Below are 137,824 nucleotides of genomic sequence, written 5' to 3'. Positions count from 1 at the left end.
CCATCAAGTACTTTCTCACATATTTTTTTCTCTGTTTTCAAGAAAATATAGTTTGGTAAAAATGCTGCCATATATTAAATTCTTATAAACATTTGCAATTTTTTGGACTCTATTTTATTTCTGATCTGTCTGGTTAGGTTATTGGTAAGAAATGGATTATACTGAGATGATGGTTAACTTTATGTGTCAACTTGACTTGGCTAAGAGATGCCCACATAGCAGGTGAAATGTTATTTCTGGGTGTTTCTGTGAGGGTTGGAGAAAGAAATGGCAACCCACTCCAGGATTCTTGCCTGGAAAATTCCATGGACAGAGGAGCCTGGCTGACTATAGTCCACGGGGTTGCAAAGAGTCAGACATGACTGAGCATGCATGCTGAGAAGGTATGTCCAGAAGATTTGAACAGGCAGCCTGAGTGAAAAGATCCCTTTCCCAACGTGGGTGAGCATTATCCAATTTGCTGAGGGCTCCAACAGAACAAAAAAAAAAAAAAAAAAAAAAATTTGAGGAAAGGTAAATTTTCTTTCTTCTTGAGCTGGGTCTTGCCTCCTCTCCGCCCTCAGACATCAGCACTCCTGGTGCGCAGACCCTCACACTCAGACGGGGACTTACCCATTGGCTTCTCCAATTCTCAGGCCTTCAGGCCTGGTCTAAGCCTGCACTGCCTGCTTTCCTGAACCTCCAGCTTGCTGATAGCATGCCAGGAGACTTCTCAACCTCTGTATTCATGTAAGTCTATCCTAATGGATTCCTTTCTGTGTGTTTGTATATGTCCTATTGGTTGTGTGTCTCTGGAGAAGCCTAATACTGATATCCCTAAGTTAAGGAAATGCACCCCACTCCAGTACTCTTGCCTAGAAAATCCCATGGACAGAGTAGCCTGTGTCCATGGGGTCGCAAAGAGCTGGACACGACTGAGCAACTTCACTTAAGATGATGTTAACCAAGAGACCTAGGGGTACCACAACCATCTCACGCCCCTCCCTTCCTCAACGCACACTCCCTCACTGTGTGAGAATTATGGAGGGCAAAGAAACTCTTTAGCAAAGACTTTGTCCCCAAGTTCCCATTAAGGAAGCAGAGTGAGCATGATTAAGCTATGTCCAGCTATGACCTGTGCACTTTCTCACCTCAATACGTATCCCTAGATCTCAGGATTTGCCACTAGATAAACTGAAATCCACATCCGCTAGTTACCAGAGGAAACAGAAGCAAACAAACAGCACATGTATATCCCAGGCCTATCCTATATGAGTAAAGATGGAAGTGCTACAGACTCCAGAAGGAGATGTCCCCAGGCATGGAAGAAAAACAGAAAAGAAATCACACCCATGGGTATTAGGACTTTTTTTTTCCTTTGAATGCTCTGTTCTAAATGTCAGTGCAATGATATATGATTGATGAAGTTTACTATTCCTGCTCAGGGTAGAGTAAGAGGACTAGAATGAATATGAGGAGTTTGAGGTCAATTTATTCATTCTTAAACTGGTGAGATTCTTCTTATTCTTACTATAGTAATCTAGTACATTTTCTCAGCTCTGTCAGAGGACTCTTTCCTTATTCTTTCTTTTTTCAAAATATTTTTTTGCTATTTCCAATCTTCTGAATTGGGATTATATTGTCAAGTTACAAACAAACCTCACTGGTATCTTTCATTGGGATTATCATTATGATGATTGTTGTTCAGTCGATCAGTCATGTCCATGACTGTATTCAATTTATATTAAAATTAGGGGAAATTGACACCTCTCAATGCAGTTTTCCAACTCTAAGATTTATTTCCGTATTTATTCAATGCATTTATGTACTCATTTCTTAGTTGCTTTCCTCTAGGTGACACTATTTTTGCTCTCCCTCTCAACTTCTTTTCCACTGTTTTCTGTTTCTTCCTTGAGGCCTTCTTCCCCACATTTCTTGCATTTTCCTCAATATGCCTACTGTCTTGATATTATACATCCCTGTATTATAACTAGATAATATAAGCATATGTATACATTTGACCACAGCTTAATAGTCTTATAATTTATGCATAATTAGAACTTCAATAAAAGTTAATGGTCTCAATTAATAGTTTATTTAATGTCAAAGGGACTTTTGAGTAAAAGTTATTCTGTACCTATTTTAATGCTAAATTTATTATTTATACTCTAATAAACAAAATTATGAACATCAGTTTTATTAAACACATATTAAATATTTACCTCTCCTTAAAAAATACGTTATAATTGCAGCCTTAGGTGTTCTGTTGAACTATTTATATAACTTAAAAGCAAGAAAAAACAGTATTTTTGTAAATATAATAACTTAAAAACTATGTCCTATTGTAAAAATGTCAGTACTTTGAGTTTAATTATTTCTTTACCATTTGTACTTCTGATGGCTTTACAGGGGTATAATAATGTTTATGTTGCCACCCTGCCAGCGTGATACCCAAGGAAACTTTCCTCTAAGCAGGTTCTATTTTATTATTGTCCTCTCAAGTTCTAGAACTCAAGAATTAACATCCCTCAAATCCAAGCTGGAGACTGCATTAGCTTCCCAGGGCTGCTGTAACCAAATACCACAAACTGGGCGGCTTAAAACGAGAGAACTTTATTCTCTCACATTTTTGGAGACTAGAAGTTCCAAGTCGATGTATAGGTTGGGCCATCCTCCCATTGAAGCCTCAAGGAGATTAAGCTTCCTTTCCTCTTCCAGCGTCTAACAGCCCAGGTCATTCCCTGCCTGGTGGCAACATCACTCCGGTCTCTGCCTCCGTCTTCATGTGGCCTCGTCTCTCTTTGCCTCTGTGTCTTCACATGGCATCCCCCTCGCTCTATCTCTTCCCCATTTCTAATAAGGACACTAGTCATATTGAATTAGAGTCCACCCAAACAAGCTCATCCTAACTTGATGATCTGCAAGCGCCCCATTTACAGATGTCATTCTGAGGCTTATGGGCTTAGGGCTCCCACATAGCTTCTGAAGGGGCTCAACGCAATCCGTAATAAGCCCCTTGACTGGGGCTGCTGAACTCTCTCTGAATAACTTCTGTTAAAGTCGCTTTTATCTTTCAGCCTCCTACACAAAGCAGAAACTAACTAGCTTCATCGTATCCCCAGTCTGATAAAGGCACCATTCCTTCCTGCCGTCTTTTTCTTCATACCTGGAATGTGAATGTGAACCTACAGTTGGAGCAGCTATCTTGTGACCATGAGATAAGAATGAGTAGAAGGACCACATGCTAAAGATGATTGAGCAGAAAAACAGGAAGAGCTGGAATTGTGTTGCTACTGCACCAGCTCTGGACTCCCCACCTTTGGATTTATTATTATGTTAGCAAAAGTATAGCCCACTGTAGTTAAGTCACTGGAGATGAGCTTTTGTGCAACCCTCCCTCTTTTCAAAAACAACCTCAAAACAAAACAGCTGTGTTAGTGGACTGCTTCCCCCGGGCTAACTGCTTATGCAAGCTTAATGAAGTAAATCATGTTTATCAGTGATTTAGTATTGGGACACCTCTGCAACTCAACACAAGTAGCTGGCATCTTAATTTAAATAACAAATAGTATATGTTTTAGTTCTGGTTTTTGTTTTCTTTCTATTTTAAATCAAAGTGTGACCTCGTCTATTTCCACACCTATTCTTGAAGTTGACAGTGACAATCTTGCGGTGGCAGTATCCTCCTCACAGAAGAACTCTCCAGCAGCAACTCACTTATTCACATGTCTGACTTCATCTTTGCTGGCTCTGATTCTAGATGTCAAATGACCTCAGACACTGCCCACTGACAAGTTCCCTGTTTTGGTTTCTGATTTGACAGGTTAAATTTCTCATTCCTTTCTCTATGCCTGGTTCAGCTTTCCAAACCAGATGTTGGCCAAAGCTTTTAACCCGGTGGCATCCTGGCTGAGCTTACCTGCAATGAGAGAGGCTGACCAAAACAAAAGAGAGAGAAAATGAAAATCACCAATATCAGGAATAAACAAGGGACACTGCGACAGATTTTGGAAAATTAAAAGAATGATAAACGGACGTGAGTAACTTTTTGTCACTAGATTCAACAATTTAGATGAAATAATCAAATTCTTGAATGAATCCACTTTCAAAACCAACAAAAGAATGAAGAAAAAATTTTGAAATGGACTCCTATCAAAAATTATGAGAGGTCTGGGACTGTATCCTGCCATCAAGTTAACAACTTAGTCAAGGATACTTAGAGAAAATTTAATACTTGTGGGTGGGAGACAAAGGAAAATACTTTACTCACAACAATGATAATAAAGCATTTAAAAACAATTTTGTTTCTTAAATTTTATTTATATGAAAGATCTATATAGGCATACTGTGGCCACTGCTGAGTTTTCCAAATTTTCTGGTATATTGAGTGCAGCACTTTCACAGCATCATCTTTCAGGATTTCAAATAGCTCAACTGGAATTCCATCACCTCCTCTAGCTTTGTTCATAGTGATGCTTCCTAAGGCCCACTTGACCTTACATTCCAGGATGTCTGGCTCTAGGTGAGTGATCACACCATCATGATTATCTGGGTCATGAAGATCTTTTTTGTACAGTTCTTCTGTGTATTCTTGCCACCTCTTCTTAATATCTTCTGCTTCTGTTAGGTCCATCAACCTTCTGTCCCTTATAGAGCCCATATTTGCATGAAATGTTCCCTTGGTATCTCTAATTTTCTTGAAGAGATCTCTAGTCTTTCCCATTCTGTTGTTTTCCTCTATTTCTTTGCATTGATCACTGAGAAAGGCTTTCTTATGTCTCCTTGCTATTCTTTGGAACTCTGCATTCAGATGCTTATGTCTTTCCTTTTCTCCTTTGCTTTTTGCTTCTCTTCTTTTCACAGCTATTTGTAAGGCCTCCTCAGACAGCCATTTTGCTTTTTTGCATTTCTTTTCCATGGGGATGGTCTTGATCCCTGTCTCCTGTACAATGTTATGAACCTCCATCCATAGTTCATCAGGCACTCTGTCTATCAGATCTAGGCCCTTAAATCTATTTCTCACTTCCACTGTATAATCATAAGGGATTTGATTTAGATCATACCTGAAAACATCTATTTCTGCTTTATTGACTATGTCAAAGCCTTTGACTGTGTGGATCACAAGAAAATGTGGAAAATTCTTCAAGAGATGGGCATACCAGACCACGTGACCTGCCTCTTGAGAAACCTATATGCAGGTCAGGAAGCAACAGTTAGAACTGGACATGGAACAACAGGCTGGTTCCAAATAGGAAAAGGAGTACGTCAAGGCTGCATATTGTCACCCTGCTTATTTAACTTATATGCAGAGTACATCATGAGAGACGCTGGGCTGGAAGAAGCACAAGCTGGAATCAAGATTGCCCGGAGAAATATCAATAACCTCAGATATGCAGATGACACCACCCTTATGGCAGAAAGTGAAGAGGAACTAAAAAGCCTCTTGATGAAATTGAAAGAGGAGAGTGAAAAAGTTGGTTTAAAGCTCAACATTCAGAAAACGAAGATCGTGGCATCTGGTCCCATCACTTCATGGGAAATAGATGGGGAAACAGTATAAACAGGGTCAGACTTTATGTTTTTGGGCTCCAAAATCACTGCAGATGGTGACTGCAGCCATGAAATTAAAAGACGCTTACTCCTTGGAAGGAAAGTTATGACCAACCTAGATAGCATATTCAAAAGCAGAGACATTACTTTGCCAACAGAGGTCCGTCTAGTCAAGGCTATGGTTTTTCCAGTGGTCATATATGGATGTGAGAGTCGGACTGTGAAAAAAGCTAAGCGCTGAAGAATTGATGCTTTTGAACTGTGGTGTTGGAGAAGACTCCTGAGAGTCCCTTGGACTGCAAGGAGATCCAACAAGTCCATTCTGAAGGAGATCAGCCCTGGGATTTCTTTGGAGGGAATGATGCTAAAGCTGAAACTCCAGTACTTTGGCCACCTCATGCAAAGAGTTGACTCACTGGAAAAGTCTCTGATGCTGGGAGGGATTGGGTGCAGGAGGAGAAGGGGATGACAGAGGATGAGATGGGTGGATGGCATCACTGACTCGATGGATGTGAGTTGAGTGAACTCTGGGAGTAGGTGATGGACAGGGAAGCCTGGCGTACTGCAATTCATGGGTTGCAAAGAGTCGGACATAACTGAGTGACTGAACTGAACTGAACTGAAGAGAATGGTCTAGTGGTTTTCCCTACTTTCTTTAATTTAAATCTGAATTTGGCATAAGGAGTTCATGATCTGAGTCACAGTCAGCTCCTGGTCTTGTTTTTGCTGACTGTATAGAGCTTCTCCATCTTTGGCTGCATAAGAATATAATCAATCTGATTTTGGTGTTGACCATCTGGTGATGCCCATGTGTAGAGTCTTCTCTTGTGTTGTTGGTAGAGGGTGCTTGCTATGACCAGTGCATTCTCTTGGCAAAACTCTATTAGCCTTTGCCCTGCTTCATTCCGTACTCCAAGGCCAAATGTGCCTGGTACTCCAGGTGTTTCTTGACTTCCTACTTTTGCATCCCAGCCTAGAGGAGCTACTTCATGTTCAAGGTCAGGTGGGGAGGCCATGAAGAGATACCCCCATCCAAGGTAAGGAGCAGTGGCTGCGGTTTGCTGGAGCAGCCATGAAGAGATACCCCACATCCAAGGTAAGAGAAACCCAAGTAAGATGGTAGGTGTTGTGAGAGGGCATCAGAGGACAGACAGACTGAAACCACAGAAAACTGGCCAATCTGATCACACAGACCACAGCCTTGTCTAACTCAATGAAACTAAGCCCTGCCATGTGGGGCCACCCAAGACGGACGGGTCATGGTGGAGAGGTCTGACAGAATGGGGTCCACTGGAGAAGGCAATGGCAAACCACTTCAGTATTCTTGCCTTGAGAACTCCATGAACAGTATGAAAAGGCAAAATGATAGGATACTGAAAGGGGAACTCCCCAGGTCAGTAGGTGCCCAATACGCTACTGGAGATCAGTGGAGTAATAACTCCAGAAAGAATGAAGGGATGGAGCCAAAGCAAAAACAATACCCAGTTGTGGATGTGACTGGTGACAGAAGGTCCGATGCTGTAAAGAGCAATATTGCATAGGAACCTGGAATGTTAGGTCCATGATTCAAGGCAAATTGGCAGTGGTCAAACAGGAGATGGCAAGAGTGAACGTCAACATTCTAGGAATCAGCTAACTCAGATGACCACTATATCTACTACTGTGGGCAAGAATCCCTTAGAAGAAATGGAGTGGCCATCATGGTCAACAAAAGAGTCCGAAATGCAGTACTTGGATGCAATCTCAAAAACAACAGAATGATCTCTGTTCATTTCCAAGGCAAACCATTCAATATCGCAGTAATCCAAGCCTATGCCCCAACCAGTAACGCTGAAGAAGCTGAAGTTGAATGGTTTTATGAAGACCTACAAGACCTTTTAGAACTAACACCAAAAAAAAAAGGATGCATACTTTAAGAAATCAAATAATCCTATAATGCCTGTAATAAAAACATAACATAGTTACCTAGAACCACAACTAACAAAAAATGTTTCAGAAGATGCTTTAGCAGTGAAACTCCCCCCCTCCCAAAAAAAAAGCCAGGAAAAAAAAATTCAAAGGAAGCAGCTAAATTGCTTTTGAAACCACCCTTTCCTTAGGGTACAGCAAGTTCAAGATAATTTCCTTCTCAGAAGTGAGAAATTAACTAGGCTGAAATGTGTAGCTATGTGAATAGTGCAAACTTTGGATAAGTCTCAATGCTATAAGATTATATTGGCTCCATTATCTCTTTGACCATTTATACCTTGTATTCCTACATGAAAACATCACATCATATTTAGATGCCTAACAAATTTAACTCATGAATAACTAAATCTAGCAGCATTACTCAGTATAATGTAAGCACTACACAAGCACTCATCTATTAATATTTATTCATTTCTGGATGTTTATTGATTTAGAAAGTACATTTATATCCTGTTAGAATTTATAGTGATTTTGAAAATGTAGCCATGTCAATTATTTTAGGATAACTGTACTGTATCAGAAAAGGACTGTTTAAGGAAAACATGTTAAATGAGTACCAAGAATTGAAAATAAAATGTGGGAGATTATTTAAATGGAATTTTCTTTTGAAGAATGAAAGTGTAAGGATTAGGTGTTAGCGATAAAGAAATAGGAATGCTCAAATTGGAAGTAATATATATAAGTTTATTAACAAATTTGTGTCTGTTATGCCTGCTGTAGGCCTATGTCACCTGGTAACTGTAGTGACTTGAATATGAACACTTGAATAATAAGGATGCTATATTTTAACTGTTATGCAAGAATATGTTAGGACAGAATCTATAGACCCTTCTGACTTGAAGTGAACTAACATTGTCACCAAGTTCTAATTTTAATCTCATGTTGATAAAAAAATAGAATTTATTATATATTTGGAGAATTATAAAAAATAAAATATTCTTGTAATTACAGTTTTATACACAGAGTTCCTAGGTAATAATATTCCTTAACTCTATCAGTGCATACTTCTGTGTTAGTATATTCATACTGAACATCATTACTTACTTAATGATGTTACTTACTTAGTGTTACTTTACTTACTTAATGAGGTTATTTACTTAAAACATCACTGTCTAAAGAAATAAAAAGCAACCACACATGTTATTTTGAGTTTTCTTGTAGCTACATTTAAAAAAAAGTAAAAAGAAACAGGTGAGATTAATTTTAATAATAAACCTTATTTAATCAACATATTCAAAATATTATCAACACATAATCAGTATTAAAAGTATAAAGGAAATGTTTTTCATCCTTCGTTTCATACCAAGTCTTTAAAACTGGATGTGCGTTTTACATTTCAAATACATCCCAGTTTAGATTAGCCACATTTCAAGTGCTCATTAGCCCCATGTGGCTAGTGGTTCTAACCCTATAAAGTACAGATTTAAAGACTGAGCTCTTACAAGTGCTGTAACTCCAGAGCTCATCTTTTCCAATAACCAAGTAGGCATCTGTTTACTTAGTATGATTTGAGGTGGAGATTCTGAATTAGAGGGTGTATTGACTGAATGTGAACCCTCCAAATTCACATGCTAAAGCCCTAACCCCCAATTTGATGGCTAGGAGGTAGTTACTTTAGGGAAGTAACTCAGGTTAGATGAGGTCATGAAGACGGGGTCCCCAGGATAGGATCAGTGTCTTCTCTCTCTTTTTCTCCCTCTCCAGCATGTGAGGACACTTTGAGAAGGTGAGCCTCTGCAAGCCAGGAAGAGGGCCTCACCAGGAGCTGAATCAGCTGGCACCCAGATGGTGGGACATCTCAGTCTCCAAAACTGTGAGAAATAAAATTCTGCTGATTAAAACACTGGGAAGAGTTTATTAAAAGCAGTGATGAGTTGTTATGGTGTGGACATTCTAATGCACACCAAGGTGTGTGAGTCATCCATGTAAAGAAGAGAGATAAACCTGAGTTTAATTCACTTCTTTCATTTACTAGCTGTGTGAACTTGAGCAACTTACTTAATGCTGGCCCCCAAATGTGGCTAATAATACACAGTTTCCAGGACCATAATGAACTAAACATTAACTGAGAACATGCCAGGTCACACTATGCCATACTGCAGAAGTATAAGGTGAAGGGTCGTGGATCTCTGTCTTGTCAATGGACCATAGTGAACTGACAGAAGATAGACGCCTCTTGGACTAAGAGGAGACTAGTCCAGCACGCAGTTATTAGGCTTCCCCAGTCTTGGGTGGTACAGAAGCTAAAGGCAGAAAATAAAGACACAGTGCCATAATAACTGCACACCAGCTCTCTCAGCCTCTCCACATAGCATCTGATTTTCCCGCACACAATTTGCAGTGTGTACAGAGATCTTTGCTCAACTAGTAAGAAACTAGTAGCATAACCACTGAAGTGTATGAGTCATTCTCTGAGGTCACCCCAGCAGAGAGGCCCTGAAGGAACTTAATGGAGTACACAGTAAGAACTTCTCTCTTGCCTTACGAAATCAGAACAGCATTACTCCACAGAGCAACAGAAAAGGAAGTACCTGGCAGCTTTTTATGCTGAAGTTGAGTTAACTCATATTTGGACTATTTATCAAATTAAGAAGCACAAAGAGGACGTGAACCTTCAGTAAATGTTTCTTCTCTGAAACATGTATGCTAAAGAAAGTGTTTAGAAATGTAACCAAAATATTGATGATAAAAAGTCATAATTTAAGATTCTGAAAAAAAAGAAAGAAAGAAAGAAAGAAATGTTTGTAGATAGACAATTGCAGCTTTGTGCTGTAAGTCACTTCAGTGGAGTACGACTCTTTGTGACCTTATGGGTTGTAGACTGCCAGGCTTCTCTGTCCGTGGAATTCTCCAGGCAAAAATACTGGAGTGGGTTGTCATGCCCTATTCCAGGGGATCTTCCCAACCCAGGAATCAAACCCATGTCACTAACATCTCCTGCATTAGCAGGCGAGTTCTTTACCACTAGCATCACCTGAGAAGCCCCTCAGTTATGAGAGTTTAAAAATGTATGTCACTCAGTTCTTATCTTAACATCATCTTTGAATTCATACTTTTAAAAGTGGCCACTCTGTTTAAGTATGAACAGAATTGATCCCAGTGCTAATAACTGTTTGTGTTCTGTCTGACTTGTCATATAATATAATCAAAGGCAAAATTTAGAAATTCCACTGTGGACTTCTTTTTGAGCAGAATATGCATCAAAGTCAGCTAAAGTTGAGATGATAAGCTAAAATCTAGTGTAGAAAGGAAGACAAAACAGGAAGTAGTCAAATATGCATATTGATAAGACACTCTTCCTGACCAGACTCTTAGGCAAACTTCTCTGAACCCTGTTCCTGGTGGGGGCCTTGACTTTGCACACTTCTCTCCACCCTTGTCAAACGTGCTTAGCCCAATTTCGGGAAAAATCCTACCAAATCAGTTTAGAGAAAATTTCTGCCACTCTTTAGATCTGATTGCTCATAATAGCTCATCAAATATCTCCTCTCCCACCCTTGATACTTGATCACTCTGGCCTGCTACTAGTAATTTTCCAACCTCCAAATCTCTCCCCACTGCACCAACTCTGTTCCTTGGCTATAAATTTTGGCTGCCTTGTTCTGAACTTAACCCAGTGCTAAACTGAAGTCTCTTCGTGAATGCAAACTAAATGTCCATCAACAGAGGAATGGGTAAAGAGATGTGGTACATATAAACAATGGAAAATTACCAAGCCATCAAAAAGAATGAAATAACACCATTTGCAGCAGCATGGGTGGAACTAGAGATTGTCGTACTGAGTGGAGTCTGAGAGAGAAAGACAAATATCAAATTATATTGCTTATATGGGGAACCTTTAAAAAATGATACAAAGGAACTTATTTATAAAACAGAAACAGATTCACAGACTTAGAAAATGGATTTATAGTTACCAGGGTAGAAGGGTGGGAAGAAGGGATAGTTAGGGAGTTTGGGATTGACATGTACACACTGCTATATTTAAAATGAATAACCAACAAGGACCTACTGTCGAGCACAGGAAACTCTTCTCAATGTTAAGTAGCAATCTAAATGGGAAAAGAATTCAAAAAAAGGATAGATACATGAATATGTAAAATATGATTCAATCTCCAATAAGAAAAGGTAAATTAAAACAACAGAAAAAAACTAGTTTCTTTTCCCCTATTGCAATAGTTTCTGAATTAAATCTATCATTACTGCCTTAACTAGTGTCTGGCTCTGGTTCTCTTTGACAATATGCACAAACAGGTACATATAACACATAGCTCTGATGTTCAAGATACAATCTGGTCCTTACACAAATCAATCAATGTGATATGCCATATTAACAAATTGAAAGATAAAAACTATATGATAATCTCAATAGATGCAGAGAAAACCTTTGGCAAAATTCAACACCTATTTATGATTAAAACTCTTCAAAAAGTGGACATAGAAGTAACCTACCTCAACAAGTAAAGGGCATATATGATCAGCCTGCAGCAAACATTATTCTCAATGGTGAAAAACTGAAAGCATTCCCCCTAAGATCAGGAACAAGACAAGGGTGCCCACTTTCACCACTATTATTCAACATAGTTGTGGAAGTCCTAGCTACAGCAATCAGAAAAGAAAAAGAAATAAAAGGAATACAGATTGGAAAAGAAGACATAAAGCTCTCAATGTTTGCAGAAGACATGATATTGTACATAGAAAACCCTAAAGATAGTATCAGAAAATTACTAGAGCTAATGAGTGAATTTAGCAAAGTTGCAGGATACAAAATCAATACACAGAAATCACTTGTATTTCTATATACTAACAATGAAAAATCAGAAAGAGAAATTAAGGAATCAATCCCATTCACCATTACAACAAAAAAAATTAAATGTCTAGAAATAAACTTACCTAAGGAGACAAAAGAACTGTACCCAGAAAATTATAAGATACTGATGAAAGAAATCAAAGATGACATAAACAGATGGAGAGACATTCCATGTTCCTGGGTAGGAAGAATCAATATTGTGAAAATGACTATGCTAAGAAATGCAATCTACAGGCTCAATGTTCAGTTCAGTTCAGTCACTCAGTCATGTCTGACTCTTTGCGACCCCATGAATCGCAGCACGCCAGGCCTCCCTGTCCATCACCAACTCCCGGAGTTCACCCAGACTCACATCCATCACGTCAGTGATGCCATCCAGCCATCTCATCCTCTGTCATCCCCTTCTACTCCTGCCCCCAATCCTTCCCAGTATCAGAGTCTTTTCCAATGAGTCAACTCTTCACATGAGATGGCCAAAGTACTGGAGTTTCAGCTTCAGCATCAGTCCTTCCAAAGAAATCCCAGGGCTGATTCCTTCAGAACGGACTGGTTGGATCTCCTTGCAGTCCAAGGGACTCTCAAGAGTCTTCTCCAACACCACAGTTCAAAAGCATCAATTCTTCAGCGCTCAGCCTTCTTCACAGTCCAACTCTCACATCCATACATGACCACAGGAAAAACCATAGCCTTGACTAGACGGACCTTTGTTGGCAAAGTAATGTCTCTGTTTTTGAATATGCTATCTAGGTTGGTCATAACTTTCCTTCCAAGGAGTAAGTGTCTTTTAATTTCATGGCTGCAATCACCATCTGCAGTGATTTTAGAGCCCCCAAAAATAAAGTCTGACACTGTTTCCACTGTTTCCCCATCTATTTCCCATGAAGTGATGGGACTGGATGCCATGATCTTTGTTTTCTGAATGTTGAGCTTTAAACCAACTTTTTCACTCTCCATTTTCACTTTCCTCAAGAGGCTTTTTAGTTCCTCTTTGCTTTCTGCCATAAGGGTGGTGTCATCTGCATATCTGAGGTTATTGATATTTCTCCCGGCAATCTTGATTCCAGCTTGTGTTTCTTCCAGTCCAGTGTTTCTCATGATGTACTCTGCATCTAAGTTAAATAAGCAGGGTGATAATATACAGCCTTGATGTACTCCTTTTCCTATTTGGAACCAGTCTGTTGTTCCATGTCCAGTTCTAACTGTTGCTTCCTGACCTGCATACAGATGTCTTAAGAGGCAGGTCAGGAGTGATCCCTATCAAATTACCAATGACATTTTTCACAGAACTAGACAAAAATATTCACAATCCATATGGAAGCAAAGAAGACCCCAAATAGAAAAAAGCAGTCTTGAGAAAGAAGTATGGAGCTGGAGGAGTCAAGCTTCCTGACTTCAGATGATACTGCAAAGCTACAGTAATCAAAACAGTATGTTACTGGCACAAAAACAGAAATATAGACCAATGGAACAAGATAGAAAACCCAGAAATAAACCCATGTACCTACAGATACCTTATTTTTGACTGAGGAGGCAAGAACATACAATGGGGCAAAGACAGCCTCTTCAATAAATGATGCTGGGAAAACTGGACAGCTACATGTAAGAGAATGAAATTGGAACACTTCCTAACACAATACACAATGATAAACTCAAAATGGATGAAAGAAATAAATGTAAGACCAGAAACTATAAAACTCTTAGAGGAAAACATAGGCAGAACACTCGATGACATAAATCAAAGATCCTCTATGACCCCCCTCCTACAGTAACAGAAATAAAACCAAAAGTAAGTAAGTGGGACCTGACTAAATGTAAAAGCTTTTGCACAGCAAAGAAAACTGTAAGCAAGGTGAAAAGACAACCCTCAGAATGGGAGAAAATCATTGCAAATGAAACAACTGACAAAGGATTAATTTCCAAAATATACCAGCAGCCTCATACAACTCAATGCCAGAAAAACAACCCAATCAAAAGTGGGGAAAAGACTTAAACAGACATTTCTCCAAAGATGATAAACAGATGGCTAACAAACACATGAAAAGATGTTCAGTGTCGCTCATTATTAGAGAAAGGCAAATCAAAACTACAATGAGATATCACCTCACATCTGTCAGAACAGCCATCATTAAAAAGTCTACAAACAATAAATTCTGGAGAGGGTGTGGAGAAAAGGGAACTCTCTTTCCCCGTTGGTGGGAATGTAAATTGATACAGCCACTATGGAAGATAGTATGAAGATTCCTTAAAAAACTAGGAATGAAACCACTATATGACCCAACAATCCCACTCATAGGCAAATACCCTGAGGACACCAAAATTGAAAAAGACACATGTATCCACTGTTCTCTGCAGTACTATTTACAATAGCTAGAACATGGAAGCAACCAGATGTCCATCAACAAATGAATGGATAAAGAAGTTGTGGTACATATACACAGATGGAATATTACTCAGCCATAAAAAGGAATGCCTTTGAGTCGGTTCTAATGAGGTGGATGAACCTAGAACTATTATACAGAGTGAAGTAAGTCAGAAAGAGAAAGATAAATATCATATTCTAATGCATATATACAGAATCTAGAAAAATAGTACTGAAGAATTTATTTACACAGCAGCAATGGAGAAACAGACATAGAGAACAGACTTATGGACATGGGGAGAGGGGAGGAGAGGGTGAGATGTATGGAGAGAGTAACATGGAAACTTACATTACCATATGTAAAATAGATAGCCAATGGGAATTTGCTGTATGGCTCAGGAAACTCAAACATGGGCTCTGTATCAACCTAGAGGGGTGGGATGGGGAGAGACATGGGAGGGAGGTTCAAAAGGGAGGGGATATATGTATATCTATGGCTGATTCATGTTGAGGTTGGACAGAAAACAGCAAAATTCTGCAAAGCAATTATCCTTCAATAAAAAATAAATAAATTATAAAGATACTATATGGTCTTAATGTCTATATGATAATGATGGAAGTGCAAATTAGTACAAATTCTGAGGGTAATTGGACATTCTCTATGTGAAATCTTTAAAACACTCATATCTTGTTACTCAGTAATTCTATGAATCAATCCTACTATGTATGGCTTATATATAAAGATATCCACAGCAACGTTATTTATAATAAAGAAAAATAGAAAAGAATCTGAATGCCTAACAATAATTTGTTATGTAATGTTATGAGGCACTCAGAATGATTTGAGGAAACATTGTACAGCCCTCAAAATCTTTACGAAAAGTCATGATGACCAAAAATACACTTATGAAATAGTGGTAAATAGAGAAAAAAAAAAAATATACTAAATTGCATGAAATTATGCCCACATTTAACAAATTTCTGCATATGTTGTTGTTGTTCAGTCACTAAGTCATGTCTGACTCTTTGCGACCTGATGGACTGCAGCATGCCAGGCCTCCCTGTCCTTCTCTATCTCCCGGAGCTTGCTCAAACTCATGTCCATTGAGTCAGTGATGCCATCCAACCATCTCATCTTCTGTTGTACCCTTCCCTTCTGACCCTCAGTTTTTCCCAGAATCAAAATTATGCCCACATTTAACAAATTTCTGAATGTGTATTTTACATATACATTAAAAAAACATATATATGTATGTGAATGTATCTATATGAACACAAAACACTGAAAGAAGTACACCAAAAGGGTAACAGCTGGAGGGCCTCTTCTGAGGCGGACTAATAGGTGTTGGTTTTCCTTTTCAAAAAGCCAAGATTCCTGGGAATTCTCTGTGGTTCAGTAGTTAGGGCTTTCACTGCCCACGGCCTGGATTCAAGCCCTGTTTGGGAAGCTAAGATTCCACAAGGCACTAGGCACTGCCGAAAAAGAGTCAGGATTCTTTGGTGGATACAGAATAAGCCACTTTGACAAGGTTAAGCAGAGAAAGTAATTATTACAGCAAATAATGTAGCTGACAGAATGGACGAGGGTGCTGTAAAAACAGTCCTAGAGCAAAGTCCAGATCTGGCTGATTCTGTGTAAGAAATGCTAGCAACAGGATTTTTCTACAGCTGCTGGCTGTCAGGAAGTCTAGAAAGCTACTGCTAAACTGCACCCCCCAGAAGCTGTACATGTCTGGTGCCACACTACCAGTAAAAATGGGAACAATGCGGAAGCAGTTCCCACGTGTTACTCATCTCCAAGTGATCAGAGGGTTGATATATAACTGACCTAAACCATAAAAGGACAATTCTGACTGCTGGGAGGAGAACATAATGCAAGGGCAGGGGAGGAAGCAAGCAGACCGCTGGGGAGATCGTCACCATATTCCAGGTGAGAGGTAAAGATTGATGGGTGAGAAGTGGTTGAACTCTGGGTGTATTTCAAGGGTGACTCCTAGATCTTGACCTGAGAATTTTGGGGCCTCGGCTGTAGCATAACTGAGATAGGAAAGATCGTAGGTAGAAATCATAATCGAGCAACGTGCCGGGGTGTCTGCAGTGCAGAAAGTCTAACTCTGATGACAGGTGTTTGCGGCAAACTTCCCTGGTGACTCAGACGGCAAAGCGTCTGCCTACAATGCAGGAGACCTGGGTTCAGTCCCTGGGTCGGGAAGATTTCCTGGAGAAGGAAATGGCAACCCACTCTAGTACTCTTGCCTGGAAAATCCCATGGACGGAGGAACCTGGTGGGCTACAGTCCATGGGGTTGCAAAGAGTTGGACACGACTGAGCGACTTCACTTTCACTTTCAAGGGTTTATTGAAAGTTGACTTTGCAGAGCTGTGTGGTCTTATGTAAGGCAGTTGTGGGCAATTGACAGAGAAGTTTGAGTTACTAATCTAATTTGATATGGTTTGCTCTGCTTGAGGAAGAAAACACTGGTGCCTCGGGAGGAAGCAGTCTACATTGTTGTCAGCTGCCTCTCTCCCTGATCAATTTGATCTGTAGGTCTCCAGCATTTGTACCAGCTGCTGCTGCTGCTGCTGCTGCTAAGTCGCTTCAGTCATGTCCTACTCTGTGCGACCCCATAGAGGGCAGCCCACCAGGCTCCCCCATCCCTGGGATTCTCCAGGCAAGAACAATGGAGTGGGTTGCCATTTCCTTCTCCAATGCATGAAAGTGAAAAGTGAAAGTGAAGTCGCCCAGTCCTGTCCGACTCTTTGCGACCCCATGGACTGCAGCCTACCAGGCTCCTCCGTCCATGGAATTTTCCAGGCAACAGTACTGGAGTGGGATACCATTGCCTTCTCTGATTTGTATGAGAGCAGATGTCAAATGAAGTCTTTCTCTTGAAATGTGTACCTAAGGCTCAAGCCCCTGAAGTCTGGTCGCCATCTAGGTAGTGGGGGAGGGCTTGGTATGGTCCCTTTCAAGGAGATCAAGAGCAGTCTTTGTTCTTACAGGTTCCAAATCAGAAGTGTGGGGAAAAAGTCAGAGCCATTAGTTTGGAGAATCCAGACATCTGAGGAAATTAGAATTCAGGATTCAGTCCAGTTTACAGGTACATACAAAGTCTCAAAGACAAAATTAACAGGATTAGAATCTAATAGAAGGGTACAAACATAAATTTTCTCTATACTATCATCCCCATTTTTTATCAAAAATAATCTTAGTAAAACTAATTTGTTTTCACTAAAGTTAGCCTGATAATTTATAATGACTATATAAGATCTTTTTAAGACTGCTTTGCTAAAGCAAGGTGCTGGGTTGACTTTTCCAAGAAGCTTTATTGGCTCCATAAGTGAAAGTGAAGTCGCTCAGTCGTGTCCTACTCTTTGCGACACCGTGGACTGCAGCCTACCAGGCTCCTCTGTCCATGGGATTCTCCAGGCAAGAGTACTGGAGTGGGGTGCCATTTCCTTCTCCAGGGTATCTTCCCAACCCAGGGATCAAACCCAGGTCTCCCTCATTGCAGGCAGACACTTCAACCTCTGAGCCACTTTATTGGCTCCATAAAGCTAACCTCAATTCCCTAAAGCTGTCTGGTCATATCTGAGTTTATGCTTCTCTCTCTCAAGTATGACAATCCAGTCAAACCCTTGGTAATTAAACCACTTGGGTCATTTCAGGGGCTCTGAAAAGTTCTGGTACTGTGGTCCTTTATGTCTCAGTGCAGAAAAGAAATCAGAGGGAGGCAAAGTGATAGATAAGAAGTGATTTATTAGAGCAGAATGCTTGTGAGGTTTACAACTGTCACGCCCTGAGAACTTACCAGGCTATAGTTTTATAATCAAAGGAAAAGTGGGGAGGGGAGGAGGCCTTCTTTGTCTTTCTTTTTTTTTTTTTCTTTGTCTTTCTTGAGCGGAAGTCATGCTTTCATTAACAGCTCCTCCTCCTGATTGAGCAGAGGTGTTTTCTTTTCCATACATGTTCAAGTTAGGTCCACAAATTATCGTTTATCATGTGTGCAGAGAGCATGTCCCAGGGATCATTAACTTACTGAGCTCAGTGGGCAGGATGTGGGTCTCATGCCACTGTTGCGTTATTGTTTGGTTTCATGTCTCATGCTTCCGTTGCGTGGTTTCGTTGCTAAGCAAGCCTGCTTGGTTGTGTGGTAAAGCAAGCCTGCTCTCTTGAGCCATCGTTTAACTTACAGGTAAACTTTTCTACTTATAGGCCCCTGATGGGATTAACTAATCACCTACTTTGTCCCTTTACTCTGTCCTTGTCAGTAATACAGCAAATATTTCCAACTGTGTCCTGTTATAAAAGACCAGATGCTTAATGAACTTATGCAAATAACTTAACTCTATTGCCATGAAAAGAATACTTAAGGGTTTCCAAATTCAAGAGGGATCAGGTAGAGAGAAAAAGTAAATATTTCATCTTTGTTTACTAGGGTATACTTTACCAAAATGCTGCAAGACATAGATAGCTTGAGAGAAGTTTCCTTAACTTTGGAAAAGCATAATATAAAGGAACTGGCAAAGTTTAAAACAAAATGTCATAAAAATTATAATCATCCTCCCAGTTTGCTCAGTCTGATGTAATTAATATTTGTTCTGCTTGAATCTAGTTTTTTCATTAGTTCTGGCAAGTTTAACCTAATTTAATTTTATGATCTTAACCTTCACAGAAGCCAGTACCTGTCAAAATCCTTTCCATGAATTTCTCTGAATATGAAATATTTTTGCAGAAACACTTTTACAAAAGCACCTGAGTAAAACAGTAACTTTCTGTAAATGACAAAAGACTTTGAGTGCATTATAATGGAATTTGGAAGGTATTTTGTTTTTTTGGTGACACATGTTTTATGATAATATCTGATCAGTTCTCCCTAGATGGTTGTTCACTTGCTCTCTGTACATCCCTTGCTCTATCAGTCTCTGCTTTACCTTCACCCTACTCACAGGACTAATCTTTCCTCTTGCTGGTAGATCCTAATCAGTGCATGCCTACATACTTGCCCCAGGCCCAGCTTTATGATAGCTCTAAAGATTAGGAATACCTTATCCAAAGGACAAAAAGAGGTGCTCCTCTGCTGGTTTCCCTGGTAACCAAAGAGCCAACCTGAGGTCAATTCCCTTTATAACTGGTAACTTCTCCTCCCCCCACCAATCCCTCACCATCCCATAGCAAAGACTACTGCCATTCTTGCCTTCTGTCTGTCACACAGGGTGGAGTATTGCTCCAGGATCTTGCTTCAGACATATAAGATCCCCCTTTAAAGGATGTCTCTGTCACTGACTCTGAAATAAGGAAGAAATTTTGTTTGCTATTTCAAGTTAATCATGAAAGTAATATTGCTTATCAGCTTGAATTATACAAAATAGCCCGCCTCTGGGAACTTTGCCTCTCAGAAAACATCATGGCCAGGCCCAGCTGTGAATGACTGCAGGTGCAAAGAAATGAACACACTCCCTCCAGAGGCTAGTGGGAACTAGCAAATGCTCGACTTCACTCCCCTGACTCTTAGCAGAAAGTGGTCTGAATTCTAACTCTGGCAAGATGGTCCTGTGAGACAGGAGCTCATTTTCTCTCTGCTGGCTTTCCAAATAAAGTCACCATTCCTTGCACTAACAGTTCCTCTTTTGATTTTTTTGCCCTGTTCTGTGACAAGCAGTACGATCTTGGACTAGGTAACAAATGTTGGTACAGCCAGCCAGAATCCTTGCTATTCCTTGGCTAGCCGGCCTGGCTTGGGAATTTTCTGTTAAGGACCTAGCAGATGCCAGGACCTCCTATCCTGAGGATCTCATCTTCAAAATTCCCCAAAGCAGCACTGGCTGCCCCAACACTTGGCAGCTGGAACAGGGCAATGGTATCTCTTTAAACTTTAGTTCCCTCATTTATTCGTTTTTGGTCATGCCATGAGGCATGCGGGATCTTAGTTCCCCAACCAGGGAACGAGCCCAGGCCCTCAGCACTGGAAGCATGGAGTCTTAACCACTGCACTGCCAGGTGGAATAAGGAATCAGCATATGGGAACGGCCACAGGCTTCATCAAGAAGGGCAGGTCACTCCGGTGTTTACAGATAGAGATTTTATTTCCTCTCCATTTGGGCCTTTTTCTTCAGACTGTCTTGTACCTGAGCTGGGTATCCTGTTGGAGAGTGGAAAGAGCTGCTGGACTTTTACAGCTCGGCTTGTGACGTGGTTTATCTGTTTCTTTGGATGCTAGGATTTGTGTGTGCAGTTTGTGTTTTGTCTGTCTTGAATTTGTGTCTTTGAAAACAGATAATGTTTCTATGATCTCTAAAGAAAGCCTTCTAAGGCACGTTTTGGATAAGTGACCTGATTACAGCTGTGAACATGGGTGAGATAAAGATGCTATATTGTATAATAACAACGTGTGACCACAGTACTTTTTAGGATCTCTAAAAGGAGTTTGGGCAGGATGATGTGAGGACCCCGTGGGATGCGTACTGATCTTCTTGCTCAGTTATTTATGTTGCTTATGGTTTCCTGTGTCATTGGTATCTGTAAAACCCAAGACCAAAGTTGAGGGTTTATTTAGGATTTTCTGTTTGACTGTGGTCCTTTAGGTCCTTTTGAGGTTTTCATTTTATTTTGCTTAGTATGCTTTCTCCATGCGTTCATGTCAGTCGCTCAGTTGTGTCCGATTCTTTTGTGTCCCTAGGTACTGTAGCCTGCCAGCCTCCTCTGTCCATGGGGTTTTCCCGGCAAGAATACTGGAGCGGGTTGCCATTTCCTCCTCCAGGGTATCTTCCAACCCAGCAATTGAACCTGCATCTCCTGCATTGCTTGCAGATTCTTTTCACTGAGCCACCCAGAAAGCGAGTTTCTTCATATACACTCAAATTAGTTCTGTGATATTTAAAATATTTATTGATGTCACATGGAGGAAAAGAACAGGAAAAAAACAAAACCAAACCTGTTCTTGTCCCCGAGTGGGACATTTCCAGGAAGAAAGTCTCCAGTTGGTTCCTAAAAATCAGCTAAAACTACAAATAGAAATGGACATGCCTTTCCCATGTTGCTGCTGCTGCTAAGTCACTTCAATCGTGTCCTACTCTGTGCGACCCCATAGACGGCAGCCCACCAGGCTCCTCCGTCCCTGGGATTCTCCAGGCAAGAACACTGGAGTGGGTTGCCATTTCCTTCTGCAATGCATGAAAGTGAAAAGTGAAAAGGAAGTCGTTCAGTCATGTCCGACTCTTCGCGAACCCATGGACTGCAGCCTACCAGGCCCCTCCGTCCATGGGATTTTCCAGGCAAGAGTACTGGAGTGGAGTGCCATTGCCTTCTCCGAGATTGCCTCTAGGCTAACATAAAAACAATAAAAGCCTCTCCTGTGGCAGAAACAGGAACCTGAAGGGAAGAAGCCCAGGAGCTTCCTTAGACTTGAGACACCTAATTCCCCATAGGAGTTCCACTTAAAACTATAGAGAACAAGCTCATTGTACTTCCTGATGTCTTCCATCAGGACAGCTTGACATCAGAGTCTAAAAATAACCCCAAAATTGCTTTAGAACCTCCCAAGGTGGGAACTCAACACAGAGGAAACTGCCCCACCAAGGACTGGAAAAGAGACTTTACTCAAATGCTTTGAGCTGCAGGACATTTCAGATAACCTTCTAGTGTTTGTGGATTCTTGTTTAGAATGTGTGTGTGAGCTTTATGGTTGAGTTGTGTCTGACTCTTTGCGATCCCATGGACTGTAGCCTGCCAGGCTCCTCCATCCATGGGAATTCTCCAGGCAAGAACACAGGAGTGGGTTGCCATGCCCTTCTCCAGGGGATCTTCCCAACCCAGGGATCAAACCCAGATCTCCTGTATTGTGGATTCTTTACGATCTGAACCACCCTCCTCCAGGGAAGACCAAGAATACTAGAGTGGGTAGTCTGTGCCTTCCCTAGGGGATCTTCCCGACCCAGGAGTCCAACCAGGGTCTCCTTCATTGCTGGTGGATTCTTTAACAGCTGAGCTACCAGGGAAACCCTTTTTTCAGATAGTGAGAAGCATATCCCACTGGACAGAAAGTCTGAAGTCATTAAAGTCCTCCTAAGAGAAATTTGGGCTTCCCTGGTGGCTCAGAGGTTAAAGCGTCTACCTGCAATGCGGGAGACCTGGGTTCGATCCCTGCTACCGTCCAAGCGGTCGCAAAGAGTCAGACATGACTGAGCGACTTCACTTTTATTTTTCAAGAGAAATTATCCCAATTGTGGTTAAGGCATTGAAACTACTTTCATCCCAGAGACCACAATCAGTAGGAAGAGCTATGAAACTGAATTATACATTTAAAAAGGAACATCTCTAAAACATGTCCAGACTAATGTAACTTGGGACAAGGCTTTCCCAGTTGCCCGACTACAGATCAGTGGGTCTAAGAAGCAGGCTTCAATTAAGCCGCTTTGAAATACTATATGGTAGGCCATTTCCAGGTGTCTCTGCCCAAGCAAGAGAATCCATAGACACTCTAAGACAGTGGTCCCAACCTTTTTGGTACCAGGGACCAGTTTTGTGAAAGATGATTTTTCCACAGATCGGGGCAGAGGGGTAGGTTTAGGTGATGATGCAGTTGATAGGAGCTGCAGACACTCGCTGGCCCTGCCCTCACCCACGCTGTGCCACCTGGTTCCTAAAAGGTGGTGGGCCAGTCTACAGCCCGGGGGTTGGGGACCGCTGCTGTAGGATACCCAGCAGTTGCCTATTATATTAAACTTTGGGCACAATACTAACTTCTTCATGAATTTGCCTCCAACAGGTCTGCCTATCTACATGAAGTAGATGGTAATTTCTCTGTAGCTGGAGTAAGAGTCAATCAATTTTTTTTAATTTATGTCTAACTAAATAGCACAGGAATTTACTACATGTATTGGGAACTGGAACTCAAGCCCCAAGTTCAACTACGAATTAGACAACTAAGTGCCAAGAGGATTCATCTGCTTCAAGTAGTTGTAGCTAAAAAGGAACAGACTAAAGAGACTAAGGAATATTCATTACTTCCATTCAGCAGCAAGTAGACAGAAAGTTTATCACCCCTTTCCCCACAAGATGATGGAATGGGCATTGATAGTAGGAAATTGTAATAGGGACAAATGTTTTGTATTTCAAGTTAATCACCAAAGGGCTTTTGCCTATCAGCTTAAGTTATACATAAGGGTCCATCTATGAGAATTTTGCCTCCAAGTAATGAGCATTAGGGGCTTCCCAGGTGGTGCTAGTGGTAAAGAACCCAGCTGCTAATGCAGGAGACATAAGAGACTTGAATTCAATCCCAGGGTCCGGAAGATCCCTGAAGCAGGACATGGCAACCCAGTCCAGTATTCTTGCCTGGAGAATCCTATGGACACAGTCCTTTATGGAGGGCTACAGTCCATAGGATCACAAAGAGTCAGACACAACCGAAATGACTAGCACAAATGCACGCAATGAGCATTTGTTTACCTCACAGAACTCCCTGACCAGGCCCATCTGTCAGACAGGAAGACATGAACATATCACCTCTGGAGGCTGATAGGAACCAGGAAATGTTTGACTTTACTCCCTCCCCTTTTTGTATAAAAGAAACCTGAATTTTAACTCAGGCAAGATGGTTCTTTGAGACACAAACACACCATCTTGGTTTTCTGGCTTTCCAGATAAAGTCACTATTCCTTGCCCCAACAACTTGTCTCCCAAGTTGGCCTGCCATATGGTATACAACAAAAAAGAAACAGTGAGCAGTATGACTTAGACTGGGTACAACTCTGGGCTCTTTCTTTGGTCTTGAGGCTGCACAAGTACAGGGCTTGCAGGCCTGTGGATTGCAGCCTAATAGATAGTAACTGAAATTAGGTCTAATAGTATTCAGTTGAGCCACTCAGTCCTGTCTGGCTCTTTGTGACCCCATGGACTCCAGCACACCAGGCTTTCTTGTCCATCACCAACTCGCAGGGCTTGCTCAAACTCATGTCCATCCAGTGGGTGATGCCATCAAACCATCTCATCCTCTGTCATCTCCTTTTCCTCCCACCTTTGATCTCTCCCAGCATCAGGGTCTTTTCCAATGAGTCAACCCTTTGCATCAGGTGGCCAAAGTATTGGAGCTTCAGCATCAGTCCTTCCAATGAATATTCAGGGTTGATTGCCTTTAGGATTGACTGGTTTGGTCTTCTTGCAGTCCAAGGAACTCTCAAGAGTCTTCTCCAACACCACAGTTCAAAACATCAATTGTTTGGCATTCAGCTTTCTTTATGGTCCAATTCTTACATCCATACATGACTACTAGAAAAACAACAGCTTTGACTAGATGGACCTTTGTTGGCAAAGTAATATCTGTTTTTTAATATGCTGTCTAGGTTTGCAATAGCTTTTCTTCCAAGGAGCAAGTGTCTTTTAATTTCATGGCTGCAGTCACCATCTGCAGTGATTTGGGAGTCCAAGAAAATAAAGTCTGTCACTGTTTCCACTGTTTCCCCATCTGTTTGCTATGAAGTGACAGGACCAGATGCCATGATCTTCATTTTTTGAATGTTCAGTTTTAAGTCAACTTTTTCACTCTCCTCTTTCATCTTCATCAAGAGACTCTTTAGTTCTTCTTCACTTTCTGCCATAAGGGTGGGGTCATCTGCATATCTGAGGTTATTGATATTTCTCCCAGAAATCTTGATTCCAGCTTGGGCTTCATCCAGCCCAGAGTTTCACATGATGCACTCTCAGTTCAGTTCAGTTCAGTTCAGTTGCTCAGTCGTGTCTGACTCTTTGCGACCCCATGAATTGCAGCACGCCAGCCCTCCCTGTCCATCCCCAACTCCCAGAGTTCACTCAAACTCACGTCCATCGAGTCAGTGATGCCATCCAGCCATCTCATCCTCTGTCGTCCCCTTTTCCTCCTGCCCCCAATCCCTCCCAGCATCAGAGTCTTTTCCAATGAGTCAACTCTTCGCATGAGGTGGCCAAAGTACTGGAGTTTCAGCTTTAGCATCATTCCTTCCAAAGAAATCCCAAGGCTGATCTCCTTCAGAATGGACTGGTTTGGTCTTCTTGCAGTCCAAGGAACTCTCAAGAGTCTTCTCCAACACCACAGTTCAAAAGCATCAATTCTTCAGTGCTCAGCCTTCTTCACGGTCCAACTCTCACATCCATACATGACCACTTGAAAAACCATAGCATTGACTAGACGAACCTTTGTTGGCAAAGTAATGTCTCTGTTTTTGAATATGCTATCTAGGTTGGTCATAACTTTCCTTCCAAGGAGTAAGCATCTTTTAATTTCGTGGCTGCAGTCACCATCTGCAGTGATTTTGGAGCCCAGAAAAATAAAGTCTGACACTGTTTCCACTGTTTCCCCATCTATTTCCCATGAAGTGATGGGGCTGGATGCCATGATCTTCATTTTCTGAATGTTGAGCTTTAAGCCAACTTTTTCACTCTCCTCTTTCACTTTCATCAAGACGCTTCTTAGTTCCTCTTCACTTTCTGCCATAAGGGCAGTGTCATCTGCATATCTGAAGTTATTGATATTTCTCCCGGAAATCTTGATTCCAGCTTGTGCTTCTTCCAGTTCAGTGTTTCTCATGATGTACTCTGCATCTAAGTTAAATAAACAGGGTGACAATATACAGCCTTGACGTACTCCTTTTCCTATTTGGAAAAAGTCTGTTGCTCCATATCCAGTTCTAACTGTTGCTTCCTTACCTGCATACAAATTTCTCAAGAGGCAGATCAGATGGTCTGGTATTCCCATCTCTTTCAGAATTTTCCACAGTTTCTTGTGATCCACACAGTCAAAGGCTTTGGCATAGTCAATAAAGCAGAAATAGATGTTTTTCTGGAACTCTCTTGCTTTTTCCATGATCCAGCGAATGTTGGCAATTTGATCTCTGGTTCCTCTGCTTTTTCTAAAACCAGCTTGAACATCAGAAGTTCACGGTTCACATATTGCTGAAGCCTGGCTTGGAGAATTTTGAGCATTACTTTACTAGCGTGTGAGATGAGTGCAATTGTGCGGTAGTTTGAGCATTCTTTGGCATTGCCTTTCTTTGGGATTGGAATGAAAACTGACCTTTTCCAGTCCTGTGGCCACTGCTGAGTTTTCCAAATTTGCTGGCATATTGAGTGCAGCACTTTCACAGCATCATCTTTCAGGATTTGGAATAGCTCAACTGGAATTCCATCACCTCCACTAGCTTCGTTCGTAGTGATGCTTTCTAAGGCACACTTGACTTCACATTCCAGGATGTCTGGCTCTAGGTCAGTGATCACATCATCATGATTATCTGGATCGTGAGGATCTTTTTTGTACAGTTCTTCTGTGTATTCTTGCCATCTCTTCTTAATATCTTCTGCTTCTGTTAGGTCCGTACCATTTCTGTCCTTTATTGAGCCCATCTTCGTGTGAAATTTTCCCTTGGTATCTCTAATTTTCTTGAAGTGATCTCTAGTCTTTCCCATTCTGTTGTTTTCCTCTATTTCTTTGCATTGATCACTGAAGAAGGCTTTCTTATCTCTTCTTGCTATTCTTTGGAACTCTGCATTCAGATGCTTATATCTTTCCTTTTCTCCTTTGCTTTTCGCTTCTCTTCTTTTCACAGCTATTTGTAAGGCCTCCCCATACAGCCATTTTGCTTTTTTGCATTTCTTTTCCATGGGGATGGTCTTGATCCCTGTCTCCCGTACAATGTCACAAACCTCATTCCATAGTTCATCAGGCACTCTATCAAATCTAGGCCCTTAAATCTATTTCTCACTTCCACTGTATAATCATAAGGGATTTGATTTAGGTCATACCTGAATGGTCTAGTGGTTTTCCCTACTTTCTTCAATTTCAGTCTGAATTTGCCTTATTAGGAGTTCATGATCTGAGCCACAGTCAGCTCCTGGTCTTGTTTTTGCTGACTGTATAGAGCTTCTCCATCTTTGGCTGCAAAGAATATAATCAATCTGATTTCGGTGTTGACCATCTGGTGATGTCCATGTATAGAGTCTTCTCTTGTGTTGTTGGAAGAGGGTGTTTGTTATGACCAGTGTATTTTCTTGGGAAAACTCTGTTAGTCTTTGCCCTGCTTCATTCCATATTCCAAGGCCAAATTTGCCTGTTACTCCAGGTGTTTCTTGACTTCCTACTTTTGCACTCTAGTCCCCTATAATGAAAATGACATCTTTTTTGGGTGTTAGTTCTAAAAGGTCTTGTAGGTCTTCATAGAACCGTTCAACTTCAGCTTCTTCAGTGTTACTGGTTGGGGCATAGACTTGGATTACTGTGATATTGAATGGTTTGCCTTGGAAACGAACAGAGATCATTCTGTCGTTTTTGAGATTGCATCCAAGTACTGCATTTCGGACTCTTTTGTTGACCATGATGGCTACTCCATTTCTTCTGAGGGATTCCTGCCCACAGTAGTAGATATAATGGTCATCTGAGTTAAATTCACCCATTCCAGTCCATTTTAGTTTGCTGATTCCTAGAATGTCGACATTCACTCTTGCCATCTCTTGTTTGACCACTTCCAATTTGCCTTGATTCATGGACCTGACATTCCAGGTTCAAGCAGATTAAGAGGACAAAATCAAGTTTAATATGTACATATGGGGAATGCACGTAGCATAAGAAACTCCAAAGATAGAAGGCAAGATGAGGTATATAAGTCATCTTGGACCTAGGAGAAGGAGGTAGAGGTCTAAGACTTCTAGGAGAAGTAAGATAATCCACATGAAGACAAAAAGAGTTAATGCATGATCAACAAGTGTTTGCTGGGCCATCTAGAGACAGTGGGACTCAAGAGAGGACATTGATCAAACAGACCTTGTTATGTTCTTTCCCGTCTACCATACCTAGCTTACAACATACTGTAGTTATTTATCAAGTTCCCGGAGATGGTGAAGGACAGGGAAGCCCGGCATGCTATAGCCCATAGGGTGGCAAAGAGTCTACAATGACTGAGTGACTGAACAGCACCAAGAGTTATCTATGGTGATAACTCCTTCTTAGAATGGGCCTTCTGTCTGAAAGTCTCTAGGCAATTAGAAGGACAGTCAAATGTTCTTTCTGAGTCTTTTGGGCCTTGCTTGTTTTCAGTATGAATTAATCTGCATGCCAGATATGCATCTTGGGGCAGCCTTCCCGGAACCCCATCAGTTCCCTCTAATGAAACTTCCTTAATAATTTCATATGTAAAAAACTGACCTGGTGACTGTACAGAAAAAAGTAAGTAATAAATTGGTAAAATTGCAAAGAAAGAAAATAACATAGATTAGAATGATATTGTTCAGTCACTCAGTCGTGTCTGACTCTTTGCAAACCCATGGACTGTAGCACGCCAGGCTTCCCTGTCCATGACCAACTCCCAGAGTATACTCAAACTCATGTCCATCGAGTCAGTGATGCTATCTCACCATCTCATCATCCCCTTCTCCTCCTGCCTTCAATCTTTCCCAGCATCAAAGTCTTTTCTAATGAGTCAACTCTTTGCATCAGGTGGCCACAGTATTGGAGCTTCAGTATCAGTCCTTCCAATGAATATTCAGGGTTGGTTGCCTTTAGGATTAACTGGTTTGATCTCCTTGCAGTCCAAGACACACTCAAGAGTCTTCTCCAACACCACAGTTCAAAAGTATCAGTGCTCAGTTGGACCACAAAGAAGGCTGAGTGCTGAAGATTTGATGCTTTTGAACTGTGGTACTGGAGAAAATTCTTGAGTCTCTTGGACAGCAAGGAGATCAAACCAGTCTATCCTAAAGGAAATGAACCCTGAATATTCACATCTGTACATGACTACTGGAAAAACCATAGCTTTGACTAGACGGACCTTTGTTGGCAAAATAGTGTCTCTGCTTTTAAATATGCTATCTAGGTTGGTCATAGCTTTTCTTCCAAGGAGCAAGCATCTTTTAATTTCATGGCTACAGTCACCATCTGCAGTGATTTTGGAGCCCAAGAAAATAAAGTCTGTCACTGTTTCCATTGTTTCCCCATCTATTTGCCATGAAGTGATGCGACCGGATGCCATGATCTTAGTTTTTTGAATGTTGCATTTTAAACCAACTTTTTCACTCTCCTTTTCCACTTTCATCAAGAGGCTTTTAGTTCTTCACTTTCTGCCATAAGGGTGGTGTCATCCATCCTAGGGTGGTGCATATCTGTGGTTATTGATATTTCTCCCAGCAATCTTGATTCCAACTTGGGCTTCATTCAGCCCAGCTTTTCTCATGCTATACTCTGCATATAAGTCAAATAATCAAGGTGACAGTATATAGCCTTGACATACTCTTTTCCCAGTTTGAAACCAGTCCTTTGTTCCATGTCTGGGTCTGTTGCTTCTTGACCTGCATAAACATTTCTCAGCAGGCAGGTAAGGTGTTCTGGTATTCCATCTCTTTAAGAATTGTCCACAGTTTCCTGCAATCCACATAGTCAAAGGGGCTTCCAGGTAGAGCTAGTGCTAAAGAACCCACTTGCCAATGCAGGAGACATAAGAGATGTGGGTTCCATTCCTGGGAAGGGAAGATCCCCTGGAGGAAGGCATGGCAACTCACTCCAATATTCTTTTCTGGAGAATTTCCATGGACAGAGGAGCCTGGCAGGCTGCAATCCATAGGGTTGCACAGAGTTGGACATGACAGTAGTGACTTAGCATACAGGTATGCACACAGTCAAAGGTGTTAGCATAGTCAGTGAAGCAGAAGTAGACGTTTTTCTGAAATTCTCTGCTTTTTCTATGATCCAGTGGATGTTGGCAATTTGATCTCTAGTTCCTCGGCTGCTGCTGCTGCTGCTGCTAAGTCACTTCAGTCGTGTCTGACTCTGTGCGACCTCATAGACGGCAGCCCACCAGGCTCCCCTGTCCCTGGGATTCTCCAGGCAAGAACACTGGAGTGGGTTGCCATTTCCTTCTCCAATGCATGAAAGTGAAAAGTGAAAGTGAAGTCGCTCAGCCGTGTCCGACTCTTAGCGACCCCATGGACTGCAGCCCACCAGGCTCCTCCGTCCATGGGATTTTCCAGGCAAGAGTACTGGAGTGGGGTGCCATTGCCTTCTCCTCTGCCTTTTCTAAATCCAGCTTATACATCTGGAAGTTCTCGGTTCATATATTGTTGAAGCTTGAAGGATTTTGAGCATGATTCTGCTAGCATGTGAAATGAGTGCAATTGTATGGTAGTTTGAACATTCTTTGCCATTGCCCTTCTTTGGGATTTGAATAAAAACTGACATTTTCCAGTCCTGTGGCCATGGTGGAGTTTTCCAAATTGCTGGCATATTGAGTGCAGCACTTTCACAGCATCATCTTTTAGGATTTGAAATAGCTCAGCTGGAATTCCATCACCTCCATTAGCATTGTTCATAGTAATGCCTCCTAAGGCCCACTGGACTTCATACTTTGGGATGTCTGGCTCTAGGTGAGTGATCACACCATCGTGGTTATCTGGGTCATTTGGATCTTTTTTGTATAGTTCATCTGTGTATTCTTGCCACTCCTTCTTAATATCTTCTGCTTCTGTTAGGTCCATACCATTTCTGTCCTTTATTGAGCCCATCTTGCATGAAATGTTCCCTTGGTATCTCTGATTTTCTTGAAGAGTTCTATAGTCTTTCCCATTCTATTATTTTCCTCTATTTCATTGCATTGTTCACTTCAGAAGACTTTTTTTTATCTCTTCTTGCTATTCTTGGGAACTCTGCATTCAGACGGATATATCTTTCCTTTTCTCCTTTGCCATTTCCTTCTCTTTTCTCAGCTATTTGTAAGGCTTCCTCAGACAACCATTTTGCCTTTTTGCATTTCTTTTTCTTGGGTATGGTTTTGGTCCCCGCCTCCTGTACAGTGTTATGAACTTCTGTCCATAGTTCTTCAGGCACTCTGTCTATCAGACCTAATCCCTTGAATCTATTTTGTCGCTTCCACTGTATAATAGTAAGGGATTTTATGTAGGTCATACCTGAATGACATAGTGGTTTTCCCTACTTTCTTCTATTTAAGTCTGAATTTTGCAGTAAGGAGATCATGATCTTAGCCACAGTCAGCTCCTAGTCTTGTTTTTGTGACTGTAGCTCAGATCATGAACTCTTTATTACAAAATTTAAGATAAACAAACAGAAAATGAAGATGAACAAGCAGAAAAGAACCAACTGGGCAACGTTTCTCCACATCCTGTTACATAAGTTCCCCAACCCTGGGACTGAAAGGTTTTTGCTATGAGCCACGTGCAATGCCAGGATTCATGGCCTCTGGAGGAGAGGAATTCGATCCAGTGCCAGAGACAAGGATTGCTTGATTGCTCTTGAGTGCTCAGAGCTTATTGTGTAATAAAGTCTTTTTAAAGTATATAAGAGATAGAGAAAGCCTCTGACATAGACATCAGAAGGGGACAAAAAGAGTGCCCCCTTGCTAGTTTTTAGCAAGGAGTTACATACCTATTAGCAAGCTGCTAATTGGAGGAAGGAAATGCCTCAAAACTGAGATTTACACCAGGCCCCTCCCCCACAACATGCATTTTGAGATACCACTGGCCCAGGGTGAGTCATCCCTGGCCACAAAACGACTGGCACGAATCTTGAAGAAAGGCAGATGTCCAAGCAAATACATAGTTCATTAATATAGCTTAAGAAAACATTTCCAAGAAAAGCACAGGGGTTAACTCATGGTTTGAGACACAGTTCAGTTCAGGTGGAACCAGATGTCGCCATGACAACGCAGGATTAGAAGAGAAAAGAAAAAACCATCTGCCACTTGTAGTACATTTCCTCCTGCCGCCTGGAGACCTCCGACTTCCCGGCTGAGGCTACTAACACTCTCAGGACTTTGGCCAGAAAAACTGTTAAACTTCTTTTAGCAGATGTAAATTAGATATTATTTGCCCTGCTGGATTCACAAGAAGCGCTATTTTTCACCACTGATTGCACAAGGTCCTCCTTGCTGAATATCAGTGCATTTAGGGCATGATGATTTTAGAGCACCACAAAGGCTAAGCTAGTAACTTCTGAGTGTAGTATTTTCAAGGTTTGCATAGCAGTATTGAAGTCTTTTTCTATTACTGTGAAAAGATTTTTAAGACTGCTTTTTCCAATGTACAGTCTTTAAAGCTTGGGAATAAGAACCTCGGTGCTGAAAAGACCTTGAAATTGTGATACATGGCAGATTCTCTGTGATTTCTCAGCTAGTGTGCTTATCTGGCACAAGTTTATGAGCAAAGTAACTTTTGTTTATAATTTGGCTGGCATTTGCAGTGCAGTGTTTGGTCACAGAAGGACCCTGGCATCCAAACCCACATCATCCTGAACATTTAGGTGGGAACCTTTACACATTTGGTTGTCACATTAAAAAGACAAGAGTGGTTTACAAACAAGGTTAGCATGTTGTGGTTGTTATTGTTGTCGTTCAGTCAATAAGTCATGTCTGACTTCTTGCAACCCCATGGACTGCAGCACGCTAGGCTTCCCTGTCCTTCACTATCTCTGAGCGTTTGCGCAAGTCGCTCAGTCATGTCTGACTCTTTGCGACCCCATGGACTCTACACTCCATGGAATTCTCCAGGCCAGAATATTGGAGTGGGCAGCTGTTGCCTTCTCCAGGGGATCTTCCCAACCCAGGAATCAAACCCAGGTCTCCCGCAGTGCAGGCAGATTCTTTACCAGCTGAGCCACCAGGAAACTCTGAGTTCACTTAAACTCATATTCATTGAGTTGATGATGCCATCCAACCATCTCTGGATGCCCCCTTCTCCTGCTGCCCTCAGTCTTGACGAGCATTAGGGTCTTTTCCAATGAGTCAGCTCTTTACATCAGGTGGCCAAAGTATTGGAGCTTCAGCATCAACATTCTAATGAATATTCAGGACTGATTTCCTTCAGGATTGACTGGTTTGATCTTGCAGTCCAAGGGACTCTCAAGAGTTTTTCTCCAGCACCACAGTTCAAAAGCATCAATTCTTCAGTGCTCAGCCTTTCTTATGGTCCAACTCTCACATCCATACATGATGACTGGAAAAACCAAAGTTTTGACTATATGGACCTTTGTCAGCAAAGTGACAACTGGGTTTTAATACACCATCTAGGTTAATTATAGCTTTTCTTCCAAGGAGCAAACATCTTTTAATTTCATGGCTGCAATCACCATCCACAGTGATTTTGGAGTTCAAGAAAATAAAGTCAGTCACTCTTTCCATTGTTTCCCCATCTATTTGCCCTGATGTGATGGGGCCAGATGCCATGATCTTAGTTTTTTGAGTGTGTCTATGAGATCTAATTCCTTGAATCTATTCATCACCTCCACCGTATCATCATAAGGAATTGATTTAGGTCATACCTGAGTGGTCTAGCTGTTTTCCCTACTTTCTTCAGGTTAAGCCTGAATTTTACATTAAGGAGCTTATGATCTGAGCCACAGTAAGCTCCAAGTCTTGTTTCACTGACTTATATAGAGATTCTCCATCTTCGGCTGCCAAGAATATAATCAATCTGATTCTGGTACTGACCATCTGGTGATGTCTATGTATAGAGTTCTCTCTTGTGTTGTTGGAAGTGGGAGACCATTTTAAGTGGTGCTAAGGACTGACGCTAAAGCTGAAACTCCAATGCGAAGAGTTGACTCATTGGAAGAGACTCTGATTCTGGGAGGAATTGGGGGCAGGAGGAGAAGGGGATGACAGAGGATGAGATGGCTGGATGGCATCACCGACTCGATGCACATGAGTTTGGGTGAACTCCGGGAGTTGGTGATAGACAGGGAGGCCTGGCGTGCTGTGATTCATGGGGTCGCAGAGTCAGACACGACTGAGCGACTGAACTGAACTGAGCTGATGGTGTCCAAACACCTCCATTCTCCATGTGCTCCTGTCAGTCTGTGAGAGAGAAACCGAGAAAAAAATAACTGATATAAGAGGTCGATAATTTGGTTTTGGCAGCTATAAAGCTTATTTGTCACCTAACCAAGTAAGTTTAGATTTTTGATCCACCCAAATATAGTTTATGGTTTGGGGCAGCCTTATCATGGGGACAGCTGCAGTAGCCCAAAGTATACAAGAGTCTTTATTTCTATTTTTTCTGGCTGTGCTGGGTCTTAGTTGTGACACAAGAGATCTTGTATCTTCCTTGCAGAATGCAGGATCTTCTGTGGCAGGTGGGATCTAGTTCCCCATCCCAGGCCACCTGCACTGACGTTGCGGTTTTAGCCCTGGACTACCAGTGAAGTCCGGCAGGTGACTTTTGAGACATCCAGGACATGTGGTGATTTGACAGACATTTGTGCCCAAAAGGGAGATGCTAGAGTCCCTTACAATTTCCTTAAGAGACTCAAAGATTACACCTGTGGAATCAAACCACAGAATTTGTTTTGCGATTTTGTCCTGGTAGGTTACCCAGGAAAGAGACAGTGTCATGTTCGTTTTCAAAGCAAAAGGAAAGCTTTTTACCTGTTATCTTTATCTGGGTAAGGGACAGTCTTTGGGCTTCTGGAGTTTTTCTGGGGCCCAAACGACTCACTAAAGAGAAGCAGAGTGGTGGTTTTCTTGTGGATATCGTACCCGGCCACTCATCCCCCTTCTGTGCTTGGCCCACTTTGTGCTCACATTAGTAGGAACAAAGACTAGTGGAGGCTATTTTGCACTCTCTGGGTGTTGACATAATCAATAGACTGATTAGTTCACGTGGCCAGGGTTCAGTAAATTAGCATAAGGTTTACCCCCTTATGAGAGGGTTAGTAAGAGCAAGACACAAGTTGAAAATGAGCCCACAGTGGAGACTTAGCAGACAAATAGGATAGAAAGAGAAAAGCGTTCTCCAGCTAGGCTTCCAACAAATGCTTAGTACATGTGGAGAAAGGATTCATTAATAAGAAAAGGTGGTTTTCTGTTGTTTTTTCTCTTTAGTGTGTGTATACAGAGAGTCTTAAAAGCAGGGATGGGGAAATAAATGAAAGTGAGGTTTCTTGATGTGTGATCTTGGGAAAGCTGTCCACTTCATGATGCTGGCTACTTCTGGGACCTGGGAATTGGCCCTGGAGATCCTTAAAGTGATCTGGAATATCTGTCTCCTCCAGCTGTCTTGAGAGGGATGTTCTGGGCCTGTTTTGGCATGGTTTGCGTGGATCCAAGAGGGTTCTCCTTTGGGGAGCAGTGTAGGTGGTTCTTAGTACCTCATAAGGTCCTTCCCATGGAGGTAACACCACGTGTTCTCTTCTAAAAAGCTTGATGTACACTTGGTCTCCTGGTTGAAAGAATGGCGAGGCTTATCAGTTGGCAGAGGTCAAGCCCTGTGACCTGTTGGCTATATGTTTCAAGTACACTCATTCTTGAACATAGCTAATCATAACATCAGATTGTTCACTTAAGTTCCCATCCTCTTCACTTAAACCAGAAGAGGGAGGTTTAGAGATGCCAATTGACATTGGGTATCCAGAGACCATTTCAAAAGGGTTCAGTCCATGTGCCCTATTCGGAGTATTCTGGCTCTTTAAAAGGGCCATCAGCACAGATTCTGGCCATTAAAGTCCAGTTTCTGGATCTTTCCTAAAGTTTTTTCTTGTCTAGATTTTTACATTCCACTCTCCTTGACGACTGAGGATGATATGGAGCATGAAATTTTAAAGAGTACCCCAGAGTTTTTGCAAGCAAGTGGTTTATGTTTGTAAAGTTAGCTCCTCAGTCTGATTTAATCCATAAAGGAATGCCACAGTGAGGAATAACCTCAGTTATGAATGTCTTTACCACATGCAAGTCAAATAGGATTCAGTCCATCCCTGAAACATGCAGACAGCAGCAAAATAGTGAGAATAGCATAAAGCTGGGGAAACCCATAAAATTCGTTTGGAGTGTCCCAAAGGGGAAGTGGCATTGGAGGATTTCCTGGGGTATCCCAGGAATTTCTCAGAAGTATGGGGAGGTTTACAAGGAGTGTACAGGGAAATAATTTGGTCAGAAATTTTATGGATGCTGAGGCAAAACCAACTTTCTTGTTCCTTATCTCTCCCCCATCTGCACATTTATCTCACTTGATGGGATATCAGCCAAAAGATTAAAGGAAAGGAGGCTACAGAAAGTCCATTTGGCCTGATGTATCCATCTGGTAATTTTTTGGCACCCTTTTGTGTTCATTTGTCTTCTTCAGATTGTGGGATATTTGCTTAATGGTTGATAATATCAGTCAAGAATAAAAGCAAATGGGGACACTTTACACTCTCTCAGTGTCATGCTGAGAGCTTTGTACTTTTTTCTCTAAAATAAATCCTATTCGCTTGCTACTGTGAAAAAAATAAAAGAATAAAAGCAATGAACCCATGGTTGTTGTCGGGGAAGGGTCGGGGGAAGCGATAATCAGGGAGTTTGGGATGGACATGTACACGCTACTGTATTTAAAATGGATAATCAGCAAGGTCCTACTCTATAGCACAGGGAGCTCTGCTCAATATTATGTGGCAGCCTGGATGGGAGGGGGTTTGGGGGAAAATGGATACATGGCCAGGGCTTCCCCCATGGCTCGGTGGTAAAGCATCTGCCGGCCAACATAGGAGACTTGCAGGAGACAAGGGTTCTATCGCTGGGTAATAGAAGGAAGATTCCCTGGAGGAGGAAATGCAACCCACTCCAGTATTCTTGCCTGGAAAATTCCATGGACAGAGGAACTTGGAGGTAATAATCCATGGAGTCGCAAAGAGTCGGACACAACTGAGCGCACATACCCTATATCTGAAGTAAGGACTTCAATTGTTCCGTGTGATTTAAATGGTGAAGTCCCTTTGCTGTCCACCTGAAATTATCACAACATTAATAGTTAATCAGCTATTACTCCAATATAAAATTAAACTTTTTTAAAATAAATTTTTTTTAAATTGGGTAGAGAAGGAATAAGGGTGTCCATTTGGAGCTTGATGTTTGCTGCTGCTGCTGCTAAGTCACTTCAGTTGTGTCCGACTCTGTGCGACCCCATAGACGGCAGCCCACCAGGCTTCCCCGTCCCTGGGATTCTCCAGGCAAGAACACTGGAGTGGGTTGCCATTTCCTTCTCCAATGCATGAAAGTGAAAAGTGAAAGTGAAGTCGCTCAGTCGTGTCTGACTCTAGCGACCCCATGGACTGCAGCCTACCAGGCTCCTCCATCCATGGGATTTTCCAGGCAAAAGTACTGGAGTGGGGTGCTATTGCCTTCTCCAAGCTTGATGTTTAGCAACCCCTTTAGCCTGATCATTTTCTTAAATATCTAGCACTTCCTTGGTATGAGCTGAACCATGAACAGTAGCAGTTTTAGAAGGGAGATGATATCTTGCAATAAGGAAGCCATCATATGGCCATTACCAGTAAGAGTATAGCTACAGAGGTTAATAATTCATATTTCCAAATGTGCCAAGAGGATGACTTGTCCAAAAGCACATCTGAAGTCTGTGAATAGCAGCCATTTTCCCTTCTGCTGGGGTACAAGCTCCAGGAAGAGCTATGAGTTCAGCAGCCTGGGCCGATTGTTACTGTGGCTAAAGAAGAAGCCTCAGGAGTCTCAGAGGAGAAACTGTGGCGTCACCAATTAGTATGTTTCCCCAGAAATCTCACTGAGAGTCACCATCACAAAATAGAAGTCAGTCTGGGTTATCTAAAGGGGTGTCTGGGAGAGCAACTTGTGGCTTTGAGACCATTTGTGCAGCTGCAAAGCAATCACGTGGGGTAGAGCAGGACTCCCTATCATCAGGGAGGCGTAGGGAAGTCGCTGAATTCAAAAGTATTAGCAACCATGTGAGAGGATGAAAGATCCAGCTCGTGAGTGATCTGTCATCATGCGGAGAGGTGCTACATCCTGTGAACTTAGAGACGAGCTGACCCCGCCTGGGGAGTGTGGAGTTGAAGCGGGGAGCCTAGCATATGCGTTCTGGCTTTGTCAATCAAGGCAGCAGCTGCAGCCACCCATGTAAGCAGGAGGGCACACTTGACGCCACAGGATCTGATTGCACGAGAAGCAAGCTTTAGGATGTGTCTGAGAGACAAACATCGCCCTAGCACGCCTGCAGCACTCCCACTATTTTCATGACAATTCAATGGACTGGCTAAGAAGTTTGTTTGGGTTTTTCCACAGTATCTTGCAGCGAAAACTGAATGGACTTTTGGGCCAACAGTAGATGAACAGGATTGTCAAAAGCCAGGAATTCAGAGCGTGGACAAAGCTAAGGTTGAAGTTTCAAAGGAGAATATTGCCTTCAAAGGGCCAGGAAATAGGCTCTGGACTGTTATCTGGGGGGAAGAGCATACAGAGGTTTAGCAAGGGCTGCAAAAGTAGGAATCCATTGGCGGCTGTAGTAGCCAGCTGCCTCTAAAAATTTACATAACTTTTTTTTTTCATTTGGTGGGGGTGGGGATCGACAAAATCAACTCATTCCCATCACATTCATCACTGTGAGTGAATTCTAGGTCCAGTGATGATGTTTACCAGATATTCTAACCACGGTGTGCTGATTTGACTCCAGAAAAAATGTTTTTAAGTATTTTGCAAGACATTTAATGAAATAAGAGATATGTTTTTATTTCACCACCAGAACCTCTTTAAAAATTGAGACTATTATTCCTGGAGATTCCAGAACTTCCTTTGGAAACATCCTCCAACTCAAATGAAAGTCTGGTGTAGTCTCTTAAAAATCCATGTCGCAATAGGTGCTCTGTCACTAAGAATCACCGAAAAGACGGGGTTAAGGGCACAAAATGAGCCACAAACCATATATGGAGAAATGGTTTTCTTCAAACTCGTGGTGAACTCATGTTTTGCTTTCCGTTTGCTCAAAGCCGAAGTCTGCTGTGCTTTGCAAAGCTGACTCACACACCCTCGGAACCTACAGTGTTTCTGGATTCCAGCCCCTGGGGCACCATGTCAGACAGTCTGAGCTCGCAAGTCACATTTGCTGTGACAGCCTGGATGCTCTCTGTGGTCTCCAGTTCTTCCGCTCCAGCAAATACTTTGCCAGATATCAAAAATGAAGTTTTTATCAAAGACTGTGTTCGAATGCACAACAAGTTCCGATCGTCAGTGACTCCAGCAGCCAGTGATATGCTGTACATGGTAAGAAAACTTCAGTGCTTGTTGCAGAAATCAGTCAAAAACAAGGGATGTGGATTGCTTTGGGTGGTGAATGCTTGGTAACCCTGGGATCATTTTCTTCTGTGATGAAAGTGTGCAGTAATTTCACCACCTGTGATCAAAGCAAACCCAGTTTTGCTCTGCCTTCTCAATTCTTGTTATAAGGAAGTTCAGCTAGTATGTTTTACTTCTCTTTTAGGGCACTTCCTTTCCTCGGGTCTCAGGAATTTAGTTCTCTCTCTCTCTCTCTTTTTTTTTTTTTTTTTTTTTGGGGGGGTGGGGGGCTGTTAATTTTCGTGAGGTTTTGTTGTTTCATTGTTCAACTTTTTTTGTTATTGCTGGCAGAGTGCTGGCTTTCTCAGGAGGGCAGCAGGGGATCCAAGGGAAAGGCTAGGATTTTCATCAGGCTTGAGTTTAAATCCTGGGTCTATGGTTTTGGCCTGGTTTTTAACCTCTTGGAGCCTGTTAGTAGAGGGGCTATTTGGGGTATGAAAATTGTAGAAAATATGTGAAACCAGCATATATTATTTTGCAACATAATTGGCCTAGAGTGAAATGTTGGTCTGTGTCACTCTCCTTGATTCTAAATTCCTTGATACCAGATTATCATGTCTCCCAGGAACCCTAGTGAAAACTTAAAGACTATAATAGGATCCTCCACAAGTGGAGGAACTCCGTCTCTATGGTCCTTCTCCTTTCCAGACGTGGCACCTCGCCTCCCACGCAAATTCCCGCTCTGGTTGCAGTGTTGTATGAGTTGCAGGCTTGACCCTCCTACTCTTTCCTATTTATTTCTGCAGACATGGGACCCACTACTAGCTCAGATTGCAAAAGCATGGGCAAGCCATTGTGAGTTTGCACACAACAAACAGTTGAAACCACCCTACAAGCTGCACCCAAATTTCACTTCACTGGGAGAAAACCTCTGGACTGGGTCTCTATCCATTTTTTCTGTGTCTTCAGCCATCACAGCCTGGTACGATGAAGTTAAATACTATGATTTCAAGACTCGGAAATGCAACAAAGTCTGTGGCCATTACACTCAGGTACGTATCTGACCTATATTCTCTAGAAATGGTCATCTCATGGGTGAGGGGAAAACTGGAATCTGGTGTGAAGAAAATAGAGTATACCAGTGTCCCCATCGGAGGAGGCGATGGCACCCCACTCCAGTACTCTTGCCTGGAAAATCCCATGGATGGAGGAGCCTGGTAGGCTGCAAATCCATGGGTTCGCGAAGAGTCGGACACAACTGAGCAACTTCACTTTCACTTTTCACTTTCATGCATTGGAAGAAGGAAATGGCAACCCACTCCATTGTTCTTGCCTGGAGAATCCCAGGGACGGGGAAGCCTGGTGGGCTGCCGTCTATGGGGTCGCACAGAGTCAGACACGACTGAAGTGACTTAGCAGCAGCAAGCAGTGTCCCTATAAATATGAGAGAGTAAGGATGACAGGCTGTCTTCAAAAATAAATAAATGGAACAGAGTTCAATACCAGAGGAAATGGTGCTTGAAGAGTGTATGACGTGGACAGACATTAAATGTGAGGCCCAGCAATCTGGACAGCCTTTGATTAATTCTGATAACACACTTCTGCCCATGGTACTTTGTTCTATTGTGAACAATCAAAAGGCCTTACGAGTGAGTAGATTTATTTCCAGGCCCAGGTGTCGCAGCGGTAAAAGAATCTGCTTGCCAATGCCAGAAACACAAGAGACTTGGATTCAATCCTTGGGTCGGGAAGATCCCCTGGAGGAGGAAATAGCAACTAGTTTTCTTGCCTCAAAAATGTCCATGAATACAGGAGCCTGATGGACTGCATACAGTCCATGGGGTTTCAAAGAGTCAGACACGACTGAACAACCGATCGCACATAAACAAGTCCTCTAGGAAATTTGAGGCAGCTGTTCCGGGACTATAAAATTAGGAGAAGTAAGCCTCTCAGACAGAAACATCAACAAGAACTGGCTCTTCTTTATCCTCGTAGTCTTTCAAACATGGACTAAATATCTATGATGTAAAGAGGAAGAAAAAAACCCACAGTCCCAGCCTCAATGGAAAGACCAACATGAAAACTTGTACAGACAATCCTGCAGCTATCCTGCCCACAAATCTACAGTATAAGTCTTGATAGCTACATTCAGAGTCTCTCAATGAGATTGTTTTTTAAAAATCTAAGCTGTTTTTGGCTTCCTAATCCTAACTCACATTTGCAGCATGATGGAAACAAATCCCTAGGAGGCATCTTCTACAGTCTTTTTAATATACTGCCTCCGTATACTGGCCACATCTTGTTTATTTACTTTTATTTTCTGTCAGTCCTTGACAAATAACTAAAAGGCAGTGAACCTATGTATGACTGATTTTAATGTAGAAAAAAACTGTTGAAATGATGAAAGTGAAAGTGGCTCAGTTGTGTCCAACTCTTTGTGACTTCATGGACTATACAGTCCATGGAATTCTCCAGGCCAGAACACTGGAGTGGGTAGCCTTTCCCTTTCCCAGGGGATCTTCCCAAACCAGGGATCGAACCCAGGTCTCCCACATTGCAGGTGGATTCTTTACCAGCTGAGCCACAAAGGGAAGCCCAAGAATACTGAAGTGGGTAGCCTATCCCTTCTCTAGAGGATCTTCCTCAGACAAGAATCAAACCATGGTCTCTTGCATTGTAGGCAGATTCTTTACCAACTGAGCTATCAGGGAAATAATGTCTGAGAGCAAAAACATTTCTAACAAGCCAGTTAAGGTGGAACAATGGATGTTTTTGTTTTTTTATTTCCGTATTTATTTGGCTGTGCTGGGTCTTCATTGCAGCGTGCAGGACCTTCTGTCTTCATTGCAGCATGCAAACTCTTAGTTGGGGCACATAGGATCTAGTTCTCTGACCAGAGATCAGGACCCAACCTCCTGCGTTGGGAGCAAGGACACTTAGCCACTAGGCCACCAGGAAAGTCTGAAGGTGTTTTTAAAGAGCCAAATATTCATAGAAAAAGTCTCAATATATTTCAGTCGTAAAAAGATTCTGATTGCACTGGTCTCGTTACAGGCGAAACACATTTGGCACAGTTACAGGCAATTGTTATGATGAAAGAGAAAGGGCTGATTTCAGTGAAATCTTCATCTGAAGTTTACTGCAATCAAGGAGGAGCTATCAAATCATCAGTAGCCTTGGTCTCTCTCTTGGAAATATAATTAAGATCTCCTCTAGACAGAACCATTAATTTTGGCTTATGTTAACCAATAAATTTAACCAGAAAACAAATTTCACTGAATTCCCGCAAATCCCTAAAGGACAAGAAAACTAGATTCAGATTGCCTACAGTGTCATGTGGTGCTATTATGCATCGGGGTGTTAATCTCCAGAAATCACTGTCAGTTTGAAGGTGCTGACTCTCAATATTTAAGCTTCTCCCCTATACCAAGTACTTTGTAAAGTATGGGTCACATGTTTTAGTTCAGACTCCTAAGAAACAGAGCCTGACATAACAGTTTATTTGCAAGATTTTATTAGAGTACAATCGCAGAGAAGTGGGAGGGAGGAGAAATGGGGAGCGTGGTGGGAAATGAGGGCCACATCTGGGAATGGCCCCCAGCCCTTGTTGTTCTCATTCAGTCACTCAGTCGTGTCTGACTCTTTGCGACCCTATGAACTGCAGCACGCCAGGCTTCCCTGTCCTTCAGTATCTCCCAGAGCTTGCTCAGACTCATGTCCATTGAGTCGATGATGCCATCCAACCATCTCATCCTCTGTCGCCTCCTTCTCCTCCTGCCCTCAGTCTTTCCCAGCATCAGAGTCTTTTCCAATGAGTCATCTCCTGCCCTTAGAAGTTGACTTTCTTTGGGAAAAGACCTGTGTAAGTGGATGTGTTACAGCATATGGCTAGTGCAGTTCGAAGAGGCTGACAATATGCCATGTGAGTGATGGGGACAGAGCGGCTTACTTGGCCAAAGGGAAGTATGGAGACATAGGACTTGTTCACACAGCAGGAGATATATGAGTGGTTCTGAAACTGAACGAGACTGTCAAATGAAAAAGAATGCAAAGAGAATGACAGGCAAAATTAACAAGATAAAGAAGATGTACAATGTGCACAAATGAGCTTGGTATTTCAGAAGAATGGTAAGCAACCTAGCCCGTCAAATACATAATAATCCAAAGACTGTTAAATTGACAAGACTCCTAAAGTTTGCAGGTTAAGAGACAACTTCATGTCCATCATTCTAGAAGACAATACAGGAGGAAACTTCATTATACATCACAGAGAACTGAGATTTCAGAGATGGCCCTCCCCAGATTAACTGAACTTAATTGTAAATTTTCCTCTTGTAGCTAGGAGGGAAAAGGAGGGCTAGTATTTGGGACATAAAACAGTTCCTAAATCCACTTCTGTGTAGAAAGGTAGCAGAGCTCAAACTGAGTGATCCTAACCTGCTCTTTTAAAGAGACAACTACAGTCTACTCCACTTCAGATGATAGAGATGCAGTCCAGGGCCCCCCGGGTCTGGAAGGATGCAGCACCAGCAACTACTGTTTTAAGTGAATACATAAAATATATAACCTTTTAAGGTATGTAGCTCTCTGCATTTAAGATCTCATTCAACTCTCACTATACACTTCTAAGAGATGCTGTTATCCGTAGATGAATAAACAGGCTCAGACAGATCAAGAAGTTGTTATCCCAGTGCCTAGCTAGTAAGAGGGAGAGTCGGGAGTCAGATATGATATGCTGCAAAGATTAAATAATATAATGTGTGTAAATAACCTAGTCAAGTACTATTGTTTAGTAGTCATTGAACAAAGTTTAGATTTGTTCCATGAGTTATTTTTCCACCAATTATATTGGAAGAAGGCTCTGACAGCTTGGTCAAAGACTTCCTGTTTTTATCCTTGCAAGAAACCTTGCTAGGGTGTTCAGGATTACTCAGTTGCCATTTTAAAATCATGCTGGAAATGACCTTGAGTGGGTATTTTTAACTTCCCACTTAGCCTCATCTGTTAAATTTTGGTTGGTGAGCAGTGGTTGTACAGAGTAAAGGCAATAGATAAAGATTCATTATTACTTCATGAAAGTGTGCTATTTCTGGACATGTTAACACTTTAGTTCTGTCTTCACTAGAGATAAATTTGAACTGTGGAAGAATTTGGCTATATTCATGTGGAAGATTATTCAAATTAGATATTTTGTTGCCAACAGATTTGCTCTAAGTTTCTGAATGCTGCTAAGTCATGTCAGTCGTGTCCGACTCTGTGCGACCCCATAGATGGCAGCCCACCAGGCTCCTGTCCCTGGGATTCTCCAGGCAACAATACTGGAGTGGGTTGCCATTTTCTTCTCCAGTGCATGAAAGTGAAAAGTGAAAGTGAAGTCACTCAGTCGAGTCCGACTCTTCGCGACCCCATGGACTGTAGCCTACCAGGCTCCTCCGTCCGTGGGATTTCCCAGGCAAGAGTACTGGAGTGGGTTGCCACTGCCTTCTCCTAAGTTTCTGAATAGTTAGACTTAAATAGCTGGGAAGGCAGCAGCTCAGGTTTGATAGTTCTAACAGTGTCCACTAGAAGGCACTATTGATCTCATTTCTGGTTTTATTCCCCCCACCCCACCCCCCGACACACACACCTTTAAATTTTAATTTTTACACCCTTGAAGAACTGATGGAAAGTATGATGTCTCAGTTTGTTTGGCTGATTTTATATATGTTGTATATTATTGATAATAAGTCAGATGACCTGAGACCTGAAAGGAGAAGAAGGTAAAAGGGAATTGTCAAGATGAGACATGCCTGCTCTCACTTGGTTGAGTTCCCCAGAGGCAATGTTTTTGTTAAGTGTAAGCTCCTAATTCTGCTAAAAAGGAACACACTCCGGAAGCATCTTGCTTAGGGCATGGACCGTCTTTGTACTTCGTGGTCAAGTAGAATTAGGTTCCACCCTTCATCTATAAAAATCAGGGCAATGCCTATTTATTGATTTGTTATGTGATTAAATGTGCTGAACACTATCGCAGCGCTAGGGAAATTCTCACTGTGTAGCTCTTATTTTTTAATTTTTGTTTAACATATTAAAAGAAATGAAAACATGCAACCAGAATCTCCCTGATAAAAAAAATTTCAAAAGTTTTAAAACAAAAGAAAATTAGTCAAAAGAGAATAAAACATGAACATTTGCTGAGAGCTTGCTATGTTTCAGAAGCTGTTTCAAGTGCTTTCTTCTAAGCCCATTTAAATTGTCACAATAAGCCTATTGAGCACCTTTGTTATCCTATTTAAGAGACAAGGAAGCTGAGATCTAGGTCACACACTGAGTGGCTGAGCTGGAATATGAACTTGGTCTTTGTATTCCTAGAACCTACAAAGTTGCACCCCAAACCTGGATGCCCATGAAGCTATTAAAAAGAGACCAACATGAATGGATAAATAAACCTGATATATCCTGCAGTAAATATTATTCAGCAATGAAAAGGACAGTGACTCCTCATGAATTGAATAACATAATGGATTTCAAATGCTTGTACTTAGTGAAAAAAGTCAGACTGAAAAGTCTACATTTAAACTGATTCCATTTATATAATATTCTGCAAAAAAGCAAAACTACAGAAAACAGATTAGTGATTGCCTGGGAGTAGGGATAAGAACTGACCACAAAGGCACACAAGGGAGCTCTGGGGGAAATGTTCTAGATCTTGAATATGGTAGCAGATGCACAACTACACACTTTTGTCAAAATTCATAGAACTATGCACCTAAAAAGATGTCTTTTATGTTAACTACAACCTGACTTAGAGACCAACAGGCTTCCCAGGTGGCATTAGTGGTAAAGAACCCACCTGCCAATAATAACAAAACAAAAAAAAATAGCATATAGCATTAAAGGTGTGTGGGGGAGGAATACAAAGATTAAGACTACTCAAGATACAGCACTATCAAGAAGTGTTCGAAGACAAAAGGATAAAAATATAAAACGTGAGACTCAGGTGATAGTTCATACAACATTGCCAGTTACCGTGAAATAAGAATTCCCCTGAGGAACTTGTTAAAATAAGCTTTTTTAAAAAAACTTTATTTTTATTGGAGTACTGTTGCTGTTCAGTTGCTCAGTCCTGTCTGACTCTTTGCAACACCATGGACTGCAGCGTGCCAGGCTTCCCTGTCCTTCACTATCTATCTCCCGGAGTTTGCTCAAACTCATGCCCATTAAATCAGTGATGCCATCCAACCATCTTATCCTATGTCGTTCCCTTCTCTTCCTGCCTTCACTCTTTCCCAGCGTCAGGGTCTTTTCTAATGAGTCAGTTCTTCACATCAGGTGGCCAAAGTATTGGAGATTCAGCTTCAGCATCAGTCCTTCCAATGAATATTCAGGACTGATTCCTTTAGGATTGACTGGTTTGATCCTGCAGTCCAAGGGACTCTCAAGAGTCTTCTCCAACACCACAGTTCAAAAGCATCAATTGTTTGGTTCTCAGCCTTCTTTGTGGTCTAGCTCTCACATCCTACATCCATACATGATCACTGGAAAAACCATATCTTTGACTATATGGATCTTTATCAGCAAAGTGATGTCTCTGGTTTGTAATAGCTTTTCTTCCAAGAAGCAAGCATCTTTTAATTTCATGGCTGCAGTCACCACCTGCAGTGATTTTGGAGCCCAAGAAAATCAAGTCACTGTTTTCATTATTTCCCCATCTATTTGCCATGAAGTGATGGGACTGGATGTCATGATCTCAGTTTTCGGAATGCTGAGTTCTAAGCCAGCTGTTTCAGTCTCCTCTTTCACCTTCATCAAGAGGCTCTTTAGTTCCACTGCCATTAGGGTGGTGTCATCTGCATATCTGTTGTTATGATATTTCTCCCTGCAATCTTGATTCCAGTTTGTGCTTCATCCAGCCCAACATTTCCCATGAACTACTCTATGTAAAAGTTAAATAAGAAGGGCGACAATATACAGCCTTGACATACTGCTTTCCCAATTTTGAACCAGTCCATTGTTCCATGTTCAGTTCTAACTGTTGCTTCTTGACCTGCATATAGGTTTCTCAGGAGGCAGGTAAGGTGATCTGGTATTCCTGTCTCTTTAAGAATTTCCCACAATTTGTTGTGATCCACACAGTCAAAGGCTTTAGCGTAGTCAATGAAGCAGAAGTAGATGTTTTTCTGGAATTCCTTTGCTTTTTCTATGATCCAACAGCTGTTGGCAATTTAATCTCTAGTTCCTCTGCTTTGTCTAAATCCATCTTGAACATGTGGGAGTTTTTGGTTCACATATTGTTGAAGCCTAGCTTGAAGGGTTTTAAGCATGATCTTGCTAGCATGTGAGATGAGTGCAATTGTGCTGTAATTTGAGCATTCTTTGGCATTGCCCTTCTTTGGTATTGGAATGAAAACTGACCTTTTCCAGTCCTGTGGCCACTGCTGAGTTTTCAAAATTTGCTGGCATGTTGAGTGCAGCACTTTCACAGCATCATTAGAGTATAGCTGATGAAAAATGTTATGATAGTTTCAGGTGACAGCAAAGGGGCTCAGCCAGACATAAACATGTATCCATTCTTCCCCAAGCTCCCCTCCCAATAACAAGTGTTTTAGGCTGAACAATATTCCACATTGTGTGTATATATACACCACGTTTTCCTTAAGGAAATGCTGTCATTTGCAACAACATGGATAGATCTAGAGGGAACTGTGCTAAGTAAAATAAGTCAGAGAGAGAGAAACACCGTATGATCTCACTCATGTGTGGGATCTAAAAAAATAAACACTTAGAAAACAGATTGGCGGTTGCCAAAGGGGGCAGGTAGGTGAAATGCGTGAACGGGGTCAAAACTTCAGTATAAATAAGTCCTGGGGATGTAATGGGTAGCACGGCGGCTACACTTGACAATCCTGTGTGTGTATTTGAAAGTTGCTAAAAGAAGGTGAGAAACACAGTCACCAGCCCAAAACCAACGGACGGATTCGGAGACATGAAGCACAGCAAAAGCAAAACTTCTAATGAATGTCTTGCAAGATCCGGTGTCTGGCGCGCAGACACACCAGGGACAGTTACAGCAAGCACTTTTATTCCCTGGAGCACAAATGCCTCCCCGGTTCCTCACTGGCTGAGTACTATGGGGTTACAATCTTCCCAGACTTCACTACTTCTCATAAGGTATTCTTTCTTCTCCCTTCCCATCCTAAGTTCACATTTCTCAGCTAGGACTTTAGTTTATCCCTTCCCAAGCATCCTGTTAGCTTAGAGACTCTCCAGTTGTAAGCTGTTAGGCAAGACTAGCTTGCCAGTAATTTTTCAAGACAAAATTAGCTAGCTCTGAGTGGAAAACCATTTGTTAATAATTTTCCACCCAAGGCCAGCTACTTTGTTCCAAAAATGGACCACTTCAAGTTCCATTTCTTACAGAGACTATATTTTTAAAGTTCTCATCACAAGAAAAGAAGTTGTAACCATGTGTAGTAATAGGTATTAACCAGACACTGTGGTGACCATTTTGCAATATATACAAATACTGAATCATTATGTTGTACATGGGAAACTAATATAATTTTATGTCAGTTACAGCTCAATCAAAAAAAAAAAATCAGATTTCAAGGACAATTCCAGAGACTCTCATGTAGTAGAACTGAGATGGGCCCAGAAATCTGCATTTTAAACAAAGCACTCAAACAGAAGTAAATTTGAGATGCAGTGATAGAAATGAAGAAATTTTAAAAGTAAATACAAAAATAATTGAGAAATTAAAGTATAAGAATCAAACCTGAAAATGAATGGCTAGGTGCTCTCAGGAAGAGAGAGAGGCTTAATTCACTTGGTTACCTGGAGTTCCCTGCAAGGGATTCTAGGGTGAGAGGTGGGAAAGGGAACACCCCACTTGTATGTTGCCTGCAATGCAGGAGACCTGGGTTCAATCCCTGGGTTGGGAAGATCCCCTGGAGAAGGGAAAGTCTACTCCCTCCAGTATTCTGGCCTGGAGAATTCCATGGACTGTATAGTCCATTGGGTCACAAAGAGTTGGACACGACTGAGCAACTTTCACTTCACTCCATCAGTAAGCCTTGGAGAAGCTCAGTCTCCATTCCAATTCTCTTCCCTCATGCTATACTCTCTCCCCAGAGAGCTGTTCTTAACTGATTGTTTTCCTTTTCTTTTTTTTTTTTTTAAGTAAATCTGGCCTTTTCCTGGGTCAAACCGGCACACCGGCCTTGGTTCTGTTAGTCTTTCCCACCTCAGGGTTGGTTCCCCAGGGATGCCCTCTGCTGGGAGACTTCTCCTTGCTCCCAGGCCAGCTCACTTCTGCATCAGCTTCACTCACGCAGAACAGGGTCCCTGCTACAAACTCCGGAAGCACCCTCTGCTTCCTCTTCACAGACCTCAAAACCTGTGTGCGATGGTTTTTGGACTGCTGCTCTCCACATTTAGTGAAGGCACACACTGGTTCCAGGGCTTCGCCTTTCTAACCCCCCTATTTGGCAAAACTAGTCCCAGAATTTGGAGAAGGAAATGCCAACCCACTCTGGTACTCTTGACTGGAAAATCCCAAGGACCGAGAAGCCTGGTAGCCACAGTCTATGGGCTCGAAAAGAGTTGGACACGACTGAGCGACTTCACTTTCACTCTCAGTCCAGAATTTATATATATACATATATATATATATATATATATATATATTATAGAGAGAGAGTTGGTGTTTTATATATATGTATGTAACCAAGAAGGGTTAATTTTAAATGTACACTGGATGGGCTTCTGTGACTCTGACCTTTTTTTGCTATTATAAACATACATCATGGCCCAACTCAGGGAGATAACCTGAGCTGCCCACCTGTGAAGGACTATAAGGAAGGGAAACAACACATTCCCCTGCCTCGGGCTTGGCATTCTAGGGGACATTTGCAAGGATTGAACAGTCTTTTTACTTTGTTTCCACACCTCCTCTCTAGCTCTGATTTATAAAAGAAACTGGCAACCAGGCTCTGACAAGATAGTTATTTTGAGATTCTCCCCTGCCATCTTCTGGGTCCTCCAGCTCCCCAGTTAAAGTCTCTTCATTGCCTCGACCCCTCAGATTCATTGGCCTGTCATGTGGCAGCAGAGCAAGCTTGGATGAGGTAAAATTTAGCTGAGCCAGCCAGGAGCCTTGCTGCTCGTAGCTAGCCAGCCCTGACCAGGGAATACTGGGGCAAGACCCAGCAGCTGCTGAGACCATTTGTCCTGAGGTTCTTTCCTTCAAGAGTCCCTGAAGTGGCACCGGCTACCTCCAGCACTTGGCCATTGAGACAAGGAACCCACAGATTTCTAGAGAGTCCATGGACTCAATTTGTCTACCCAAATCGATAGCTGGTTCAGCTGGTTCACTTGTTTTGTGTGCCCTTTTGTGTTATGAACGGACAAGCTCAATTTTGGAGGGTAAGTTGCTCCAGTGTGCACACCAGGAACATTTTTTCCCCTCAATGTGGGCTCTTCCTTTACAGGACAAGCCAATATGGTTGGGGTACCCTGTTGGAGAGGATAAGTATTGTTGGACTCTACCCTGATCTGGTTCATTTAGAGAACTAGTTATTGTGGGGCAAGACCACCCTGGTTGGAATTAGCCCATTTGTTTTGTAGGGTAAATTTATGTATCTGATTTGGGAATCAGTTCAGTTGGAACCGGTTCATTGGGGAGCTAGTTCTTGTGAGGGTGGGCAGCCTAGCTGGAATTAGTTCATTTGTTTTGTAAGGTAAACTTATTTACCTAATTGGGGAAATCGGGTCATCTGTGCAACGATGCTGAAATTTGTGCTATTTTTGTTGGAATTCATCTGCGTCTTTTGTGTTTTGGTGTTATAAAGTTTATAAAAATGGGAAATATTTCATCTGTCCCAAAGGAAAGATCTTTAAATATTAAATATGTTAAGATCAGAACAATGGCCCCTGAAAGGCTCACAATTAAGCAATCTTCCCCAAAGATCCTTCCAGTGAATATTCAGGGCTGATTTCCTTTAGGATTGACTGGTTTAATCTCCTTGTAGTCCAGGGGACTCTCAAGAGTCTTCTCCAATGCCACAGTTGATCACACCATCATGGTTATATGGGTCATTGAGATCTTTATGGTATAGTTCTTCAGTGTATTCTTGCCAGCTCATCTTAATATCTTCTGCTTCTGTTAGGTCCATACCGTTTCTGTACTTTATTAAGCCCATCTTTGCATGACATGTTCCCTTGGTATCTCTAATTTTCTTGAATAAATCTCTCGCCTTTCCCATTCTATTATTTTCTTCTCTCTCTTTGTGTTGTTCACTTACAAAGGTTTACTTACCTCTCCTTGTATTCTTTGGAACTCTACATTCAGATGGATATTTCCTTCCTTTTCTCCTTCGCATTTCACGTCTCTTAGCTACTCAGCTATTTGTAAGGCCTCCTCAGACAATCATTTTGCCTTTCTTTTTTCTTGGGGATGGTTTTCATCACTGCTTCCTGTACAGTGTTACAAACCTCTATCCAAAGTTCTTCAGGCACTCTGTCTATCAGAACTAACCCCTTGATTCTATCTGTCACTTCTGCTGTATAATTATAAAGGATGATTTGGGTCATACTTGAATGTCCTAGTTATTTTCCCTTTCTTCAGTTGAAGTCTGAATTTTCAAAAAGGAGATATGATCTGAGCCACAGTCAGCTTCTAGTCTTGTTTTTACTGACTTTATAGAGCTTCTCCATCTTTGGCTGCAAAGAATATAATCAATCTGATTTCAGTGTTGACCAGCTGGTGATGTCTATGTGTACAGTCATGTCTTACATTGTTGGAAGAACATGTTTGCTATGACCAGTGTGTTCTCTTGGCAAAACTCTGTTAGCCTTTGCCCTGCTTCATCTTGTACTCCAAGGCCAAACTTGCCTGTTACTCCAGGTATCTCTTGATTTCCTACTTTTGCATTCCAGTCCCCTAGGATGACAAGGACATTCTTTTTTGGTGCTAGTTTTAGAAGTTCTTGTAGGTTTTCTTAGAACCATTCAACTTTAGCTTCTTTGGCATTAGTGGTTGGGGCATAGACTTGGATTACTCTGATGGTGAATGCTTTGCCTTGGAAATGAACTGAGATCATTCTGTTGTTTTTGAGATTGCACCCAAATACTGCATTTCAGACTCTTTTTTTGATTTTGAGAGCTAACCCATTTCTTCTAAGGGATTCTTGCCCACAGTAGTAGATATAATGGTCTTCTGAATTAAATTTGCCCATTTGCATCCATTTTAGTTCACTGATTGCTAAAATGTTGATGTTCACTCTCACCATCTCCTGTTTGACCACTTCCAATTTACCTTGATTCATAGACCTAACATTCCAGGTTTCTATGCAATATTGTTCTTTGCAGCATCTGACTTTACTTCCATCACCAGTCACAACCACACCTGGGCGTTGTTTTCACTTTGGCTCCATCTCTTCATTCTTTCTTGAGTTATTTCTGTACTCTTCTCCAGTAGCATATTTAGCACCTCCCAGCCTGGGGAGTTCATCTTTCAGTGTTACATCTTTTTGCCTTTTCATACTGTTCATGGTGTTCTCCAGGCAAGAATTCTGAAATGGTTTGCCATTCCATTATCTAGTTGACCATGTTTTGTCCGAACTCTCCACCATGACCTGTCCGTCTTGGGTGGCCCTACACAGCATGGCTCATAGTTCCATTGAGTTAGACAAGGCTGTGGTCCATGTGATCAGTTTGGTTAGTTTTCTGTGATTGTGGTTTTCATTCTATCTGCCCTCTGATGGATGAGGATAAGAGGCTTGTACTTATCCTCTTGAGGATACTGGCTGTGGGGGAAACTGGGCCTTGCTCTGGTGGGTAAGGTCATGCTCAGGAAATCTTTAATCCAACTTTTGTGCTGATGGGTGCGGCTGTGTTCCCTCCCTGTAGTTTGGCCTGAGGCGAAAGTATGGTAGGGGTAATGGTGACCTTCTCCAAAAGGGCTTATGCCAGCATGCCATGCCTTCCAGGACTGCTGTGGTTAATGTCCCTGACCCTGAGACTAGGTCAACCCATGACCCCGCTGGAGACTCCTGGGCAATCACAGGCAGATTTGACTCAGGCTCTTGTGGGGTCCCTGCTCCTTTCTCCTGGGTCCTGGTGCACAAGGTCTTGTTTGTGCCCTCCAAGAGTCTCTGTTTCCCCAGTCCTGTGGAAGTTCTGGAATCAAATCCCACTGGCCTTCAAAGTCAGATTTCCTGGAGATTCTCAGTCCCTTTGCCGGATCCCCTGGTTGGGAAGTCTGCTGTGGGCCCTAGAACTTTGCAATGCTATGAGAACTTCTTTGGTGCAATTGTTCTCCAGTTTGTGGGCTGGTTGCCTGCTCAGCGGCTCTATAGTGGGGCCAATGGCAACATCTTCCCAGAGAACTTAAGCTGCGCACTGTGCCTCCCAAGATTGCTGCTGCCAGAGCCCCCGTCCCTGAAGGCAGGCCACCACAGGAGACGCAGGGCAGCAGCGCTTGCTCTCTGGCATGTTCCAAAGTCCCACAGCCCCCTGTGCCATCTCGGCAGGAGAGAGCCCTCCTTGCCTGTCTTCCCTGGCTGCTTGGATCACAGGGTGGACCCCTCAGTCTGTCTTCCCTCTGTCTTCTGTTCCCTTTGCCTCTTTTCCCCTTGGTCCAGATTGATTTGCTAGAGCCCGGGTGTTGCCTCTGAGCCTTCCAGAGAGGCCTTCTCCCTCAGGCTAGAGGGAAGGGTGAAACTTTCCAACATGGGTAGATAGATGTGTCAGTCCTGCTTGGGGAGGCCACCCAATTCTTTGGGGAAAGGATGGAAAAACTAAACTGTCTTTGGTTTACAAATGTAGTCTTAACAGGCCAGAAGGGTGATTCCAAAGATCCTTTCACCACTCCCCAAACCTTCCCTGTTCATCTCATGAAGGAAGTGTTATTCACTCAGTCGTGTCTGACTCTTTGCAACCCCATGGACTGTGGCCTGCCAGGCTCCTCTGCCCATGGGGTTTTCCAGGCAAGAACACTGGAGTGGGTTGCCATGTCCTTCTCCAGGGGATCTTCCTGACCCAGGGATCAAACTCTGCAGGCAGATTCTTTACCATCTGAGCTACCATAGAAGCTTCATTTTATGAAGTTTGTAAATATTAAACAAAGGAGAAACAAAATAACCCTAGAAAGAATTTGCCTGTATCTTTGAGATGCAAGTGTCCTCACGGGTCTTCTCAGAAACCTTTATTTCTACTGTCCTTTTAATGGAAATTTTATAAAGAGTAAAATAATTTAGAAGCTGGCTTGTCCAAAGTAATTAAAAGTTGCTTTTCCTACAGATATTAATATTTAGACATCTATCCAAGTGAGCCTGACTTGCTTCCTCTGTGAGAACCCCAATTTTAATCCAACCTTGTTATAAACTAATGGGCTTTATATTACTATACCTGACTCAGGATTGAAATAAGAACTGAGGCCTCACTGTATGTATATGTCTGTATGTGTCTTTGTTTTTTGTTTTGTTTTGTTTTTAATCACATTGCTGTGGTTAATTTGAGTTTCAGGTTCACGTGAAATGGGAAATATTTAATATTAAATTAGTACCTAGTATTAATGTTTAAGTTTGCTGATCTAATAATAATAATATAGAGATGTCTTCAGTCATCAACATGTTAAATATAATGTTAAGTATAATACTTTCATTGTGCCTAGGTTTAACATAAGTAAAATATTATATTTGTTAGAGATTTGTCAGCCAAAATATACCTCAGTGTGGAAAAAATTTTAAGAAAACTAAGATATGTGTTTTCAGTAGAAGGAGTAAGGAATTAAAAAAAAGAAACATACTGAAGACCTATGCATGATCAGGATTTCATAAGAGTAGATTGAATTTGGTTGGGTGAATGAGTCTTGGTGAATGAATCTTGTTTGGGAGTAAGCTAAGACTTGGATTTGACTTTTGTTTCTGTTCAGGGAAAACCTTTCTTGGAATGCCATTTTGATGACAGATTATATGACCTTTTTGCCTTCAAGTAATGTGTATTCACTTTTGAGGTCTCTAGTTATTTTGGTTGTTTTTGTTGTTCAGTTGTTAAGTCCTGTCCGACTTCTGTGATCCCATGAACAGCAGCACGCCAGGCTTCCCTGTCCTTCACTATCTCCCAGAGCTTGCTAAAACTCTGTCCATTAAATCAGTGATGCCATCCAACCATCTCACCCTCTGTCGTCCCCTTCATCTGCTCTCAATCTTTCCCAGCATCAGGGTCTTTTCCAATGTGTCGGCTCTTTACATCAGGTGGCCACAGTATTGGAGCTTCAGCTTCAACATCAGTCCTTCCAATGAACACCCACGACTGATCTCCTTTAGGATGGACTGGTTGGATCTCCTTGCAGTCCAAGGGACTCTCAGGAGTCTTCTCCAGTATGACATTTTGAAAGCATCATTTCTTCTGTGCTCAGCCTTCTTTATGGTCCAACTCCCACATCCATACATGACCACTGGCAAAATCGTAGCTTTCACTAGATGGATCTTTGTTGGCAAAGTGATGTCTCTGCTTTTTAATATACAGTTTAGGTTTGTCATAGCTTTTCTTCCAAGAAGAAAGCGTCTTTTAATTGTGCGGCTACAGTCTCCATCTGCAGTGATTTTGGAGCCCAAGAAAATGAAATTCATCGTTTCCACTTTTTCCCCTTCTGTTTGCCATGAAGTGATGGGACTGGATGCCTTGATCTTAGTTTTTTGAATGTTGAGTTTTAAGCCAATTTTTTCACTCTCCTCTCACTTTCATCAAGAGGCTCTTTAGTTCTTCTTCACTTTCTGCCATAAGGGTGGTGTCATCTGCATATCTGAGGTTGTTGATGTTTCTCTTGCAATCTTGATTCCAGCTTGTGCTTCCTCCAGCCCAGTGTTTCTCATGATGTGCTCTGCATAGAAGTTAAATGAGCAGGGTGACAGTACACAGCCTCAACATACCCCTTTCCCAGGTTTGAACCAGTCCATTGTTCCATGTGTGGTTCTAACTGCTGCTTATTGGCTGCATGCAGGTTTCTCAGGAGGCAAATAAGGTGGTCTGATATTCCCATTTCTTTAATAATTTTCCACAGTTTGTTGTGATGCACACAGTCAAAGGCTTTAACATAGTCAATGAAGCAGAAGTAGATGTTTTTCTGGAATTGCCTTGCTTTTTCTGTGATCCAGCAAATGTTGGCAATTTGATCTCTGGTTCCTCTGCCTTTTCTAAATTCAGCTTGTACATCTGGATCTTCTTGGTTCATGTGTTATTGAAGCCTGGTTAAGAAATAAGTATTATCCAAGCCCCATTGTCAATTGATCAAATATTTAACCATGACTTTTATGTCATTAAGATACTTCTATACTCTGATCATGTACAGAAAGGGCTTCCTTATCAGGGAGATTCACAGGAATGCTATAGAAATAATTTCAGCAGTTCCACATCAAAATGATGACTATTTGAGGATTCCAGCCCATACAGATTAAAACAAGGAGCTGTCCTGCCCCTGGCGCCCCTAGACCAGGTATCCTGAGGTTTTTGCTCCATGACAGGCAGGGTTGACATTGTACTCAAGCTTGAAGCAATTACAGAAGATAGATCTTCACCCTTCTGTTTCCCATAAAAATATGGGGATAAAATCTGAGGGGGGAAATGACAAAGAAGGAAAGGGCACAGGGAACAGTCTTTGAAAGAATCACATAACCCAAGGACATTACATAGTCTACATATAAGCAAATAGGTACAGGATGGTGGACTAGTCAGTTCCCACTAGACCTTGAACCTCAATATACACTCCTACTCTTTGTAATACAACAACAAGCCAAGTGATACAAGTGGGTGGAGGCCCAATTGAATGTAAAGAAACATAGAAATATATGTTTCAGGATCTCTCTAGACATCTACAACTTAAAAATAAGTGATGAAAGGGTTTTGTACATGGTCAGTCAGGATTGACTAAGGTTTAAAACAAGTTTGAGTAAATGAAACTATAAGCTAATATAAAATATAAATTGGCTTCTCTTAAAAGAGACAAATTTTCTGACAATGCTAAACTGCCTTTTGATAACCAAGTTTAAGCTTACTTAATCTGTATTTGCCTTCAAAATATTTTATTGTTGCTTTGGTTCAGTTTCACAGTGACCCATGGTCCGGTTGTATTTTAACATGTTACTTGGTGCTCCTTTGACAAGGCTTCCCAAATCAAATTATAATAAAGTTCCTTTGAACTCCAGCTAACTTTGGGGTGCTTCAAAGGGGTCTCTCAGGGATCCAAAGGGAGATATTAAACTAATTAGGTTCATATGGTATCTTAAACTAGAAGGGAAGTGTTGTCAAATGAATAATAAACTCTAAATTATATGGTAATTGGTACAGATATTCTAGAGATTATATGGAATTCCTCAGAATTTTATATGTCCTGATAGAATATTATGAGTCATAATTGTAGTTATGAAGGTGTTCTATGTCATAGCAGTAACTGGATTTAAACTTTACCTTCTTTAAGTCTTTTGTTACTATACACAGTTATGGTTTTGCTCTGATGCCTTTGTAAAAATGCCTCCTCTTCAAGAAAATTTATGAAAAGGACTTTCAGATAAATACAAGTTTCTGACTATCAGACAATAATACTGAAGTGAATAAAAAATAAATAAATTTAAGAATTCTAATGAGAAACCTAATGACTTCATAAAGCTGTTAACAAAAGGGATTAGTTACATAGAACTGAGTAAACTGGTAATCTGGTTGTAATTTTTATGGCCTCTATCTCGAAGGATTACTGGTTTAAATCTGTTTTCCAGGTGTAAGAAAAAAACTTCTCCTTCAGTTAATCATGACTTGCAATAAATAGTTTGGTAGATTATGCCTTTGGGAACATTGACTTTTTCTCTCTACCTGGTTGATCCTGCCAGTCACATATGCTTGTCTCAAAGATTAAACTGTGCTAGGTGTGCAGGGCCAGTACAGTGAAACTGCAGACAGCTCACTAAATCAGTTATGGTGGCTATTATAACTAGTTATACTAATCATTGGAGAAGGCAATGGCACCCCACTCCAGTACTTTTGCCTGGAGAATCCCATGGACGGAGGAGCCTGGTGGGCTGCAGTCCATGGGTCACTAAGAGTCGGACACAACTGAGCAACTTCACTTTCACTTTTCACTTTCATGCATTGGAGAAGACAATGGCAACCCACTCCAGTGTTCTTGTCTGGAGAATCCCAGGGACGGGGAAGCCTGGTGGGCTGCCGTCTATGGGGTCGCACAGAGTCGGACACGACTGAAGCGACTTAGCAGCAGCAGCATACTAATCATTGGTTAAATCTGCTCTTTGTTTTCCAATCCTGCTTTGTGTCTCTGTGCTGCCCTATGTCGTCTGCGTTATATCCTGTCTAATCTGTAAGATTGTTGTCTCTTACAGTAACCAGTGTATAAAGCAGGCCTCCAACAAAACTTCTATGACTAAGCACTTTTGAGGAAATAATAGTAATAGCATGATACTAGATATGGAAAGAAGCAACAAGAGAAAATATCTCTTGGATTATAGTTAGACACAATCCAGAGAATTTTAATTATTGATGGGGCCTGGTTCAAAACTTAACACCTAGAGCAACATATCAAGAATATTTTGACTGAACTGGGATGAGCCACCCAATGCCATGGGACAAAAGTTGATCATGAAATGTTTCCCAGATAATGGTCATTCATGACCAAGAGGGAAGACCTGAGAGACGGAGTCAGCGATTGCAGCCCTTTCATGGGAGCCAGGGAGCCCTGGGAAAAGGGAATGCCTGCCTCCTGGCAGTCCTTAGATGGCAGCCACTCCAACTACTCCCTGTGGTGAACCTCAAGGAAACACTAAGAAAGCAGAATGACAGGCCCCAGGTAGCTAAGATGTACAAAATAGGATTTAATGAGCCCTGACTCTTGCACCTTCCCATGCATAGCAAAGCACTAAATTTCCTAACTTGAGATGCCCTCTTACGTTTGAAGTTCAGTATTTCTAAGTATACAGGCATAAAGTAGGCACTTTTCCGAGAGGAACAGAGGAAGACGGGTCTTAATCATTTAAAAACCCCAGCACCAAAGGGGGCCATTTTGCTTGTCAGACGGGGGGACTCCCAGGAAGATCCATCTGACAAGCAAAACGGCCCCCTTGCTCGCACAGGACTGTGGGCTGAATACTGAAAGGAGGCAGTTGTAACCCAGAAGGCGAATTTTATGTTTCCTCTGGGTCTGCTTCTGTGGCTTTCACCCTGTTCTAGTTGTTATAAACACACATCCTGGCCTGCCTCAGGGAGATCGCCTAAGCCACCAACCAGGGAAGGACTGTTGCTGCTCAGTCCTGTCTGACTCTTCGTGACCCCGTGGACTGCTAGACTACAGGAAGGGAGACTAGCACATTGCCCTGCCCGAGGCTCGCCATTCTAGGGGACGTTTGCAAGAATTGAATAGTCTTTTCACTTTATTTCCTCACCTCCTCTATATCTCTGATCCATAAAAGAACCTGGCAACCAGGCCCTGACAAGACAGCTCTTCTGAGGCGCTAGCCTGCCATCTGCTCTCAGCTGGCTCCCCCATTACAGTCTCTTCCTTGCCTCAACCCCTCATCTCTCGGATGCATTGGCCTGTTGTGTGGCAAGCAGAGTGAGCTAGGACTGGTAACATATATATGTAAAAACAATTCCAAATGCAATTTGGTATCACTGGAAAAAGGAGTGCATTAAATTGCTAGCACTAGAAATCTAGTAATCCAGTTGCTAGATATTTTAAATACCTCAGATACTTTCTTCTTTAGGTTTCTATTACAGCAAACAGTGTCAGGATAAGCTGTATACTTTTGTGGCTGAATGCAAAATGAAAATGTGGATGCCCTTTCTCAAAAATCGGGAGGAAAGTGCCACTAAAAATGCATTAATGTGTGACAGCACGGAATTAAGCCAAGCACAGGGCCCTTCTGATGATGGGGTCCAGTGGGACAGCACGGTCCTGCTCCCGGCGGCTGGCCCTCTTCTTGGTCTCCCTCCTAGGCCACTGCTCTTATTTCTTTCTTTCTTTCTCGCATGCTCTCCCTTACACGTATACCCCTGGTCATCTGATGGGCATCTCAGGAGCAACAGGAGCTGAACACAACCCCTTGTCCCTGTTCCTACCTACCTCCTTCTTCACTAATTTTCCTCCTCTTGGTAAATGTTGATTTTTGTCCTCCCCTCTTACCCAACTCTCAATGCAAAAGCAAATTCTTCAGCTTTACCTAGAAGATGAAGCATGTGTGGTGTGTTTTGCTAAGCAAGCATCAGTCGTGGCCGACTCTTTGCAGCCCTGTGGACTGCCAGGCTTCTCTGTCTATGGGGATTTTCCAGGCAAGAATACTGGAATGGGTTGCCTGCCGTGCCCTCATCCAGGGGATCTTTCCGACGCAGGGATCTCCTTGCATTGGCAGTAGGTCCACCTGGTGAACCTGGTTAATTCCAGGAAGCCCCACTACCGGCAGCCAAGTGGGAGTCACCATCTGCTCTCTCCAGGGCCAGTGAAGCAGCCTCCCAAACCCCCCTGCTCTTTTCGCCCTTGTTCTTCTCTGTCCCTTTAGTATGTGACAGCCAGCGGGCCTTCCTGAGACTTGGTAAAGGGCTGTCCCTCCCTCCACTGCAAGACTTCCCAGGCGCTGCCCCTGTCTCTGACCTCGCAGCCTGCCGCTCGCCCCAGCCTTAGTCCTGCCGCCCTTGCATGCCAGCAGACTCGGTCTCAGGGCCTCTGCCCCTAGGGCTCCCGCTGCACCGTCTGCTCCTCCTCCAGCCTTTAGTTCTCCTGAGCTGCCTCTTCCCCACTCAGGCCTCAGCTCAAAGGCCTCCTCCACACTCCAGAGACAGCTTCCCTGCAGGGGAGGCCCCTTCCTCCCCAGCAGTCACACTCTATCCTGTTATCCTGCTTTATTTCCTCATTGCACTAGCTGTCAGAATGCCTTACTGTTTATGTTTATTTCACGCACGCGTACATGCACACACACAGGCACGATTTGTTTCCAACCAAATTCTGACTGAATAACACTTCCCTGGTAGGAACTGCTTTCTCTCACTAGAGTTACTGTACCTCACCATGTTTAGGAAGGCCTAATCATACTTCCGTGTTCATTTTATCGTCTGTCTTCTTCACATCAGTCCGTGTTTTCTTTCAGGTTGTCTGGGCAGACAGTTACAAAGTTGGCTGTGCAGTACACTTTTGTCCTCGAGTTTCTGGCTTCGAAGCTCTTCTCAATGGAGCACATTTTATATGCAACTACGGACCAGCGTAAGTGCTGACATTTATTACTTTGTGGAGAAAAGAACTATTTTAGAAGTATTTATCCTCATTAAATAGATACAGAAAATAGATTTGGATAATATAATAAAGCGTAAAAGAGAAAATGAATGTTACCCATTAATTCCTCTGTCTAATTTTCTTTGTATGTTTGCTTGTGGGTGTGTGTATACACACCTTTATAAACACTACGTAAGTGCACACACACAGAGACACATATGTATAAGGGTAGCAAGACTAAAATGTTTTCAGGGACATAGATTAATTGGATATGGTAATAATACCACAAGATGGGAAGATGTTCTTTAATGTTCTACTATATTAATTTATTATAAATTTCTCAAAACAAACAAAAAAAAAAACCCCGCTCTGAATTGAACTCCTCAATCTGTATAACTTATTCACTTACTTTTGACAGTTTCATTTTTGAAAGACATAATTTTTCTCCTTTTGAAAAATGGGAAGACATATGACATCTCCCCCAACTTCCTTTAAATGTATATATGTGTTCTTTTGCATCATATACAAACTTAGAAAACAGAGACCATAAAGGAAATACATGCTTTTCTAGTTTTTACTTACAATTATGTATGCACATTTTCCATGGCATTAAAGTTTTTTAAAGGATTACAGTAATTAAAAACAATGAGGTAATAATTGTATAAAGCTTACCGTGTGCTAAGCGCTGTTTTAAGCACTTCACCTATATTAAAGGTATTATCTTTGTACAGAGTCTGTGATATAGGTTCTACTCTTACCCCTGTTTTGTAGATAAACAGCTGAGGCCCTGAAACAGTGACTGGCCTGCACAGTTAGTGAATGTCAGAGCTGGACTGTGACTTGGGAGCTCTGGCTCCAGAGTCTGTTTTCTTGTTAGGAACAGCTCACCTTATTGAAGAGCGGAGATTGTTCCCTGTGTTTTCTTTTACTTGTTTATTTATTTTTATTGAAGTCTAGTTGATTTACATTATTGTGTTAGTTTTAGGTATACAGCACATTCAGTTCTATGTATATGCATATTTTCTTTTTCAAATTCTTTTCCCTTATAGAGAGAGATATATAAATAATATTGAGTATAGTCCATGTGCTGTACAATAGGTCTTGGTTGATTGTCTATTTTATATGTATTATTATATGTATTATATCTATGTAATATCTATTTTATGTTTTATATGTAGTAGTCTCTATGTGTCAGTCCCAAACTCTTAATTTATCCCTCCTCCATCCCTTTCCCTTTGGTGGCTATAAGGTTATTTTCTATATCTTTGGGTCTATTTCTGTTTTGTGTAAATAAGTACCATTCTTTTTATTCCACATATAAGTGATATCACATGACATTTGTCTTTGTCTGGCTTACTTTGCTTAGTGTGATAATCTCCAGGTCCATCCCTGTTGCTGCAAATAGCATTATTTCATTCTTTTTTTATGACTGAGTAATAATCTAGAGGTTGGTTCATGTCTTGGTTATTGTAGATAGTAATGCTATGAACATTAGGGTGCATGCGTCTTTTTGAATTAGAATTTTCTTGGGTTATATGCCCTGGAGTGGGATTGCAGGATCAAATGGCAACTCTACTTCTAGTCTTCCAATCAAATCTCCATACTGTTCTCCACAGTGGCTGTACCAACCCACATTCTCACCAACAGTGTAGGAGGGTTACTTTTTCCCTACAACCTCTCCAATCTTTATTATTGGTAGACATTTTATGATGGCCATTCTGACTGGTGTGAAGTGACAATTTCTCAGATACAAACGTGTTGAGCATTTGCATGTGATATTGAGTATCTTTTCATGTGCCATTTGGCCATCTGTATGTCTTCTTTGGAGAAATGTTTATTTAGATCTTCTGCCCATTTTTTAATTGGGTTGTTGGTTTGGTTGGTTGGTTGGTTGGTTTTTATACTGAGTTGTATGAACTGTTTCTTTATTTTTGAAATTAATCCCTTGTCAGATCCATCATTTGCAATTATTTTCTCCTATTCCATAGGTTGTCTTTCTGTTTATGGTTTGCTCTGCAGACGTTTTTGGGTGTCCCCTGAGGAGGTGCGGGTCAGCAGTGGACTGCTGCAGGGCAGGGGCTCTGGGTGCAGCAGACCTGGGTATGGCATAAGCCCTCTTGGAGGAGGTCACCATTAACCCACCATAGAGCTGCCAGAACTTACACAGGACTGGGAAACAGACTCTGGGAGAGCAGAAGCAGAACCTTGTGCACACCAGGACCCATGAGAAAGGAGCAGTGACCCCACAAGAGACTGACCCAGACTTGCCCGTGAGTGTCCAGGAGTCTCTGGCGGAGGCGTGGGTCGGCGGTGGCCTGCTGCAGGGCTGGGGGCACTGAGTGTAGCAGTGCCTGCATGGGACCTTCTGAAGGAGGTCACCATTATCTTCATTATCTCCATCAGAGTTTGGCCTCAGGTCAAATAACAAGGAGGGAACACAGCCCCACCCTTCAATAGAAAATTGGATTAAAGATTTACTGAGTGTGCCCTACCCATCAGAACAAGACCCAGTTTCCCCCTCAGTCAGTCTCTCCCATCAGGGAGCTTCCATGAGCCTCTTATCCTCTCCATCAGAGGGCAGAGAGACTGAACACCACAATCACAGAAAACTAACCAATCTGATCACATGGACCACAGCCTTGTCTAACTCAATGAAACTATGAGCCATGCCATGTAAGGCCACCCAAGATGGACAGGTCATGGTGGAGAGTTCTGACAAAACTTGGTCCAATGGAGAAGGGAATGGCAAACCACTTCAGTATTCTTGCATTGAGAACCCCATGAACAGTATGAAAAGGCAAAAAGATAGGATACTGAAAGATGAACTCCTGAGGTCAGTAGGTATCCAATATGCAACTGGAGATCTCTGGAGCACTAACTCCAGAAAGAATGAAGAGACAGAGCCAAAGAAAAAACACCCAGTTGTGGATGTGATTGGTGATGAAAATAAGTCCGATACTGTAAAGAGCAATATTAAATACGAACATGGAATGTTAGGTCCATGTGTCATGCGAGTATATGTTCCTCGGTTCTTTGTCTCATCACAACAAAGATTTGGAGCGACGGACATGAAAGCCCTCGGCACGTCACAGCTCTCAGGTCTTGGACAAACCGTGCTACAGCTCTTAGGCAAATCAGTGCTACAGCTCCATTTTATTTAGAAGATAGCAGGAGAATCCATCCTCAAAGCGTGAGGTCATGCCAACTCAAAGACTCAAAGAGAAGAGAGTGGAGGAGCGCAGGGGGCAGGAGGGGGGAGAGAGAGAGAGTGAGAGAGGCAGAGAGAGAGAAAGAGCGCATGCACGTGGGAGAGAGAGAGAGAGAGCGCTCTGGCTCCTCCTTTTATATGTTTTTTCCTCCACCTGGACCTGCCCTATGCAAATTGGGCTTAGCCAGGAGTGCTGTTTGTTCTGCCTGAAGTCTTCACTCTGGTCCTCTGACCTTCCTTTGACCTTCCTTGTCTTTTAGCCACCGCCATTTTGGACTCCTTTTCCCTATTCTACCTACCTAACGCATGAATCATGGCATATTGGAAGTGGTCAAACAAGAGATGGCAGGAGTGAACATCGACATTTTAGGAATCAGAGAAATAAAATGGACTAGAATGGCTGAATTTAACTCAGATGACCATAATATCTACTACTGTGGGACAGAATCCCTTAGAAGAAATGCAGTACCCATCATAGTCAACAAGAGTCCAAAATGCAGTAGTTGGATGCAATCTCAAAAACGACAGAATGATCTCTTTTCATTTCCAAGGCAAACCATTCAACATCATGGTAAACCAAGTCTATGCCCTGACCAATAAAGATGAAGAAGCTGAAGTTGAACGGTTCTGTGAAGACCTACAAGACCTTCTAGAACTAACACCCAAATAAGATGTCCTTTTCATTATAGGGGACTAGAATGCAAAAGTAGGAAGTTAAGAAATACCTGGAGCAATGGGAAAGTTTGGCCTTGGAGTACAGAATGAAGCAGGGCAAAGGCTATCAGAGTTTTACCAAGAGAATGCACTGGTCACAGCAAACACCGTCTTCCAAAAACATAAGAGAAACTCTACACATGGACATCACCAGGTGGTCAACACCAAAATCAGATTGATTATATTCTTTGCAGCCAAAGTTGGAGAAGCTCTATACAGTCAGCAAAAACAAGACCGGGAGCTGACTGTGGCTCAGATCATGAACTCCTTATTGCAAATTCAGACTTAAATTGAAGAAAGTAGGGAAAACCACTAGGCCATTCAGGTATGACCTAAATCAAATCCCTTACGACTAAACAGTGGAAGTGACAAATAGATTCAAGGGATTAGATCTGATAGACAGAGTTCCTGAAGAGCTATGGATGAAGGTTCATAACATTGTACAGGAGGCAGTGATCAAACCCATCCCCAAGAAAAAGAAATGCAAAAAGGCAAAATGGTTATTATACTGCATTTGCCATTTTGTCTGAGGAAGCCTTACAACCAGCTATGAAAACAAGAGAAGCAAAATGAAAAGGAGAAAAAGAAAGAATGCCCATTTGAATGCAGTGTTCCAAAGGATAGCAAGGAGAGATAAGAAAGCCTTCCTCAGTGATCAATGCAAAGAAATAGAGGAAAACAATAGAATGGGAAAGACTAGAGATCTCTTCAAGAAAATTAGAGATACCAAGGGAACATTTCATGCAAAGATGGGCACAATAAAGATACAAATGGCATGGACCTAACTTAAAAAGAAGATATTAAGAAGAGATGGCAAGAATACACAGAAGAACTATACAAAAAAGATCTTCACGACCCAGATAATCATGATGGTGTGATCACTCACCTAGAACCAGACATCCTGGAATGCGAAGTCAAGTGGGCCTTAGAAAGCATCACTATGAACAAAGCTAGTGGAGGTGATGGAATTCTAGTTGAGCTATTTCAAATCCTAAAAGATGATGCTGTGAAAGTGCTGCACTCAATATGCAAATTTGGAAAACTCAGCAGTGGCCACAGGACTAGAAAAGGTCAGTTTTCATTGCTATCCCAGAGAAAGGCAATGCCAAAGAATGCTCAAACTACCACACAATTGCACTCCTCTCACACACTAGTAAAGTAATGCTCAAAATTCTCCAAGCTAGGCTTCAACAGTACATGAACCGTGAACTTCCAGATGTTTAAGCTGGTTTTAGAAAAGGCAGAGAAACCAGAGATCAAATTAACAACATCCATTGAATCATCAAAAAAGCAAGAGAGTTCCAGAAAAATATCTACTTCTGTTTATTGACTATGCCAAAGCCTTTGACTGTGTGGATCACTAAAAACTGTGAAAAATTCTTAAAGAGATAGGAATAGCAGACCACCTGACCTGCCTCCTGAGAAATCTGTATGCAGGTCAAGAAGCAACAGTTAGAACTGGACATGGAACAACAGACTGGTTCCAAATCAGGAAAGGAGTATGTCAAGGCTGTATATTGTCACCCTGCTTATATAACTCATATGCAGAGTACATCATGAGAAATGCTGGGGACAATAAAGCACAAGCTAGAATCAAGATTTCCAGGAGAAATGTCAATAACCTCAAACATGCAGATGACACCACTCTTATGGCAGAAAGCAAAGAAGAACTAAAGAGCCTCTTGATGAAAGTGAAAGAAAAATAAAAGCAAAAATAAACAAATGGGACCTAATTAAAATTAAAAGCTTCTGCACAACAAAGGAAACTATAAGCAAGGTGAAAAGACAGCCTTCAGAATGGGAGAAAATAATAGCAAACAAAGCAACAGATAAAAAATTTATCTCAAAAATATACAAGGAACTCCTGCAGCTCAACTCCAGAAAAATAAATGGCCCAATCAAAAAGTGGGCCAAAGAACTAAACAGATATTTCTCCAAAGAAGACATACAGATGTCTAACAAACATATGAAAAGATGCTCAACATCACTCATGATCAGAGAAATGCAAATCAAAACCACAATGAGGTACCATTTCACGCCAGTCAGAATGGCTGCGATCCAAAAGTCTACAAGCAATAAATGCTGGAGAGGGTGTGGAGAAAAGGGAACCCTCTTACACTGTTGGTGGGAATGCAAACTAGTACAGCCACTATGGAGAACAGTGTGGAGATTTCCTACAAAACTGGAAATAGAACCGTCATATGACTCAGCAATCCCACTGCTGGGCATACACACCGAGGAAACCAGAATTGAAAGAGACACGTTTATCCCAATGTTCATCGCAGCACTATTTATAATAGCCAGGACATGGAAGCAACCTAGATGTCCATCAGCAGACGAATGGATAAGAAAGCTGTGGTACATATACACAATGGAGTATTACTCAGCCATTAAAAAGAATACATTTGAATCAGTTCTAATGAGGTGGATGAAACTGGAGCCTATTATACAGAGTGAAGTAAGCCAGAAAGAAAAACACCAATACAGTATACTAACGCATATATATGGAATTTAGAAACATGGTAATGACAACCCTGTATGCAAGACAGCAAAAGAGACACAGATGTATAGAACAGTCTTTTGGACTCTGTGGGAGAGGGCGAGGGTGGGATGATTTGGGAGAATGGCATTGAAACATGTATAATATCATATGTGAAACGAATCGCCAGACCAGATTTGATGCATGATACAGGATGCTCAGGGCTGGTGCACTGGGATGACCCAGAGGGATGGAATGGGGAGGGAGGTGGGAGGGGGGTTCAGGATGGGGAACACGTGTACACCCGTGGCAGATTCATGTTGATGTATGGCAAAAGCAATACAATATTGTAAAGTAATTAGCCTCCAATTAAAATAAATAAGTTTATATTTTAAAAAAAGAAAAAAAAAGTGAAAGAGGAGAGTGAAAATGTTGGCTTAAAGCTAAACATTCAGAAAACTAAGATCATGGCATCTGGTCGCATCACTTCATGGCACATAGATGGGGAAACAGTGACAGACTTTATTTTGGGGGGCTCCAAAATCACTGCAGATGGTGATTGCAGCCATGAAATTAAAAGACGCTTACTCCTTGGAAGAAAAGGACCAACCTAGATAGCTTATTAAAAAGCAAAGACATTACTTTGCCAACAAAGGTCTTTCTAGTCAAAGCTATGGTTTTTCCAGTAGTCATGTACGGATGTGAGAGTTGGACTACAAAGAAAGCTGAGCGCCAAAGAATTGATGCTTTTGAACTATGGTTTTGGAGAAGACTTTTGAGGCAGCAGAGATCCAACCAGTCCATCCTAAAGGAAATCAGTCCTGAATATTCACTGGATGGACTGATACTAAAGCTGAAACTTCAATACTTTGGCCACCTGATGCAAAGAACTGACTTTACTGGAAAAGACCCTGATGCTGGGAGAGACTGAAGGCAGGAGGAGAAAGGGATGACACAGGATGAGATGGTTGGATGGAACTCAATGGAGTTTACTCAAACTCAATGGAGATGAGTTTGAGTAAACTCCGGGAGTTGGTGATGGACAGGGAGGCCTGGTGTGCTGTGGTTTATGGGGTCACAAAGAGTCAGACACGACTGAGCAACTGAACTGAACTGATGCAGAAATTTTTAATTAGGTCCCACTTGTTTATTTAATTTCATTTACCCTAGGAGACCGATCCAAAAACATCTTGCTGCAATTTATGTCATATTGTTCTGCTTATGTTTTCCTCTAGGAGTTTTATAGTATCCCATCCTATATTTAGGTCATCTCTGTATTTTCTTTTCATGGATGATGCACAGTCTTATAAAAATCTTTGGTCATATCTGTTTCCTTCAGTTCCTAGAAATGATACTACTAGGTAAAAGTGTGATCATTTTTATGTTTTGTAAAATTACATATTGCCAAATATCCTCTACCATTATTACACCAATTTATACTTCCTTGTCAGTACTGGATATACTTTTTCAGGATCTTCTCAATTGTTATAAAATGATATTGCATGTTTTCTTTTGTATCTTTGCTTCCTAGTGATCTTCATTTTTCACCTGATTGCCTACTTAGATTTCTTCTTTTGTGAATCATATACTCTGCTCATATTTCTACTAGAATAATTTTGATTTCAAGTTTTTAACTCTTTGTCATAATATGACAATTTGTAATTTTTTGTCCTTGAATTTTGTTTGAATTTTACCAATCTGCAGGCCCCAGAAGACTTGTTATAGAAACCTCTCTCTCTGTCCCTGAAGTAATAGTCAGAAAATGTGTTGAATACTCTGAGCATGGGTGGAAATGCGGTGACCAAAATGGGTCTTGTTCAGAAAATAACAGATTTCACTTAAAGTCTTAGAGACAGAAAATGAGGGAAACCCAGGAAAAACTAGCCAAGCCATGAGTCAGTCAGTGGTAACCTTTCAGGACATTTGTATAGCTTAGTGTTTGGGATGTAGGCGCTTAAGACCACCCAACTTACTTCATTTACTATGTGACTTTGAATAAGTCACAGATATCTCTCTGAATCTATTTCCTAAGTAAAAGATCAATATAATAATGGCACCTACTGCTTAACAGTAGCTCTGAAAATTATATAAGAAAATTATGTAAATGCAATGACAGGCCATGGTGATTGAGAAGTATTCATAATTATTATCATTATAATTGTTGTTGTTCAGTTGCTCAGTTGTTTCCAACTCTTTGAGTGCCATGGACTGTATCATGCCAGGCTTCCCTGCCCTTCACTATCTCACAGAGTTTGCTCATGTCCATTGAGTCAATGATGCCATCCAACCATCTCATCCTCCGTCGCCCCCTTCTCCTCTTGCCTGCAATCTTTCCCAGCATCAGGGTCTTTTCCGATGAGTTGGCTCTTCACATCAGGTGGCCAAAGTATTGGAGCTTCAGCTTTAGCATCAGTGCTTCTGATGACTAATCAGGGTTGATTTCCTTTAGCATGGACTGGTTTGATCTCCTTGCAGTCCAAGGGACTCTCAAGAGTTCTCCTACACCACAGTTTGAAAACATCAATTCTTCAGTGCTCAGCTTTCTTTATGGTCCGACTCACACATCCATACATGATAACTGGAAAAACCATAGCTATGACTATAGGGACCTTTGTCGGCAAAGTAATGTCTCTGCTTTTTAATATAACATCTAGGTTTGTCATAGCTTTTCTTCCAGGGAGCAAGCATCTTTTAATTTTGTGTCTGAAGTCACTGTCTGCAGTGGTTTTGAAGCCTAGAAAATAAAGTCTGTCACTGTTTTCATTTTTTCCCAATCCATTTGTCATGAAGTGATGGGATCGGATGCCATGATCTTCATTTTTTGAATGTTGAGCTTTAAGGCAGCTTTTCACTCTCCTCTTTTTCCTTCATCAAGAGGCTCTTTAGTTCCTCTTTTCTTTCTGCCATTAGAGTGATGTCATCTGCATATCTGAGGTTATTGATATTTCTCCCAGCAATCTTCATTCCAGCTTGAGCTTCATATAGCACAGCATTTCTCATAATGTACACAGTCTTTAAGTTAAATAAGCAGGGTGACAATATACAGCCTTGACATACTCCTTTCCCAATTTTGAACCAGTCCATTGTTCCATGTCCAGTTCTAACTGTTGCTTCTTGACCTGCATATAGGTTTCTCAGGAGGCAGGTAAGGTGGTCTGGTATTACCATCTTTAGAATTTTCCACAGTTTTAAGTGATCCACATAGTCAAAGGCTTTAGCATAGTCAATGAAGCAGAAGTAGATGTTTTTCTGGGACTGCTTTGTTTTTCTATGATCCAAAAGATGTTGGCAACTTGTTCTCTGATTCCTCTGCTTTTTCTAAATCCAGCTTGAACATCTGGAAGTTCATGGTTCATATACTGCTGAAGCCTAGCTTGAAGGATTTTGAGCATTACCTTGCTAGCCTGTGAAATGAGTGCAATTGTGCTATAGTTTGAGCATTCTTTGGCATTGTCCTTCTTTGGGATTGGAATGAAAACTGACCTTTTCCAGTCCTGTGGCCACTGCTGAGTTTTCCAAATTTGCTGGCAAGTTGAGTGCAGCACTTTCACAGCATCACCTTTTAGGATTTGAAATAGCTCAGCTAGAATTCCATCACCTCCACTAGACTGTTCATAGTGATGCTTTCTAAGGCCCACTTGACTTCATACTCCTGGATGTCTGGCTCTAGGTGACACCATCATGGTTATTTGATCATTAAGACCTTTTTTGCACAGTTCTTCTATGTATTCTTACCATCACCTCTTCTTAATATCTTCTGCTTCTGGTAGGTTCATACCATTTCTGCCCTTTATTGTGCCCATCTTTGCATGAAATGTTCCCTTGGTATCTCTAATTTTCTTGAAGAGATCTCTAGTCTTTCCCATTCTGTTGTTTTCCTCTATTTCTTTACATTGATCACTTAGAATGACTTTCTTATCTCTCCCTGTTATTCTTTGCAACTCTGCATTCAGATGGGTATATCTTTCCTTTCCTTAGTTGCCTTTCACTTCTCTTCTTTTCTCAGCTATTTTTAAGTTCTCCTTAGACAACTATTTTGCCCTTTTGCATTTCTTAGGGATGGTTTTGATCACTGCTTCCTGTACAATGTTATGAACCTCCATCCATAGCTCTTCAGGTGCTCTGTTTATCAGATCAAATCCCTTGAATCTATTTGTCACTTCTACTGTATAATCATAAGGAATTTGACTTAGGTCATACCTGAATGGTCTAGTGGTTTTCCCTACTTTCTTCAAGTCTGAATTTGGCAATAAGAAGTTCATGATCTGAGCCACAGTCAGCTCCCAGTTTTGTTTTTGCTGACTGTATAGAGCTTCTCCATCTTCAGGTACAAAGAATATAATCAATCTGATTCTGGTTTTGACCATCTGGTGATGTCCATGTGTACAGTCTTCTCTTGTGTTGTTGGAAGAGGGTGTTTGCTATGACCAGTGCATTCTCTTAGCAAAACTGTTGGTCTTGTTACTTCAGGTATTTCTTGACTGAGAAGGACATATTTTTTTGATGTTAGTTCTAGAAGGTCTTGTAGGTCTTCATAGCATCGTTCAACTTCAGCTTCTTTGACACTAGTGGTTGGGGCATAGAGTTGTATTACTGGGATTTTGAATGACTTGCCTAGGAAACAAACAGAGATCATTCTGTCATTTTGAGATTGCACCCAAGTACTGCATTTTGGATTCTTTTGTTGAATATGAGGGCTAATCCATTTCTTCTAAGGAATTCTTGCCCACAGTAATAGATATAATGGTCATCTGAATCAAATTCATCCATTTCTGTCCTTTTTAGCTCACTGATTCCTAAAATGTCGATGTTCACTCTTGCCATCTCCTGTTTGACTACTTGCAATTCACCTTGATTCATGGACCTGACATTCCAGGTTCCTATGCAGTATTGCTCTTTACAGCAATGGACTTTACTTCCATCACCAGTCACATCCACAACTGGGCGTTGTTTCTGCTTTCGCTCAGACTTTCATTCCTTCTGGAGCTATTTCTCCCGCTCTTCTCCAGTAGCCTATGGGCACACAACCCGGGAAGTTCATTTTTCAGCATCATCTCTTTTGCCTTTTCATACTGTTCATGGGGTTCTCAGGGCAAGAATACTGAAGATGTTTGCCATTCCCTTCCCCAGTGGACCACATTTTGTTGGAACTCTCCACTATGACCCATCCATCTTGGGTTGCTCTACACAGCATGACTTGCAGTTTCATTAAGTTACACAAAGTTGTGATCCATGTGATCATTTTGGCTAGTTTTCTGTGATTGTGGTTTTCATTCTGTCTGCCCTCTGATGGATGAAGATAAGAGGCTTCTGGAAGCTTCCTGATGGGAGGAACTGGCTGTGGGGAAAACTGGGTCTTGCTCTGGTGAGCAAGGCCAGGCTCAGTAAGTCTTTAACCCAGTTTTCATGCTGATAGTTGGGGCGTGTTCCCTCCCTGTATTTGAGCTGAGTCAAAAGTATGGTAGGGGTAATGGTGACCTCCTCCAAAAGGTCATGCCCTCTTGCTGCGCCTCCCAGAACTGTTGCTGCCAGTGCCCCTGACCCCGAGGCAGGCCACGTCAGCCCAGGCCTCCACTGGAGACTCTCAAACACTCACAGGCAAGAATGGCTCAGTCACTTGTGGGGTCCCTCCTCCTTTTTCCTGAGTCCTGGTGTGCACAGGTTTTGCTTTTGCCTCCAGGAGTCTTGCTTTCCCTAGTCTTGTGGAAGCTCCATAATCAAATCCCACTGACCTTCAAAGTCAGATCCCCGGGAGATTCTCAGTCCCTTTGCAGGATCCCCAGATTGAGAAGTCTGTTTTGGGGCCTAGAACTTTCACAACACAGTGAGAACTTCTTTGACATAATTGTTCTCCATTTTATGGGTCATCTGCCTGACAGCTTTATAGGGGGACTAACGGCGACCTCCTTCAAGAGGACTCATGCCACACACCGCACCTCCCAGGATTGCTGCTGCCAGAGCCCCTGTCCCTATGAAAGGCCACTGCTGACCTGTGCCTCCTCAGGAGACACTCCAGGGCAGGTCTGCTGCTCATTTCCCTGGGTCCTGGTATGCACAAGGTTTTGTTTGTGCCCTCACCCCCCCACCAAGCATCTCTGGTGGGAATGAGATTTGATTTTAAATGTAACTGTGCCCCCCCACCCCCCACTGTCTTGTTGCGGCTTTTTCTTTGCCCTTTAATGTGGTGTATATTTTGGGGTGGGTTCCAACGTTCTCCTGTTGATGATTCTTTGGCAACTAGTTGTGATTCTGGTGTTCGCGCAAGAGAAGAGAAGGCACACGTCCTTCTACTCCGCCATTAGTATCATCCTGCTGAAGCAGCTTCTTTGTCTTTGGGTGTGGGATAATTTTTTAGTGGGTTCCAGGTCCTCCTGTCAATGGTTGTTCAGCTAGTTGCAATTTTGTTGTTTTCGCAGGAGGAGAGATGAATGCATGTCCTTAATAATAAGGTACAAAAGTGAGTTCTCTTGGTTTCAACTCACTTTTGTTGATTTCAGAGATATAAACAATACTAAGTTGTAAAACTTGTAAGCAAATTCATATTTGGGCTTCCCTGGTGGCTCAGATGGTGAAGAATTTGCCTGCAGTGTGGAAGACCTGGGTTCACTCTCTGGGTTGGGAAGATACCCTGGAGAAGGGCATGGCAACCCATGCCAGTATTCTTTCCTGGAGAATCTCCATGGGCAGAGGAGCCTGGTGGGATACAGTCCACGTGGTTGCAAAGAGTTGGACATGACTAAGCACAGCACATTACACAATGTTTCTATGAACACTGAGTAACATTCATTCATACAAATAAAAGCATATATTCATTCAATTATTCAATAAATATTTGTTCACTCAACTTCATAGGACAACAAGCCAGACACAGTCCCTGCCCCTTTGGAGTTTATTGTCTGTGGCATTCAGACAATAAAGGTACAGAAAAATAACTGCATGATGATAGGAGCCATGCTGGAAATAGAAATAATGCTGTAATTGACACTATGAGTAGGCAGGGCCCTTGTTTGAGATAAAATGCTCAGGGAAGGGCTTTCTGCGACATATTTAAGCTTAGGCGTGAAGAGTGAGAAGGAACCAGACATGTGAAGAATCTCAGAAACAGTTAGATATTCAGTTGTGAAAACAAAAGACCAGGTCCTGTGGAAAGGATGACAGAACAGACAGAACAGACAGAAGACCAGGGTGCTTGGACCGTGAATGAGATGAAGCTGGGGGAGGAGGGAGCACAGATCACCCAGGGCCTTGTAGGCCACTGCAGGTTCACTTGACCCACCTCACAAGCTGAAGCCATCCAGGTATTTTAAGCAGAAGGTGGCAAGACTTGCCTTAAATTTGGTGCTCACTGGGCAGGCCTGTGGGGAAAGGATTGGAAGGTGAGTGGAGGGGAGCCCAGGGACCAGTGAAGAGGGTCCTCGTGTCCGTCTGAGCCTGTTTTTCCTTCTCTACACAAGAACTTCCATGTAATTCTGAAAAGTCGAGTCCCTCCCCAGTGTTTCTGAAATTCCCTCAGAATGGGCTCTGGGCAGTTAGTTCTCCAGTCCTGCAGCACTCAGCTCTGGAGTCCTGCCCTCGGCTTGCTTCCACTGCCTCGGCCCGTGCTGACTCCTCCCCTCCCGGTCACCTCGGGTCTCCCTGATCTGCAGCATCCTGAACACAGACTCTTCTTCGTCAAGTGGGCCCCACCTCCACGCAGATGGCTGAAGAGACGATTATACCACAGAAGTGGAAACAACCGCTTCCATAAGCAGACGGTACAGGAGCCAGTATACTTTGGCCATCACTGCCTTGGGGACTGTTACTCATCTCTAAGCTTTTCTTTATAAAGATCTTTCGTTTCTCTTCACCAGAGTCCTGGGCCCCCTAACCCTCAGGCAACCAGATGAACACTGAAACCTCCTACTTTTCCTTTGGGCAGAATACTTAGGCTCCCTTGTCTCTCTTTATAAAATTTTACTTTATTGAAGCATAGTTGATTTACAGTGTTGTACTAGTTTCCGGTATACAGCAGTGATTCCGTTGTTCAGCCGCTAAGTCATGTCTGACTCTTGCAGCCCCGTGGTCTGCAGCCTGCTACGTTCTTCTGTCTATGGGGTTTTCCAGGCAAAAAATACTGGAGTGGGTTGCCATTTCCTTCTCCCAGGAATCTTCCTGACCCAGGGATTGAACCTACATCTCCCACACTGGCAGGCAGATTCTTTACCACTGAGCCACCAGGGAAGCCCAATGCAATTATACATATAGAATAGTTTGATTTGCTAATCCCAAACTCCTAATCCATCCCTCCCCGACCTTATCCTTTGGCAGCCGCAAGTTTGTTCTCTATATTTGTTTCTGTTTTATAGATAAATTTGTGTCATATTTTAGATTTCACATTTACATGATAGCATATGGTATTTGTCTTTCTTACTTCACCTAGTGTAATTATTAGGTCTATCTGTGTTGCTGCCAATAGCATTATTTCATTCTTTTTTATGGTCAGTTATATGCCATATATATATATATACACACACACATTAGGCTTATATTGGGCTTCCCTCATAGCTTAGTTGGTAAAGAATCTGCCTGCAGTGCAGGAGACCTGAGTTCAATTCCTGGGTCGGGAGGATGCCCTGGAGAAGGAAATGGCAACCCACTCATTTTCTTTCCTGGAGAATCCCATGGACAGAGGAGCCTGGCGGGCTACATACAGTCCATGGGGTCACAGAGTTGGACATGACTTAGGGACTAAATCACCACCATATTCCATATATATTTCCTTTACTTCACACCCTCTCCAGCATTTGTTATTTGTAGACACTTTAACGATGGCCATTCTGACCAATGTGAGGTGGTACTTCACTACAGTTTTGATTTACTTCTCTCTAGTAATTAGTAATGTTGAGCATCTTTTCATGTGCCTGTTGGCCATTTGCATGTCTTCTTTGGATTAATGTCTATTTAGATCTTCTATCCATTTTTTGATTGGTTTATTTGTTATTGAGCTGTATGAGCTATTTGTATATTTTAGAAATTAAGCCTTGTGGGTCACACCATTGGCACGTTTTCTCCCAATTCATAGGTTGTCTTTTCATTTTATCTGTGGTTTCCCTTTGCTGTGCAAAAGCTTGTAAGTTTGATTATTTTCTGTTCTGTTTATTTTTGCTTTTATTTCTATTGCATAGAGTCTGTAGGTCTCTTGGTCTTAATCATTGCCCTCTAGACAAAATCCAGGTCTTTGCAGAGCATGTTTTTCCCAGGTGAATTCTGCCATTTCACTGCAAGTCACAACTGCCTTACTTTTAGCTTGTTTTTGAAGTAGCAATTTTTTCCTCTTCTTAAGAGTACAGAATGCACAATTAAACAAAGTATGAAGTCGTATAAGTGATTGCATTAAAAACATTCCAGAACTTAACTCAAAGAGTGCTGTGCTTTTTAACAATGAAAGATAGCCCAAGGACTAATGTCTATTTTGGATATCTTCATAGTTGTTATCAGAACCTCTACTATATTCCTTAGACTATTTTCCACAGTGTAGAGTAAGCATGGGGCTAAATTTAATTTCTGAAACAATCTAAATTAACTTGGAACCAAAGAATTTGAACATGTATTTTTAGTTGGAATTGAGGTGTTAGTAAAAAGTAATGTCTCTAAAGGGGGGAGTTCTTATTTTCTTTGAAAATAAATGTATAGCATTAGAGGATAGGAGTCCATGAATTTGAATTAGAAAAAAGTTACATCTTTTTCACTAACTTCTATAGAAAATAATATTTTTTATGAATTAACATTCCAGTCATATCAGCAAGACTTATGACTGGACAGCACTACCTGTGTCTTTATAAATGTCAGATATGCTTGTATCACATTCTAGTTGTAGTTCTCTCAAAATACAGTGTGTATTCATCACTAAAATTACTGTTAATTATTAGACTCCCTGCTGTGCTGTGCAGGGAGTTGCGTCAGTAGTGTCCGACTCCTTGCGACCCCATGGATTATAGCCCACCAGGCTACTCTGTCCATGGGATTCTCCAGGAAAGAATACTGGAGTGGGTTGCCAGTTCCTTCTCCAGGGGATCTTCCTGGCCCAGGGATCAAACCCCCATCTCTTATGTCTCCTGCCCTGGCAGCGGGTTCTTTTCCACTAGAGCAACCTGGGATGCCAGACTCCTTGCTAGCTCTCATCTAATACACAGAGAAGTATGTTTGTATATCACAAGTATTTTTAACATGTTAATCATTATTTCAATTTAATTTCCTTACTTTGTAATCCTATGAATTTTATTTTAGCTACTTTAAAACTGTTTTGAGAAAGAACCTATAGGCTCCACCAGGCTGCCAAAGGGTCCATGACACAAAAAAAGTCAAGAACTCCTTTCCAAAAGCAGAGTTCCAAAAAAAAGCTTAGTGCAATGGCAAGTTCACTGAAATAAATGTACAGCCTCTCATCATTACTACTCCAAAGTTATTTATGGAGATGTAAATTGTTCGGATATTATTTTACTTTCTAAGCTGATCTTGGTCAGTTACTTAACAGAGTGTTAAGCCTCTAGCTATGGGGATTAAAAAAATTAGTATCTTCCCCATTGGGTTATTGTGAAGATTGATTCATTCAAGGACACTTCGAACAGTGCCTAGTACATGAGTATTCGGTAATTATTATGTTACCCGTGTCACATCTTTTATGTGAAAACAAATTGCACTTTAGGAACTCCCTCATAGCTCCTGTTATTTTCTTTTGGAAGACCCTCACCCCAGCCAAATGGCTCCTATCCAATAATAACCATGGAGGTTTGCTGGACTAAGAACAAAAATGTGGGTCATGAGAGCTTTTCTAAGATGGACAGTTTTATGGATGGCAGTGATCACACAGGCCAGACATTAACTAGAGGGAACATTTCTTTAAAATCAAACCTAGGTCTCATTGACTCTGATATCTGTACATTGTGGGGTTTGGTAACTTAATCTTTGAGCTGTGGTTTCCTTACCTGTAAAACAGAAATAAAAATAACTTTCTCCCCGAGTTGTCTCAGGAATTAACTGAGATGATTAAGACAAAGGTTCCTAAACACAGGCACTTAGAGTGAGTTTGGCAAATATTAGCAGGTTTCCATTTCTGCTTCCCTCTCTCCACTTCTCTCATCAATCTTCTGAATTTGTGGACTTCAATCCTAGGATTTAGCCAAAAAGAAGACAGCACTCAGTCATGTTTGACTCTTGTGATCTCATAAACCATAGCCCACCAGGCTCCTCTATCCATGGGATTCTCCAGGCAAGAATACTGGAGTGGGTTGCCATTTCCTTCTCCAGGGGATCTTCCCAATCCAGGAATTGAACCCATGTCTCCCACATTGCAGGCAGATGCTTTACCAACTGAGCTACGTGGAAAGTTCAGTGTTTAGCCAAGGACCATGATAAACTGCAATTGGCTGGTGGGGGGAGGGGGTAGAAAAACTTCCTAATGCATAGTTTTCTTCTTCTTCACAGAGGCAATTACCCAACCTGGCCATATAAAAAAGGATCCAGGTGCAGTGCCTGCCCCAGGAATGACAAATGTTTGGACAATCTCTGCAGTGAGTAAAAGGAACAATCTACTAATAATACAATGTGTTCAAAACTCTTGTAACTTTCTAGAGATCAGTCCTGAATATTCATTGGAATGACCGATGCTGAAGCTGAAACTCCAAAACTTTGGCCACCTGATGTGAAGAACTTATTCATTTGAAAAGACCCTGATGCTGGGAAAGATTCAAGGTGGGAGGAGACGACAGAGGATGAGATGGTTGGATGGTATCATCTACTCAATGGACATGAGTTTGAGTCAACTTCGGGAGTTGGTGATGGACAGGGAAGCCCGGTGTGCTGCAGTCCATGGGGTCACAGAGTCAGATACGACTGAGCAACTGAACTGAAGAATGAAAACATTTGTTTTATCCTAATAGCTCTTTTCAGGAAAAGGGGCATCAGGTAGCAATCAAAGCAATGACTTACTGTCCTAGGAATGATTATATGTTCAAGAGAAATTTAAAGAAGCAAATATCCTTTACAGTTAGCACTAATCAGAACAACAAATGACTGATTATGGGAAATTGTAGACCTAAGATTTGCTAATTTCAGCAATATAAAAATAATAACAAAGTTAACCAAAAGAATTCTGAATTGTGTTCAGGTAGAATTCTACCTGTCCAAAGCATTGAAGACTTAAATTTTCATCTATAGAACTGAATGAAATAAAAGCTGCAGTGTAGCACTTTTCACTAGTTCAGTTCAGTTCAGTCGCTCAGTCATGTCCGACTCTTTGCGACCCCATGAATTACAGCACGCCAGGCCTCCCTGTCCATCACCAACTCCCGGAGTTCACTCAAACTCATGTCCATCGAGTCGATGATGCCATCCAGCCATCTCATCCTCTGTCGTCCCCTTCTCCTCCTGCCCCCAATCCCTCCCAGCATCAGAGTCTTTTCCAATGAGTCAACTCTTCGCATGAGGTGGCCAAAGTACTGGAGTTTCAGCTTTAGCATCATTCCTTCCAAAGAACACCCAGGACTGATCTCCTTTAGAATGTCCAACCATCTGGTTGGATCTCCTTGCAGTCCAAGGGACTCTCAAGAGTCTTCAACACCACAGTTCAAAAGCATCAATTCTTCGGTGCTCAGCTTTCCTCACAGTCCAACTCTCACATCCATACATGACCACTGGAAAAACCACAGCCTTGACTAGACGGACCTTTGTTGGCAAAGTAATGTCTCTGCTTTTGAATATGCTATCCAGGTTGGTCATAACTTTCCTTCCAAGGAGTAAGCGTCTTTTAATTTCATGGCTGCAATCACCATCTGCAGTGATTTTGGAGCCCAGAAAAATAAAGTCTAACACTGTTTCCACTGTTTCCCCATCTATTTCCCATGAAGTGATGGGACCGGATGCTATGGTCTTTGTTTTCTGAATGTTGAGCTTTAAGCCAACTTTTTCACTCTCCTCTTTCACTTTCATCAAGAGGTTTTTTAGTTCCTCTTCACTTTCTGCCATAAGGGTGGTGTCATCTGCATATCTGAGGTTATTGATATTTCTCCCGGCAATCTTGATTCCAGCTTTCACTAGTAAGATAGCATTTAATGAGGAACAGTATAGAAGGTCAATGAAGGTAACTTTCCAAGGATGCTTTACATCACTTTAAAGTATTAATACACAGTTGGCCAAGAGTCCATTTATGTTTTCTGTTCCAGACACATTCCTTTCCATCTTAGTTTTTGTTCACTTTTTGAACGGGTGTGAAACGAAACATCAATCAAGCTATTACAGTTGTGTAAATTCTCTACTACTTTTGTGCTTTTATCTGTAACCAACTGAACCTCTCAGGGCTGCAGGACTGGCGTGGGGTGGTCGAAGCAGAAGAAGGCTGGAATGGACTGAGTTTAACAGCATACATTTTTGTTTGGCCAAAGTGTTCTATTGCTTACATGTCTTCAAAGTCCCTCCTAGGTCTAAAACTATAAAATTCTTTTCAACTGTTTGTTCCCTTCTTCCTGATTTGTATACATAAATTCTCATTTTCACTCCAGCCATATAGCAATACTTGACCACCTTTCTGAGCCAGTTATTTCTCTGCAGTTCAACCATTTTTTCTGAGAATCTGGAACAAGTGCCTGGCACACACTTTACAAATATTACCTACTATCCCCAAGTTCATCCTCCCTCTAATCTCAAATCTTGTTTGCTTTGGTATTCTGGTAGCATCTTTATGCCCAAAGTTTTAGATGTTTTTATGCTCTAACAATCCTCACAATGCTTCTTTAGAATCAGTGATGAGAACAGAAAATTATTTTAAATTATGTTGAGTAATTTTACTGTTGCTACTGGTTAACTGTCTTTCCCACTAGACTGAATTCCAAACAGACAGAAGTTATGCCTACCTAATTCACCTTTGTAACCAACCAAAGTGCCTAGTCTGGCTGACCAATTACCACTAATTTGACTGCATTTTAAAAAAAAAATCATTATATTTTGAAAGGCATGCTGTGATTCATGGGGTTGCAGAGTCGGACACGACTGAGCAATATTTTTTAAAATCTAGACAATTAGTAACAACAGCACCAGAACAATAACAAGAAGAAAACTTGTGGACTTTTAGCTTTTGATCTTGGAGATCTAGCTTGAAATGGTCTCTAATCTTGTGGGATAAAATTCAGAAATTTAAGACTGCACTCCAACAATAATGAAAAACCCCTGGACTCTTAAGAAAGACAAAGGAAAACACAAGCTAACTTGCAGAGGGGTAAGGGTTGGAGGATAAAGGCTTTTATCTATCAGATTCCATCTCTGACAAATTATAGCAAACACTGGAGGAAAAAAAAAACCACTGTGGTCTTCCATATAACTATTCCGTAAATACCAATGGAGGCCAAAGTAGGATGGTTTTGCAAAATGCACTGGGAATACCAATGGTACACAAGCTGTTCTGAGCTAGTGCCCGTTGTGGATGGTATCTGTTCCACTACTCAAAAGTTGGATGTTTAACATTTTAAAAATATATATATATGTAAGAAAAAATATAACTAGCACATCACACCTTGATTTCATGGAAGTAAGTGCCAAGAAAAGTTAAAGCAGCTGAAGCTTCGATGGCAGGTCACCACAGACAACGCCCAGTCACAGGTATGATGGCCAGAGATGCTCACAAGCAGGCAGAGATCAGCTCCTTTATGGATTCCACCACAGGGGTCCAGGATCGGCTCCTTTATGGATTCCACCACCGGGGTCCAGGATCGGCTCCTTTGTGGATTCCACCACAGGGGTCCAGGACCAGCTCCTTCGTGGATTCCACCACAGGGGTCCAGGACCGGCTCCTTCGTGGATTCCACCACAGGGGTCCAGGACCGGCTCCTTCGTGGATTCCACCACAGGGGTCCAGGACCGGCTCCTTCGTGGATTCCACCACAGGGGTCCAGGATCGGCTCCTTCGTGGATTCCACCACAGGGGTCCAGGATCGGCTCCTTTATGGATTCCACCACAGGGGTCCAGCAGCAGCTGGCCTGGAACCAGTGTAGAAAAGGTGTTTAACCATTTATAAAAAGTATAAGAAGGCTATGGCAGATGTGGATTTTTTTCCTCATAACTACTTGGAATGTCAAGTAGTTATGACCTTTGATAGCCAAATGCCCTATTAATGCCCTATTAATAAGTTAATGACAGACTAGAACAGATCAGAGGACACTCTTTACTACTGACTGATTATAGGATGATTCTTCTCAGGGAGAAACTTATTTTCAGGAAAATATTTTAACAAACTGACCACACTGATTACTACTAATACTTATTTTTACTTGCAATGTCTTATTTTTATTACATTTATTTTATCTTATGTAAAATGACTTTCCATTTACAGTAGTGGTATATAAAGTTTTATATAAACAAGATGATTTTAAAATATCAAGTTATTACAGTAAGTACAAAAAAATCTTGAATAATTAACCTTTGAAAATCACTGCAGTAAAGCCAAAGCAACAGTCATTGGTTATAATTAAAAGACTTGGCTCTTAAAAAGAAAAGCCTCACCATTACCTATTCTTTTAATTTTTGTTTTTTCTTCTGATTTTACAGTTAACCCGCAACGAGACAAAGTGACACGTATGTATATAAACCTTAAATTGTTTAAGATCTATGTGAGCTGTGTTACTGCATTATGGGGAACAACATTAATGAGAGTATTTCATGTCTGTTTCACAGGTTACTACTCTACTGTGTTTCCAGACTGGCCGATATTTCCACGTGACAGATACACATCTCTTTTTCTCATAATTCTTTCACCAATCCTAATACTGAGTGTTATAATTATCATTTGGGCCAAGGGCAAATACCCTCATTTATTTACTTTGAAATAATACAATCCAGGGAGGAAAAAAATCCTCATTCAAACACGGTGTTTTGTTTTTGTTTTAGTAACAACTGAGTGTATTTCTGATTTGCAGCAAACCCTTACTCAAAAGAAGAAATAGTTCATCGTCCTAGAATTATAGGATAGACTCATCTTTACGTTCCACTTTTTAAGAAGCAGCACTGTTTCCAAGCTGCCACAGCTGTGACTTGCAGTGAGTAAGCTCTATCCCCCGTACGCCTCAGCTTCTAAATATGTAAAGTGAGAGAGCTAGATTTAGGTGAGTCTGAGAAACTGCACCGGCCCTCACGAGTAAAAACACTCCAATATAACCTGGTGCATGCTGCTCCAACTCTACATATCTGGTTTTCCACTTTCTCTTGGAATTTGATATGGTTTACTACTTCCTCAGACTCAGATTGGAATAGTAGTTAAGGGAATTAATTTAAAAGGCCTTGCTCTTTTGGATTATGAATTAATTTTGGAACAAAATGTAAATGAGATTACATTAGAGCACTTCCTCAAAACCAAATGCTGGGACATGATTATATTTAAAGTCTAAACAACCTTAAAAATTACCCCTAAAATCATGCTTAGGTAAAACCTGCCTGGAATAGATTAGATACAATGCATATAAACACATATATACCACTCTCTAGTATAAAATTTTTCAAAAAACATATGGATGATACAATAATTCATAAAGAACAGTTGTTTATATTAACACTGTAATAAAGCACAAACTCAGAAAAAGTGATCAGGATAAGGCAACTAATGTTGCCAACTACAGTATTTCAAAATCCTTTACAAAAGGAGATAGCTTAATAAATTTTAGTTCAGAGTTTGTGTTACTTTTTCTTCTTTTTCTTTTCATCTGCTTCCATTTTAAGCTTAACTTCTTCAGCTGTAAGAGCTCCCAGTTTCTTATTCTTTGCTTTCTTAACCTTTTCCTTGAGGGCAGCCACATCAATTTTAGTTTCAGTAGAAGCTAAATAAATTAAAAAAACAATACATGTAATTCTTTACATTTTACCAAATAAAACAAAGATTGCATAAATATGAATAATTTTAGAGTACTATTGTAATTGAAAGGTCATGTTATAAAATACAAAATACCTGCTAAAAGGAAAGTTAGAAATTTCCTCAAACTAGGAGAAAACAAAGTACTTAAACAGACTAGTAAGAATACACATGAAAATGACATTATACTTTAACTATCTGAACCAATTACTGGATTCAACTATGTTGAAATTACATTTTTCAACATAAAATGTTGAAATTTTAAATTGTTTGAAATTATTATTTATATTTGTTTCCATATTCTGGAACTTTACAGTACTCTTTAAAAAACTTAGTTTTCCAAATATTAGTTCAATTAATGATTAATACTATTTCATTTAACAAGATTTTGGTAGTAAAGACAATAATCTGAGAGTATCTGGAGGTCCTAACAGAACCAAACCATGTAGCTAACACCAAAAGTTTGAACAAAATAGAGGAAAGCAGCCGCAAAAAATGGCAAATTTTCTTATCATTTAAAGAACAGTATTCAGGACATAAAGAACCACAAGATAAAATGCCATCATACAAACACCCCAGCAACTTGAGAGCAGACTTCAAGTCTCCACTACAATGGAACAGCTACACTTTACCCAGTACTAAACTGAGGTTAAACTACTATTTGAACACCTTGAGAGTACAAAACTGACCGACTCTACAGACTAAAAATTATGATGCTTATGATATTTTTAACTTTTATATAACCAATGATCTAAGAAGTAGAATACAGTATTTTTTAAGTTATTAACACTGATATATATTAAGAAAATAGTAACATTACACCCGGCTTAGACCAATAGGTGATGTACAATACTGGAACTTTATAATACTGGCGACCTCCCTCCCCTCATTACGCCACTGACCACTTCGGAGAGTTACTTTACAGAAGAGTACAAGGATTACTAGTGGAAAAGAAAATGTAGAAGAGAAGGTAGGTCAAAACAAGGCCAGGAATAATGTTTTCTCTGAGTGTCTTTTTAATAGCCTCTGAGTAAGAAAGATATTCCTGCTATTCTGCTGGTGTTTTAGCCCAAGGTCATGAGAAATCCATGTTAACAATACAAGCATCAAGTTCTAAGTCACAGATTATACAAGTAAAGAAAGTATAAATTTGATAAGCTCTTAAGGGGCATGACAGCAGACCTCAGGGATCTTCCCGCTCTATTTCTATAGAGGATTCACTGCTCTGGTTTCTATCTTTCAAAACAAAGAGTCCTTCATTAGCACAGCAGAGATCAGGAAGCGACTGTCAATCTAGGATACTCTCAAATAGGCACTGAAAGTGAAAGTGAAGTCGCTCAGTTGTGTCCGACTCTTTGCGACCCTGTGGACTGTAGCCTACCAGGCTCCTCTCTCCATGGGAATCCCCAGGCAAGAATACTGGAGTGGGTTGCCATTTCCTTCTCCAGGGGATCTTCCCGACGAGCTGGTACTAAATTATGGGTTATCTCAGTCACCTCGTCCCAAGGACTTGTGAGTAATGAAATGCTGAGAGAATTGATGAAAGATGTGGTTATTTCTTAACATGAACTCAGAGATTCAACAAATTCACTATGGGTTTACTTTTCCTCTAACAGACTTCAACATCATAACAAGACTTAGAAAACAGCATTACCTTCCTTAGGTTTCTTTAGGTGAACTGGTTTTTCTTTAGGTGGAATAAAAGCTTTGTTTCTTTCCTCTTGTCTCTTACTAAGAGCTTCTGCTTGTTTAGCCTACATGATTAACAAAGTTTTCAGTTAAGTAAGAATCCAAAGTATCCATGCACTTTGCAATTAATGTTGCAAGCTAGACACAGTCTTACCTTTATTGCTTCCATTTTCTGTCTCTTCTTTTGACTTGCCTTCAAAAAGTATTCACCACTAGCCAATTCTTTATCAATCTGTTGAAATGAGCATTTACAATTACTTCAGAAATCATGTAGATGGGAAGTCAATTCCTAAGAAATTCACAATGACCCTGAGGTAAAGACAGTAGGGTCGAAACTCTTATGTAAGGTAGCGGCCTAAAAAGAAGGAAATGTACTCTAAGCTGACAAGAATATACATACACAAAAGCTCGCAGGTAGGAAAGTAGGTGATGTGTCCGTGGAATACTCGACAGACTGCTTTAGGGGAGGTGGAAGGTCAGTGACTCAGGAAAGTGAGGTAAGATACTTGGGAAGAGTTTGGGACATGAAGAAACATGAATAAGGGAGGTGGGATGTGATTTAGAAATGACTGAAGCTTCCTGAGAAGAGTGAAGAGAGCAAAGTAACACTTTATAAAAGGAACAGAAAAAAGGAGATAAAACCCTGTTGTTGTTGTTGTTTTTTTTAAGTTTCATTTGGTTCATCATACAAAATGAAAAGCAAGAATTGTCAGGATGTAGCGACTTCACTTTCCCTTTTCATTCTCATGCATTGGAGAAGGAAATGGCAACCCACTCCAGTATTCTTGCCTGGAGAATCCCAGGGACGGGGGAGCCTGGTGGGCTGCCGTCTATGGGGTCGCACAGAGTTGGACACGACTGAAGCGACTCAGCAGCATCAGCAGCGACTAAATACTAATTAGAGCAAGTAACAAACTCATTCATTAAATAGTTAACATACAACTGATCTATCCAAGGCAACGCTCTAAACTATTACTACGCTCTCTACAATGACTAACTCTGCCATTTATTTGCTATGTTCAGCTGCTCAGTCGCGTCTGACTCTTTGCAACCCCATGGACTGCAGCACGCCACTCTTCCCTGTCCATCACCAATTCCCGAAGCATGCTCAAACTCATATCCATCAAGTCGGTGATACCATCCCACCATCTCATCCTCTGTCGTCCCCTTCTCCTCCTGCCTCCAGTCTCTCCCAAACAATTCTCAAATTCTCATAGACAATTGAGACAGGTATGATCATCATCCTCATTTTATGTCCGAAGAAACTGGGGGTACAGATGTGTTCAATTATGCTAATTAACATAACCCTAGACATGCAGATGACACCACGCTTATGGGAGAAAGCGAAGAGGAACTGAAGAGCCTCTTGATGAAAGTGAGAGAGAAGTGAAAAATCTGGCTTAAAACTCAACATTCATAAAACTAAGATCATGGCATTCAGTCCCATAACTTCATGGCACATAAATGGGGAAACAGTGACAGACTTGATTTTCTTGGGCTCCAAAATCACTGCAGATGGTGACTGCAGCCATAAAATTAAAAGACGCTTACTCCTTGGGGAAAAAAGCTATGACAAACCTAGACAGCATGTTAAAAAGCAGAAACATTACTTTGTCAACAAAGGTCTGTCTAGTCAAAGCTATGGTTTTTCCAGTAGTCATACATGGATGTGAGAGGTGGACCATAAAGAAAGCTGAGCGCCGAAGAATTGATGCTTTTGAACTGTGGTGTTGGAGAAGACTCTTGAGAGTCCCTTGGACTGCTAGGAGATCCAACCAGTGCATCCTAAAGGAGATCAGTCTTGAATATTCACTGGAAGGACTGATGCTGAAACTGAAGCTCCAATCCTTTGGCCACCTGATGCAAAGCACTGACTCATTGGAAAAGACCCTGATGCTGGGAAAGATTGAAGGCAGGAGGAGAAGGGGATGACAGAGGATGAGATGGTGGGATGGTATCACCGACTCGATGGATATGAGTTTGAGCATGCTTCGGGAATTGGTGATGGACAGGGAAGAGTGGTGTGCTGCAGTCCATGGGGTCGCAGAGAGTCAGACGAGAGTGAGCAACTGAACATAGCAAATAAGTGGCAGAGTTAAGTCAATCGAGACACTGCTGATTCAAGAAGCTTACAGTCAGAGAAGAGGAAGACAAGACAACTAGTGAGTACAGGACAGGGCTACATGGAATACAACAGGTGTTACAGAAGCGTGCTTTAGTACGTGAGTCACTCACTACTTTTCCCCAACTAACACTTTCTTTCTGGCTTCACTTTATTTTCCAATGTAGAGCTCAAGATCCAACACTTACACATTTTTTTTTTTTTACAATGATGATCATCATTCCTTTTTTACCTCTGACCTTTCATCAAACCTTCCCTGAAAAACTGCAAACACAGGGCTGTGGGGAAGACAAGATAGTATAAAGAAAAAAAGGGTTAAAGGAAAAACTTCAACATACACCCAAGGGAGGGAATAATCAAGAAAGATCCCCCAGCAGACAGGTGAAGAAAGAACTCAAAGAACAAGCAAAGAATGGACTGATGCAGATGGGAAAAAAAATTGTGAGCTAAGAGCAAGCTGAAAGAGTTCTTGCCTGGTAATCTCAAATATTTGAGGGAAAAAAAGGCAACATCATCTACGGGGAGTGGAAGAGTGGCAAAAGAATTAAGAGGACACAAAGCAGCCAGAGAATACTGCTGAAGACCATCTGAGGCTGGACATGTGAGTTTTTAAGGGATATAATCCAAAGATCTGACTTTCTTCAGTTATGTTTAGTAGCCACACTATGGGAAAAGAAGTCAAGTTTTAGGACTGACACAAGTTTCAGGGCTGTTCTGTCAGACAAGTGTGACAGAAAAAGGGAACAGCGACAGGCAAGAGAGAAAAGAAATTATGCCAGAAGAGAGTAAACAGAATGAGAGGCATTCATATCTTAAAAAAAAAAAAAGGCAGATATTAGAAGTTAAGATTTCAAATCCAGAGCAAAATATATAGTACATGACACATGAATGAGGCCAAAGCAGAACTGAAAGCACTGTGGGCTGTGTCACTGACACTTTTTAACCGTGGAACATTCACAGTGGCTACAGGTACAGACACACAACCAACATCAACCACCTTGATGTCACTTTACTCTCACAACATGAAGCTTCCACTCCCCACCTCCATATAGTTAGTTCAAAATAAGTGTATTTACACTTACCTTCAGATTCTTGCATCTCTACACACCCAAACACCCACAGAAATTCCACCTAAAATACCCTTAAAGTTTCTGACAAAATAGATTAAAATGGTTTCCCTCTCATGTAACAAAATTCCACATTTAATACTGACCTGACTTTCTGGCTGTGGTGGTGGGAATGGTGTGTACTCTTTCTTAACAGTTTTCTTCTTTGGTTCCTTGCGTTTATTCACATTTTTGTGCTTGAACTGTGGCAAAAACCTTTCCCAACTTTGTGATCTTAACTCAGAGTCCTTCGCCAGCTCTCGTTTAATCATTAAGGTCTTGGGTCATGGTGATATAACGAACAAAGTAAACACTTTTAATTTTAGAAGTGACATGTTTCTCTACCTAAGACATTATAAACAATGTTCCTATAAATAATAAAATTAAAAGGAACAACTCTTAGCCACTTCAGTAGATTAAATCAATTCTGTAAAGAAAAAGCATATAATCTCAAATATGCATAACTAACCAAGCATCAGAAAACCATTAGAAATTTAGATTAAGAAACAGAATCATTAAAATAGAGATGAAAATAAGACTAAGTTTTTCATTAAAACCCTTGAAATTCAACTTCATTATACAGAGAGAGTGCTTAATTAGTGAAGTTTCCTACAAGCAGGAAGCTTTCAGTAGCACATGAAATACCATTATCATAGAGAAAGAAAACACTAAAGTTTCTCATGATCAATGAAACCAGTGTTTTCACACTTCCCCCAACTCCACCTGAATTTTATCAACACTGAAATATCACAGGATGCAAAGTATGCATCAGATGCAAGACATGCTCTCTTTAATGTCCCAGTGAAACTCAAAATCATTTTCTTCACCCCAATCTAAGAGTGACTTTTCAAATTCATCAAGTTCAAGGACTGTTTAACAAATACCCATCATAAAACATCATATACCATGGTTATGCCTCCAAGAACAATCACTGAATGTTATGCATACAGGGATATAACATCTCTCTCTCAATGGGCCTATAATTTGAGTGTTAAATTCCAAAACAAGTTTTAATGCAATCTGAATTATTCCAGACTTACAGAAAATGGCAGAATTCTAAAAGATCACACTTTTAAATACAGTCTGTGGGCTCATTAGCCTAAGAAAACTGAACTGGTACCCTCTACAACAAATTCCATGAAGCATATTTTATTTGTATCAGAACTGAATCACTACATTACAGAACCCCCTTCAACAGCTTTCTTTCACACTAACTCCTCAGAAACCTAAGCTTTCAAAGAAGGAACTATAGGACTGGGATAGTGTTGAGTGGGCTGAACTCTACCCAAATAGTTCTGCCTTATCTGTTTTGTATATTAGACTTTCATAAAAGATTTATTTTTAAGAAGAGTTTCTGTAGCTAAAAACATTTTGATAACCACTGTTATGCTAATGAACAAGTGAACACTCACTTTAATATTGTAAATTGGATGAATATTCTTCATAGTGTCCAGGACTACTTTTCGAACCTGAAATTTGCAAAGAAAAATGAATCAGTTATTTATAATGGAGATTTTAGTGAACTAGGTAGAAGAGGATTAATAAATTGCAAAATAACCTATGAACCAGGCAATGGCTACCAAATTAAATATAGTAGTCCCTTCAACTGTTCTGAGTGGCTTCTGGATCTTTCATAATAGTTAACTTCACTTGGATACAATGACGTCTCTCAATTTTTACTGCTAAAAAGTGATACACAGAATTAACACAACAGTCTGGAGCTGTGTAATTTGGGAAAGAGAGATGGATTTAGAGTTAGAAAATATGTGAGCAAATGCTGGGACTTCATAGGGGAAAGTCACTTAATTTTCCTCCTGACTTCAGCTTTTGAATTCTGTAATACATTTGAAATAAAACCACCTTAAGGATCTGTTGTAAGAATTAAATAATATACTTAGACTCTACAAAACTATGAAATACTCAAAACACCTAAGTTGTTATTGTGCCATAACAACTTATGAGATATTGAGTTATCTTCTAAGATTGAGTTATCTCATGATAACTTACGAGAAATAGGTCCACAAGTATTATTAAAGGCCCTGAAAAGGAAGTAAGAGCTCACAGCCAGATACACACGACAAAAGCCTCAAAAGGAGCTTACAGAAACAGTATGTGCTCTGCAGATTTTCTCATAACATGTGACAAACTAACATTCATGAAACATTAAATTAACATATTAAAACTCAAAGAAAATACATGTTAAAGCAAGTTTTCTGACCCTGACCTCTACTGGCTGTATCTGTTACTGCAAAGAACAAGATGTGCTCAATTCTCCAATCATTTAAACCCATGTGTTTTCTAATGTTTGCTACAGACTGAGATCTTAAAATACCCACTTAAAACCTGTAGTAGGGGAAGTAATGATGAACAGACCGTCTAATTCAGAAATGAATCTCTCTGTAGTTACCAAAAGTTGGCCATGGTATGTTAAGGTTCAGGAGCGGCTATTCCCTCAAATTACATGAAGAATTTACTAATGAAAATCAAACAAAGCACAATTTTTAAAATTATGAAACAATACATTATGCAATGAGCTATTATAGTATACCCATATTCTTTCATTTATTCTCTGCTAAAACTAATTTAAGAGCGTAAACCTCACCTCTTTCAAGCCACTAAAAGGCCCAATGGCTGAAACCGTGTTTCCCTGAACCATAATGTAACAGTTTGTCAAGAGTTCCAACGCCTGTATCAAAAGAGCACAAAGCTGAATTTCAGTACACCGAAAAACTAACAAGAGAGGAAGACATACTTTTTCACTAATAAAAAGTACCTTCAAGGTAGATCCTTTGGGACCAATAAGCCGTTGTCTTCTTTTTACAAATCTTTCTTTATTTCTTACTAAAGAACCTATTTTAATGATGTCACATGCAACATCATCCTGAAGAATTCGTATTGCCTTTTGGGAAAATAAAGAAAATAGCTCATCAACATTCTTTACTAGTACAAATGTTTTCCGAGCCAAGAGATTTAAGCACAAAAATGAAAACGTTTTAGGGGGGAGGGTGGTGGCGGCAGTAATATATGTTGTCTCTAATGTTGATGCAAATAAAGCAAAGTCTAAATTTAATTCTAAATTTACCTGTTCAAATGAAACACTCCTTGCTAACAGTTTGATTAGGTCTCTGGCCCTAATGATGATATATGGATCAAATGTCTTCTTGGTGGTGCAGACAGTCATGCTGCCCTCAATCAGGTCCAGGGTGGCATTAACATGCTACAAAAAGAGCGAACAGCAGTTATCTGAGAATGAATTCCATTTGAGATGATTACAGAGCCTATCCTAGCTTAACTATTAATTTCTGTGCCATTAAGATATCTCAAAATCCTTTAACTCTCTGCTTGAAGAAGCTGGAAAGTTAATGTAAATAAGGACTACTTGATTACGTTTACATTTCAAAGAGTATAAGAAACTCAGGTAATTAAAAACATTTACAGTTGGCTTTAGGATAATTTACACTTTTTGGAATAAATATTACCTCCAGTCTAAAAAAACACATTAATCAAAATGAGGTCATATTTAAGACTTAAGATAAAAATGTAAAGCTTATAATTTCCCTACCCTGGCTAGATGTTGCTCTAATCTAAAATCTTCTCCCTAGAGTGAAAATAGACTTTCCCTTTCAACTCTCCCTTGGTAGCCCAGCGGTGAAGAATCTGCCCGTCAATACAGGACATGCAAGAGACACAGGTTCCATCTCTGGGGTGGGAAGATCCCCAGGAGAAGGAAATGGCAACTCACTCCAGTATTCTTGCCTGGGAAATCTCATGGACAGAGAAGCCTGGCAGGCTGCAGTCCATGGACACAACGGAGCAACTAAACAACAACAACATTAGCTAAATACAAAGTAAAAACAAACTGTCATAGGTTTAAAAATAAAAGCAATAACTTGAGAATCTATGCATTAACTTTCAAAAGAACCAGACTTTAACAAAGCAAAAAAAATGCTGTTTTCTAACATGTGAGCATGACCTCAAGAATATTTCAATACAGTGAATGATGAACAACTAAACATAAGGTTAAGTGTCTGTCAGTTTACACACACATACACACACACACACACAGAAACAAATTGGGTCTAATCCCAGATGTAGACAGCTGTAAAATACGGCCTGGTTTGCTAACCACCCTCTTGCCTAGTGGGCACAAATGACCCTAGACCAGTCCCACAGCTGAGAAATAGATTTTCTATCACAACCTAGTGTGTACACAAACACAAAGAGACAAACCAAAAGCTTCATAAAATGATACTTATCCTTACCACATGTGATATATTTTTTTCCTAAGGCTCACTATGGCCATTAAATTGACTTCCTGATTCTCTAAGGGGTCTCAATCCAGTTTGAAAAATCAAATACACTGCTCTAGGAGCATGGCAGGAGCAACAAACAGGAAAGCTGGTCACATCCATCATCTTTCATTTACAATAAGATGTTAAACAATGCCAGGAGCATGCCTCAGCTCAAACCATACAGGTGGATGGCAACCATCACAGCAGAGAGTAGACATTCTGAAATCTGGAGTTTCCAAGTGAGTTTCAGACACCCCTACAAATTTAAATCCCCTGAAAATGTAAAAGCATGTGAATTTTCCCAAGTAATCTTTTATTCACAAAACTAAGAACAAATGAACAGTAAGGATAATGCTTACCTACTCTGTTTAAAATACCAAATGAATCAAATTAAATGCTATGCTAGCACCTTTACATAGAAATCCATCATCACACACTCACTTACTCAAAAGATATAAGCAATAACAATCTCAGAGAAATACATAAAACATGCATACATGTTCATTCAAGGCTTTCTGTACCAATGGCCAGCACTCTTTCAAGTAAGCCTCTCTGTATTTCGGAAACAAAGTTGCAAAACTGCTCTCCTCCAGAAGTCCTCTGGGATTGTCCTCTTTGGAGAAAGCTGGCTCCTTCCAACCATCTGGAACAGTGAGGAGTTCAGATTCATCTACAGAGGAGGAAAAATCTACACATCAGATTTAACTTCTTTTGAAGATTTTTGAACACTTGTACGCATACATGCACAAGTGTCCCAATACTCTCATGCGTTTCCTTCTTCCCTGCTTTTTAAATTATTCAATAGTCCAAGAACATGCCTCTGTCATTATCAACATACTGTATTAGAATTATCTGCAGTGTGTGTTCCAGTTGCATAATAGACAAAGCTCCTTGAGGGCAGGAACTCTACTCCTTGGGTCCACAGTTACTGGCATACAGTGGATTCTCACAAACTTCTACCGCACTACCCTATTTTAGAGTTGAGTTTCCAAATACTATTTGGTTTACACTACTATTTTAAATAAAGTAACATTTCAGACTCAACTGAAGTGGAGCCTATGTGTATATATATTTGTATGTGTGTATACATAAAATTTTCAAAAACTGATTCCAGTGTATACTTTCAGTTAATATTCACTACTACAGGGTTTTAGGTTTTCGTAAGAGCTTTCATGTGACTCATCAAAACTATGAAAGGAAGAACTGGTATTATTATTTCCACTCTAGAAAAGATATTCCATTCAAAACGTTAAGTGACTTGTGGAAGGGAATATGAAGCGGCCTCAGTCTAGGTCTCCTCTCATTAAAACAAAATGCCTCCTACGGGCCATAAATTGTCTCCTATATCCCTTATTAAAACTCCTGGTCCTGGATTTAACAACCTCTTAAATCTAACGGCTATATTTTAACTCACTGTTACTCAAAGGTCTGACCCATGGCCTGCAGCACAGGCATAAATTGGGAGTCTGTCAGAAATGCAATTCTTGTGTTCCATCCAGACCTATTAAATGTGAACCTCTGAGATGAAGCCCAGAAATCTGTCTTAATGGTGTCATGAGGAGACTCTTGTGCATACTGAAGTTTAAGAAGCAGGTGTTTACGGTCCATTGTAGCCATCCCAGTCAGATATATTTGCTTTCTGTTTCTTTTACTCACACCCACTTTGTTATTTAGGGCTCAAATCACAGAGAATTAGTCTTCATTTACCATTTACTCCTCAATATCCTGAAAAAAATCCTCAAATTCTGCAATACTGACTACTTAAAATGCGTATCTGGGCTTCCCTCCTAGCTCAGTTGGTAAAGAATATGGCTGCAACCTTGATCCCTGGCATCAGGAAGATGCCCTGGAGAAGGAAATGGCAACCCACTCCAGTATTCTTGCCTGGAGAATCCCATGGACAGAGGAGCCTGGCAGGCTACAGTCCGTGGGGATGGAAGAGTTGGACATGACTTAGTGACTAAATCACCACAAAAACCTATCTGACCAAGATTCTACCAAACAACTCGTTGGTTGCGAATTTTTAAAAGAAAAGAAAAAGAAAAAAACCTGGCGAAGGAGATAGTTTAGTTTCACAATAAAAGAACAATAAATAAACCCCAAACATGTGTAAAGACGTATAATCTCATTAGCAATCAGGATTTGAATTAAAACCACAGTATGATTTCATACTTAACAAAACAACAAATTTAAAATTCAGATAACAGCCAGTGTTAGCGCTCGTACTACTTCTGGAAGTATAAAGTGCCACAGCTTCTTTGGAAAATATTATTATTTGCACATGCTCTACCCTACACTACAAAGATTCCAATCCCATGTAATGTACATAAACAGAGAAACTCCAGAATACATTAACCAGGAGAAATGTATAAAGATGTTTATAATAACAAACAATGGGAAAAATCCAAATGTCCAGCAACATTAAAATGAAAATTTACATTAGCGTGTATTCATACAAGGGAACATCATACGGTAGCGAAAAGAATAAATTACAGCTACAACTATTGCCCTAACTGAATAACAACAAAGTTTAGCCTAAGAAGCAAGACACACAAAAAAACCTACAATCCTTTTTCATTCATGTAAAATTCAAAACCGGACAAAATTAAAACATTTTGGGCATAGGTGCTAAGGATTATGAAGAAAGGAAACAATACTCAACATGATTCAGAATGGTTACTTTAAGTCCCTAAAGTAAAAGAATGATCTGAGAGGTGCACGTAGCGGGTTTTGGAGATATGGTTGGTAATGCTCTAGTCTTAATGCTCTGACGAGCTGCTTTTCACCTGTTGGCGTTATTCTTTAAGCTGTATATGCACCGGCCTCTGCCATACCCTTAATTAAAACAACAAAACACTTTTAATCTCTAATGCCTATAGAATCGAAGTTTGAGGTTTTTAATACTTCCAGTAAGTCTGGCTGAGCAGGCCCCCAGCTATTTCTCTACCACACTGAAGATAATGGATAAAACAAGAGCGCGAGCGCAAAGCAAGAGAGCAATTAAAAAACAACGCAGTTGAAAAAGTAGGCGCTGGGTTGGCTGATAACTTCAGCAACCGGGCAAATAGGAATAACAACAAACGTTCCAAAATTTTTTCAATGGCTGACAAATTGACGCTAAGGGCACGCCGGTTACCTCCTTCCATCACTACAGCTGTCTTAGTCCTTCATTATCACTACCAGTCGTTCACTCATATGCATAACCACCACTTTCTCCCACCTCATTCCTCATTCTGCGAACAATTTCCAAACACCGCCGCGAGTTTAAGATCCTGAAGCGCCCTCCTCAATTTCTTAATCCTCATATTTTTACAGAACACGCATTCAGCAACATCTCTACTTTGGAAAGCAATAAATTAGGAACACGTGGCTGGCACCATACAGGCCGGTCAGTCCTCAAGTCTGGTCAACAACCCCCCAGATCGGCAATTACAGGTACACAAACTCACAGAAAAAGCCCAAGGCGGCGTTACACGTGCCTAGCCAGCGAAAGCAAAAAAAAAAAAAAAAAAAAAAAAACCCCAACTCAAAATCCACAAACTCCAGGCTTCGGTTTTTAGACAACCTCACCTCGGTTCTCCGACGTCGGTTTCGGGCTACGAAGCTCACTTTTCCCCGACGCTGTAGTCGGCCCATTCTGCTTAGAGGACGCCATCTTCAAGCTGCTTCCGGTACTACCGGAAGCGAAACCTCCGTAAATCCTCCCGGCTGTAATCCGTGTACTCAAATTGAGTTCCACCGAACTCAGAAGAGGAGCTCTGCGCAGTTTCTGCGCGTGCGCACGCTAGAGCCCGCGTATTTGCATAAACTTCTGCACTACTCCAGCGTAGCGAAAGGAGAGTTGGCGACTGCTTTGACCTGGCGCGGGTAACTACGGAGTTCTACTGCGTGTTGGAAATTAATAGTTTAGCACTGGCAGCAAGTCGGAGAAGGTTTTTATCCTTCGTTTTCTCATGCAGTCAGGGTCTAACGCGAAAAGCAAGACTCCAAGCTTTAGCTAGAGCTTGAATCTCAGTGCTATCACTCCTTCACTCATTCGAGTGAAATATTTATATGACTGTCCAATATGTGTTAGGCGTTGGGAGGTGGTACAGATATGAGAATATATGAGCCTTGACAGCAAGAAGTGACAGTAATAGATACCATTTATTGTGAGACTATTTTGTCGGAGGGTATTTATTTAACATTATTTCTAATCCTTGAAACAAAGACGAAGCTCTTTAAGATTGATTTTTTTTTTTTTGAACAGTATTAATAAGTTTTCAAAGTCCTTGTTTCTGACGGTTACTGTCTAGGGTCCTGGCATTTCTAAGCAGAGATATAGTAATTAAGCGACAATTCTGAAGTTTTTCACCTAGCCTGTTCAGTCTGCTAAGTCCAACTCTTTGTGACCCCATGGACTGTAGCCCGGCAGGCTTCTCTGTGCAAGGGATTTTCCAGGCAAGAATACTGGAATGGGTTACCCGTTTCCTTCTCCAAGAGATCTTCTGGAACCACGGATCCAATGGCAGGGGCTGGGGGGCGTGGGGGTTGACGGGGCAGGGGTTGGAGGGGGGCGGTGGGGAGGGGAGGACTCCTGCATTAGTAGGCGGATTCTCTACTGCTGAGAGGCTGGGAAAATGACTAACTCCTACCTATCCCAACAGTATACGTGGCTGATGTCACGATGTCCTTACTATGACTCTATACTGTGAGGAACCTAAAAGTTCTTACACACGACAAAGATGATACTTCGTTGGTTAAATTGTCTTATTGCTATCCATTTTAAAATTTTTCTGCAGCACAGATAGAGAAAGCATTTGACAGGTTGGATTTCTCACATTAATGAAATGGGGAACATTTATTGGATGTCCGGCCTCCTGTATCTTCTATAAAAGATACTCGTTTATAAGGATCAGGTATAAATCAATTACTTGGGGACAGAAGATCAAAAGACACATGATTATGTAAAGATTTCTGCTTTAATTTTGTGTGTCTTCTAAATGACAGGCACTGATCTTTAAACAAGCCCCTGTGTCCTGTCTTCCAAAGTAAACTGGCTCACGAGTTAATGATTGGGAAATGTGAAGATGTCAAAACAAAGAAAAGCTGTTGAGCTAGAAAACTGGTTACAGCTTAGACTATAATCCTGCCACGTAAGGACTCGCCACGGCTCACAGGTCCCTGAAAGATATAAAGGCCTGATCCACATTCCTAAGTTGTTTTTACAGGAAGCAGACCCCCTCTAAATGAAAACTGCTGACCGTAAGAACATAGACCCTACACGGGTTGAAACAAGGAGGTTGATGATGCTTGAAACTTTACCTCGATGCCAGCCAGTCCCAGAATTGTCCAGGAGCTGGTCATGCCCTGCTCCGTAAACACTGTGAAAGTGCTCCCTGCCCCCTCCAGGGTGGCTCACACAATATTGAGGACATCAGCCCCCTGTGGCCCCCTTTGTCTGGCAAAGCAATAAAAGCTACTCTTCTACTTCACCCAAACTCTCTCTGCTTTTCTGTTTGGAACCAATGAACAGAGGCCAAGTTTCAGCAACAATTTCATATATTATTAACAATTTATTGAAAAATAAAAGACAATCCCTAAAATAGAACAAATAACAGATGAAAGTTACAAAGTGAGAAGCTTTCCTAGAAGCTCTATGAAGCAGGGTTTTGAGAGCCTTACTTTAAGGAACTCAAATCACTAATAAGTGAAGAGCTAGACTTCACATCCGGGCAGTCTGAACTTTAATAGCTCCATACCATACCCAAAGGGTTAGTTGTTGCAAATGTGTTGGCAGGAGAGCTGGGTCTTCAGCCTCAGAGTCTTTGGACTTGGACCGCAGCATCAACTGTTCCAGCCTGCTGGCCCACCCTGCCCCAAAGCCCACATTTTGGACCTTCCAGGCCTCCATAATCACCTAAGTAATTATATATTCTGTGTCTCTGGAGAACCCTCATACAGCAGTTTACAGTAGAGCAAATCTGAACGGCGGATATATCACACTCAACCTTACTACTGTCTGAAAAGCACAGAGACATAACAATGAAATCACACCCTTCACATTGGTTAAAAATACTGTGTAATATTTTTAAATGATAATCTCTTGAAGAAAAGGGCACTCTCATATATTGTTTTGATGGAAATGTAAACTGTTACACTGTTTTAGCAAAGCAGTCTATCAATATGAAATATACACATTCTTCCACTCCTGGGAAACTCAACTAGAAATAAGTCACCATGCTATGAAGGTGCAAGTACAGTTGTGCGGGCAACTGCTCTGTATAGAACTAGTTCCGTGAAAGGTACCTTGGAGTCACACCGACTAGTTTGCCAGACTGACTAGTTCACCATCTACTGGCTATACAGCCTTAGGAAAGTTTCTTAATCTACTGTTCAGTTTCCTGTAATGGAGAGAATAATCTTAATTTAGTGACTTTATACATATAAAGTGCTTGCAGAAAAGTGCTTTGTCTGTGGAACACAACAGGTGTTAGCTGTTATTTTTTATAGTAACAAATTCATCTTGACTATCAATTAGGGATATAGTTAAATAAGTTGGTGTTGTCTTTATCACTGAGCTATTATGCAACCATTCATAAGAATTAATTAAATCTATATGAAGAGATTATCTAGAAGCTTTGAGGGATAAATGCCAGATACAGAAAGATGGGATAATTATATATATGGAATAATTATTATAATTATATACATGCATGTAATTATCCCACTTTTATGAAGCAAACCATTCATTCATTTAATAAATATTGAGTATAATGCTGCAGACACTGTTTTAAATACTTGGGTCTGTTCTATGTTCTGCACATAATAATAATTATGTGTGTGGGTATGTGATTATACAATGAGAAAAGATTTGGAAGGATATACATTAAACTTTCAAGGCTGGCTACTTTAGGGATGAAGGTGATTAGAAAAGAAAAACGAAGTAGGCAAAAAGGCTTTAAAAAATAGATGTCCATGATAAGACAGCAGGCATTTGAATCTGTTTATGTAAAACTGTCTGTATGTGTGTATGCTCCTGTGTGTCCATAAGAAAGTCTATGGAAACCCAGTCACCAAAATGTTGACTGTTGCCTCGTCATAGACGTTTCAAAGGATGGCAACTTAAGTAACAATACAGTTGTAAATTAGTCATGAATGTATATCATTTAACTTCCTTAGAAATCTAGATATAAATATGTACTCAGATCTGCAGTGTGATTTCCAGAAATCACACAAATCGCCCTAAAAGAGGAAGGAAGAATGCTCTCTCCAGAGTTTCTTGGCACTAGGAGGGGGGAAGTCCTGCAGGCAGACCTGGGTGGTTGAGATTTCGCCCCTCCTTGGCCTGTTAAGCAACTTAGACCCACATGCAGCCATCTCCCTATAGATGGTGACTTTGCCAGCTCTCACCCTGCTCATTTATTTTCCCATGAAAAGCAAGTTGGCCTCAACTCTCCTTTGGAATTAAAGGTCTTAATTCCCACAAAATTAACCCAGAAGGTGGTGGGCAAAGAAGTCAGGCTGTGGCTTAACAATATCACAGCTGTGCTTATTTTAAAAAGAAAAAAAAAAGTGGGCAAATAAGTATGTTATTTTCCATTTAACATTCTACACTTATTTATCAGAGATAAACAGTTCTTTTCCACAGTAATCTTTTGTGGCTTTTTTCACTAATTTTTTAAAAAATAAGCAATCAAGGAGGGTTTCCCACATACAAAGGGTTGGCATATTTTATTTTCTAACACAGATAAACTGCTTTCTATTTCTGTCAACCTCATAGACAGGTTTAAAATCTGAAATCAACATTTATCTATCAACATGAATGACAGTAATAATAACCGTGACTATAAAAATAAGGCCTCTTCTAACTCCAAATGTTTGCATATTAAAAAGGGATCTCATGATAACAGTTAAAAAAAAAAAAAAAGAAGCCCAGCTGTAAACTAATCATGTTATTACCCTATCTTTTACAAAGTGATGTCAATAAAAATAAGGTATTCTGGATGAAAGCCTAGGAAACCTGGGATCCATGACTGTGCATACATGCTCAGTCCTGACTGACCCTTTGTGACCCCATGGACTGTGGCCCACCAGGCTCGTCTGTCCATGAAATTTTCCAGGTAAGAATACTGGAGTGTGTTGCCATTTTCCACTCCAGGGGATCTTCCCAACTCAGGCACTGAACGCCTGTATCGGCAGGCACATTCTTTACTGTTGCACCACCTGGGAATCCAGAAGAGGGACCAATTTTGAGAAACATATTCGGCCAGTCCTGCAACGCTTTCTGCAGTGCAGCAGGATGTCTCACGTGTCAGGCTGCAGGGAAACACCTTTGCAGGATTTCCACCTCTTCCGGCAAGGCCATGCTTAGCAAACTCTCTGGATAAGGAGCTGTGGTTTACTGCTGGGGCTGCTAACAAGTTTGGATCCTGAGTAGGCATTTACTCAACCTCTGATTCTTCGATTGTGAAATAAAGGAATTGAGTTAGATTACTATTTCTTTTTCGGCTGCATCGCACAGCCCCTACAGCCCGCAGGATCTTGGTTCCCTGACCAGAGATTGAACCCCACCACCTACAGTGGTAGCTCAGAGTCTTAACCACCAAGGAAGCCCAGATTACTGTTTCTTAAACCTTAGCCAATTTCAGAATCACATGGAGAGGTGTGTGCATGCTCAGTCGCTCAGCTGTGTTCTATTCTTTGTGACCCCGTGGAGTGTAGCCCGCCAGGCTCCTCTGTCTATGGGATTTTTTAGGCAAGTATAGTGGAGTGGGTTGCCATTTCCTTCTCCAGGGGATCTTCCCAACCCAGGGACTGAACCTGTGTCTTCTGCATCTCCTGCATTGGCAGGTGGGTTCTTTACCACTGAGCCACCTGAGAAGCCCATATACAGTAGATAATTGGGGTCTAAAGACACTCATTACCACTAGAATATTAGTCTCTCCAAACCCCAGGCCCACAAGACATCAATATTTCACTGGGAATCTAATCTAGACTTTCCCACTGTTTCCAGGGCAATCTTCCCTCTTTCTCTTCCTGATTGTTCTTGTTGATAAGCAATAGCTTTTGATTTAATTTTCAGTTATAATATTCTTCTCTCTAAACGAAAGCTGGAGCACATTTCACAATATGAGGTTCCACCGTAGCAACAGAAGGCTTTTTAATGCATGCATGAATATTCAAGATCTGCTCAGTGGCATGTGAATGTATTGGTACTACTAAGAATTATTATTTTATGCAGATAGAACAAGCAAACGACAGTCTTTTATTTGTTTACATGACACTTGGGGGGATATTTGAACTTTTCCAGGGAGCAATTTCTAGCCATTTTTTAAATCTATAAGCCTCTTCCATCCTTCAGATAGTGGTAACCACAGATGGCCCACAATGAAATGAACTTTCAGATGAAGTATTTTAAACATCAGATGGGTGTTTATTTAAACAAGTCATTCCATGGTGTTGATAAGATGGTGACATCACTTCTCCGGTCTAATTGAAAAGTCCAGCTACCTGACACACTTCGAGTCATGGAACTCAGGCTTCAACACTATACTTTGCCTTTAATCGTCTAGTAGAGATCTACCCTCTTGTTTTACCAGTCCCTTTACTAATGTGATGAAATCTACATATCTTTTCCCCAGAAAAGCACATGTATTTGGGTACACATAACTTTTTAGCTACCATTTGATGGGATGTTCACATCTCTACACATGCCTGTCACACTCTACACAGAACCCCAGGGACATCAAGTTATTAGGTTAAGGACCCTTGCTTTAAAGCAGCATGGAAGGAGTGTCTCAGAAGCCTGGATTTGGGGACTTCGTTGGTGGTCCGGTGGTTAAAAGTCCACCTTTCAACTCGGGTTGCAAGTTTGAGACATGGTCATGGAACTGAGATCCCCCATACCGTGGGGCAGCTAAGCCCATGTGCTGCAACTGCTGAGCCCTTGCACTCGGAAACCCACACACCACAACTAAAGAGAAGCCTGCACACCACAGCGAAGGTCCTGAGTGCCGCAACTAAGACCCAATGCAGCCAAAGAAAGAAAGAAGAAGAAGCCAGGATCCGATCTCACGAGCTCTCCAGTTCCCTACTCTTAAAAGCTCCCTAGGAGGGACATGGGGTTGGAGGGGCCCCTTTACTTTAAATAGGCAATGCCTTCCACAGTTATAGTTTCAGGACACTTTAGTACACTTGTATATAGGTATAAGGTATACTTTACAACATTCCTTTGACTGCAGGTCATAGGGACTCAAAGTAACAAATGAAAAAAGGATTTATTGCCCTACCTACCTGGAAACTGGATCTAGGACCTCAACAATGCCATGGAGACATTCATGCTTTTCTCAGTCATGATCTGGAAATGTCTGTCTCTCTTGTACTCCTACCCGCCCCTTCTCCCAAGCCACCGGCCTTATCTTCAGCACCCCCACAGATACACATTGGGAGGAACTGAAACCTCCAGCTATCAGCCTCCTAAGAGAGATTGGAAGCACATCTTCTCTGTTCAGTTCAGTTTAGTCGCTCAGTCGTGTGCATCTCTTTGCGACCCTGTGGACTACAGCACACCAGGCTTACCTGTCCATCACCAAATCCTGGAGCTTACTCAAACTCATGTCCATCAAGTCAATGATGCCATCCAACCATCTCATCCTTTGTCGTGCCCTTCTCTTTCCACCTTCAATCTTTTCCAGCATCAGGGTCTTTTCCAATGACTTAGTTCTTCGCATCAGGTGGCCAAAGTATTAGAGTTTCAGCTTCAGCATCAGTCCTTCCAATGAATATTCAAGACTGATTACCTTTAGGATGGACTGGTTGGATCTCCTTGCAGCCACAGGACGCTCAGCTTTCTTTATAGTCCAACTCTCACATCCATACATGACTACTGGAAAAATCATAGCTTTGACTAGATGGACCTTTGTTGGTAAAGTAATGTCTCTGCTTTTTAATATGCCGCCTAGGTTGGTCGTAGCTTTTATTCCAAGGAGCAAGCATCTTTTCATTTCATGGCTGCAGTCACCATCTGCAGTGATTTTGGAGCCAAAAAAATTAAAGTCTCTGTTTCCATTGTTTCCCCATCTATTTGCCATGAAGTGATGGGACCAGATGTCTTGATTTTAGTTTTCTGAATGTTGAGTTTTAAGCCAAGTTTTTCACTCTCCTAGTGTGGGCAAACTCGCCAGTGAGCGCCGTTCTGGTTGACAAATTGGATTGCAACCTCCTAAGAAACCCTGAGCCACAGGCACCCAGCTAAGCTGCTCACAAATTCCTGATCCCCAAAGAAACTGTATGTTTGTTGTTTCCAACAGCTAATTTGGGGAGTGGTAATTTTTTTTGCATTATACAACTAGAACAATATTGCAGCAAGTCTAAGCATTCATCAAAACAGCACGTTTTGATGGACAGTGAGCATGAAACTTTCTCCCAGGAGGAATGGTTTTCTTTGATTCTTGCCACTAGAGGGCAAAATAGTCACAAACGATGGCTTCAGGAAAGAACTGAAAGACTTCTCTTTCCAGGGAGCCACCTAAGTCAGACATGCAAAAAACCTTAGCGATCATCTGGTTCAGTTCTGTTGGGTCACAGAGGAGGATTCTAATGGCTAGAGATTAATTGAATGGTCCAAGGTTACACAGACTCAGCTGCATATAACATGCAGACCAGGTAACTGTTCATCAATTCTGTTGTTTTTAAAAATCACTACGTATTTAATAGAGAAAGGTCTTTTAAAAATCTTCTCTATTTAAACTAACCTATTAATCCACTAAGACCAAAAAAAGTATGATTCAGTGTCTATTATGAGCCATCTACCATACATTATGTACTACTGCTAAGTTGCCTTCGTCGTGTCCAACTCCATGCAACCCCATAGATGGCAGCCCATCAGGCTCCACCGTCCCTGGGATTCTCCAGGCAAGAACAGTGGAGCGGGTTGCCATTTCCTTCTCCAATGCATGAAAGTGAAAAGGGAAAGTGAAGTTGCTCAGTCGGGTCTGACTCTTCGTGACCCCATGGACTGCAGCCTACCAGGCTCCTCCATCCATGGGATTTTCCAGGCAAGAGTACTGGAGTGGGGTGCCATTGCCTTCTCCAACATTATGTGCTACATGTAAGCTTTTCATTTAATCTGCACAACAAACCTTTAAAACTTACACTTATCAGTACGTGAGGAGCAGTACTTTTCAATGACATATAGCTAGAAAGAAGCAAAACAAATCTGGATCTGATACAATTTGAATCTGATAAAATTATTACAATAATTTTGGCAGGAGGTAAGGGGACAACACTTTGACTGTATCAGAAGTTTGTTGCTTCTGGAAATGTTTCAGTATGTTAAGATAACTTAGTGAAGTGAGTGAAAGTTGCTCAGTCTTATCCGACTCTTTGCAACCCATGGACTATATAGTCCATGGAATTCTCTAGGCCAGAGTACTGGAGTGGGTAGCCTTTCCCTTCTCTAGAGGATCTTCCCAACCCAGGGATCAAAGCTAGGTCTCCCGCTTTGCAGGCAGATTCTTTACCAGCTGAGCCACAGGGAAGCCCTAAGATACTTAAGTGGTTGCCATATAGCATTAAAGAGAAAAGAATAATTTTGATGATGCTCCATTATTTCCCAGAGGACACACACACTCTCTCTCTCTCCTCCCTTGCCTCTTCCCTTCTTTCTACCTGACCAGCTTTGTGAGCTTGGTAACCTTCCAGGGCTTCATTTTGTTGCACCTCTTTCATTTCCAAAATGAGAATACACCTACCTCCTTCAAACTCTCAACAGGGATGCTGTGATGATTCATGAGGAAGTCTTTACAAATCTCATTTGATTTTGCAGAAGATGGTTGTTTAATAAAGATGAAGAATCATTATAATGGTAATTAGTCATATTTTAAGACAGATGGAGAGGTGTCTGGCAGCAGTGACTTGGAGCTGCCGCCACACCAAAGCAATGAAGTGATGTTAACGTGTAGTTGCATCAAGTAAGAAGCAGTGTGTGACCAGCTCACACATTGCCTTGGTCATCATCCCTAAAGGGCACATTCTGATGCACAGTCACGACAGTGACAAGGCAGCCAGGCCACCCTGGAAGAACCACCTGAGTGCTCTGATAGAATCTGGTCTCCAGGGAGAGCCACCATCAAGGGCTTCATGCCTTATTGATGCATGCCATTCCTCACACCAAGAGACTGAGCCTATTTCTCCTCCCCTTGAATCTGGACCGGCCCTGTGACTGACTTAGACCAGTCGGTTGCTCTGGCTGCTGCTAAGTCGCTTCAGTCGTGTCTGACTCTGTGCGACCCCGTAGACAGCGGCCCACAAGGCTCCCCCATCCCTGGGATTCTCCAGGCAAGAACACTGGAGTGGGTTGCCATTTCCTTCTCCAATGCATGAAAGTGAAAAGGGAAAGTGAAGTCGCTCAGTCGTGTCCGACTCCTAGCGACCCCATGGACTGTAGCCTACGAGGCTCCTCCGTCCATGGGATTTGCCAGGCAAGAGGACTGGAGTGGGGTGCCATCGCCTTCTCTGTTGCTCTGACTATGACTCTACTAATACCAGGTCAAGGCTTCAGGAGGATGGGAGCTTCTGCTTCCTCTCTCTTGGAAGAGAGGTCCAGTGTGGGGAGTCCAGCTACCTTGGGACCATGTTACTAGGAGGAAGCCTGAGCTGGCCAAGTGGAGAGACAGAGCTAGGGAGGCGCCAGTCAGCTCTCAGATGTTCCAAGCATCACAGCTGATTCTGTAGATGTGAGGAGTAAAGAAGCAACCTTAACATTTCAGCTCTAGTAGACAACGTGAAACAAAAGAACTGTCCACCCCAGAAATAGGAGAATTAATACACATTTGGTATTGAGGAGTCATCATGTTCTCAGGATGTTTGTTATCCAGCAATAGATATTTGAAATACCTTTTACCACTTAAAATAGGGTCATATACCTTTTGACCCTCTCTCTTTGCCAAAGGAAATAGAATAGTCCTTCAGAGAAATGAAATGAGAAAAAATGTTACAGTTTGATAAAATGGGGTGCGCTAATTTCTTTTTAGAGGATACAGTTTTTAGCTTCATAAAAGTTCTGATAAAATAGAGCATTCCTTCCTTCACACTCAATGTATCCTTGTTGAATAAATTTATTGTCTGTAATGTATCTGGTACAATTCTGGGCGTGGAGTACTTAGTGCTAAATGAGACACATTCAGTGCTAATACCCTAACTAGAGAAGAGAAACAATCGTTATGAAAGATTATTGCAGCCAACGATAATGCGATTGAGAAAGGGTAAAGTGATAGCATCATCGTAATCTTTCCAAGGGTCTCTTCCTCATGTATCTGTAATAAATGAAAGAGAGAGAGGAAGGGAAAGAAAGAAAGCAAGTGTTCCCCCCGAGTTTCTAATACAGTTTAATTGCACACTAATCGGCAGTTTCTTGGTATACAATTCAGGATCTTCCCATTTTAGATTTCACGTCTGTAGCTTTGCTAACACTGAAGCAGATTGGATAAGGAATTTTTTTTTTTTTTTTTGCTAGCTTATCACTTTGGGGAAGGTGAAGGTGGGATGTGCCAGCCCTGAAGGAATAGGCGCTTCAAGGCCCACGGCCTGGGGCCCGGGCTGGCCTCTTAACACAGGCTCTGAGTCACGGCCACTTCTGCACTCAAGGAAAATAAGTCTGAATTAGGAAAGAAACGAGCTAGATATTTGAAAGTCCTGAATTTCTGGGAGGCTTAACTTACTGATTTTCTTCAGAAGGAAGGAATTTTCATTAGAGAATTCAAGTGAAGAAACGATTCTTCTTTTACACACAATGTGGCTCCCTGTGCTCTCCTGAGAGTCTGTTGCTAGGCACTTCCTTATTCTTTTAAAGGGCCTCCCAGGAGGCGCTAGTGGTAAAGAACACGCCTGCCAGTGCGGAGATGTAAGAGATGCTGGTTCGATTCCTGGGTTGGGAAGATCCCCTGGAGAAGGAAATGGCAACCCACTCCAGTAATCCTGCCTGAAGAGTCCCATGGGCAGAGGAGCCTGGTGGGCTACAGTCTATAGGGTCACAAAGAGTCAGACAGGACTGAAGCAAATTAGCACATAGCACATATTCTTTTAAAAGTAGTAGTGACTTCTTTGAAAACAGTGACTCTGCCTTACTTTCTTTGCTCCTTCAGTCTTTCACATACTATTCCTCTCATAGTACATGCTTAACAGATATTTGTTGAATGAACAGATATTGGATAAAGAGACCATGGTCTGCATTTGAATCCTACCTTCGCATCCTACTAGCAGGGTGACTTTGGACAAGTTATTTAATTTCTCTACATTTCCATTCTCTGAATTGTAAAATAGGAAAAATAACACTTTACATAATTGGTTGTAATAAAAATTACATACATATGTAATTACATATGCAATTAACACAGAGGTTACATGTGGTTGAAGTTAATTAAATGTAGTTCCTCCCCAAAGAGGTTATTTGGCTTTAGGTAAAATCTGGCAAAAGTAGACATCACTGCTATGATCCGAATGTTTCTGCCCCTGCCTCCCTCCCCATTTATATGTTGAATCCTCACCCCATGTTAATGGTATTAGAGGTGAGGCCTTTGGGAGGTGATTAGGTGGATGGGATGGGAGATAATGCCCTTCAAAAAGACGCCAGAGAAAGCTCCTCTGCCACCTCCTGCCATGCGAAGACAAAGCAAAAAGAGCTGGAGAATTCCATGGACCATACAGTCTGTACAGTGCATGGGGCCGCAAAGAGTCGGACACAACTGAGCGGCTTTCATTTCACTTCACTTCACTTCATGAACCAGAAAGCTAGCTCTGACCAGTCACTAAATCTGCAAGAGCCCTGATCGTGGGCTCCCCAGCCTCCACCACTGTGAGAAACCGATGACTGTTGCCAGAGGCCTCCCAGTCTATGGTGTGTTGCTATGGCAGTCTGAATGGACCAGAACAATCACTATTGCTAGAATTCAATTTGAGTGCCATTTTTATTTAAATGATGACTTTTCAAATCCTGCTTTCAAATACGGTAACTTCATTTGGCCCCTATGAGCTGGCAACATCTAACATTATTATACTGATTTGAGTCACTGTTTTGGAAATAATACTGTATTTTAAATGGATGATATAGCGATCAAAGTTTGCTAAGACAGAAGTCAGAAAAACTGAGAAAAAAATGCTGCAAGCTTGACTCCTTTTATAAACTATAGTCTAATACCTGGAGAAGGCAATGGCACCCCACTCCAGTACTCTTGCCTGGAAAATCCCATGGACGGAGGAGCCTGGTAGGCTGCGGTCCATGGGATCGCGAAGAGTCGGACACGACTGAGCGACTTCACTTTCACTTTTCACTTTCATGCATAAGAGAAGGAGACGGCAACCCACTCCAGTGTTCTTGCCTGGGGAATCCCAGGGACGGGGAAGCCTGGTGGGCTGCCGTCTGTGGGGTCGCACAGAGTCGGACACGACTGAAGTGATTTAGCAGCAGCAGCAGTCTAATACCAGATGAGCTAATCCTCAAATGTCTGTTTATGGGAAATTCATTGTAAAGTCCCATGATGTTAATAGGAGAGGTGCTACATCCTTGCCAAAAAGAGACCTGGGTAGATAGTTTGAGAAAAAAAATTTTTTTTCTTCAAAGAAAGCTATTACCTATAAAGAAAAAAGCAACACAGATAATTTTTGTCATTTTTTGATGTTTATCACCTATTTGTGGAATAGGTGAATAAAAACTATTGATACAAAATTTTTAAAAATTCAAATGAGGGGTTTATTATAATTTTTAGAGAATCAGCTTGATTTGGTAAGATGAAAACAGTTGAGACCCACCAGTATTTTAAAATGAATGATAATGAGAAAAAATTATGAGTGGGATAATCAGTTTATTTATTTTGTGTGTGTGTGTGTGTGTAATAAAGTTTTATTAAAGTATAAAGGAGATAGAGAAAGCTTCTGACATAGGCATCAGAAGGGGGCAGAAAGAGTCGGGATAATCAGTTTAACATTAAGAGCTATTTGGTTTAGACTGTAACTTAGCAGGAAACAAAGCAATGATATTCAATTTACAGCCTGTAAGAGGATTCAAATCTTTTCTCTAACCACTAGGGAGAGACTTATCTGTGCTTAAGAATTAACTGAAATAAGCCAATTCTGACTTTTCAAAATCTGTATGATTGCTAATTTCATGGTACTTCATCCTACATGAACATAAGAGTTGGTAAATAAATTTAGAGAGAACAAGTGATTTGTCTTCCTAGTAACACATTCTTACCTTGCATAACAAATAACTGAAAGATTTCCAACTACTCGCGTGCCTTGCTGACTTGGCAATCTGCAATCAGAGCACAGACTCTGGCCCTCGGCGTTCTAGACATCATCTCTGTTTAGGAGGAAGTTAGAACAATTACCTCTGTAACTTTAAAAACACTTTGCCATCTCCCAGAAGCAATCAGTTGGAAACATAAGATAAACGACAGACCCCAACAATATGGCAAAAATAAAATATGGTGTTTTTATCACTGGGCTCCAACTGGATACAGCATATAAGCTAGAAGAGTCTGTGATCTGGTTATATATTCCATATCACCCCAGCCAGACCAGTGAAGGTTCTTTAGGATTTACTGTGACAGACACTATTATAATCTCTAACTCTGGACTTAAAGGTATATATTTGCTTTAATTTCTACCCAGAATTTCTAGGTCTATACCATTGTCAGGTAAGCCCTATTTTCTCTGTGAAAGGAACATTTTCCTGAAGATCTATTTTCCTTCAAAAACAGGGGAGTTATAAATACCCCTCAGTCCTGGGAAAGTGGATGATGAGGAGGGTCAGGAACAGAATAGGTAGGAGAATCTTCCCTAGTCTAACTTCGTATTGACTCTTTACCCCATTTATGACCTGAATGATTCTGGCCTTGAAAATACTGGTAATCAGGGAAAAAAAGATTACAACCTCTGTCCGGTGTAGATCATCTAGTCTTCCATTTTCTCATTCCATAAAAATACATCATGTCCCAAAGTTGTATCGGATCTTAGAAAAATACTGCATTGAATAAGATGGACATAGACCACACCTGATGAGAGTTTGCAGTGTAGTGAAAAGTGTTAGTCACTTAATCGTGTCCAGCTCTCTGGGACCCCGTGGACTGTAGCCCACCAGGCTCCTCTGTCCATGGAATTCTCCAGGCAAGAGTACTGGAGTGTGTTGCCATTCCCTTCTCCAAGGGAATCTTCCTAACCCAGGGATCAAACCCAGGGTCTCCTGCATTGCACGCAGATTCTTTACCACTGAGCCACTAGGGAAGGCCACAGTGTAGAAGTGAAGGAAACTAGACAGATGTTTGCAGGTCAGTGTTACCTGTGGGAAGTTCGAGTGCTGTGGTAATATACTACGGGGGTGTTCCCACTTCTTCCAAGTGGTAGAAGAGTAAAGGACACCAGGTACCCTCATCTGGGTATCCCAGTGCAAATAATTTCATGGGATTCTGTTTCCTCAGATGAACATAAGAGGGCATGGGCTAAATGAATTCTAAAGGTTGCTTCCAGGGATAAGGTGCGAGAATTCTATTCAAATCTCTTCAGTCTCAGTGGTATGTTCATATTCATTTCTCTGAAGGGATAACTTGAGAAATTCTTGGGAACTGAGTATAAACAACAGTTACGTCTTTGGTCATCACTAGGGTGGCCACAATGAAGCCCCAAGGGCCCTCTGGTACCCAATATGGCCTTACTGTCTGTTTCCCACAGGCCCCCTTTTCTGCGTGTGTACCAAGCTGGGTGGGGATACTATACTCTTCTGGTTCATAGTGAGCTGTTACATGCCCCAAAGGTGCCACCTCAAAAGGCTATGCCCTATCATTTTCTCCCTGAAGTAACCAAGTGGATTGCCAAGGAGATAATTACCAAATTATCTTCTTAGGCCTTTCATTACCAAAATAAGTGATGAGTCACACAAACAGACATAGAAACCATCCCTAGCTTTTCCACAGTTTCCAAGGTAAATATGCAAATGACTTCCATAGTCAATGTCATTGCAAGGCTCTTCCAATACCTTTTCCAACCCTTCCCTCTTGTTTTACCCACTATTGAGACTAAGAAACAAATGTGTTCAACTCCCAACCTTTCTCTCAGCTAAGAGTAGCTATGTAGCTCAGTAATGGCTTATGAAATGTAGATGGAAGCCCCTGGGGTCTAGGAGGGCTTTTTATTGCTTTGTTTTTCCTATTCTTCCTGCTTGAAACAAGCCTGTGATGGCTGGAAGTACAGCAGCCATGATGATACTATGAGAATGGAAGTCATCACTAAGGTTGATGGAGTAGAAAGAGAAAGAAATTTAGTTTTCTGAAGACATTTTAGAGATGCCACCTCAGCCTTGGACCATCTACAGTAAAACTGATATTTTAACTGTTTATTGGGTTCTTGTTTCTCACAGATGAATATCATCCTAACTTATAATGGTTACTAAAATGCTGATTATATCCAGAAGGGTCACGAATAGAAATGTCAGAGTGGCCTGGTTAGCAGGAGCCTGAAATTGATCAGAACTTGCCTGCCTGTATTTGAATGGTGTAAAATCATCTAGGTTCTTTCATAGTGCTTTGTCTTTTAGGTACGAGATTTTAATCAATAAACATTGGAATATCTGAATTGGATGGAAACAAAGCTACTAGTTCCAACCTATCTCAACAAGAAGATAAAATTCCTTTCAATTTTGAGAAGTCCAGAGTGACCACTCTGAATGGTCATGCTGTGCCCCATTTGAAAGAAGAGTCTGAGCCTGAAAATATGTGTTTTTAAAAATGCAAGACTGCCACAAGCTGCATCTTATGGGACATGCTGAACACAAGTTTCCACTCTGGAGAAGACATTTCACAAGTATTTAAACATCTGAGGAATATGAGCAGTTCCTTGTGTCCTATTAAACAAAAAGGGTTTTGAAAATGTCTTCACCCTAGGCTCTTGAGTCAGACTACCTGTGTCAAATCCTTGTTTAAATTCTCATCGGTGATGTGATTTTGGATAAGGAGTGGAACTTTAGTAATGCCCAGTTTCCTTATTTGTGTAGAGGAGTAATAAGAGCAATTACCTCCTAAGACTTGTACACATTGTACAGTGAACTAAATGCTTGTGTTCCTCCAAAATTCGTATGTTGAAATTCCATCCCCAAACATGACGATATTAGGAGATGGGTCTCTGGAAAACGTGAAGTCTGTATGGGTAGGATTGTTATTGTTGCTTAGTTGTTAAGTCATGTACAACTCTTCTGTGACCCCCATGGACTGCAGCCCGCTAGGCTTCCTTGTTCATAGGATTTCCCAGGCAAGAATACTGGAGTGGGTTGCCATTTCCTTTTCCAGGGGCTCTTTCCGACCCAGGGATCAAACTCACCCATGTCTCCTGCATTGGCAGGCATATTCTTTACCACCGAGTCACTTGGGAAGCCCAAGGGTCAGATAAGCATCCTCATAAAAGGGACCCCAGAGAGGTTTATTAGCCTCTTTCCATCAGGTGAGGATTCAAGAAGACAGCCATCTGCAGCCTGGATCCTCACCAGAACCCCACCTGTGTTGGCATCCCGTTCTTGGTCTTCCAAGCTTCCAGAACTACAACAAATAAATTCCTGTGGTTGATACACCACCCAGTCTACTGTACTTTGTTGTAACAGTATAAACTGGCAAAGAGACATTGGATAGAGGTTAGTGTCCAAGTATTATATATTATTGTAATTGTCAGGATAGAGGCTAACTTTGCAGGTTTGTCTGTTTCATTTTAGATTGCTATACAATTTCTTTTCATGTGTTTAAGGTATATCAGTCTTTATGGGTATGTGGTCATCGGTAATTTTTTTTTCATAGATGAAATATAAGCCCTCTACACTTGTTGAAGTTATTGGAACTCTTTGGAGCCAAGAAATATTTTGTCCAGTGTCAAACATGATGTTTGGCACATAGTAGGCTTGTAACAAACATTTGTTCAATAATCAACTAGGATTGCTAGGAAAGAAGGTAAGAGGAGTAGGCAACTTTTTATCGTATTACATTTCTGAAGGGCCAAATACAAGAGCTGTCGTTAAAGCATCAAGCCCCCAGTGTCTTTGTGGACTAACTTCTGAGTTCCCAGAACTTGTTTTCAGCTATAGTATTAGCATCATGAGAACATCTCAAATTGTCTGGTATCTCTTTGTTATTTATTTATTAGTGTTGTTTGGTTTGTTCAAGAGAGATAGCAGTGATATGGGAATTAACTTTAAGCCACTGAATTATTCATTAAAATCTAATATTCTCAAGTGGGGGAAAACAGAACAAGAAACAAATTTCATCAGCTCTCAATAAGCTGTTTTTGGGTTTCTACTGACACGACACACAGAACCTAGGCACCTTGTTAACTATAGATTAATACTTTAGACAACAATAGTATAAACAGAAACTCTGAAAAATAAAAAACCAAAAATCATAAAAACATTATTTGATGAGCCACAGGCCTTCTATGGAATGTTTAGGTGACAGTTGTCTGGTATTCATTGTTAATGAACACAACCTATAATTATGGATGAAAATATAAACTGATAAGAGAAATGAGCTCAACCATTGACCCTGATTACCATAGGCATGCTGGGCTCAGCCAGAAATTCTTGCAAATAGACAATAAGATGATGGTTTCAGATTCTGTTTACTAGAGAGCTGGAAGACTAAAGAAATGCCTGAAGATACTGAATTGTAATTTTCTGAGCTTCAGGTTAGATAAAAAGCTGATGTCTGGGGCTTCCCTGGTGGCTCAGCGGTAAAGAATCTGCCTGCCAATGTAGGAGACATGAGTTCAGTCTCTGATCCAGGAGGACCCCACATGTGTGGAGCAACTAAACCCTGCGTCACAACCATTGAGCCTGTGCTCTCGAGCCCGGGAGCCACGAATACTGACCCCCATGCTGCTACTGAAGCCTGTGCGCCCTAGAGCCCGTGCTCCGCAAAAAAAGGAGACATGGCAGTGAGAAGCCCATACACTGCAGCTAGAGAGTAAGTAGCCCCTGCTCTCCAGAACTTGAGAAAAGTTCATGCAGCAAAAAAGACCCAGCACAGTTCAGTCGCTCAGTCCCCTTCTCCTCCTGCCCCCAATCCCTCCTAGTATCAGAGTCTTTTCCAATGAGTCAACTCTTCGCATGAGGTTGATGTCTGCCAATTTGTTGACACAGGACATATTCTTAGGCACTCTATACATTCTTCAGTTCAGTTGTTCAGTTGCTCAGTTGTGTCCAACTCTTTGCCACCCCATGACTGCAGCATACCAGGATTCCCTGTCCATCAGCAACTCCCAGAATATATTCAAACTCATGTGCATCGAGTCAGTGATGCCATCCAACTATCTCATCCTTTGTCGTCCCCTTCTTCTCCTGCCTTCAATCTTTCCCAGCATCAGGGTCTTTTCCAATGAGTCAGTTCTTTGAATCAGGTTACCAAAGTATTGGAGTTTCAGCTTCAGCTGATATCAGTCCTTCCAATTCAGGACTGATTTTCTTTAGGATGGACTGATTGGATCTCCTTGCAGTCCAAGGGACTCTCAAGAGTCCTTTCCAACACCACAGTTCAAAAGCATCAATTCTTCAGTGCTCAGCTTTCTTTATAGTCCAACTCTCATATCCATACATGACTACTGGAAAAACCATAGCTTTGACTAGATGGACCTTTGTTGGCAAAGTAATGTCTCTGCTTTTTAATATGCTGTCTAGCTATAAATTCTTAATTACATTAATTTTGTTTGGTTACAAGTTTTAAAATAACCTCAAAGAGTCACAGCCTACACTAGATAGTTAATTTTTCTTTCATAGAAAGGAATTCAGAGTGAAACAGTCCTAGATTGGAGTAGACATCCTTGATAAACATTTTATCTCCAAGGCTAGGAAGAAACTCATGCACTTTACACATAATTCTGACAGATTTGGGAGATCCTATGTGATGGCTTCTGTATGTTTTGATTAAGATAAACTCTAAGTGTGGCTTTTAGCTAATTCCAAAGTTCACATTCACCCTTAAAATAATAAAATTTTGTCACAATTTAAAATATCTTTTAAAAGTAATACAGAAATGTTAAAGTGAAAGTGTTAGTCTTTCAGTCATGTCCGAATTTTTTCGTCCCCATGGATGTAGCCTGTCAGCCTCTGTCCATGGAATTCTCCAGGTAAGAATGCTGGAATGGGTAGCTATTCCCTTCTCCAGGGGATCTTCCTGACCCAGGGATTGAACCTGAGTGTCCTACATTGCAGACAGATTCTTCATCATCTGAGCCATCAGGGAAGCCCTTAAATAACAAAACTGTCACAATTTAGAATATTTTTTAAAGTAATAGAGAATGCTATATCAATTTAAGGAAGGTGTAACAGAGATATTAATATAAAACAAAAGCAATTTCAAAAATATTTTCAGTGTGTGTGTGTTCCAGGATCACAAAATTGGAATAGACAAAGGCATTTTGTATAAGTAATCCTGTAATTTCTTTTATTGTAGGCATTCAACAGATATATTTTTCCTTAAACATCGTAGGTCCACAGTGAGCAAGTCACCTGCATACTTTAAGATGTAGTTCTGGCCCTAAGTGAATTCACTCAGTCGTGTCCGACTCTTTGTGACCCCATGGACTGTAGCCTACTGGGCTTCTCTATCCATGGGATTTTCCAGGCAAGAATACTGGAGTGGGTTGCCATTTCCTTCTCCAGGGGAGCTTCCTGACCCAGGGATTGAACCTGGGTCTCCCACATTGTAGGCAGACGCTTTACCATCTGAGCCACAAGGGAAGCCCAGTTCTGGCCCTAAAGGGGCCACAAATCATAAACACAGAATCTGAAGACGTATGCTATGTTCCAAGTGTCAAGGGTTATCCCAGGAGTAAACACAGATTGCAGGAGTAGTGGGAGTACCAGGGAATCCAGAGGGGCTTGTGGCTTTCCTTGCCAGGAGCTGGACAGAGACAAAGGCCGCAGAGGAGGGGAACTGGCAGAGCTTGAGAGTCTTGTGCCAAATGGTGGAGAACCTTGCAGCCATAATTTTAATTTAGGCAGATCTGGTCTTTAATTGGCTTTGCCAGCAGTACCTCAGGCAGCTCAGTTACCCTCATAGAAAGAATGCCTAAATCTGGCTTGTGGGAAGTGAATAGGAAAAGCTCATTAGTGTTTAGCAGCCAAACACCTCTTCAGCAAGCGTACAAGGCTAGAACATCACTGCCAAACGAGAGGCAGCAGGGTGTGACAGAGAGAGACAAAAATATTGAAACAGCCCTGTTCTTCATGCCCTCTTCTGCAGCCTCATCTAAAAGAGAAATGAAAACTAAAACCTCTCCAAATGTAAATTAGACTTGGCCATCCACAACTTTTTGCTTTATGCTGGATTTTCTAATGTTATTAAGTTATGCCTATGCCCTTTGACATGTTCAGTGATTCAATTTATTAGGTTACTAGATTTATCTACCTCCAATTTTCAATTCCATTCTGACCATCTTCCGTACACTTATTATCTTCAGAGAGAGCATCACACAGGGACACAGATGTGCCCCCAGACTGAAAACATGGTTTGTTCACTCTTCTACCGATCAAAGCTGGTTACTCAGGGTCGTTGTAACACTTGAGTAATGTATGTAATGGGCTTCCCAAGTGGCGCTAGTGGTAAAGAACCTGCCTGCAGTGAGGAGACAAAAGAGACTTGGGTTTGATCCCTGGTTGGGGAGATCCCCTGGAGGAGGGTATGACAACCCACTCCAGTATTCATGCCTAGAGAATCCCATGGACAGAGGAGTCCATAGGGTCGCCCAGATTAAGGCATAAGACTCTTTTATAAGAATAATATTGCCATTGTTTCTTAAAAAATCCAATACAAGGACATCCCTGGTGGTCCAGTGATTAAGAATCCAGCTGCCAATGCGTGGGACTTGGGTTCAATCCCTGGTCCTGGAAGATCCCACATGCCTCAGGGAAACTAAACTCATGTGCCTCAACTACAAAGCCCATGCTCTGCAACAAGAGAAGCGCTGGGAGGAGAAACCCACACACCACAGCTAGAGAAAGCCCTTACACGGCAACAAAGACCCACTGCAGCCAAATAAATAAATCTTTTTAAAAGGGGAAAAAAAAAGAATACAATGTTAATAGAAGTATCACACATTGTTTTTAAATATCCTCTGATTAATCAAATATATGCCCACATGTGCCTACATATTTTTCATTTAGAAGTCAAGACTTGTTTAGAATTTGTTTAATTATGAGATGTTTTAGACACACAGAAAAAATGAAATTGTTACCTAGTACCCACTACCTAGAATAACACTTTGTCATTTTGGTTTTCAGATTGCTTAATCCTTCATGTCCAGTGATTATCACTGTCCTAAGGTTGGCAAGTGTCTTTTCTATGCACATCTTTACACTTTTACAATATACAAATGGACTTCCCTGGTAGCTAAGATGGTAGAGTCTGTTTGCTATGCAGGAGACCCAGGTTTGATCCCTGATTCGGGAAGAGCCCCTGGAGAAGGAAACAGCAACCCATTCCAGTAAATATACTTGTAACACCATACAGTATTGCTTTGTGCAATTTTAATGAATATAAGTATTGTACTGAACATATTTTACAACATGCTTTTTTCTCAATATACATCCTCAGCAACATTTTACCTGTCAGATAGTCACCACATAGTATTACATTGTACTGCAAACAACTTCTTCCAATATATAGCTTTTCTTTTCACTTTTTTGTGGCATCCTTTGATAAACAGACATTTAAAATTTCAGTACAATCTAACTTGTAACACTCTTCCTTTATGATTTGCAATATTTGTGTCTTATTTAAAGATTTTCTCTCCATGATTATAAAATATTCTCGTTTTTTTTCCCCTCCTATAGCTTCAGGGTTTCAGGGTTTTATTTTTACATTTTTGTCTTAATTCAGCTTGAATTAATTTTTCTGTGTAGTATAAAGTGGGAATCAAATTGTATTATTTCCAAATGGAAAACCATTTGTCCCAAGACTGTTGATTAAAACTGTCCTTTCCTATGGCTTTGCAATGCTTCCTCTGTCATAGATCAAGTTTCCATATACAGGCTTTCTAGTCTGTTTCACTGCTTAGCTATCTCTGTACTAATGCTGTGCTTGTTAAAAAAGTGTAAGTAACAATATGTAGTAATGAGATTCTCTGCAGCATAATCCTTTAAAAAAAAGATTTGTCTGGGCTATTCTTGTCTCTTTTTTGGTTAACTGAATGTTTAGAATCAGTTCTCTAGTTACACACACACATTGGGATTTTATTGTGATTGAAGTGAATTTAAAATTAATGGATAGAACTGACATCTTTATATATTGAATTTTTAATCTATTTGCATTTTATAATCTTCCCATTTACTTGTCTCCTTTAAGATCTTTCCATAATATCTCATATACTTCGGCATATTTTAAGAGGTATTCCAAAGCACCAGCAATTGTGTTCTTATTTTAAATGATATCTTTTAAATGATATCACATTTCCTGTATTGTAGATCATTAAGAATATAGCTTTAATATATTACTAATGTATATAGCAAGCATTCAGGACACTCATATATTCTATTTGTAGATTCTTGTGGGATTTTTACATAATAAGATAACCTCTGTATAGTTGTAGTTTTGTTTCTTTCTTCCCAATTTAACCTTCTCTTTCTCACCATGCCTGAGTAGACACTCAATATAATGTTGAATAGAGGTATCACACACTGTTTTAAAATATACTCCAATTATCCAAATATAACACACACACGCACACACACACGTACATACATATTTAAAGTTATAACTTATTTAGACCTAATTATGTGTTTACTATTTGTTTGCTCCCTGATGCCACATCCACACTACAGATTCAGTTCCTTTCTTGCCAAAATGTATCTTTGAGTAATTCAGCGTGGGTGTGTGAGTGCTAAATTCTACCTCTTAGCCTTCTTTAGATGGAGAAGGCAATGGCACCCCACTCCAGTACTCTTGCCTGACAAATCCCATGTACGGAGGAGCCTGGTGGGCTGTAGTCCATGGGGTCGCTAAGAGTCGGACACGACTGAGCGACTTCACTTTCACTTTTCATTTTCATGCATTGGAGAAGGAATTGGCAACCCACTCCAGTGTTCTTGCCTGGAGAATCCCCAGGGACGGGGGAGCCTGGTGGGCTGCCGTCTATGGGGTCACACAGAGTCAGACACGACTGAAGCGACTTAGCAGCAGCAGCAGCAGCCTTCTTTAGAAATGTCTTTATTCTGTTCTCACACTTCGAGAAATTCCCTGGGGTATAGAATTCCGGGTTTACATACTTTAGCATTTTTATGGATATTTTCAGTCTTTCTGCCTTTATTGTTGCTGAGAGCATTATGGCTATCAATGTAACAATTGTTTCGCTGTAGGTAATCTGTGCTTTTTCTCTGGTTGTTTTTAAAATTTTTTCTTTGTCTTTGGAATTTTGTAGTTTCATTACAATGTATCTATATGGGAATTTTTTCCTTTATTCTACTTAAGACCTGTGTGTTTTCAGTCTGTAAACTCATATTTTCATTAATATTGACCTCTTCATCTATTTTCTCCTTATATATGATTTCTTCCCCACTGCTTCTTTTCTTTCTTGAATTCCTATTAAGAGTTTTCTGGTTGTAATTCTGTTATCCATTTCTCTTAACTTCTCTTTGATACTTGGCATCTCTATTTTAAGCCATTTCCTTAGAAATGTCTTCCAATTCACTATTTCCTTTTTTAGTTGTATTATTTTTACAAGTTTTATTTAGTTCTTTTTCATATTTGTCTTCTCTCTTTGCTTTTGGTTTCTAGTCTTTCTTTTATCTCTTAAATATCAATACATTAATTTATTTTACAGTCTTTTTAGATTGCTCTAATAGTTCAAATTCTTACAAAGTGTTAATCCTCTTAGTGTTTGTATCTACTAACTTTCCCTCATTACAAATGTCCCTCGCATAGTTAGTAATTTTTTCCTACTGGGATTCATCTTCAGTTGGGAATTTCTGTCTCTTTCAGGAGTCTAAGTATTCTGTGTTTTTGAACTGTTAGTACAAGCAGTTTTCTATGTGTTTCTACTCGTTACCCCAAAGTGTTCTTTGGTCCAGAATCACATCATTATTATTTTTCAACTTAAAGGATCCTACACAAAGGTGGTAATATATGTTTGGATTCCATGACTGTGTCTGACACAGGCTTTTCAGTTTTCCAATAGAGCTTTTTTTCCCACTCAGCTTTGGGCCAAAACAAACCTTCCTGTCACCCGTTTAGCATCCTTTCTGATGTTCCATGTACATGTCAAGGCATTTTCAGTTACAGTATTGCAGTTCACAACAAAGGACTAAATTTACTGTTTATCTTAATGAAACACTATCCGTCCTAACTGCCACTCAGGATCCTCTGAGGCGTCCGATCACAAGGCTGTCACATTAGCTGTGAGTTTTCTCTTCTGATGACTTGGAATTTCCCTGTCAATTAAAAAATATCAGCTATTTATTCCTGTGCATGCACAGGTGCATTCTTAGGCTGTATTTCATTTTGTTTAGCAGCTCCATCTGTTTTTAACAAGAGAAGTTTCCATACTAGGTCAGTCGGCATTACTGACAGAAATTTTTAAAGATAGAGAAACTTAAGTTACCAAGAACATTCCATTTTGTGAAAATTTTTGTATTTCTTCCAAAGGGTAGGACAACTTGTATACACGAACAGTCTCAACCATGTACTTCATGACTGTCCAGACCTATAGATTCACCTCTAAATCCTGGTCCTCAGCTAAAAGAAAAAAGCTCAAATAGTCTTTATAATGTGTTAGAAAGATCATTTATATTATAACAACACAGTTTTGTCATACATTATAATAGCTATTCATCTTCGGAAGATGTTTGAAACAAAAGTCGAAGGTGATTGGAAGTAAAATAAGTAAACCGATAAGGAGTGATTCCAACATATCATTATTAATAAATGATAAGAAACAGACAAGATCTTCTACTGCTTTCATTAACAAAGTATCTATCTCATTAAAACAAAAGTAATGAATGCTTTAAAAAAAAAATCTGATTTCCACAATGATTTTGTGGAAGACTTCATCAGAATGTCATGTTTAAGGTATTACATTTTTGAAGGCTGATAAGTGAGGGATTAGAACAATTCAGTACCATTTAGCCTAGAGTATGAAGTGGGGGATGGTAGAAAAGAGAGGCTGGGACGTGGAGAATAATCTCGAATTCCATGTGAAAAACTTCACATTTTATCCTGAGGTGGTGGAAAGCCATTGAAAAATTTTATTGAGGGTATATCATGCATTGGAGAAGGAAATGGCAACCCACTCCAGTGTTCTTGCCTGGAGAATCCTGGGGACAGCAGAGCCTGGTGGGCTGCCATCTATGGGGTCGCACAGAGTCGGACACAACTGACCCGACTTAGCAGCAGCAGCAGCAGCGATGTGGTTGAATTTCATTTTGGGTAGATGATAAATGTGAGAAGTCAGATTTAAGAATAAGGAGTCCAGTTAAGAAGCTATTGTAACATTTTCAAGAATGTTCCCAGCCCAGATAAAGGGCTATAGCAGTGAAGATAAAGGTGGAGAGAACAGAATTGATAAATATTTAAGAAGCAGAACTATTAGAACTTGGAGACTGATTAGATATAATCAAGAATGTGAGGGGAAAAAAGAATTCTCAAGCAACCCACAGACTTTTGGCTACGGTGATATAATGGGTAGTGGTGTGATTAACCAATATTAGAAAATAGAAGAAGCAGCAGATGTGGGGAAAGTAATGACCATTAAGTACTTTGTAGACTCACGAGCGATACCCTTAGTGCATAGGGAGAAGACAGGGCTAGACAATATGTGTTTTGCATCATTAATACATTAACCATTAATACGTTAAAACAACAAAGAAACTGAGTGTATCTGAAAGGAGCATGCAGAGTAGAAATGACCTGGGAGCTAGACCCTGGAAAACATCAGTATTTGAGATCAAATGGATGATGAGATGAAAGGGAACTGTCAAGGGTAAGGAAAGAAAGTCCTAGAGGCCAAAAACGCAGAATTTCAGACTATATGTGTGTGGGTATACCCGTACTCTTAATGCAAGTCCCATTTAGGTACTTCTAACATACATCTCGGAGAAGGCAATGGCACCCCACTCCAGTACTCTTGCCTGGAAAATCCCATGGATGGAGGAGCCTGGTGGGCTGCAGTCCATGGGGTCGCTAAGAGTTGGACACAACTTAGTGACTTCCCTTTCACTTTTCACTTTCACGTATTGGAGAAGGAAATGGCAACCCACTCCAGTGTTCTTGCCTGGAGAATCCCAGGGATGGCAGGGCCTGGTGGGCTGCCGTCTATGGGGTCCCGCAGAGTCAGACACGACTGAAGCGACTTAGCAGCAGCAGCAGCAGCAGACATCTATTCACTATCCTCACTCTAAGAACTCCTGATGGACAGCAGGGACTCCTTGTCTGGAAATGCAAATATTAAAAGTGAACAACTAAAACCGTGAAATTCTTGGGAATTAGAAAAGAATGAGAGTTTCATTCTGCAACTCATTTTCTTATCACCCAGCAGGAAACTACCATTATTATTCATAGTTATTGTTAACAGAATTAAAAAGCTGCGCTTGAAGGGAAAGACATCCCTTTATCCCTACAGTAAGTAAGTAAACATTCCTGCTATTACACAAATTGAAAACCAGTGGGCAAACTTTAATTAAAAATATTTATAGCAAGTAGAAGGGCTTCTCAGACAACTCAGAGGGTAAAGAATCCACCTGAAATGCAGGAGACGTAAGAGACGGGGGTTCCATCCCCAGGTGGGGAAAATCCTCAGAGGAGGAAATGGCAACTCACTCCAATATTCTTACCTGGAGAATCCCATGGACAGAAGAGCCTGATGGGATACAGTCCATAGGAGTTGGAAAGGGTTGGACACAATTGCACACCAAGTGGAAAACCAGCTGCTAGTTTCTCTTACCACTCATGAAGAGTGTTTTATAGCTGGCCATAATTCTCTTACTTCAATCAGCTCAACCAATAATAACTATTAATTAGGCAAAGGACATTTTATTAGCACCCATGCAGTGGTAAAGAACCCTTTAACTGAATAGTTTTCAAAAGAACAACACTTATCTTTGACAAAGGAGGCAAGAATATACAATGGATTAAAGACAATCTCTTTAACAAGTGGTGCTGGGAAATCTGGTCAACCACTTGTAAAAGAATGAAACTAGAACACTTTCTAACACCATACACAAAAATAAACTCAAAATGGATTAAAGATCTCAACATAAGACCAGAAACTATAAAACTCCTAGAGGAGAACATAGGCAAAACACTCTCTGACATACATCACAGCAGGATCCTCTATGACCCACCTCCCAGAATATTGGAAATAAAAGCAAAAATAAACAAATGGGACCTAATTAACCTTAAAAGCTTCTGCACATCAAAGGAAACTATTAGCAAGGTGAAAAGACAGCCTTCAGAATGGGAGAAGATAATAGCAAATGAAGCAACTGACAAACAACTAATCTTGAGAATATACAAGCAACTCCTACAGCTCAACTCCAGAAAAATAAATGACCCAATCAAAAAATGGGCCAAAGAACTAAATAGACATTTCTCCAAAGAAGACATACAGATGGCTAACAAACACATGAAAAGATGCTCAACATCACTCATTATCAGAGAAATGCAAATCAAAACCACTATGAGGTACCATTTCACACCAGTCAGAATGGCTGCAATCCAAAAGTCTACAAGTAATAAATGCTGGAGAGGGTGTGGAGAAAAGGGAACCCTCTTACACTGTTGGTGGGAATGCAAACTAGTACAGCCACTATGGAGAACAGTGTGGAGATTCCTTAAAAAACTGGAAATAGACCTGCCTTATGATCCAGCAATCCCACTGCTGGGCATACACACTGAGGAAACCAGAAGGGAAAGAGACACGTGTACCCCAATGTTCATCGCAGCACTGTTTATAATAGCCAGGACATGGAAGCAACCTAGATGTCCATCAGCAGATGAATGGATAAGAAAGCTATGGTACATATACACAATAGAGTATTATTCAGCCATTAAAAAGAATACATTTGAATCAGTTCTAATGAGGTGGATGAAACTGGAGCCTATTATACAGAGTGAAGTAAGCCAGAAAGAAAAACACCAATACAGTATACTAACGCATATATATGGAATTTAGAAAGATGGTAACAATAACCCTGTGTACGAGACAGCAAAAGAGACACTTATGTATAGAATAGTCTTATGGACTCTGTGAGAGAGGGAGAGGGTGGGAAGATATGGGAGAATGGCATTGAAACATGTAAAATATCATGTATGAAACGAGTTGCCAGTCCAGGTTCGATGCACGATACTGGATGCTTGGGGCTGGTGCACTGGGATGACCCAGAGGGATGGAATGGGGAGGGAGGAGGGAGGAGGGTTCAGGATGGGGAACACATGTATACCTGTGGCGGATTCATTTTGATATTTGGCAAAACTAATACAGTTATGTAAAGTTTAAAAATAAAATAAAATTAAAAAAAAAAAAAAAAAAAAGAACAACACTTTGAGGAATCATTGTCTCAAGGACTTTTGTTTCTTTGAAAGTAAAAATCTCTCAGTGTTGTCTGATTCTTTGTGACCTCATGGAAATTCCCCTTACAGTCCATAGAATTCTCCAGGCCAGAATACTGGAATCGGTAGCCTTTCCCTTCTCCAGATCTTCCCAACCCAGGGATTGAACCCAGGTCTCCCGCATTGCAGGCAGATTCTTTACCAGCTGAGCCACCAGGGAAGCTTTAAATAGGTAAAAAGTTCCTTTGACTTCAAAAATGTCCCCGGTTGTCCTAAGGCTCAGATATTTCTACAGATTTCCTCATCGATTCATTTAAAACAGTAAGAAATCTTAAACCACATTAAACAAAAGCATAGCAGGAAAGGGGATCAGGAGAAGATGAAGTATGTATGAAGTGAAGTGTTAGTTGCTCAGTCGTGTCCGACTCTTGCGATTCCAAGGACTGTAGCCCACCAGGCTCCTCTATCCACGGAATTCTCCAGGCAAGAATACTGGAGTGGGATGCCATTCCCTTCTCCAGGGGATCTTCCCGACCCAGGGATCAAACCTGGGTCTCCGGCATGGCAGGCAGTTTCTTTACCATCTGAGTCACCAGGGAGGAATGTATACAAGAATGAATTTGATGCAATATTTGTGGTGTTTCTTAGGACCACATTCCTAGAGATATTAGCAATCTTGTTCATGAATGCAAAACACCACTGAGTCAAGGCCTAATCACAGCTTTTCGCTTATTCACTTATTTGTTTTGTTTGTGAAGTTGCCAGGGTTTCTCTGCCTTGTAAGACATTCTATTCTAGTTCACAGAAAACAGAAAAGACAGACAAGAATTCAATGAAATGAACAGAAATTGCTTAAACCAATAACACACATTACGAAAAGGAATTTAGCAGATCTAAGACATAAAAGAGAGGAAACTGATGACTCAGTAGCAGGGACCTATATTGGGCTTGCTGCTCAGAGCTTTCTGGGTGAGGGCACCACACCCTGGTATTTGCACAGATCTGGTTAGTAGGACTTAATAATGGGAAGAAAAAAAGTTTGTTTCAAGAAAAATACACATAAAAAACAGATCCTAACAGAGCTCATGGTCCTGCTGTCAGGGGAGACATGAAGAAAAAGCTGAATTGAAACTCTGTTCTCATAAACAGATCAAAGGTACCCGTAAGTGGGACACAGGTGACTTTCAACGTGTTGAGGATTCCTGTAATATGCTAGTTCTGAAAATATGTCCAGCTTCCACTTACTAGAAACCATTATTTATGGAATTCAACTAGATACCAGAGGTCAACTGAATCCCTTGTTGTGTTTTCCAAATGTCTCACAAATTAAACTTCTTTTCTTCCTTGAAGCACTGAATTCTAAAAAGAACATCACCCAAAATGAATAAGTCATTTTTTTTTCTGACTTACATGTTCCTTTTAGTTAAAACAGAAAACAATGAAGGATATTTTAAGATAGCCTTCTTTCCCTGCATATTTAAGTATGATGCTTCTTATGTATGAGCAACCTCCTTTTAAACTAAAGGAGGTAGACTCTGAAGATGTGGAGGAGGATGAAAGGGGGCAAGCCAGAAATAGGAGACTGAGAACTGAGCCCCCTGAGCCAGAAGCACAGACTTCTTACAGATGCTTTTTGGCTTTTTTACAAAGACCCCACTCAAGCTTTGAGGTGGTCAGTTGCAAAATATCTGATTAAATTTGTAGCCAAGAGTCTTTCTTTTTGCCAGTTTTTATTTTAAGGGAGGGGAAAGAGACTTGCTTCATTTTCTATTTACCAGGAAAATGAAGGACTCTAGATCACTTTAAAGGATTCTTTCTATTCTCTGATTTTCTTCTGAAACATTGAGCACTTCCACTTGACTGCCTGTTCTAAATTTACATGGCAGGCACAGAAATAACCAATCAGTCACTAAGCCAAATTTGTTTCTAAATGGCCCAGAAACTTCATTTTAAAATAGATGAAAATTGGAAGGAAATAGTGAAGTCAATGCAATTTATAAGGAAGGGCTTCTGATTTTTTTTTTTTTTTTTTTTTAAGATGAAAGTGGAAAACAAAATTAAGGGGAATGAGACAGAGGGAGAACTTGTAACAATGGGACACAATGGATTACCATGGGATGTGACAATGGAATAATGAAAGTTATTTCATTTATATGCTAAGAGTAACTGACTTGTTTGAAGCAATCTGACTATTTTTGATGTCAAGCAAAAAATACAAATTTGGGAGAGCTTTGAGAGGGCAACTTAACAAGCAGCATTCTTGTTAAGAATTCATTTTTTCTATTACATTTCACTGGCCCTCCCCATTGAGACTATCTACCAGCTGCTGTGTAATCCTCATGTTGATAAAAGAACATGCTCATCATTTGCTGATCCAATCAGGACAGAACAATAAAAGCCTGTAAGTACAAGTGGTTATCCCTGATCTAATTCCATAAACACCAGGGGGATTATCAATTAAAGATGCCCTCTCAATCTGCTATGAAAAAAGTGTATGTGCTGGAAGTCAGTTGAATTTTGATTATATCGAATGTCCTGTTTCTTACACTCCTTCACAAACTGATTTTCAATCTTGGATAAACTTTTATAAATGTGACACACATCTCAATTCATGAAGCAAGCTGCGTTAAGCAAACCATGGTATGTGTAGCAATGAGGGATATGACTGAATCATAACGCTATACATCTCCTGTTAGCACATTAGTGTTACACGACATTAAAGATCTGTGTTTTTTTTTTTTTTCCCTGTCCCTTTATATGTTTATTTTCTTTTAAACTAACTTGGACCTGTGTGACTTGTGTCTACTTAGCTGTGTCACATTCACTCTTTAACTCCATTGTTTCAGAAAATGTAAGCCATACTTTAAAAAGAGTACCATAGCACTTCAAGGATTGTTTTAAAGGTTTAGTAGAAAGAAAGAGGAGGGACAAAGTATTCAGTTAGAAAAAAATTGCAAATAAATCCCTGCTTTCCTTTGTTACTTCTGACTTTTCCTTCTGGCTCTCTTCGGATTGTGGGTGAGAAGACTGGCTACAAGGGGGAAAAAAAACGCAGTAGTGTAAATTAAACAGTACCTGTGGGGCCTGAAAAGTAAGTCAGCTAGACAGAAAGTCAACCGAATAGCTATAACATTCCAAACTGATTTATTAGTCTTGGTCTTAGATCTGTTTTTCATGTAATTTATTCTTCCTGAAACTTATATAAGCAGAGAGTATCTTTCACTAGTGGGAAGAATATCTTGATTGATGTTCTTTCATGAAGTATTTAGTGATTTTTATGTTATTTTAATCTATTTAATAACCAGAAGTTCATTGTTTTATATTAAATAAAAACTAAATATTTCTGGAATATTGAATTCCCAAACTGCAATTTTCCTCTCAAATCTATAAAAAGGTGAAGGAAAGAAAAATATAGGGGAAGAAAAAATAAGCTGAATGTCACTACAGATCTCAGCATTTACAAAGTTCATGCTGTTTGCCTGGCACAGTGCTAAGCTCTGGGTGACGAGGAGCGAGTTACAGAAAATCGAACTCTCAAGAAGTTGACTCTCCAGGTGATGAGATAAATATATCCACATTGATAGGCCGAAACACCAAGGCACTAATGAGGGGTGTTGTGAATAAGGACTTTAGGAATCAAATGGTTGGGGAAATCAAGAGTTAATCTTGGTGGTATGAGAAGATCACCAAGAAGTATTGAAAAAAGAATGAATGACTGTGACGGAAAGATGATCATCATCTTCCTCTATGCAAAAGTGGAAAGGATGGCATTTTGGGTGAAGAAAAGCTAAAATCAAGAGCAGGGCTGACAGGTAACTAATGAGAGCTGTGTCTAGCTCAGGGGACTCTCCTCAATGCTCTCTGGTGACCTATTAAATCCAAACAAAGAGGGGATACATATATACACACAGTTGATCCACTTTGCTGTACAGGAGAAACTACCAACACTGTTAAGCAATTATACACCAATAAAATTAATTTTTTAAAAAAGAATATGGCTGAATCAAAAAGTTATAAGGATCAGGCTTGGCTGGAGTGGAGCACTTGGGCTAGACCCTCAGAGTAGGTAAGAAAAAAGAGAGTGAAGAGGGATTTTGGAAGACTCTGAAGGTTAGGTAAAGAAAGGGAACCAGGAGAATAGAGTCTGAAACTTGTTTTTCTAGCTGGTCGGCAGTTGCTAAGGCGAAAAAAGTCTTCTGGAGACATTAGATTATTAAACTGGGAGACACGTTGTTTTAGTCAGGCAAAATTAAGTGAGTTACTCCAAAGAAATTTGGTCTTCTGATTTTCCTCCTTTGCATATACTGAGGCTCTTTTAATACTCAGTTGACCTAAATGTATTTAATCAATAAACATTAATTAGATTCCACAGTAAATTAACATGTGTTGAAGAATCTACTGTATGTCAGGATCCTTCATACAGTCCTCCCAACACCCTGGGGCATGTTGGCAGTACACACCCATGTGCTGGCTTTACAGATGCTTAAGTGATTGCTGACCCAAGGTCTCAAACACTTAAGGGATGAGCAGCGCTTGGCCCCAAGTCTTCCAAATGAAAATCTCATTCTCCTTCCTCTATTACACTCCATTTCCAGCCTGTTCCAGGCACTGAGCTGGGTAATTTTTCATTTTAAAAACCAAAGCAGCGTCGACGCAGTTACATATTAATATTTTCATTTAGAAACTTCTCTATGTACATGGAGACAAATAGTAGTAACTGCAGGATTTTTAGTAATTCCTCCAAATCAAGAATAGGTAAAATTTCAGATACTTAAAAAAATAACCAGAAGAAGTCAAAAGGTTTGATAAATTCACATCCATTGAAAAGTTTATAAAGTGTTTTATAGACATTATGTTTTCACTAAAAATGGGAATTCTGTTGTTTGGCACATTTTTTCACTTCATAAAAGAATTTTACTAGGGTATGCAGTACCCTAGTACTGACTCCTTTTTTTTTTTTTCCTGACTCATTCCTGAGAGTTGGCGTCTACAAAGCATAAAAATGTTATCAGAATTACTTTTTATACACTCAGATAAAATTAATCCAATTTCTCCAAAGGTAGAAGGAATATGTAAAATTATGGTAAGTAGTGATTGGCTCTGGGAAAAACAATTATAGTATTTGCCTATTTTTGTAGGGCAATGGCCTAAAGCAGCCACTAGAGGGCTCTCTGTTTTCAAGCCACTAGAGGGACGTCATTGAACACAAGCTGGGAAGGGAGCACTGATAGGCACCCTTGTTCAGAGTGTTTACTACACAGATGAGACAGACGTCAATAACCTCAGGAGTACAGGTAACAGTAAAATTCAGTGAAACAATTATGAAGTATTGAATTTTGAGTATCAAGTTGAAACTCTGAGTATCCAACTTTTACATGTAATTTACTTAATCATATGTTCCTTTTCATCTGGTGGCTCAGATGGTGAAGTATCTGCCTGCAATGTAGGAGACCCAAGTTCAATCCCTGGGTCAGGAAGATCCCCTGGAGACCCACTCCAGTATTCTTGCCTGGAGAATTCACAGAGGAGCCTGACAGGCCACAGTCCATGGGGTCGCAAAGAGTGAGACACGACTGAGCAACTGCCACTTTCCTTTTCATCTATTTTTTAATTATTCAGTTCAGTTCAGTTCAGTCGCTCAGTCGTGTCCAACTCTTTGCGACCCCATGAATCGCAGCACGCCAGGCCTCCCTGTCCATCCATCACCAACTCCCAGAGTTCACTCAGACTCACGTCCATCGAGTCAGTGATGCCATCCAGCCATCTCATCCTCTGTCGTCCCCTTCTCCTCCTGCCCCCAATCCCTCCCAGCATCAGAGTCTTTTCCAATGAGTCAACTCTTCGCATGAGGTGGCCAAAGTACTGCAGTTTCAGCTTTAGCATCATTCCTTCCATATTGGCAGTATTTAAAAATCAGATCTTAAAATCCCTAAAGATTTAACAGTTGACTCTTGCAAGCCAGTACAAGCTGCTTCAACACACCACTGGGAGACCAGGAAAAAGAAAACAGGCATCAAAACACCCAAGAATATTTAGATAAAGACAAAAACTCCATGACTCTATGTGAGTAATGTGTATGGTGGGTCAACAAGACATCCATTAGTACTTACTGGGAACTTACTAAACAGCAGGCAGCTCTTTATGTATCATTTCTTCTTTATTCTTCACAACCATCTTATAAAGTTGTGTTTCTATCATTACTTTTTGACAGATGGGAAACAGACATGGAGAAGGTTTTGACTCAAATGCCCCTGCTCTTAAAAATGTATATAGCACCCTGATGCCCCAGTGAAAGATCTCACACCCTTCAAAGGTTTTCAACCAGGCTTTCAACCCTGAAAGCCACTCAGAGCTCTGACTTAAAAGGGCAGTGGATTTGCTCCTCCATCAGGAAAGTCTCAATGAGCAAACATTAGGTGCAGCCTTCCCTGGTGGCTCAGTCAGTAAAGAATCCACCTGCAATGCCAGAGACCCAGGTTCGATCCCTAGGTCAGGAAGATCTTCTGGAGGAAGGCATGGCACCCCACTCCAGTATTCTTGCCTGGAAAATCCCATGGACAGAGGAGCCTGGTGGACTACAGTCCATAGGGTCCCAAAAAGTTGGACACGACTTAGTGACTAAACCAATTACACCATGTGCAGGAAGCTGATTACAAAGCTGGAACAAAGTTCACTCTGATCCTCTTCCGCCTAAATTCTAGGGGTGCAGACACCGCTCATACCACTACATTGTTTACTTTCTGCATGCTTCTATTCACCTGAGATTTTCTTTCTTTTTAAGTTTTTGTCCAGGCCCAGCAGCATGTGGGATCCTAGTTCCCCAATCAGGAATAGAACCCAAGCCCCTTGCATTGGAAGCCTGGAGTCTTAACCACTGGATCCCCAGGGAATCTCCATGTGGGATTTTCAATTTCCAAAGAACTAAATACATTTTAGTAAAGCTAGATGCTTTTATTTTTTTCCATTTCCTAGATTTCCAACCATTATTCTGGGAACAGAGGGCTTAGTTCTTGTCTTCCTGTCAGGGTGATTAATTAGATTTAATTTCATGCTGTCTTCTCTGCCATCCTGTCCTGGCCCCTGGTGACTAATAACTCGTCTACAAAGTCCAAACAAATGGTCACAGTATCTACTTTTTATTTTTGGAAGTTTTCCCCAGCCAAAACGCATAGAACCTCTTCACAGGCAGCAGTTTAGAAATTCCTGGCCAGGATTCCTGGTCTTAACAGCCGCCCTTGATATGGCTAGATGGCTCGTTGACTGATACCCTAGGTGGCATCACGCCAGCTCAAGAGTTGTCAGGCTATTTGAATCAAGAAGCAGCACAGGGAGGTGATAAATATAGATGGGCAGCCTGCAAAACAGCTCCGCGAGGCGCCATATCTTCTTCAGGAAGTCCCTCTGTGCCAGCACTAAAGCATTAACACCACATGTCTTTTTCTACACTTGACGTCTGTGGACACTTAGAGTGTGTGACAAAAGGAGGAAGGAGAGTGGAAAGGGAGACAAGAGAGTTTGTAAGTAAAGTGAGCAAATCTGACGGGTGAACGGCAGCAGGGGACCAGGAGCTGCCCCCACCGCCCGCCCCGCCTGGCTTTTTCAGTGTGAGGTGTGAGCGCTAACAAGAGGCGGCTTTTTCAAGGGGGGAGCTTAGCACGCCTGAAGGAAGGGGTCAGGAAGGCAGGAAGGAGCAGGTCACGCCTCTGTTCTAGCCATGCCACAGGCCCCTCCCTCCTCCCCGACTCACCCAGAAGGGCCCCTGAGTCTGACACACCACCTGGCCCCCAGGGGAAGCCTTAGGCCAGGAAATAGCCCAGCCCGTGAGTTAAATCCTGTTTTGAGCCCAGATCACTGGCCTCTCGAGGGGGCGAGGAAAGACGGCTGTTCAGACAATTCCAGACATTCAGACGAGCTTGACATAGCTTTAATAAATTCATCAGGGAGATGAAGATGTCTAGCAGCCTAAATATGTGTGTGAGTTTGGGAGAACTTGGGATTCGAGATCTGTGGGACTGAAACTCTGCCCTGTAGATTATTTAAGGCTCAAGAAGGTTAACAACTGGTCCAGTATTATTTTACAGATAATCCTCAATTTCCTCATCTGAAAACTGACAATAACATTAAAATACACCCTGCCACACTGCTATGAGGCTCAAATGAGATGACTTATGCAAAGCACTTTTTGAATGGCAAAGTCCATATGAATATACCACTGGGTTAAGTTTTGGGAGCAGTTGTAAATGAGTTACAACACTAATCTCCATCATCAGTTGTTTTTAGAAATCATATAAAACACACTTTGGGTCGTGACTCGAGTATTAGTACTGTAATTGTTTCTAAATTGGTAGCATTTTAAAAGCCAACTGGGGACCCTATATCTTCAGACTAACAAGGAAGTCACTGTACTTTCTAAAAAGTCACTCACTGAGTTACCTTCAGAACCTATATACAACTCAAAAAGTCAGTCTCAACAATGACTGCTCATTTATGACCCCATATAGTGTCAGACTTTATTTTTTGGGGCTCCAAAATCACTGCAGATGGTGACTGCAGCCATGAAATTAAAAGAAGCTTACTCCTTGGAAGGAAAGTTATGACCAACCTAGATGGCATATTCAAAAGCAGAGACATTACTTTGCCAACAAAGATCCGTCTAGTCAAGGCTATGGTTTTTCCAGTGGTCATGTATGGATGTGAGAGCTGGATTGTGAAGAAGGCTGAGCACCGAAGAATTGATGCTTTTGAACTGTGGTGTTGGAGAAGACTCTTGAGAGTCCCATGGACTGCAAGGAGATCCAACCAGTCCATTCTAAAGGAGATCAGTCCTGGGTGTTCTTTGGAAGGACTGATGCTAAAGCTGAAACTCCAGTACTTTGGCCACCTCATGCGAAGAGTTGACTCATTGGAAAAGACTCTGATGCTGGGAGGGATTGGGGGCAGGAGGAGAAGGGGACGACAGAGGATGAGATGGCTAGATGGCATCACCGGCTCAATGGACATGAGTTTGAGTGAACTCCGGGAATTGGTGATGGACAGGGAGGCCTGGCGTGCTGCAGTTCATGGGGTCGCAAAGAGTCAGACATGACTGAGCGACTGAACTGAACTGAACTGAACTGATAGTGTTTGCTCTATTTACCTAATATGCTTAGGCTCAGATATGAAATCAGGTTCATCCTAAGGAAGATATTTACATTATGCTTCATAGAAACAATGTCATATAACTTTAGAATTTGAATCTTCTTGGTTTTTTAGGTTAGGCAGGGTCCATGCTTATAGACCTTCCTTGTTTATAAAGAAATTGAGGGCCAGAGAGATGGAGTTCTGATACAAAATCTGGTTCTATCTCAAAGGGATTTCTTATTCTAGGGAGAAATTTTCCCCTATTCTCCGCACCCCCCCCCCCCCCCGATTCTTTAGGTTTGTTCTCAATGATTGAAGTCCTCCAATCATTGAGTCAGTGACATAGTTGCAAAAAATAATTTGAACAATAGTAACACTATTGGAATATATTATAAACACCATCCCTCAGAGTAGCCATATCGAATTACTAACATTTCACAAGTGTGTACTGATATATTCATTGAAAAATCAGTCTGTTGGATTTTTAAAATCTATTTAATGTATTGATGTATTTATTTAGACTTGTTTAATTTAAACATAGATTTATTTAATCTATGAATTATCTATTTCTAAATCTCTCATTTTTTACTCAGAAGGTTTAAGGGTCTCAAAATATTCATTGATGTTTAGGCTACTCAGTATCAAATCATGGGAAAACACAATAAATCCCAATTGGTTTTTTAGAAAACAAAAACAACACAGTGGTTTTTTAAAAATGCAGCTGTATGTCTATGGCATTCTGAGTGTGAGATTATTTTCAAAATTTGAACTTATTTTCCAACGTTGAAAATTCACTCTAGATTGAGAATTTCCATTTCTTCTTGACGTGTCAACATGAATTCCTACCAAACCAATGCTGCCTCCTCAGGGAAGCCCTCGTTCTCTCCCGCAGCCGCTGTAAATGGGCTCTTTCTGTGTGTTCTGTTCTGACAGCATTTCCAGTTTGCGGCTGTTTTAACATCGGCGTGTCGCCTTTGTTGTTCTGTGTCAAACTCCCGTTTACTGGGCGCTCAAGAAGAGCAGGCATCCTCATCCGTTCCTCTCTCCCAACACCTAGCCTGATGCCTGGTACATAGTAAAGTGTAGAGTTCAATAAATTTTTGATGAATTAATGAATACAGAACATTTAAACTAAAAGGCAGTGTAAATAAACAAAAAGAGTTTACACTCTGTTAACACAGAAGCAGCCTGGTCAAACGCTTGTCTATTTACTGCCGTCTCCTTATGTCTCAGGAGAGGGTCAGGCTGTCTGATTCGGAGTATTCTGAAGAGCATGCAGTCCTAGACACTGGAGGACCCAGGCTGCGGACACTGCCAGGAGAATTGCGGGAATTATTTTTAGTACTTCTGTTTAGCTGAATGCATTCCTTTGCAGGGAATTTAAAGTGCTTCATTCAGCTGACTTTAATTGTCAGAGTCCTGCGAGCTGGGGAGGCACAGAATTATCACCTCATTTCATGAATGAGGAGGCTGGAGAAGCTTGACTCATTCAAGGCCACTCAGGTGGCTTTTGGGAGGGAGATCAGAAAATGTTTTCCTTATTCTTGATGTTTCTGTTGTGTGGCAGCGCCATTAGCTTCAGCAGGGGAGTAGCCGGAGCTCGGTTGCCCCCGAGGAACTCCAACATTCACTTGGACGCTGACCTAGGCTGTGAGCAATTCAAAGCTGCCCCAGTCAGGAGTATACTGTGTCGGGTTTGTTTTCCCTGACATGCAGGACCTGGAGGTGTTTCTGTAAGTTCCTTTTTCAGAACCA

General features: G+C 41.1%; 2 protein-coding genes across 5 annotated transcripts; one reads left to right on the top strand and one right to left on the bottom strand.

Moving 5' to 3' along the window:
* Positions 1 to 16,453: 16,453 nt before the first annotated feature.
* Positions 16,454 to 84,218, top strand: GLIPR1 (GLI pathogenesis related 1). Of its 4 annotated transcripts, none has more exons than XM_044941930.1 (7): positions 16,458 to 16,593; positions 39,397 to 39,670; positions 40,489 to 40,734; positions 61,807 to 61,919; positions 79,793 to 79,878; positions 83,904 to 83,930; positions 84,030 to 84,218. In XM_044941930.1, exons 2-7 carry the CDS (start codon positions 39,479 to 39,481, stop codon positions 84,182 to 84,184), a joined length of 819 nt encoding a protein of 272 aa, XP_044797865.1. In that variant the 5' UTR covers positions 16,458 to 16,593; positions 39,397 to 39,478; the 3' UTR covers positions 84,185 to 84,218. The 4 variants fall into 4 exon arrangements, with proteins under 4 accessions (XP_044797866.2, XP_025140221.3, XP_044797865.1 ...); XM_025284437.3 differs by adding an exon at positions 17,666 to 17,763 and having other exon boundaries at positions 16,497 to 16,593; positions 83,904 to 84,218; XM_025284436.3 differs by having other exon boundaries at positions 16,457 to 16,593; positions 83,904 to 84,218.
* On the bottom strand, positions 83,604 to 98,127 carry KRR1 (KRR1 small subunit processome component homolog). Its single transcript, XM_006048659.4, has 10 exons — positions 97,977 to 98,127; positions 94,904 to 95,076; positions 93,197 to 93,331; positions 92,888 to 93,013; positions 92,717 to 92,800; positions 91,527 to 91,583; positions 90,222 to 90,392; positions 87,041 to 87,118; positions 86,852 to 86,951; positions 83,604 to 85,165 (listed from the first exon to the last, which is right to left on the bottom strand). Exons 1-10 carry the CDS (start codon positions 98,059 to 98,061, stop codon positions 85,026 to 85,028), a joined length of 1,149 nt encoding a protein of 382 aa, XP_006048721.1. The 5' UTR covers positions 98,062 to 98,127; the 3' UTR covers positions 83,604 to 85,025.
* Positions 98,128 to 137,824: the final 39,697 nt, after the last annotated feature.

The sequence above is a fragment of the Bubalus bubalis genome, chromosome 4, assembly GCF_019923935.1.
Source record: "Bubalus bubalis isolate 160015118507 breed Murrah chromosome 4, NDDB_SH_1, whole genome shotgun sequence".
Lineage (NCBI taxonomy): Eukaryota > Metazoa > Chordata > Mammalia > Artiodactyla > Bovidae > Bubalus > Bubalus bubalis.
Note: the sequence above shows the minus strand (reverse complement) of the source record. Positions and strands in the feature narration are given on the sequence as shown.

Bases quoted from the DNA above. Each gene is read 5' to 3' on its own strand.
- KRR1 (XM_006048659.4), bottom strand. From the start codon at position 98,061: ATGGCGTCCTCTAAGCAGAATGGGCCGACTACAGCGTCGGGGAAAAGT. The intron at 95,077-97,976 runs GTGAGGTTGTCT...CCTCCTCTGTAG, and splicing joins ACCGACGTCGGAGAACCGAG to ATGAATCTGAACTCCTCACT. The intron at 85,166-86,851 runs GTAATGCTGTTT...TAATTTATTTAG, and splicing joins CCTAAAGAAACCTAAGGAAG to CTTCTACTGAAACTAAAATT.
- GLIPR1 (XM_025284436.3), top strand. From the start codon at position 39,479: ATGTCAGACAGTCTGAGCTCGCAAGTCACATTTGCTGTGACAGCCTGG. The intron at 40,735-61,806 runs GTACGTATCTGA...GTTTTCTTTCAG, and splicing joins TCTGTGGCCATTACACTCAG to GTTGTCTGGGCAGACAGTTA. The intron at 79,879-83,903 runs GTGAGTAAAAGG...CTGATTTTACAG, and splicing joins ATGTTTGGACAATCTCTGCA to TTAACCCGCAACGAGACAAA.